Genomic DNA, 144,179 nt, shown 5'->3' with positions numbered 1-144,179 from the left:
AAGAAAACTCTCCCCACATTGAGCACAGCTATAAGATTTATCTCCTGTGTGTGTTCTCTGGTGCACTGGCAGATAGCTAGATTGACCAAAACTCTTCCCACATTGATCACAGCTATAAGGTTTATCTCCTGTGTGTGTTCTCTGGTGTACAGTCAGACCTCTAGATGAAACATAACTCTTCCCACATTGATCACAGATATAAGGTTTCTCTCCTGTGTGTGTTCTCTGGTGTAAAGTCAGAGAGCCAGATGTAATAAAACTCTTCCCACATTGATCACAGATAAAAGGTTTCTCTCCTGTGTGTGTTCTCTGGTGTGATATCAGGCTGATTGACTGAGTAAAACTCTTCCCACATTGATCACAGCTATAAGATTTCTCTCCTGTGTGGATTCTCTGATGAATTTTAATGCCTGATGAGGTGAATCTCTTCCCACAGCAGCAGTGAGTTCTCTTCCCTGTGGATCTCTGCAGGTGTTTCTTGAGGTGTTCTGATCTGGAGAGACTCTTCTCTGCCTCTTCAGCATCATGAGGTTGTTGAGGCTCCCCAGAGGATCCACGATAGTCCCGTATCTCTCCTGTGTGAACAACAAAGTCAGACAGATGATTAAAGGCCCACAACAGCGGTAATCCACTGTAAAAGGTGATGCCAACAGCGCAGCCATGATGATGTACAACAATTGACGTCTGTAATGAATGTAAAAATTATTTTACAATTGTCTTAAAATGAGCAAGAATAGTCATATTTTGTCTTGTTTTCACATTAGTAGTAACACCTAAGATTGTAGACTAGAAATAAGTTATTCATGTTGTTGAAACTCTAAGCAGTGTGCCAGACGACTTTTGGTCTCCAATATAGGCCCCTTTCTGTGTTTGCTAAAATTGCGGCACGAGGGCAATTTGATTGCAGAAACTCCTCCCTGCTAATGAGGAAACCGATAGTTATGGATGTACTATATCTGCCTGGAGCAAAAATGGTGAGCAAAGATTTTAGTTTTTCACAATGTATTCTGAATGTGAATGGGGGAAACTGAGGGAAGTAACCTCCATTACCAGGTTGCTTATGAGTACATTTCACACTACCTTGGATTAAAATTGTAAGGATATTTGAATGTCCTGTTTAATATAATGCTTGCTAAAGCATTAAGAATTATGTGTAATTATTGAAGAACCGCGTTAATGACAGTATCCATTTGGGTGTTGTCAATAAAGTTAAGATTTTATTTATTTATTTAACCAGGTAGGCCAGTTGAGAACAAGTTCTCATTTACAACTGTGACCTGGCCAAGATAAAGCAAAGCAGTGCGACACAAACAACAGTTACACGTTGGATAAACAAACGAACAGTCAATAACACAATAGAAAAATCTATATACAGTGTGTGCAAATGGAGTACGGAGGCAAGGCAATAAATAGACCATAGTAGTGAAGTAATTACAATTTAACACTGGAGTGATAGATGTTCAAGTAGAAATACTGGTGTGCAAAAGAGCAAAAAAGTAAATAAAAACATGGGGATGAGGTAGGCAGTTGGATGGGCTATTTACAGATGGGCTATTTACAGATGGGCTGTGTACAGCTGCAGCGATCGGTAAGCTGATCAGATAGCTGATGCTTAAAGTTAGTGAGGGAGATATATGTCTCCAACTTCAGCGATTTTTGCAATTCGTTCCAGTCATTGGCAGCAGAGAACTGGAAGGAAATGCGGCCAAAGTAGGTGTTGGCTTTGGGGATGACCAGTGAGATATACCTCCTGGAGCGTGTGCTATGGGTGGGTGTTGCTATGGTGACCAGTGAGCTGAGTTAAGGCGGAGCTTTACATAGCAAAGACTTATAGATGACCTGGAGCCAGTGGGTTTGGCGACGAATATGTAGCGAGGGCCAGCCGACGAGAGCGTACAGGTCGCAGTGGTGGGTGGTATATGGGGCATTGGTGACAAAACGGATGGCACTGTGATAGACTGCATCCAGTTTGCTGAGTAGAGTGTTGGAGGCTATTTTGAAAATGACATCGCCGAAGTTAACCTCTATGGGCTTTTTACATGCTAATGTAAAAAGCTGGTTTTTGATATAAATATGAACTTGATTGAACAAAACATGCATGTATTGTATAACATAATGTCCTAGGAGTGTCATCTGATGAAGATCATCAAAGGTTAGTGCTGCATTTAGCTGTGGTTTTGGTTTTTGTGACATATCAAACGCTGTTTAAAATCAATTTTTATGCTACTTTTCTCGTAAAATAGCGATAATATTACAACCGGGCAACGTTGTATTCATTCAAAGGCTGAAAGAAAAAAAAATTGAATTCTCGTGAACGCGCATCTCAGTCTCACTGTCCCCAGGCTGACTGATCACAAACAGAGCTGCTGTACTTTGCCCAGAGACAGCAGACACCCCATTCCACTTTCTGGTGGCTTTAGAGAGCAAATGGAAGCCTTAGAAAGTGTCACGTTACAGCACAGATGCTGTAATGTCGATAGAGATGCAGAAGGACAACAAATTATCAGACAGGGCCTTCCTGTATGGAATCTTCTCAGGTTTTTGCCTGCCATACGAGTTCTGTTATACTCACAGACACCATTCAAACAGTTTTAGAAACTTTAGAGTGTTTTCTATCCAAATCTACTAATTATATGCATATTCTAGTTTCTGGGCAGGAGTAGTAACCAGATTAAATCGGGTACGTTTTTTATCCGGACGTGAAAATACTGCCCCCTATCCCAAACAGGGTAAACTATCATTATAACATCATGGATGAATTCTAGAATATACTATATAGCCTAGAAACCTGGTTAAACTATCATTATGACATCATGGATGGCCAGTCTTTGTATTTATAGTGTAGTGAATTCAGGGGGTAGTCCTGAGCTGAACTCAATCCTGGATCCAGTGACTGTCAAGCCAACACCTTATAACTGTTACGCCATGATTATCTGAACTTCTTGACGAGGTCCCTATGAATTTGAGAGTGGTTACACTTCTCCTTCCCCCATCCCTCAGCTGTTTACCAAACCAAGTCTCTGGGCAGCCATTTTGTTTCTGTTTTAAAACTAGGTTGCCCCTTTAAAAAAGCCACACAATCAATCAACCAATCTGCAGTTCATACAATAACAAATCTGTCATTCCACCACTGTTTTGGTAATAAGATGATTATGGGGTTGGAGAAATGTAACTACTCTCAAATTCATAGACAGACCTATGGATGCAAGGACTGACCATCCATGATATCAACATTATAGTTTTAACCATGTTGAGGCTATACAGTGTTGATTACATTGTTTCTAAACATTGGAGTAAAAAAAGTTTCTTTGGGGGTTCTGATGGGGTACAACAGTTGAACTAAGCTCATGAGGCATGTGTTATATTCTTCAAGAATCAATGGCTATAAATTAATAATTATAAAGTCACAATATGGATGTAGCAATTGCAGATTTCCCCTTTAACACCACACATCAGTTCAACAACTGCAGAGTTTGTGCCTCTGTATTTAAGACAGTACTTACTAGTGTTAATCAGGGCCCGTTCATCGTTAGAACCATTGGATGCCTTAACATGCCTTTGGGAAACCGGGCCCAGATATCCAGTTTCCTCCTCTTCTTCCTTCTTCGATGTGACAGTCATCTCCCCCTCTTCCACTCCATAAACTGCATCTTCCTCCTCTTCTTTTACTGTAACATCCTCCTTCTCTTTCACTCTGAACGCATCTTCCTCTTCTTTCACTGTAACGTCTTTCTCTTCTTCTTTCACTGTAACAGCCTCACCCTCCACTTGTTTTTGTATTGTAACATCTTTCTCTTCCTCCTCCTCTTTCACAAGAGCTTCTTTCTCCGTCCAGCAGGCCTCTTCTTTAGCAGGAGAGTAGCTTAGTGAACTCATGGTCGGGGATGTTAGCTAGCTAAGCTAATGCTAACTTAACCAGCCCGCTAGCTGACTAATAACAACAACACCGTAAATATGAAATTAAATCGGATAACTAACTAGACGACAGAAGTGGGTTTAAAACACAGTGGCTAATATACACGAAAGCATCTAAAGAGCTTTATTGGTTTGGATATTTTGTCTAGCAAGCTACCGAGGTGGCTGACTAACTGTTGTTGCTGTTGAACGAAGCGTTCCGTCCACTACATTATACGTCACACCAACAGCATTACCTTAAATTCCCACACCGCCATCTGCTGACTGGAGTGGGTAACGCAGTTGAGTAAAATGTATATTATAATGTTCAGACAAAAAGTTAAACGGTAGGAACTTCCTGAATTGGAATTACCCCTCTACACATGTACTGCACTGGAATTATCCCATTGGCTGGCAGAAACGTGCAGTTTCGTTTTTATTGGGCCATCAAAGCTGTGTCAGGGATTTTTGTGATTGGTTCCATTTCAGTCACATGTGCATAAGGGAGAGGTGGTGTCTGATGTCTGCAGGTCAATGCAGCTGAGAAATATGATCCTTGTAACTATTCTCTGTGAATATCAGCAGTGGGAATGATTGTGAAATATGATCCTTGTAATTATTCTCTGTGAATATCAGCAGTGGGAATGATTGTGAAATATGATCCTTGTAATTATTCTCTGTGAATATCAGCAGTGGTAATGATTGTGAAATATGATCCTTGTAATTATTCTCTGTGAATATCAGCAGTGGGAATGATTGTGAAATATGATCCTTGTAATTATTCTCTGTGAATATCAGCAGTGGGAATGATTGTGAAATATGATCCTTGTAATTATTCTCTGTGAATATCAGCAGTGGTAATGATTGTGAAATATGATCCTTGTAATTATTCTCTGTGAATATCAGCAGTGGTAATGATTGTGAAATATGATCCTTGTAATTATTCTCTGTGAATATCAGCAGTGGGAATGATTGTGAAATATGATCCTTGTAATTATTCTCTGTGAATATCAGCAGTGGTAATGATTGTGAAATATGATCCTTGTAATTATTCTCTGTGAATATCAGCAGTGGGAATGATTGTGAAATATGATCCTTGTAATTATTCTCTGTGAATATCAGCAGTGGTAATGATTGTGAAATATGATCCTTGTAATTATTCTCTGTGAATATCAGCAGTGGGAATGATTGTGAAATATGATCCTTGTAATTATTCTCTGTGAATATCAGCAGTGGTAATGATTGTGAAATATTTAGTTCATTTCATCAGAGCAACATGATAATTAATGATTTCTGAACAACCATTTTTTATGTAATGTCTATTAAGAATATCTGATCAACTTTATTTCACTTGGTGATGTTTCATTATAGAGAACATGACAATACATGACATCTACAGTGGTGATGTTTCATTATAGAGAACATAACATAACAATACATGACATCTACAGTGGTGATGTTTCATTATAGAGAACATGACATAACAATACATGACATCTACAGTGGTGATGTTTCATTATAGAGAACATAACAATACATGACATCTACAGTGGTGATGTTTCATTATAGAGAACATAACATAACAATACATGACATCTACAGTGGTGATGTTTCATTATAGAGAACATAACATGACAATACATGACATCTACAGTGGTGATGTTTCATTATAGAGAACATAACAATACATGACATCTACAGTGGTGATGTTTCATTATAGAGAACATAACAATACATGACATCTACAGTGGTGATGTGTCATTATAGAGAACATAACAATACATGACATCTACAGTGGTGATGTTTCATTATAGAGAACATAACAATACATGACATCTACAGTGGTGATGTTTCATTATAGAGAACATAACAATACATGACATCTACAGTGGTGATGTTTCATTATAGAGAACATAACAATACATGACATCTACAGTGGTGATGTTTCATTATAGAGAACATAACAATACATGACATCTACAGTGGTGATGTGTCATTATAGAGAACATAACAATACATGACATCTACAGTGGTGATGTTTCATTATAGAGAACATAACAATACATGACATCTACAGTGGTGATGTTTCATTATAGAGAACATGACATGACAATACATGACATCTACAGTGGTGATGTTTCATTATAGAGAACATAACAATACATGACATCTACAGTGGTGATGTTTCATTATAGAGAACATAACAATACATGACATCTACAGTGGTGATGTTTCATTATAGAGAACATAACATAACAATACATGACATCTACAGTGGTGATGTTTCATTATAGAGAACATAACATGACAATACATGACATCTACAGTGGTGATGTTTCATTATAGAGAACATAACATGACAATACATGACATCTACAGTGGTGATGTTTCATTATAGAGAACATAACATGACAATACATGACATCTACAGTGGTGATGTTTCATTATAGAGAACATAACATGACAATACATGACATCTACAGTGGTGATGTTTCATTATAGAGAACATAACATGACAATACATGACATCTACAGTGGTGATGTTTCATTATAGAGAACATAACATGACAATACATGACATCTACAGTGGTGATGTTTCATTATAGAGAACATAACATGACAATACATGACATCTACAGTGGTGATGTTTCATTATAGAGAACATGACATAACAATACATGACATCTACAGTGGTGATGTTTCATTATAGAGAACATAACAATACATGACATCTACAGTGGTGATGTTTCATTATAGAGAACATAACATGACAATACATGACATCTACAGTGGTGATGTGTCATTATAGAGAACATAACATAACAATACATGACATCTACAGTGGTGATGTTTCATTATAGAGAACATAACATGACAATACATGACATCTACAGTGGTGATGTTTCATTATAGAGAACATAACAATACATGACATCTACAGTGGTGATGTTTCATTATAGAGAACATAACATGACAATACATGACATCTACAGTGGTGATGTTTCATTATAGAGAACATGACAATACATGACATCTACAGTGGTGATGTTTCATTATAGAGAACATAACATGACAATACATGACATCTACAGTGGTGATGTGTCATTATAGAGAACATGACATAACAATACATGACATCTACAGTGGTGATGTTTCATTATAGAGAACATGACAATACATGACATCTACAGTGGTGATGTTTCATTATAGAGAACATAACATGACAATACATGACATCTACAGTGGTGATGTGTCATTATAGAGAACATAACAATACATGACATCTACAGTGGTGATGTTTCATTATAGAGAACATAACATAACAATACATGACATCTACAGTGGTGATGTTTCATTATAGAGAACATAACATAACAATACATGACATCTACAGTGGTGATGTTTCATTATAGAGAACATGACATAACAATACATGACATCTACAGTGGTGATGTTTCATTATAGAGAACATGACAATACATGACATCTACAGTGGTGATGTTTCATTATAGAGAACATGACATGACAATACATGACATCTACAGTGGTGATGTTTCATTATAGAGAACATGACATGACAATACATGACATCTACAGTGGTGATGTTTCATTATAGAGAACATGACATGACAATACATGACATCTACAGTGGTGATGTTTCATTATAGAGAACATGACATAACAATACATGACATCTACAGTGGTGATGTTTCATTATAGAGAACATGACATAACAATACATGACATCTACAGTGGTGATGTTTCATTATAGAGAACATAACATAACAATACATGACATCTACAGTGGTGATGTTTCATTATAGAGAACATGACATAACAATACATGACATCTACAGTGGTGATGTTTCATTATAGAGAACATGACATGACAATACATGACATCTACAGTGGTGATGTGTCATTATAGAGAACATGACAATACATGACATCTAAGTAGCTGAATATGATTATGGACTAACACTTTGAAGGACACAACTCATGTTGTTCTGGTTAAACAGTGGGGATTTTTTTTACAATTAGGAAATAATATGTCATGTTTTACTCGTACCTCAGCCAGCATTGTGAATGGTTAGGAAATAATATGTCATGTTTTACTAGTACCTCAGCCAGCATTGTGACTGGTTAGGAAATAATATGTCATGTTTTACTCGTACCTCAGCCAGCATTGTGAATGGTTAGGAAATAATATGTCATGTTTTACTAGTACCTCAGCCAGCATTGTGAATGGTTAGGAAATAATATGTCATGTTTTACTCGTACCTCAGCCAGCATTGTGAATGGTTAGGAAATAATATGTCATGTTTTACTCGTACCTCAGCCAGCATTGTGAATGGTTAGGAAATAATATGTCATGTTTTACTCGTACCTCAGCCAGCATTGTGAATGGTTAGGAAATAATACGTCATGTTTTACTCATACCTCAGCCAGCATTGTGAATGGTTAGGAAATAATATGTCATGTTTTACTCGTACCTCAGCCAGCATTGTGAATGGTTAGGAAATAATATGTCATGTTTTACTAGTACCTCAGCCAGCATTGTGAATGGTTAGGAAATAATATGTCATGTTTTACTAGTACCTCAGCCAGCATTGTGAATGGTGTCTGATGCAGTGACATACTAGACCATGGCAGTAAATCTAATACTTAGGTGTTTTTAGGCATGAAAGGTCTGGGGTGGTTCTGTGGTTATAAGTTACATCTCTGGCCATGCTGGCAGGGTCTGAATCAAACCCAATGTCCAGTAGGATTGATCTGTTTGATCCAATTGTTTGTTTCAGTTTCCAGTAGTTGAATCCTTTAACATATTGTTGATTTCAACATTTTTCATTTTCAACAAATGAACTGGGTTGGTTGAAAAGTGATACTAAACTTACATACCAGCACTATATTGACATAGTGGAAGATATACTGAATTTATACTGTTTTTCATACTAAGATGGACCAAGATACGTGTTGCTTTTGCACATATTTGTTCATTAGTTTTGCAAAAGTCTGTTGATTGTCAGTCATTGGGTTCATTAGTTTTATATGTTCAAATCAAGCTTTATTTATACAGCATATTTCAGACATGGATGAAACACAATGGCTTCACAGGGAAAAGAAAACAAAAAAACAATGAAAATAAACAGCAATATTTACCACAAACATAAGAGGATAAAAAAAAAGAAGAATAACAACTGAAAGACTAATGAGCATTCTAAGGAAAATTAATTGATTACAATATTAACAATTGGATGTTATATTCAACCATAACGAGATGGACAAGCCAGCACAGGTGTAACACATTGACTAACTGAGGTGACACCAATCAGTGCGTCTACGCTAACGAGCTGTACGTGCTAACGAGCTAGACGTGCTAAAGTCCAACCTCAAAACATAAATGGAAAAACCAAAGCCTGTAACACCTTAAGACAACAAATATATCCTATATTTTTGATGGACAAGTTTGCTCACCACCAACAGAAAACAACTTCCATTTCACATGATAATCAACTACAATGCTTCACCTTCACCAATATAAACATGGTGTCTACTGGCTGTCAACAATTAAAAACAAGAAAAAACACGTATTTCTAAATAATAATATACAATAGGATTATTTGTTTCTCCTTTTTCTTTCTATAGAATCCTAAATCCCACTAGCTTCTAGAACACTCGTCTTCCTAAAACTCACTAGATTCTAGAACTCTCCTCTTTCTAAATCCCACTAGCTTCTAGAACTCTCGTCTCCTTGGAACGAGCCCAAACAAAACTCATCTCCAATACGGAAAAACGTGCAGTCAAAATAAATAAAGATCCATAGCAACGCACTGGCTAAACGCAAAACACAACTCTTATATCCATTTGGGGGGAAATCAGGTTGAACCTGCTCTTGAAACTAACACAACAAAACAAAAAACACATGGAAATGGAGATATCTTTTTCCTCACTGGTTAGAGGACAACCTGCAGAAGACAGTCAGCTACATTTTGGAGTGATGAATTTAAATTTAGGGGGTCGCTAAACAAAGGAACACAACACTTATTTGTCATAACTCGATCGATATCATGCTAAAATCATTTGTGTGACAGAAGGGAGATGAGGTTGCACGTCCTGTTAAAACTAACAGCTCAAAAACCACACGGAATCTAGGAATAATGTGTTGTTACGAATCCCTTTGGCCCTGCAGTCTAGGGGAGATGGAACTGAGACCCTGTGGCTCAGTTGGTAGAGCATGGTGTTTGCAACACCAGGGTTGTGGGTTCGATTCCCACGGGGGGTCAGCACGGGGGGAGAAAAAAATAAAAATAATGTATGAAATGTATGCATTCACTACTGTAAGTCGCTCTGGATAAGAGCATCTGCTAAATGATGTAAATGTAAATAAATCATGCAAATTATAATAGTGAAAAGTAACAGTGAGAACAAAAACCATAGACAACTGAAATCTACCGTCAAACACTAAAGGTTTATTGTATAAACACATGGTAAGGGGGGGGGGGGGGGGGGGCTGAGCGGGACCCAAGCAAAGAAACAATAATCCAAAACCACCCCTAAGCTAGACTAGCCTATTTCAACAACAGCTAGCTAACTAACCAAAAATACAGGGGGTGGTCCGCCCAGTTCTAACTAGTGTATTTAGACACTGTTTTCCTACGGGTAATGTTGGGCGACTGGTCTTCTTACCCCCTTTTCCCACCAAACAAACAAGTCAAACAAAACAATACTCACAGGTACCGGACATGTGGGGTGAAAGAAAAACAAAAGAGATGGGAGAGAGAGGCATACAAAGAGAGATTGAAAGAATGACACAAAGCTTGATCTCACAGAGAGAGATTGAACACAGAGTGATAATGAGCTAGAGACTGGGGTTTTTAAACCAAGGGAAAGGGGCTGTGATTGGGTGAGGAAAGGGGAGCAGGTGTCTTCTGATTGGGGACTGATTGATGACTGATTGGGGAGTGATGATTGTCACCTGTGAGGGGAGAAGGAAAGAAAAGAAACACACATACTGGATACACACACAGGATACCTGTATCCGTAACATGTGTACATCCCTGGTTAGAGGAGAATTTGTAGAAAACAGCTAGCTACATTTTGAAGTGTTGCATTTTGATTCAAGTGGGTCACCAACGTGGTAAGTGTAACACAACTAAACACACCAAAAAAAACGTTCAATTCAGAGCCTGGATTTTCCCCTGAGGCTAATATCCAAATCCTGTTGAAATCAATTGATAAAGGGGCAAACATTTATGCTTCTACATTGTGAAATTATTAAAATCTCCTACAACAATGTTAACATTCTACATTGTGCCATTAATTCATTGATATCATGAAACAACTCCTTCATGTATGTATTTTCTGATATTTGATCTGAGATCTGCTTTGAGATTTCTCTCCTGTGTGTGTTCTCTGTGTTGTACCAGGCTGTTTGACTTAGTAAAACTCTTCCCACATCGATTAGAGCTATACGTTTTCTCTCCTGTGTGTGTTCTCTGGTGTACTGTCAGACCAGTAGATGAAACAAAACTCTTCCAACATTGATTACAGCTATGAGTTCTCTCATGTGTGTGTTCTCTGGTGTGCTATCAGGCTGGTTGAATGACTAAAACTCTTCCCACATTGAGTACAGCTATATGGTTTCTCTCCTGTGTGTGTTCTCTGGTGTGATATCAGGCTGGTTGAATGACTAAAACTCTTCCCACATTGAGTACAGCTATACGGTTTCTCTCCTGTGTGTGTTCTCTGGTGTGATATCAGGCTGGTTGAATGACTAAAACTCTTCCCACATTGAGTACAACTATACGGTTTCTCTCCTGTGTGTGTTCTCCGGTGTGATATCAGGCTGCTTGAATGACTTAAACTCTTCCCACATTGAGTACAGCTATAAAGTTTCTCTCCTGTGTGTATTCTCTGGTGTCGAATCAGACTGCTAGATCTAGCAAAAATATTCCCACATTGATCACAGCTATACGCTTTCTCTCCTGTGTGTGTTCTCTGGTGTGATATCAGGTTTCTTAGCTGAGTAAAACTCTTCCCACATTGAGTACAGCTAAAAGATTTCTCTCCTGTGTGTATTCTCTGGTGTGATATCAGGCTGGTTGAATGACTAAAACTCTTCCCACATTGAGTACAGCTATAAGATTTCGGTCCAGTGTGTATTCTCTGGTGTACTGTCAGATCGCCAGATGAAACAAAACTCTTCCCACATTGATTACAGCTATAAACTTTCTCTCCTGTGTGTATTCTCTGGTGTCGAATCAGACTGCTAGATCTAGCAAAACAATTCCCACATTGATCACAGCTATACGGTTTCTCTCCTGTGTGGATTCTCTGGTGTAGAGTAAGATTTCTATACGTAGTAACACTCTTCCCACATTGATCACAGCTAAAAGACTTCTCTCCTGTGTGTGTTCTCTGGTGTACTGTCAGACCAGTAGATGAAACAAAACTCTTCCCACATTGAGTACAGCTATAAGGTTTCTCTCCTGTGTGGATTCTCTGGTGTACTGTCAGACCAGTAGATGAAACAAAACTCTTCCCACATTGAGTACAGCTATAAGGTTTCTCTCCTGTGTGGATTCTCTGATGAATTTTAATGCCTGATGAGGAGGTGAATCTCTTCCCACAGTCAGAGCAGCAGTGAGTTCTCTTCCCTGTGGGTCTCTGCTGGTGTTTCTTGAGGAGTTCTGATGTGGAGAGACTCTTCTCTGCCTCGTCAGCATCATGAGGTTGTTGAGGCTCCCCAGAGGATCCACGATAGTCCCGTCTCTCTCCTGTGTGAACAACAAAGTCAGACAGATGGTTTAAGGCCCACAACAGCAGTAATCCACTGTATAAGGTGATGCCAACAGTGTAGCCATGATGTACAACAACTGACATCTGTAATGAATGTTAAAATGATTTAACAATTGTCTTAAAATGAGCAAGAATAGTCATCTTTAGTCTTGTTTTCACATTAGTAGTAAAACCGATGATTGTAGGCTAGAAAGAAATTATTAAAGTTGTTGAAACCCTAAGCAATGTGCCAGACGACTTTGGTCTCCAATATAGGCCCCATTCTGTGTTTGCTAAAATTGCGGCACGAGGGCAAAGCACACAATTTGGTTGCAGAAACTCATCCCTGCTAATGAGGAAACGGCTAGTTATGGATGTAGTATATCTGGTAATGAGGAAACCACTAGTTATGGATGTAGTATATCTGCTAATGAGGAAACCACTAGTTATGGATGTAGTATATCTGGTAATGAGGAAACCACTAGTTATGGATGTAGTATATCTGGTAATGAGGAAACCACTAGTTATGGATGTAGTATATCTGGTAATGAGGAAACCACTAGTTATGGATGTAGTATATCTGGTAATGAGGAAACCACTAGTTATGGATGTAGTATATCTGGTAATGAGGAAACCACTAGTTATGGATGTAGTATATCTGGTAATGAGGAAACCACTAGTTATGGATGTAGTATATCTGGTAATGAGGAAACCACTAGTTATGGATGTAGTATATCTGGTAATAAGGAAACCACTAGTTACGGATGTAGTATATCTGGTAATGAGGAAACCACTAGTTATGGATGTAGTATATCTGCATGGAGCAAAAATGGTGAGCAAAGATTTTAGCACAAGATCAGGAGTGCTACTCAAGGAAACTCACATTAAGCTCTGTGTCTATTTACTAATTCACCACCGTGGGGGAAAACTCAGGGGAGTTCTCATAGGCTGACAGCAAAAATAGCCTCCATTTGCAGGTTGCTTATGAGTGCATTTCACATTACTTTTGGATTATAATTGTAAGGCTCGCTTGAATCTCCTGCTTAATATGTTTGTGTTATTGTCGCAAATCAACTGCTTTATACTTAAAAAACACTTCAACCAGTAAAATGCTCCTTGGCTAGCTTTTCCATCAGCCTGACAATGAGGGTTTGTACACTAAGTGTTTAACAAACAATAACAGTAATTTTTTTCTTCACATCAAAAAGCAAGTAAACAAAGTCTAATCAAAATCAATTGCAAATGAGAATAGTTCCTCAAAGTATTTAAAAAATATATTTCCAGCTCTCACCCTTTTCGATAACCACTCAGCATTAAAGGGACAAATGTAATGCTCTGATCCAGTGGAAATGTCATAAAATACCTGATTACTTCTTATCCTTTGAACAAATAGCCTACAGCTGTGTCTGTCCCAAACTCACTGGCCGGGAAACTCTGAGGGCCCAGAATATTTTATACAATGTTGCAAGCTTGCTATCACAAGTTTAGGAGGACCCAGTTGATAGTTGATATGTTTTAAGTTCGTTGTAGACAGGCCATGTGCAGCCAAAGTGATTTATAGGATATTTATTACCTGCAGGCTGCAATGTTTTTATTTGTTGGCTTTATGTAGGTTATTTTTACATAGTTGGCAATAAAAATTCCTTTTAGATTTGTATAATTTTCTTTTAGATTTAGATAGAATGTAGATTAATCACAGACAATGATTTTAAAATCTTCCATGAAAATGTGCATATGAAAATCCTAACTGGCACCAGATCAGTAGAAATGGTCAGATAAATTGCCACTCGAAATGGAAAAGGTTCGAGTCATCCCTCGAGTCATTTGTGTGTCTTAATTATTTGGTCAAACAGTGTGCTTAAAGCATCAGACCAGTTCAGTACATATAGTTGATTTTATTAAAACACATGGGTTGTGTCTATATATGGAAAAATATACATAACATTTCAACCAATCGATTGGTAGAAAGAACAGACAACTCTTGGTTGACCAAGATGTATTTTAGGTGGGGACAGCACTAGAACATGATGTTGGGGACAGCACTAGAACATGATGTTGGGGACAGCACTAGAACATGATGTTGGGGACAGCACTAGAACATGATGTTGGGGCTCCCGAGTGGCGCAGCGGTCTAAAACACTGTATCTCAGTGCTTGAGGCGTCACTACAGACACCCTGGTTCGAGTCCAGGCTGTGTCACAACTGGCCGTGATTGGGAGTTACAGTGAGGGAAAAAAGTATTTGATCCCCTGCTGATTTTGTACATTTGCCCACTGACAAAGAAATGATCAGTCTATAATTTTAATGGTAGGTTTATTTGAACAGTGAGAGACAGAATAACAAAAAAATCCAGAAAAACACATGTCAAAAATGTTATAAATTGACTTGCATTCAATGTTTGGGGCATCGTGACTGGTTACCTATTTTGATGTGATATGAAAGTATTGTGTGAAATTATTTTGATGTGAAAGTATTTTAAATAATTTTGATGTGATATGAAAGTATTATTTGAAATAATTTTGATGTGAAAGTATTTGAAATAATTGATGTGATATGAAAGTATTATTTCAAATAATTGATGTGATATTTAAGTATTGTGTGAAATTATTCTGAATTGATATGAAAGTACAGCGATTTATGTTTCTAGAAACGTATCGCAATTGAGAATCGATTCACATTTAGATGGATTATTTGACTATTTTAGCTGCCAGAGCCAGTCTACCTCTGAAAATAACATTCAGTCCTTGGACCTTGAGGAGTAACGGGGGCAGCAATCAGCAGTAGAAACAATAACAAAGCTTACTCCCTGCCCGTTTCGGTAAAAAGCTGAGGGATGGAGCTGGAGAAATGTAACCATTCATGATATCAACATTATAGTTTTAACCATGTTTTGAGGATATACAGTGTTTGTTTATATTTACTGACAAACATTGGAGTAAATAAAAGCTTATATTTTGGGTTCTGATGGGGTACGACAGTTGAACTAAGCTCATGAGGCATTTATAAGTGATTTCTTCAAGAAACAGATGGGTACATATCATTAATGTATAAGTCCCTAAATGGATGTAACAACTGCTGATTGCCCCTTTAAGAGAACATATTGGGCTAATCTAATAGGAGATATTGAGGACTACAGTATTTCAGGCATTGTCATTGGATGCATTTGATCAATTGTTAACGTTTTGTTGATGGTCCACTCTTGATGTTCTACACGTTACAGTGTAGCTTCAGCCATTCCTACAGAACAACATTAAAGTGTAGAACCCCTTTACTGCATATTGGTTCAACGACTGCAGAGACGGTACTTACTGGTGTTAAACAGATCTCCAACATCCTCTTCTTCCTCCAATGTGACAGTCATCTCCCCCTCCTCCTCTTTCACTCCATAAACTGCATCCTCCTCTTTCTCTTCCTCCTCTTCTTTTACTGTAACATCCTTCTCCTCTTTCACTCTGAACGCGTCTTCCTCTTCTTTAACTGAAACGTCTTTCTCTTCTCCTTTCACGCTAACAGCTTCACCCTCTACTTGTTTTTGTATTGTAACATCTTTCTCTTCCTCCTCCTCTTTCACTAGAGTTTCTTTCTCCATCCAGCAGACCTCCTCTTCTTTAACAGGAGGAGAGAAGCTTAGTGAACTCATGGTCGGGGATGTTAGCTAGCTAGCATTAGCGACTAGCCTAGTTCTAAGCTAACTTAGCAAACCAGCTAGCTGACAAACAACGTAAATATATAATTAAATGGGCCAACAAGTACATACGACAGAAGTGTGTTTAATACACAGCGACTAATATACACCAAACCAGTGTAAAGAGCGTGAATGTTGTAGCTATGTTTGCTAGAAAGCTACCGAGGTGTCTGACTAGCTGTTGTTGTTGAAGGAGCGTCCCGTCCACTAGATTCTACGTCACACTGGCAGCATCGCCTGAACCTAAAAGACGCACATCGCCATCTGCTGACAGGAGGGCAACGCAGTTGAGGAACCAAACGTTTATTTTTCATTTATTTCATAAAAGTTTAATATTATATTAAGTCGTTCAAAGAGAAGCATGTGTTGATTGATTCGTTTTTAATGAGTGAGAATTTAAAACAAACTTTACACCCACTACATATTTGCATTGAACCATACTTCTGACATGGATCATTTTGACCCCAGAGGCATATCTTTTATCATAGCCAAAATGTGGTTTATTCAATTCTACCAATTTTTCATGACTTTGTCAATCAACTTGTTCTTAATAAATCTAAATCATGGTTTAGTGTTTCTGTATCAATATGGACTTTTAACAAATTCAAATCCTTTGGAGTCATTTTGACTCCAGCCAACAGCACCTTTGATAAATAGGACGTTTATTTCAAATCAAATCACATTTTATTGGTCACATACACGTGTTTAGCAGATATTATTGTGGGTGTAGCGAAATGCTTGTGTTTCTAGCTCCGACAGTGCAGTAATATCTAACAAGTAATATCTAACAATTTCACAACATATACCCAATACACACAAATCTAAGTATTTGAATCTAGGTTTCTCTGTAGACATGATCCATTCCACCAGAGGGTGGAGGGGCTCCTGTATCAGTGGTTTTGATCAGATAGACACCTGCAGATACACAGTATAGTGCCTCCCATGTACTCTCCTAAGATTGGACTTTTCTATATCACGTATCACATGACAGTGTATAAACTTTCATTTGATTTGATCATGTACAAAACTGCGGTAGAAAAGTAAATTATTCAGACCCCTTCACATTTTCCATATTTTGATACGTTACAGCCTTATTCTAAAATTTAATATTTTTTCCCCCTCATCAATCTACACACAATACCCCATAATGACATCACAATACCCCATAATGACATCACAATAGCCCATAATGACAAAGTGAAAACAGGTTTTTAGAGATTTTTGCAAATGTATTTACTTAGGTATGAGACTCGAAATTGAGCTCAGATGCATCCTGATTCCATTGATCATCCTTGAGATGTTTCTACAACTTGATTGGAGTCCACTTGTGGTAAATTCAATTGATTAGACATGATTTGGAAAGGCACACACCTGTCTATATAAGGTCCCACAGATTACAGCGCATGTCAGAGCAAAAACCAAGCCATGAGGTCAAGGAATTGTCCATATAGCTCTGAGACAGGATAGTGTCGAGGCACAGATCTGGGAAAGGGTACCAAAAACTTTCTTCAGCATTGAAGGTCCCCTTGAACACAGTGGCCTCCATCATTCTTAAATGGAAGAAGTTTGGAACCACCAAGACTCTTCCTAGAGCTGGCCGCCTGGACAAACTGAGAAATCGTGGGAGAAGGGCCTTGGTCAGGGAGGTGAACAAGAACCCGATGTTCACTCTGACAGAGCTCCGGATTTCCTCTGTGGAGACGGGAGAACCTTCCAGAAGGACAACCATCTCTGCAGCACTCCACCAATCAGGCCTTTATGTTGCAATGATTAAAGTGTCAAAATGTATTTCAATGGACAATTCAGTGAACTGTTCTGTGAAAGGTGTTGGCTAGAGATGACATGCAGGAGCTTGCAGGGATTTGTAGTCTTGCATGTCGTCTACTTTGATGCTAATTAGCATTTTAGATTCCAAGAGTAAAGAGACACAAATATATTGATACAAGTATTTGTATTGATTATGGATCCCCATTAGTTCCTGCCAAGGCAGCAGCTACTCATCCTGGGTTTTTATTAAGGATCTCCATTAGTTCCTGTCAAGGCAGCAGCTACTCTTCCTGGGGTTTATTATGGATCCCCATTAGTTCCTGCCAAGTTAGGTCAGGGAGCGTGCCAGCCTGCCTGAACCGCCCCTGAATTAACAGGTATAAATGATGGATTATGAACTAACAGGTATAAATGATGGGTTATGAATTAACAGGTATAAATGATGGGTTATGAACTAACAGGTATAAATGATGGGTTATGAATGATGGGTTATGAACTAACAGGTATAAATGATGGGTTATGAATTAACAGGTATAAATGATGGGTTATGAACTAACAGGTATAAATGATGGGTTATGAATTAACAGGTATAAATGATGGGTTATGAATTAACAGGTATAAATGATGGGTTATAAATGATGGGTTATGAATTAACAGGTATACATGATGGGTTATGAATTAACACATCCCCTGCGAGCCCAGGCATTTCAATACCTTCAGGATTTCTTACAGTCCATGTGCAATGTATATGGTTATCTCTGTCTCTTTCTCCATCTCTTCTTTAAGAAGCAGCCATGTTGTTGTCATTCCACTAGGGACCTGTTTTCAGCATTTTAAGTCTGCAGTCAATAACCAGTGCACTGGGATTATCCCTTTACACCCTTTACACATGTACTGTACTGGAATAATCCCTCTACACCCTTTACACATGTACTGCACTGGGATTATCCCTCAACACCCTTTACACATGTACTGCACTGGGATTATCCCTCTACACCATTTACACATGTACTGCACTGGAATTATCCCTTTACACCCTTTACACATGTACTGCACTGGGATTATCCCTCAACACCCTTTACACATGTACTGCACTGGGATTATCCCTCAACACCCTTTACACATGTACTGCACTGGAATTATCCCTCAACACCCTTTACACATGTACTGCACTGGAATTATCCCTTTACACCCTTTACACATGTACTGTACTGGGATTATCCCTCTACACCCTTTACACATGTACTGCACTGGGATTATCCCTTTACACCCTTTACACATGTACTGCACTGGAATTATCCCTTTACACCCTTTACACATGTACTGCACTGGGATTATCCCTCAACACCCTTTACACATGTACTGCACTGGAATTATCCCTCTACACCCTCTACACATGTACTGTACTGGGATTATCCCTCTACACCCTTTACACATGTACTGCACTGGAATTATCCCTTTACACCCTTTACACATGTACTGTACTGGAAATATCCCTCAACACCCTTTACACATGTACTGCACTGGGATTATCCCTCAACACCCTTTACACATGTACTGCACTGGGATTATCCCTCTACACATGTACTGCACTGGAATTATCCCTCTACACCCTTTACACATGTACTGTACTGGAAATATCCCTCAACACCCTTTACACATGTACTGCACTGGAATAATCCCTCAACACCCTTTACACATGTACTGCACTGGGATTATCCCTCTACACCCTTTACACATGTACTGTACTGGGATTATCCCTCTACACCCTTTACACATGTACTGCACTGGAATAATCCCTCAACACCCTTTACACATGTACTGCACTGGAATTATCCCTTTACACCCTTTACACATGTACTGTACTGGAATTATCCTTTTACACATGTACTGTACTGGAATTATCCTTTTACACATGTACTGCACTGGGATTATCCCTCTACACCCTTTACACATGTACTGTACTGGAATTATCCCTTTACAGTTAGGAGCACTCCCTTTAAGAGTGTGCTCCTAATCTCAGCTCGTTACCTGTATAAAAGACACCTGGGAGCCAGAAATCTTTCTGATTGAGAGGGGGTCAAATACTTATTTCCCTCACTAAAATGCAAATCAATTTATAACATTTTTGACATGCATTTTTCTGGATTTTTTTTGTTGTTATTCTGTCTCTCACTGCTCAAATAAACCTACTATTAAAATTATAGACTGATTATTTCTTTGTAAGTGGGCAAATGTACAAAATCAGCAGGGGATCAAATACTTTTACCCCCCACTGTACATCTACATGATGTATTGTTACACCATGTAGGAGCAGTATAGACCTAGTCTGTTCATTATATACATCTACATGATGTATTGTTACACCAAAAAAAAGGGAAATTATATTATTTTATACTAATACAATTGCTCAGAGAAAGAGATTTAGTTTAACATGTAATTCTCAAAAGGCAGGGGTCTGAATTATTGCTACCCATGTTTTCAATACTCCAGCACTCTCCCCTTGGGAGGATAATGACACTGAAATGTTTAATGAGATTAGAGAACACATTGGGTGGGACCTTAGACCCTTCCTCCATACAGAATCTCTCCATGTCCTTGATTTATTTAGTCTGTCTTATGGACTGCCCTGTTCAATTCAAACCACAGGTTTTCAATGGAGTTCAAGTCCGAAGACTGAGTTGGCCATAGAACATTTTTGATTTTGTGCCCAATTTACAGTTTCTTTGTGGATGTTGATGTGTCTTGCTGGAAGATCCACTTATGGCCAAGTTTCAGCCTCCTAGCAGAGAGGTAACCAGGTTTTGGGCTAAAATATCCTGGTAGTGGTTAAAGTTGATTTATTTTATACATTTTTGCTCATCTTTATCAAGGGTATTAATAACTAGGTGCTTATTTTGATATCTTGTTTTTTGACTGAGTCAAACAGGGACATTGATCTGATTAACACCAGTAAATACAGTGAGTACCATCTTATAAAACAGGGACATTGATCTGATTAACACCAGTAAATACAGTGGAGTAGATGTAGAGTTTGTTTTAAATTCTCATAAAAAACGGAATTAATCAAACAGCACTTGTTGCTTTTTGTACGTGTTGATATAATATTAATATTTAATGGAGAGAAAAAAACGTTTCCCTAAACTGCTTTATAATATTATAATTCAATGAAGAATAAAAATAGTTTTCCCTCCTCAACTGCGTTTCCTCCCTCCAGACAGCAGATGGCGATATGTGTCTTTCAGGCGATGTTTCTAGTGTGACGTATAATCTAGTGGACGGAACGCTTCTTCAACAACTGCAGCCACCTCGGTAGCTCGCTAGCTGACAAAGTCGGAACATTCAAGTTCTTTAGACACTTTCCTGGTTTAATTGTAACTGTGATTTAGACATACTTATGTGTAAACAACTAGCTACCCCATTTAATTTAATATTTACGTTGTAAGTCAACTATCTGGCTGGTTAAGTTAGCACTAGCCTAGCTAGCTAACATCCCCGACCATGCGCTCACTAAGCTACTCTCCTGCTAAAGAAGAGGTCTGTTGGACGGAGAAAGAAGCTCTGGGGCTGAACATTGTCGTGAAAGAGGAGAAGGAAGAGGAGGATGTCACAGTAAAACAACAAGTAGAGGGTGAGGCTGTTACCGTGAAAGAAGAAGAGAAAGACGTTACAGAGAAAGAAGAGGAAGACGCGTTCAGAGTGAAAGAGGAGGAGGATGTTACAGTAAAAGAAGAGGAGGAAGTGAAAGAAAATGAAGACGTTTTTGGAATGAAGGATGAAGAGGGGGAGATTACTGTCACATTAGAGGAGGACGAAGAAGAGAAGACTGGAGATCTGATTAACATTAGTAAATACAGTGAGTACTATCTAATAAAACAGGGACATTGATCTGATTAACACCAGTAAATACAGTGAGTACTATCTAATAAAACAGGGACATTGATCTGATTAACACCAGTAAATACAGTGAGTACTATCTAATAAAACAGGGACATTGATCTGATTTAACACCAGTAAATACAGTGAGTACTATCTAATAAAACAGGGGCATTGATCTGGTTAACACCAGTAAATACAGTGAGTAATATCTGATAAAAGAGGGACACAATCTCTGCAGTTGTTGAACTAATGTGTGATTTTAAAAGGGCATTCTACACTTGAATATGTTGTTGTACTGTATGAATTGTTCATGACGTCCTTTCCTGTTGAAAAGTGATATAAATACAGTAAAGTATAAACACACTAATGGGAAACAAATAAATGTTTTGGGCAAAATAGTGTTTTTTTAACAACTGCAAACTAGAAGGAGTGAGTGATGTCATAGTAAGGCCTCCAAGGAGTTGGCTTGATGGGAAGTCGTGATGTCATCCAATAGGAGGCTGATCTTCATGTGAATATTCATTATTCTTTTTAAAATCCTTCCTGTTCTGTCAAGTTGGTTGTTGATCATTGCTAGAAAGCCATTTTCAAGTCTTGCCATTGACTTTCAAGATGATTTAAGTCCAAACTGTAACTAGGCCACTCAGGAACATTCAATGTCATCTTGGTAAGCTCCTCCAGTGTAGATTTGGCCTTGTGGTTTAGGTTATTGTCCTGTTAGGACAGTTTTTTGTATTCAGATCTCTGAAATGCTCTCTACTTACGTAACATTTAGTGTCTCCTTATGTTACGCTGGCAAAACAGTTTTTATGGGCACAGAAATCCTAAATAATTTCAGAGTTTGCTAAATCCAATGGTTCTAACCGAGAGTCACCTTAACTTTATTGACAACACCCAAATAGATACTGTCATTAACGTCGTTCTTCAATAATTACACATAATACTTAATACTGTAGCTGTTTAGTTACAGTCACATGTTCAACTATCATCAGCTGATCCAGGAAATCATTTCTGAATGACAGTCACATGACAAACATCACGACATGCAACAACAACCAAAGTGCTTCTTCATTCATTACTCTGGTAAAGACAGTTATGCCGTGCTCCACGTTGGATCCAACATCCCAAACAAATCGATGTTTATAATGTGTTACTGTCTGGCTGATTTACAGTAGGGTCTCATTACTCTGTTTGTGCACAGAGATACTTAGCTCATAATGTGTAGAGAACTGTTCCTTGATGGATAGGCTATTGTACAACACACAGAGCTATTTTCCTTTATTCAGGACATTTAGAATGACAACACATTACAGAGTAGCCTAGTGGGATTATTCACAAAATTATCTGGTGATCAGGTTATGAAATGTCATGACAAAGACATGTTAGTTTCCATGTTTCACCTGAAATATAAAATTATATATAGTCTTAGGTGAAGTAGGTCTATGTTGTTGTTAGGTGAAGTTATGGGTCCTACAGTAGGTCTATGTTGTTAGGTGAAGTTATGGGTCTTACAGTAGGTCTACGTTATTGTTAGGTGAAGTTATGGGTCCTACAGTAGGTCTATGTTGTTGTTAGATAAAGTTATGGGTCCTACAGTAGGTCTATGTTGTTAGGTGAAGTTATGGGTCTTACAGTTGGTCTATGTTATTGTTAGGTGAAGTTATGGGCCAATTTGTTAAACACTTAGTGTACAAACCCTCATTGTCAGGCTGATGTTAAAGCTAGCCAAAGAGCATTTTACTGGTTGAAGTGTTTTTTAAGTATAAATCAGTTGATATGCGACAATAACACAAACATATTAAGTAGGTGATTCAAGCGAGTCTTACAATTATAATCCATATTTAATGTGAAATGCACTCATAAGCAACCTGTAAATGGAGGCTATATTTGCTGTCAGCCTATGAGAACTCCCCTGAGTTTTCCCCCACGGTGGTGAATTAGTGAATAGACACAGAGCTTAATGTGAGTTTCCTTGAGTAGCACTCCTGATCTTGTGCTGTAATATTCAGAATACATTGTGAAAACTAAAATCTTTGCTCACTATTTTTTGCTCCAGGCAGATATACTACATCCATAACTAGTGGTTTCCTCATTACCAGATACACTATATCCATAACTAGTGGTTTCCTCATTACCAGATATACTACATCCATAACTAGTGGTTTCCTCATTAGCAGATATACTACATCCATAACTAGTGGTTTCCTCATTAGCAGATATACTACATCCATAACTAGTGGTTTCCTCATTACCAGATATACTACATCCATAACTAGTGGTTTCCTCATTAGCAGGGAAGTGTTTCTGCAATCATTTTTGTGTGCGCATTGACCTCGTGTCGCAATTTTAGCAAACACAGAAAGGGGCCAATATTGGAGACCAAAAGTCATCTGGCACACTGCTTAGGGTTTCAACAACTTTAAAAACTTTTCTAGTTACTACTAGTGTGAAAACAAGACAAAATATGATTGTTGCTAAGTTGACTGTCTTAATTGTCAAATATTTTAACAGACGTCAATTGTTGTACAACTTCATGGGTATGATCTGGGCATCACCTTTTACCTCAAATAAACAGTGGATTTCTGCTGTTGTGGGCATTTAACCATCTGTCTGACTTTGTTGTTCACACAGGAGAGAGAAGTGACTATCGTGGGTCCTCTGGGGAGCCTCAACAACCTCATGATGCTGACGAGGCAGAGAAGAGTCTCTCCAGATCAGAACTCCTCAAGAAACACCAGCGAGTTCACACAGGAGAGAAATCTCATTGCTGCTCTGACTGTGGGAAAAGATTAAACTCTTCACTAGGCCTTAAAATACATCAAAGAATTCACACACGAGAGAAATCTTATGGCTGTGATCAATGTGGGAAGAGTTTTATTCGGCTACAAACTCTGAAATCACACCAGAGGATACACACTGGAGAGAAACCTTTTGGCTGTGATCAATGTGGGAAGGGTTTTACTCAGCTAAACAGCCTGATAGTACACCAGCGGACACACACAGGAGAGAAACCTTATAGCTGTAATCAATGTGGGAAGAGATACTCTGATAAAAGATCTCTGATCAAACATCAGAAACTACATGAAGGAGTTGTTTCATGATATCAATGAAATAATGTCACAATGTAGAATGTTTTAACATTGTAGTAGGAGTATTTTAATAACGTCAGAATGTAGAACCCTAAACGTTTGTTGTTCAATTGATTTTAGCCTCAAAGGGAAAAATCCAGGCTCTGAAATGGAAGAGTTACTATTTATGTGATTTAACAAAAAGTGACTAACAAAAAAAGAGTTGTGTTACACTTACCACGTTGGTGACCCACTGGAATCACAATGCAACACTTCAAAATGTAGCTAGCTGTTTTCTACAAATTGTCCTCTAACCAGTGATGTACACATTATTCCCATATTCCATGTGGTTTTTGAGCTGTTAGTTTTAACAGGACGTGTAACCTCATCTCCCTCCTCTCGCACAAATGATTTTAACATGATATCGATGAGTGATGACAAATAAGTGTTGTGTTCCTTTGTTCAGCGACCCCTAAATGTAAATGCATCACTGTTGCCCTGTTTTTAGAATATCAGGGTTCATTCTCAGATGTGCCAACACAAATGTACTAGAGCATGACATTGGGGACTGGGCCCCGTTCCAACAACATGCCTATCTAGTGAACCCTGAGAAGAGAGAGAAGCTCCGCAGTGAGGTGGAAAGTTACTACGGATATTGCAGGAGTTTCCTCTTGAAATCAGACATGTCTGTGATAAGGACAACTTGGTTGCTGATTGTCTCAAGGGTGGGCAGTCAAAAAGATTCGTTTTTTTGCGTTTAGCTAGTGCGTTGCTATAGATCACAATTTATTTTGACTGCACGTTTTTCCGTGTCGGAGATGAGTTTTGTTTGGGCTCGTTCCAAGGGGATGAGAGTTCTAGAAGCTAGTGGGGAGAATATATATTTTTTTTCTTGTTTATAGTTGTTGACAGCCAGTAGACACCATGTTTATATTGGTGAAGGTGAAGCATTGTAGTTGATTATAATGTGAAATAGAAGTTATTTTCAACTAGTAGAAAAATGAGGAAGGGAAGCGCTACTAAGGTACACAATAGTAAATGTTGGTAGACAGAAGGTGCTCTTTGGTAAAAGGGGTGAGTAGGTCATCAAATAGAAAGGAGGACCAAGGCACTCTTCATATAATTGATTAAAATGCCTTTATTAGTATGGCATGTTCAATAGAAACAATGTTTAAAAAAAATCCAACGCGTTTCGGCTGCATGGCCTTCGTCAGGGAGTACAAAGAAATGATACAATGTCCTCTTTTTAACAGCTTTTCCAATTAGCCCTAATTGGAGAGGGAGTGGTTACAAAATTGATTGGACACACCTAGTAAGCAATACTATACACATTAAAAAGTGAAACACTGTGGCTGTGTCATCACAAAAAAGGAAAGATAATACAACTCCAAGCTAGAGGCACTAGAACACCCAGCAAGGTAGTTCCAACCCTAAACATGTCTGGGAGAGAAGTCAAGAACAAGAAAGCAATCTATTCCCTAGTACACTTGAACCCAACAAAACATGAACAACAGTCTACATTTTACATTTACATTTTAGTCATTTAGCAGACGCTCTTATCCAGAGCGACTTACAGTAGTGAATGCATACATTTCATTTCATACATTTTTTTTTTTTTTTTTTTTTTTTTTCTGTGCTGGCCCCCCGTGGGAATCGAACCCACAACCCTGGTGTTGCAAACACCATGCTCTACCAACTGAGCTACAGGGAAGGCTACTTTAATGTCTAAACATTGTTGGTTCCGGTCTGATTGTTGGTTCCGGTTTGGAGCGAGCAGTCGCACCACGCTTCGCTCCACAGGTAATATTCCACTTCGCTACATTACAACGGCTTGATTTGTTTGATCTGAGCAATTCTTCTTAGCTAGCTACATAGCCGTCTTTGTATCAAAGATAATTGTGTAGCTTGAGTTTGAGTATTATCGAGGTGTGCTAGCCAGCCGCGACGCGGCGCCAGACTTACTCAACACACCTAGTCATCATTAACCCACTGCCAGATAGCCATCCGTTACCGACTAGCAGCGCTGTAGTTACTAATACTTCACAACGGAACGATTTGACTAGTGCAGTGTTACCTAGCGAGCTACCTAGTTGTCTTTGTCATAGCTTGATAATTGTTAATTGATAATTGTTAGCTAGCCAGCCATCGAGGTTAGCTAGCCAGCTATTTCCGTCCCCCGCGACGCCATTTTTCCTAACCTAGCCAACTATTACCGACGAGCAGCATTGTTGAAACTAAATACACTACAAGGAACGTCTTGATTAGTGTTATGTTAGCTAGCTAGCTACAAAGTTGCTTTGTATCATGACAAGGTGTAGTACTGAAACTACCGAGGTTACCTAGCCAGCTACACGTTCAAAGTCAACAACGCAGCCACTGCTAGCTAGCCTACTCCACCAGCCAGCAGTACTGTATCATTTTAGTCAATAACATTTTTGCAACGTAAGCTTAACTTCCTGAACATTCGAGACGTGTAGTCCACTTGTCACTCCAATCTCATTTGCATTAGCGTAGCCTCTTCTGTAGCTTGTCTACTATGTGTCCGCCTATCCCTGTTCTCTCTCCTCTGCACAGGCCATACAAACGCTCCACACCGCGTGGCCGCTGCCGCTCTAACCTGGTGGTCCCAGCGCGCACGACCCACGTGGAGTTCCAGGTCTCCGGCAGCCTCTGGAACTGCCGGTCTGCGGCCAACAAGGCTGAGTTCATCTCAGCCTATGCTACCCTCCAGTCCCTAGACTTCCTGGCGCTGACGGAAACATGGATGACCACAGATAACACTGCTACTCCTACTGCTCTCTCCTCGTCTGACTACGTGTTCTCGCATACCCCTAGAGCATCGAGCCAGCGGGGTGGTGGCACTGGAATCCTCATCTCTCCCAAGTGGACATTCTCTCTTTCTCCCCTGACCCATCTGTCTATCTCCTCATTTGAATTCCATGCTGTCACAGTTACCAGCCCTTTCAAGCTTAACATCCTTATCATTTATCGCCCTCCAGGTTCCCTTGGAGAGTTCATCAATGAGCTTGACGCCTTGATAAGTTCCTTTCCTGAGGATGGCTCACCTCTCACAGTTCTGGGTGACTTTAACCTCCCCACGTCTACCTTCGACTCATTCCTCTCTGCCTCCTTCTTTCCACTCCTCTCCTCTTTCGACCTCACCCTCTCACCTTCCCCCCCTACTCACAAGGCAGGCAATACGCTTGACCTCATCTTTACTAGATGCTGTTCTTCCACTAATCTCATTGCAACTCCCCTCCAAGTCTCCGACCACTACCTTGTATCCTTTTCCCTCTCGCTCTCATCCAACACTTCTCACTCTCCCCCTACTCGGATGGTATTGCGCCGTCCCAACCTTCGCTCTCTCTCTCCCGCTACTCTCTCCTCTTCCATCCTATCATCTCTTCCCTCTGCTCAAACCTTCTCCAACCTATCTCCTGATTCTGCCTCCTCAACCCTCCTCTCCTCCCTCTCTGCATCCTTTGATTTCCTCTGTCCCCTATCCTCCAGGCCGGCTCGGTCCTCCCCTCCTGCTCCGTGGCTCGACGACTCACTGCGAGCTCACAGAACAGGGCTCCGGGCAGCCGAGCGGAAATGGAGGAAAACTCGCCTCCCTGCGGACCTGGCATCCTTTCACTCCCTCCTCTCTACATTTTCCTCTTCTGTCTCTGCTGCTAAAGCCACTTTCTACCACTCTAAACTCCAAGCATCTGCCTCTAACCCTAGGAAGCTCTTTGCTACCTTCTCCTCCCTCCTTAATCCTCCTCCCCCTCCCCCCCCTCCTCCCTCTCTGCGGATGACTTCGTCAACCATTTTGAAAAGAAGGTTGACAAGTCAAACGACACTGCTGGTCCTGCTCACACTGCCCTACCCTGTGCTTTGACCTCTCTCCCCTCTCTCTCCAGATGAAATCTTGCGTCTTGTGACGGCCGGCCGCCCAACAACCTGCCCACTTGACCCTATCCCCTCCTCTCTTCTCCAGACCATTTCCGGAGACCTTCTCCCCTACCTCACCTCGCTCATCAACGCATCCTTGACCGCTGGCTACGTCCCTTCCGTCTTCAAGAGAGCGAGAGTTGCACCCCTTCTGAAAAAACCTACACTCGATCCCTCCGATGTCAACAACTACAGGCCAGTATCCCTTCTTTCCTTTCTCTCCAAAACTCTTGAACGCGCCGTGCTTGGCCAGCTCTCTTGCTATCTCTCTCAGAATGACCTTCTTGATCCTAATCAGTCAGGTTTCAAGACTGGTCATTCAACTGAGACTGCTCTTCTCTGTGTCACGGAGGCTCTCCGCACTGCTAAAGCTAACTCTCTCTCCTCTGCTCTCATCCTTCTAGACCTATCTGCTGCCTTTGATACCGTGAACCATCAGATCCTCCTCTCCACCCTCTCCGAGCTGGGCATCTCCGGCACCGCGCACGCTTGGATTGCGTCCTACCTGACAGGTCGCTCCTACCAGGTGGCGTGGCGAGAATCTGTCTCCGCACCACGTGCTCTCACCACTGGTGTCCCCCAGGGCTCTGTTCTTGGCCCACTCCTATTCTCGCTATACACCAAGTCACTTGGCTCTGTCATATCCTCACATGGTCTCTCATATCATTGCTATGCAGACGACACACAATTAATCTTCTCCTTTCCCCCTTCTGACAACCAGGTGGCGAATCGCATCTCTGCATGTCTGGCAGACATATCAGTGTGGATGACGGATCACCACCTCAAGCTGAACCTCGGCAAGACGGAGCTGCTCTTCCTCCCGGGGAAGGACTGCCCGTTCCATGATCTCGCCATCACGGTTGACAACTCCCTTGTGTCCTCCTCCCAGAGTGCTAAGAGCCTTGGCGTGACCCTGGACAACACCCTGTCGTTCTCCACCAACATCAAGGCGGTGACCCGATCCTGTAGGTTCATGCTCTACAACATTCGCAGAGTACGACCCTGCCTCACACAGGAAGCGGCGCAGGTCCTAATCCAGGCACTTGTCATCTCCCGTCTGGATTACTGCAACTCGCTGTTGGCTGGGCTCCCTGCCTGTGCCATTAAACCCCTACAACTCATCCAGAACGCCGCAGCCCGTCTGGTGTTCAACCTTCCCAAGTTCTCTCACGTCACCCCGCTCCTCCGCTCTCTCCACTGGCTTCCAGTCGAAGCTCGCATCCGCTACAAGACCATGGTGCTTGCCTACGGAGCTGTGAGGGGAACGGCACCTCCGTACCTTCAGGCTCTGATCAGGCCCTACACCCAAACAAGGGCACTCCGTTCATCCACCTCTGGCCTGCTCGCCTCCCTACCTCTGAGGAAGCACAGTTCCCGCTCAGCCCAGTCAAAACTGTTCGCTGCTCTGGCACCCCAATGGTGGAACAAGCTCCCTCACGACGCCAGGACAGCGGAGTCAATCACCACCTTCCGGAGACACCTGGGATAGGATAAAGTAATCCTTCTAACCCCCCCCTTAAAAGATTTAGATGCACTATTGTAAAGTGGTTGTTCCACTGGATATTATAGGTGAATGCACCAATTTGTAAGTCGCTCTGGATAAGAGCGTCTGCTAAATGACTAAAATGTAAAAAATGTAAAAAGTAAATAAGGCTTTATGACTGCTGAATACCAACTATCAATCACTTAGATCCTGTATTTTCAGGTAGAGATACATCCTTGGGATGTCCCTAGCCCGTTGAAGTTGACATTTAAAATGGTTAAGGTAGGGGTTAAGGTTAGGGTTTAGGGTAGGCATGTCCCAAGGATCCCAGATAGCATTGACCATTGTGCATTATTCTGTCTCTTTTACATAGCAGGTGATGGGATCTGACTTCTGAACTTGAAAATATTAAATATCCTTATTATGTGAAATTGAATGAAACAATAATGTATGTTGATGCTAATATGATGTACAATATTCCATGATGTTTCTATATGATAACAATAGAGTAATATATTTAATATGATGTATAATATTCCATGATGTTTCTATATGATAACAATAGAGTAATATATTTAATATGATGTATAATATTCCATGATGTTTCTATATGATAACAATAGAGTAATATATTTAATATGATGTACAATATTCCATGATGTTTCTATATGATAACAATAGAGTAATATATTTAATATGATGTACAATATTCCATGATGTTTCTATATGATAACAATAGAGTAATATATTTAATATGATGTACAATATTCCATGATGTTTCTATATGATAACAATAGAGTAATATATTTAATATGATGTATAATATTCCATGATGTTTCTATATGATAACAATAGAGTAATATATTTAATATGATGTACAATATTCCATGATGTTTCTATATGATAACAATACAGTAAAATATTTAATGTCATATACTATTTAACAGTTTCACTAATTCATTTTAATTAACTAAATCATTATGACACACCCCTCTATTGTCATTGGTTGCACTAATTGCACTGTTTGTCTACATAACCTGGTTCAAGTATTGATGACATCACCCTGAAGAAGGCATAGTGATGCTGAAACGTTGGTAAATACCCATTCAATTGCTGGGAGTTTATACATGGAGTGTGCAACTTTATTTTGATAGTTTATAGTTTATTCGCCATTAGTCAGGACCTCCTCACAAACTATTCTTCTGGGTGTGCGCCAGCTAATGTTTTTTAAAGGTAGGTAACAACACATCCGCCACACTGATCCTCAACACAGGGGCCCCTCAGGGGTGCGTGCTCAGCCCCCTCCTGTACTCCCTGTTCACTCATGACTGCACAGCCAGGCACGACTCCAACACCATTATTAAGTTTGCCGATGCCACAACAGTGGTAGGCCTGATCACCAACAACGATGAGACAGCCTATAGGGAGGTCAGAGACCTGGCCGTGTGGTCCCAGGACAACAACCTCTCCCTCAACGTGATCAAGACAAAGGAGATGATTGTGGACTACAGGAAAAGGAAGACTGAGCACGCCCCCATTCTCATCGACGGGGCTGTAGTGGAGCAGGTTGAGAGCTTCAAGTTCCTTGGTGTCCACATCACTAACAAACTATCATGGTCCAAGCACACCAAGACAGTCGTGAAGAGGGCATGACAAAACCTATTCCCCCTCAGGAGACTGAAAAGATTTAGCATGGGTCCTCAGATCCTCAAAAGGTTCTACAGCTGCACAATCGAGAGCATCCTGACTGGTTACATCCCTGCCTGGTATGGCAACTGCTCTGCCTCCGACCGCAAGGCACTACAGAGGGTAGTGCGTACAGCCCAGTACATCACTGGGGCCAAGATTCCTGCCATACAGGACCTCTTTACCAGGCGGTGTCAGAGGAAGCCCCCCCCCCCCCCCCCACACACACTCTGTTATCATCTATGCATAGTCACTTTAATAACTCTACCTACATGTACATATTCAATTACCTCGACTAACCGGTGCCCCCACACATTGACTCTGTACCGGTACACCCTGTATATAGCCTCCACATTGACTCTGTACCGGTACCCCTGTATATAGCCTCCACATTGACTCTGTACCGGTACCCCTGTATATAGCCCCCACATTGACTCTGTACCGGTACCCCCTGTATATAGCCTCCACATTGACTCTGTACCGGTACCCCCTGTATATAGCCTCCACATTGACTCTGTACCGGTACCCCCTGTATATAGCCTCCACATTGACTCTGTACCATAATACCCTGTATATAGCCTCCACATTGACTCTGTACCGGTACCCCTGTATATAGCCTCCACATTGACTCTGTACCGGTACCCCCTGTATATAGCCCCCACATTGACTCTGTACCAGTACCCCCTGTATATAGTCTAGCTATTGTTATTTAACTTCTGCTCTTTAATTACTTGTTCCTTTTATTTAGTATTCTTATTTGTGCTTTTTAAAACTGCATTGTTGGTTAGGGGCTTGTAAGTAAGCATTTCACTGTAAGGTCAAATTCAATTTGATTTGATAGACTCATAGTACAGAATGAATGAGTGACTGCCCAGTTCAACATCAGTTCACCGTCTCACCTCATACTATATTGGAGCAGCAGCAGCTGACTGCCCAGTTCAACATCAGTTCACCGTCTCACCTCATATTGTATTGGAGCAGCAGCAGCTGACTGCCCAGTTCAACATCAGTTCACCGTCTCACCTCATACTGTATTGGAGCAGCAGCAGCTGACTTGATCGTTGATACTAATCATCATGTTTGAATCTGAGAGTAAATAGAGCCGACTACACTCTAAAAATGAAGGGTTCAACTGGAGTTGTTCTCAGATCCCCTAAGAACCGTAGGGTTCTTGGTCAATGAAAAACAGCCCCAAAAGGTTCTTCAAAGAACTTGTTAGAAGGTGGGTTCATCGAGGAACCTCCGTTGTTGCTGGACTTCTTCCGGGAACTTCGCAATTACAACTGAAAACGATGGTGACAAGTTTGGATGCGACAAAAGTTAAAAAGGTTAAGTTGTGTTGATGTTTGGCTCTGAATATGTCTCGAAATAATGTATTATAATAATATAACATACTAATAATGAATAACGAAGACAATGATAGTTTTCTGTGAATATCTTCCATAACGTTACTATAGTTAATTAACGTTAATATTAGAAAGCCGGGTTTGACCGTCGGCGTTGTATGAGCTACAGTACAGTACCGTTAGCTAGCTAGCTAACGTTATGTCCTAACTAGGCACAACTAGGTTTGGATTATTTCCTCAACTATATTCATTCCCATATATTGTATATCGTTTCCATAAAGACAATATGGCTTTACACTCATTAACGTAAGTTTCCAATCTAGAGCAGTTCTCACTTTTGTGATAATGAACTAGCTAATGTTAGCTTCGTTAACTAACTAACTAACTAAACTCCCCCCCAACTCCTCTCATACCAGGAAGAACCCCCCCCCCCCCCCCATTTCAAATGTAGATTTACATGTATTTGAAATATAGTACCCGGACGGAGAAAATCCAATAAGCGTTTTATAGTTACATTGTTTGGGTAACTTACCCTAAAGTGGACACACTCCCATCAGTTTCTGAGACAACTGCTCAGACTTTGTAGACAGTTTAATAATGCTTAAACCTCATCTTTATGAAATGATCCATTAAAGATACCAACTCAAAGCCTACGTTCGTCTACATATGGGTTGTTTAAATTGTTTCTAATTATATTCCCAGTATTACTTCATCAAATCTCTAGTAATCATTATACACACATACAATTCGTCATATTTTCATATATTCACAGAATCCATATAAAACGTAAGAAATTCTCAGGTAGTCACGACAACCATTCCATTTGCTTTTTCAGGGACTCTCCATAGCAACGAAGCAGCTCTCCAAACATCCTCCCAGCGGAACCAAAAATAAACTTTAGTTTCCATGACAATGACCATGGGATCCTCAACGGTTCTCTAACCTCCCAGAGACCACGGCAAAATCAAGCCTCCCAGGAACTATAGACCTTCCGCTGCTTTCTAAAATATCATCCCCCTCTCAATACCACCCCGTGATCTTCTATGATGGGCAGTGAAGGAATGGAACCCCAAGATAACGTTATAATAAAGCTTATTATCCACATGTCAATCATCTGATTAAGCATATTTCTATATGAGGAACTATAGATCTCTAGGAGGAACTATAGACCTCTAGGAGGAACTATAGACCTCTAGGAGGAACTATAGACCTCTAGGAGGAACTATAGACCTCTAGGAGGAACTATAGACCTCTAGGTGGAACTATAGACCTCTAGGAGGAACTATAGACCTCTAGGAGGAACTATAGACCTCTAGGTGGAACTATAGACCTCTAGGAGGAACTATAGATCTCTAGGAGGAACTATAGACCTCTAGGTGGAACTATAGATCTCTAGGAGGAACTATAGATCTCTAGGAGGAACTATAGATCTCTAGGAGGAACTATAGACCTCTAGGAAGAACTATAGATCTCTAGGAGGAACTATAGATCTCTAGGAGGAACTATAGATCTCTAGGAGGAACTATAGAGGAGGAACTATAGATCTCTAGGAGGAACTATAGACCTCTAGGAGGAACTATAGATCTCTAGGAAGAACTATAGATCTCTAGGAGGAACTATAGATCTCTAGGAGCAACTATAGATCTCTAGGAGGAACTATAGATCTCTAGGAGGAACTATAGACCTCTAGGAGGAACTATAGACCTCTAGGAGGAACTATAGATCTCTAGGAGGAACTATAGATCTCTATGAGGAACTATAGATCTCTAGGAGGAACTATAGATCTCTGTGAGGAACTACAGATCTCTAAAGGAACTATAGATCTCTAGGAGGAACTATAGATCTCTAGGAGGAACTATAGATCTCTAGGAGGAACTATAGATCTCTAGGAGGAACTATAGATCTCTAGGAGGAACTATAGATCTCTGTGAGGAACTATAGATCTCTGTGAGGAACTATAGATCTCTGTGAGGAACTATAGATCTCTAGGAGGAACTATAGATCTCTAGGAGGAACTATAGATCTCTGTGAGGAACTATAGATCTCTAGGAGGAACTATAGATCTCTAGGAGGAACTATAGATCTCTAGGAGGAACTATAGACCTCTAGGAGGAACTATAGATCTCTAGGAGGAACTATAGATCTCTGTTACTATCCAAACATCAGATTATGACTCAGTCACACAACTCTCATATCACAGTCACACAACTCTCATACCACAGTCACACAACTCTCATACCACAGTCACACAACTCTCATACCACAGTCACACAACTCTCATATCACAGTCACACAACTCTCATATCAGAAAATATGTAATGGGGTCCAGGTTTAAAATAATTACATGTTTAAAACAATTACAGGTGCACCTTACTATCTTGTACTATATCATAAATGGTCTTAACTAGTAAACACAGATTCTAGTTGTCATCTCGTTCACACAGATTCTAGTTGTCATCTCGTTCACACAGATTCTAGTTGTCATCTCGTTCACACAGATTCTAGTTGTCATCTCGTTCACACAGATTCTAGATATTTAACGCTAAATGACCGAACCCAGGGCATACCTGGCAGCACGTTTAAAATCATTGGAATTCACCACTTCTGAGAGTCACACAGACACTTTTCAGAATGAGGTCCTTCTTCCAATAGAGTTTAACCAGGTACCGTGTTTCACACAGAACCCACAGTCACCCTGGCCCCTCACCCCTACAGACCAATCCCCACTGTGATCAATTCAGTGTCAGGACAGCTCTAGGTCGCCCGCAACCGACCAATGATAGGTGTCTGAGTCGACTGACTCTCAGATCATCCTCCACTGACTGGGCCCTGTTTACGCCTCCAAGGTGCCCCTCACACAGGAATACACACTCAGAGCCTACTGACTGGGCCCTGTTTACACCTCCACACAGGAATACACACTCAGAGCCTACTGACTGGGCCCTGTTTACACCTCCACACAGGAATACACACTCAGAGCCTACTGACTGGGCCCTGTTTACACCTCCACACAGGAATACACACTCAGAGCCTCCTGACTGGGCCCTGTTTACACCTCCACACAGGAATACACACTCAGAGCCTCCTGACTGGGCCCTGTTTACACCTCCACACAGGAATACACACTCAGAGCCTACTGACTGGGCCCTGTTTACACCTCCACACAGGAATACACACTCAGAGCCTACTGACTGGGCCCTGTTTACACCTCCACACAGGAATACACACTCAGAGCCTCCTGACTGGGCCCTGTTTACACCTCCACACAGGAATACACACTCAGCCTACTGACTGGGCCCTGTTTACACCTCCACACAGGAATACACACTCAGAGCCTACTGACTGGGCCCTGTTTACACCTCCACACAGGAATACACACTCAGAGCCTCCTGACTGGGCCCTGTTTACACCTCTACACAGGAATACACACTCAGAGCCTACTGACTGGGCCCTGTTTACACCTCCACACAGGAACACACACTCAGAGCCTACTGACTGGGCCCTGTTTACACCTCCACACAGGAATACACACTCAGAGCCTACTGACTGGGCCCTGTTTACACCTCCACACAGGAATACACACTCAGAGCCTCCTGACTGGGCCCTGTTTACACCTCTACACAGGAATACACACTCAGAGCCTCCTGACTGGGCCCTGTTTACACCTCTACACAGGAATACACACTCAGAGCCTACTGACTGGGCCCTGTTTACACCTCCACACAGGAATACACACTCAGAGCCTACTGACTGGGCCCTGTTTACACCTCCACACAGGAACACACACTCAGAGCCTACTGACTGGGCCCTGTTTACACCTCCACACAGGAATACACACTCAGAGCCTCCTGACTGGGCCCTGTTTACACCTCCACACAGGAATACACACTCAGAGCCTACGAGGACTTTCTATAAACTCCACTTTGCGCGTTTCGCTCACCTCTTTATTTTTTTAAAACTATGTTCGAGATGTGGTATCCACTCGGCTCGCTGCAAGGTGGGTCCATTTGCTCTGTTCCCGCAGTGTGGTCTCCCTGAGATCCCAAGTTAGAGGGATCCCTCGTGCACCATTTACCCAGGTCATCAGGAGCGGTCACCAAGTCAAGATTCACATCCCCAAATGTGGTGGTTATTTTCTTTAAAATCAATTGAGGAGACAAACTTATCACAAGTCAGAGTTATTCTTAAACTAAATCTTTAATCACTTAATAATGGAGCAGGGCAATACAACGTACACATACAAAATGAATCAATTGGGTGCCCTATGATAATGATGGCTGGTCAACAAATCCCCCCAGATGATTCGTTGAGAGATGAATCACCCCCAGATGATTCGTTGAGAGCCACGAGACAAAAGTACAAAGGTCTTTTACAGCCAAGATACACCCCTTTTAACCTACTGTCATATCCTCACATGGTCTCTCCTATCATTGCTATGCAGACGACACACAATTAATCTTCTCCTTTCCCCCTTCTGATAACCAGGCGGCGAATCGCATTTCTGCATGTCTGGCAGACATATCAGTGTGGATGACGGATCACCAGCTCAAGCTGAACCTCGGCAAGACGGAGCTGCTCTTCCTCCCGGGGAAGGACTGCCCGTTCCATGATCTCGCCATCACGGTTGACAACTCCCTTGTGTCCTCCTCCCAGAGTGCTAAGAACCTTGGCGTGATCCTGGACAACACCCTGTCGTTCTCCACTAACATCAAGGCGTTGACCCGATCCTGTAGGTTCATGCTCTACAACATTCGCAGAGTATGACCCTGCCTCACACAGGAAGCGGCGCAGGTCCTAATCCAGGCACTTGTCATCTCCCGTCTGGATTACTGCAACTCGCTGTTGGCTGGGCTCCCTGCCTGTGCCATTAAACCCCTACAACTCATCCAGAACGCCGCAGCCCGTCTGGTTTTCAACCTTCCCAAGTTCTCTCACGTCACCCCGCTCCTCCGCTCTCTCCACTGGCTTCCAGTTGAAGCTCGCATCCGCTACAAAACCATGGTGATTGCCTACGGAGCTGTGAAGGGAACGGCACCTCCATACCTTCAGGCTCTGATCAGGCCCTACACCCAAACAAGGGCACTGCGTTCATCCACCTCTGGCCTGCTGGCCCCCCTACCTCTGAGGAAGCACGATTCCCGCTCAGCCCAGTCAAAACTGTTCGCTGCTCTGGCACCCCAATGGTGGAACAAGCTCCCTCACGACGCCAGGACAGCGGAGTCAATCACCACCTTCCGGAGACACCTGAAACCCCACCTCTTTAAGGAATACCTAGGATAGGATAAAGTAATCCTTCTAACCCCCCTCCTTAAAAGATTTAGATGCACTATTGTAAAGTGGTTGTTCCACTGGATATCATAAGGTGAATGCACCAATTTGTAAGTCGCTCTGGATAAGAGCGTCTGCTAAATGACTTAAATGTAAATGTACATGACTGGGACCTAAAAGACACCCACCATGAGACCCACTAAATCTGCCCAAGAAGAGGAAAACAAAAGAAAATCCCACACCAAACTTAAAGACAGGAAGTAAACCAAAAAGGTGGAGCAACTAAAGGTGTTGACTCTCCACATGTATCAAGACAACTGGAGCACTGGGCCAGACACTCTTAAATAGAACCTGGACCAGCTCAGGTGAAACACCTTCCCACTAACGAGATGGACAAGCCAGCACAGGTGTAACACATACTGACTAACGAGGTGACACCAATCAGTGCGTCCTACGTGCTAACGAGCTAGACGTCCTAACGGGCTAGACGGGCTAACGAGATATAACCTCAAAACATAAATGGAAAAACCAAAGCCTGTAACACCTTCCCCCTTAAGACAACAAATATATCCTATATTTTTGTTGAACAAGTTTGCTCACCACCAACAGAAAACAACTTCTATTTCACATTATAATCAACTACAATGCTTCACCTTCACCAATATAAACATGGTGTCTACTGGCTGTCAACAATTAAAAACAAGAAAAAACATTTCTAAATAATAATAACATTTTGGGGGGAAAACTCTAGAACTCTCGTCTTTTCAATGACATTTTGCTAGGTGGGATATCCCCAATGTCATAGTTTTAACATGTCCAAATCAATAACTAATATGCAGAAACAGTTTGGGATAAATTGAAAACCTAAACATAACATGTGGTATTTACACACAAACATCTGCCACAATAATCATATTACTTGTATTTTTTTAAACAAGCTCCTTATAAACTGCACAAGTAGCAATAAATCACTGATATCGATTAGGGGGGAAATCAGGTTGTACGTGCTGTTGAAACTAACACAACTAAAAAACACATGGAAATGGGAGATATATTTTACCTCACTGGTTAGAGGACAACCTGCAGAAGACAGTCAGCTACATTTTGGAGTGATGCATTTAAATTTAGGGGTCACTAAACAAAAGAACACAACACTTATTTGTCATAACTCATCGATATCATGTTGAAATCATTTGTGCAGAGAGGAGGGAGATGAGGTTGCACATCCTGTTAAAACTAACTGCTCAAAAACCACACGGAATCTGGGAATAATGTGTACATCCCTGGTTAGAGGACAATTTGTAAATGCAACACATTTTGAAGTGTTGCATTTTGATTCAAGTGGGTCACCAACGTGGTAAGTGTAACACAACTCTTTTTTTGTTAGTCACTTTTTGTTAAATCACATAAATAGTAACTCTTCCATTTCAGAGCCTGGATTTCCCCCCTGAGGCTAATATCCATATCATGCTGAAATCAATAGAACAGGGGACAAACGTTTAGGGTTCTACATTGTGACATCATTAAAATACTCCTACTACAATGTTTAAACATTCTACATTGTGACATTAATTCATTGATATCATGAAACAACTCCATGTATTTTCTGATATTTGATCAGAGATCTTTTATCAGATTATCTCTGGTCACAGCCATGAGATTTCTCTCCTGTGTGTGTTTTCTGGTGTCTCTTCAGATGGCCAGATTGAACAAAACTCTTCCCACATTGATCACAGCTAAAAGGTTTCTCTCCTGTGCGTGTTCTCTGGTGGAATTTCAGGCTGGTTGATTGAGTAAAACTCTTCCCACATTCATCACAGCTATACGATTTCTCTCCTGTGTGTGTTCTTTGGTGTACAATAAGATGGCTAGATGTATCAAAACTCTTCCCACATTGAGTACAGCAATAAGCTTTCTCTACTGTGTGGCTTCTCCGATGAATTTTAATGCCTGATGAGGTGAATCTCTTCCCACAGTCAGAGAGGTGAATTATCTTCCCTGTGGATCTCTGCGGGTGTTTCTTGAGGTGTTCTGATCTGGAGAGACTCTTCTCTGCCTCGTCACCATCATGAGGTTGTTGAGGCTCCCCAGAGGATCCACGATAGTCACGTCTCTCTCCTGTGTGAACAACAAAGTCATACAGATGGTTAAAGCCCCACAACAGCAGAAATCCACTGTAAAAGGTGATGCCAACAGCGTAGCCATGTTGTAGTACAACAATTGACGTCTGTAATGAATGTAATGATTTTTTGACAATTGTCTTAAAATGAGCAACAATAGTCATATTTTGTCTTGTTTTCACATTAGTAGTAACATCTAAGATTGTAGACTGGAAATAAGTAATTCATGTTGTTGAACCTCTAAGCAGTGTGCCAGACAACTTTTGGTCTCCAATATAGGCCCCTTTCTGTGTTTGCTAAAATTGCAGCACGAGGGCGATGCACACACAATTTGATTGCAGAAACACCTCCTTGCTAATGAGGAAACCGCTAGTTATGGATGTAGTATATCTGGTAATGAGGAAACCACTAGTTATGGATGTAGTATATCTGGTAATGAGGAAACCACTAGTTATGGATGTACTATATCTGCTAATGAGGAAACCACTAGTTATGGATGTAGTATATTTGGTAATGAGGAAACCACTAGTTATGGATGTAGTATATCTGGTAATGAGGAAACCACTAGTTATGGATGTAGTGTATCTGGTAATGAGGAAACCACTAGTTATGGATGTAGTGTAAAGTGAGGGAAAAAAAGTATTTGATCCCCTGCTGATTTTGTACGTTTGCACACTGACAAAGAAATGATCAGTCTATAATTTTAATGGTAGGTTTATTTGAACAATGAGAGACAGAATAACAAAAAAATACAGAAAAACGCATGTCAAAAATGTTATAAAATGATTTGCATAATGAGGGAAATAAGTATTTGGTATTTATTTTTATCAGGATATATTTTCCACCTCCAGCCTGCAATGTTAAAATGTTTGGGCTTTATGTAGGTTATTTAAAAAAAACTTAGCAATGGCAATAAAAATGTTTATTTATTTATCATTTTAATTTAAATAGAATGTAGATTAACCACAGAGAATGATGTTGAGATACAAAGACTATTATAATTATTATTAATACTATAAATTAAATGAAACTGTTCCAGTAAAATGTGAATATGAAAATCTTAACTGGCACCAGATCAGTAGAAATGGTCAGATAAATTGGCACCAAATGGAAAAGGTTGCTGGCTGCTGGTGTAGCCTATTACCAGAAACTATAGGAGCATAATGACTGCTGGTGTAGCCTATTACCAGAAACTATAGGAGCATAACGACTGCTGGTGTAGCCTATTACCAGAAACTATAGGAGCATAACGACTGCTGGTGTAGCCTATTACCAGAAACTATAGGAGCATAACGACTGCTGGTGTAGCCTATTACCAGAAACTATAGGAGCATAACGACTGCTGGTGTAGCCTATTACCAGAAACTTTAGGAGCATAACGTCTGCTGGTGTAGCCTATTACCAGAAACTATAGGAGCATAACGACTGCTGGTGTAGCCTATTACCAGAAACTATAGGAGCATAACGACTGCTGGTGTAGCCTATTACCAGAAACTATAGGAGCATAACGACTGCTGGTGTAGCCTATTACCAGAAACTATAGGAGCATAACGACTGTAGTCTATTACCAGAAACTATAGGAGCATAACGACTGCTGGTGTAGCCTATTACCAGAAACTATAGGAGCATAACGACTGTAGTCTATTACCAGAAACTATAGGAGCATAACGACTGCTGGTGTAGTCTATTACCAGAAACTATAGGAGCATAACGACTGCTGGTGTAGCCTATTACCAGAAACTATAGGAGCATAACGACTGCTGGTGTAGCCTATTACCAGAAACTATAGGAGCATAACGACTGCTGGTGTAGTCTATTACCAGAAACAATAGGAGCATAACGACTGCTGGTGTAGTCTATTACCAGAAACTATAGGAGCATAACGACTGTAGTCTATTACCAGAAACTATAGGAGCATAACGACTGCTGGTGTAGCCTATTACCAGAAACTATAGGAGCATAACGACTGCTGGTGTAGCCTATTACCAGAAACTATAGGAGCATAACGACTGCTGGTGTAGCCTATTACCAGAAACTATAGGAGGACAACGACTGTTGGTGTAGTCTATTACCAGAAACTATAGGAGCATAACGACTGCTGGTGTAGCCTATTACCAGAAACTATAGGAGCATAACGACTGCTGGTGTAGTCTATTACCAGAAACTATAGGAGCATAACGACTGCTGGTGTAGTCTATTACCAGAAACTATAGGAGCATAATGACTGCTGGTGTAGCCTATTACCAGAAACTATAGGAGCATAACGACTGCTGGTGTAGCCTATTACCAGAAACTATAGGAGCATAACGACTGCTGGTGTAGCCTATTACCAGAAACTTTAGGAGCATAACGACTGCTGGTGTAGCCTATTACCAGAAACTATAGGAGCATAACGACTGCTGGTGTAGCCTATTACCAGAAACTATAGGAGCATAACGACTGCTGGTGTAGCCTATTACCAGAAACTATAGGAGCATAACGACTGCTGGTGTAGCCTATTACCAGAAACTATAGGAGCATAACGACTGCTGGTGTAGCCTATTACCAGAAACTATAGGAGCATAACGACTGCTGGTCTAGCCTATTACCAGAAACTATAGGAGCATAACGACTGCTGGTGTAGTCTATTACCAGAAACTATAGGAGCATAATGACTGTAGTCTATTACCAGAAACTATAGGAGCATAACGACTGCTGGTGTAGTCTATTACCAGAAACTATAGGAGCATAACGACTGCTGGTGTAGTCTATTACCAGAAACTATAGGAGCATAACGACTGCTGGTGTAGCCTATTACCAGAAACTATAGGAGCATAACGACTGCTGGTGTAGCCTATTACCAGAAACTATAGGAGCATAACGACTGCTGGTGTAGCCTATTACCAGAAACTATAGGAGCATAACGACTGTAGTCTATTACCAGAAACTATAGGAGCATAACGACTGCTGGTGTAGCCTATTACCAGAAACTATAGGAGCATAACGACTGTAGCCTATTACCAGAAACTATAGGAGCATAACGACTGCTGGTGTAGCCTATTACCAGAAACTATAGGAGCATAACGACTGCTGGTGTAGCCTATTACCAGAAACTATAGGAGCATAACGACTGTAGTCTATTACCAGAAACTATAGGAGCATAACGACTGCTGGTGTAGCCTATTACCAGAAACTATAGGAGCATAACGACTGTAGTCTATTACCAGAAACTATAGGAGCATAACGACTGCTGGTGTAGCCTATTACCAGAAACTATAGGAGCATAACGACTGTAGCCTATTACCAGAAACTATAGGAGCATAACGACTGCTGGTGTAGCCTATTACCAGAAACTATAGGAGCATAACGACTGCTGGTGTAGCCTATTACCAGAAACTATAGGAGCATAACGACTGCTGGTGTAGTCTATTACCAGAAACAATAGGAGCATAACGACTGCTGGTGTAGTCTATTACCAGAAACTATAAGAGCATAACGACTGCTGGTGTAGCCTATTACCAGAAACTATAGGAGCATAACGACTGCTGGTGTAGCCTATTACCAGAAACTATAGGAGCACAACGACTGCTGGTGTAGCCTATTACCAGAAACTATAGGAGCATAACGACTGCTGGTGTAGCCTATTACCAGAAACTATAGGAGGACAACGACTGTTGGTGTAGTCTATTACCAGAAACTATAGGAGCATAACGACTGCTGGTGTAGCCTATTACCAGAAACTATAGGAGCATAACGACTACTGGTGTAGTCTATTACCAGAAACTATAGGAGCATAACGACTGCTGGTGTAGTCTATTACCAGAAACTATAGGAGCATAATGACTGCTGGTATAGCCTATTACCAGAAACTATAGGAGCATAACGACTGCTGGTGTAGCCTATTACCAGAAACTATAGGAGCATAACGACTGCTGGTGTAGCCTATTACCAGAAACTTTAGGAGCATAACGACTGCTGGTGTAGCCTATTACCAGAAACTATAGGAGCATAACGACTGCTGGTGTAGCCTATTACCAGAAACTATAGGAGCATAACGACTGCTGGTGTAGCCTATTACCAGAAACTATAGGAGCATAACGACTGCTGGTGTAGCCTATTACCAGAAACTATAGGAGCATAACGACTGCTGGTGTAGTCTATTACCAGAAACTATAGGAGCATAATGACTGTAGTCTATTACCAGAAACTATAGGAGCATAACGACTGCTGGTGTAGCCTATTACCAGAAACTATAGGAGCATAACGACTGCTGGTGTAGTCTATTACCAGAAACTATAGGAGCATAACGACTGCTGGTTTAGTCTATTACCAGAAACTATAGGAGCATAACGACTGCTGGTGTAGCCTATTACCAGAAACTATAGGAGCATAACGACTGCTGGTGTAGCCTATTACCAGAAACTATAGGAGCATAACGACTGCTGGTGTAGCCTATTACCAGAAACTATAGGAGCATAACGACTGTAGTCTATTACCAGAAACTATAGGAGCATAACGACTGCTGGTGTAGCCTATTACCAGAAACTATAGGAGCATAACGACTGTAGCCTATTACCAGAAACTATAGGAGCATAACGACTGCTGGTGTAGCCTATTACCAGAAACTATAGGAGCATAACGACTGCTGGTGTAGCCTATTACCAGAAACTATAGGAGCATAACGACTGCTGGTGTAGCCTATTACCAGAAACTATAGGAGCATAACGACTGCTAGTGTAGCCTATTACCAGAAACTATAGGAGCATAACGACTGCTGGTGTAGCCTATTACCAGAAACTATAGGAGCATAACGACTGCTGGTGTAGTCTATTACCAGAAAATAGAGGATCATAACTACTGCTGGTGTAGCCTATTACAAGAAACTATAGGAGCATAACGACTGCTGGTGTAGCCTATTACCAGAAACTATAGGAGCATAATGACTGCTGGTGTAGCCTATTACCAGAAACTATAGGAGCATAACGACTGCTGGTGTAGCCTATTACCAGAAACTATAGGAGCATAACGACTGCTGGTGTAGCCTATTACCAGAAACTATAGGAGCATAACGACTGCTGGTGTAGCCTATTACCAGAAACTATAGGAGCACAACGACTGCTGGTGTAGTCTATTACCAGAAACTATAGGAGCATAACGACTGCTGGTGTAGTCTATTACCAGAAACTATAGGAGCATAACGACTGCTGGTGTAGTCTATTACCAGAAACTATAGGAGCATAACGACTGCTGGTGTAGTCTATTACCAGAAACTATAGGTGCATAACGACTGCTGGTGTAGCCTATTACCAGAAACTATAGGAGCATAACGACTGCTGGTGTAGTCTATTACCAGAAAGTATAGGAGCATAACGACTGCTGGTGTAGCCTATTACCAGAAACTATAGGAGCATAACGACTGCTGGTGTAGCCTATTACCAGAAACTATAGGAACATAACGACTGCTGGTGTAGCCTATTACCAGAAACTATAGGAGCATAACGACTGCTGGTGTAGCCTATTACCAGAAACTATAGGAGCATAACGACTGCTGGTGTAGCCTATTACCAGAAACTATAGGAACATAACGACTGCTGGTGTAGCCTATTACCAGAAACTATAGGAGCATAACGACTGTAGTCTATTACCAGAAACTATAGGAGCATAACGACTGCTGGTGTAGCCTATTACCAGAAACTATAGGAGCATAACGACTGTAGCCTATTACCAGAAACTATAGGAGCATAACGACTGCTGGTGTAGCCTATTACCAGAAACTATAGGAGCATAACGACTGCTGGTGTAGCCTATTACCAGAAACTTTAGGAGCATAACGACTGCTGGTGTAGCCTATTACCAGAAACTATAGGAGCATAACGACTGCTGGTGTAGCCTATTACCAGAAACTATAGGAGGACAACGACTGTTGGTGTAGTCTATTACCAGAAACTATAGGAGCATAACGACTGCTGGTGTAGCCTATTACCAGAAACTATAGGAGCACAACGACTGCTGGTGTAGCCTATTACCAGAAACTATAGGAGCATAACGACTGCTGGTGTAGCCTATTACCAGAAACTATAGGAGGACAACGACTGTTGGTGTAGTCTATTACCAGAAACTATAGGAGCATAACGACTGCTGGTGTAGCCTATTACCAGAAACTATAGGAGCATAACGACTGCTGGTGTAGTCTATTACCAGAAACTATAGGAGCATAACGACTGCTGGTGTAGTCTATTACCAGAAACTATAGGAGCATAATGACTGCTGGTGTAGCCTATTACCAGAAACTATAGGAGCATAACGACTGCTGGTGTAGCCTATTACCAGAAACTATAGGAGCATAACGACTGCTGGTGTAGCCTATTACCAGAAACTTTAGGAGCATAACGACTGCTGGTGTAGCCTATTACCAGAAACTATAGGAGCATAACGACTGCTGGTGTAGCCTATTACCAGAAACTATAGGAGGACAACGACTGTTGGTGTAGTCTATTACCAGAAACTATAGGAGCATAACGACTGCTGGTGTAGCCTATTACCAGAAACTATAGGAGCATAACGACTGCTGGTGTAGTCTATTACCAGAAACTATAGGAGCATAACGACTGCTGGTGTAGTCTATTACCAGAAACTATAGGAGCATAATGACTGCTGGTGTAGCCTATTACCAGAAACTATAGGAGCATAACGACTGCTGGTGTAGCCTATTACCAGAAACTATAGGAGCATAACGACTGCTGGTGTAGCCTATTACCAGAAACTTTAGGAGCATAACGACTGCTGGTGTAGCCTATTACCAGAAACTATAGGAGCATAACGACTGCTGGTGTAGCCTATTACCAGAAACTATAGGAGCATAACGACTGCTGGTGTAGCCTATTACCAGAAACTATAGGAGCATAACGACTGCTGGTGTAGCCTATTACCAGAAACTATAGGAGCATAACGACTGCTGGTCTAGCCTATTACCAGAAACTATAGGAGCATAACGACTGCTGGTGTAGTCTATTACCAGAAACTATAGGAGCATAACGACTGCTGGTGTAGTCTATTACCAGAAACTATAGGAGCATAACGACTGCTGGTGTAGTCTATTACCAGAAACTATAGGAGCATAACGACTGCTGGTGTAGCCTATTACCAGAAACTATAGGAGCATAACGACTGCTGGTGTAGCCTATTACCTGAAACTATAGGAGCATAACGACTGCTGGTGTAGCCTATTACCAGAAACTATAGGAGCATAACGACTGTAGTCTATTACCAGAAACTATAGGAGCATAACGACTGCTGGTGTAGCCTATTACCAGAAACTATAGGAGCATAACGACTGTAGCCTATTACCAGAAACTATAGGAGCATAACGACTGCTGGTGTAGCCTATTACCAGAAACTATAGGAGCATAACGACTGCTGGTGTAGCCTATTACCAGAAACTATAGGAGCATAACGACTGTAGTCTATAACCAGAAACTATAGGAGCATAACGACTGCTGGTGTAGCCTATTACCAGAAACTATAGGAGCATAACGACTGTAGTCTATTACCAGAAACTATAGGAGCATAACGACTGCTGGTGTAGCCTATTACCAGAAACTATAGGAGCATAACGACTGTAGCCTATTACCAGAAACTATAGGAGCATAACGACTGCTGGTGTAGCCTATTACCAGAAACTATAGGAGCATAACGACTGCTGGTGTAGCCTATTACCAGAAACTATAGGAGCATAACGACTGCTGGTGTAGTCTATTACCAGAAACAATAGGAGCATAACGACTGCTGGTGTAGTCTATTACCAGAAACTATAGGAGCATAACGACTGCTGGTGTAGCCTATTACCAGAAACTATAGGAGCATAACGACTGCTGGTGTAGCCTATTACCAGAAACTATAGGAGCACAACGACTGCTGGTGTAGCCTATTACCAGAAACTATAGGAGCATAACGACTGCTGGTGTAGCCTATTACCAGAAACTATAGGAGGACAACGACTGTTGGTGTAGTCTATTACAAGAAACTATAGGAGCATAACGACTGCTGGTGTAGCCTATTACCAGAAACTATAGGAGCATAACGACTACTGGTGTAGTCTATTACCAGAAACTATAGGAGCATAACGACTGCTGGTGTAGTCTATTACCAGAAACTATAGGAGCATAATGACTGCTGGTGTAGCCTATTACCAGAAACTATAGGAGCATAACGACTGCTGGTGTAGCCTATTACCAGAAACTATAGGAGCATAACGACTGCTGGTGTAGCCTATTACCAGAAACTTTAGGAGCATAACGACTGCTGGTGTAGCCTATTACCAGAAACTATAGGAGCATAACGACTGCTGGTGTAGCCTATTACCAGAAACTATAGGAGCATAACGACTGCTGGTGTAGCCTATTACCAGAAACTATAGGAGCATAACGACTGCTGGTGTAGCCTATTACCAGAAACTATAGGAGCATAACGACTGCTGGTGTAGCCTATTACCAGAAACTATAGGAGCATAACGACTGCTGGTCTAGCCTATTACCAGAAACTATAGGAGCATAACGACTGCTGGTGTAGTCTATTACCAGAAACTATAGGAGCATAATGACTGTAGTCTATTACCAGAAACTATAGGAGCATAACGACTGCTGGTGTAGCCTATTACCAGAAACTATAGGAGCATAACGACTGCTGGTGTAGTCTATTACCAGAAACTATAGGAGCATAACGACTGCTGGTTTAGTCTATTACCAGAAACTATAGGAGCATAACGACTGCTGGTGTAGCCTATTACCAGAAACTATAGGAGCATAACGACTGCTGGTGTAGCCTATTACCAGAAACTATAGGAGCATAACGACTGCTGGTGTAGCCTATTACCAGAAACTATAGGAGCATAACGACTGTAGTCTATTACCAGAAACTATAGGAGCATAACGACTGCTGGTGTAGCCTATTACCAGAAACTATAGGAGCATAACGACTGTAGCCTATTACCAGAAACTATAGGAGCATAACGACTGCTGGTGTAGCCTATTACCAGAAACTATAGGAGCATAACGACTGCTGGTGTAGCCTATTACCAGAAACTATAGGAGCATAACGACTGCTGGTGTAGCCTATTACCAGAAACTATAGGAGCATAACGACTGCTGGTGTAGCCTATTACCAGAAACTATAGGAGCATAACGACTGCTGGTGTAGCCTATTACCAGAAACTATAGGAGCATAACGACTGCTGCTGTAGCCTATTACCAGAAACTATAGGATCATAACTACTGCTGGTGTAGCCTATTACCAGAAACTATAGGAGCATAACGACTGCTGGTGTAGTCTATTACCAGAAACTATAGGATCATAACTACTGCTGGTGTAGCCTATTACAAGAAACTATAGGAGCATAACGACTGCTGGTGTAGCCTATTACCAGAAACTATAGGAGCATAATGACTGCTGGTGTAGCCTATTACCAGAAACTATAGGAGCATAACGACTGCTGGTGTAGCCTATTACCAGAAACTATAGGAGCATAACGACTGCTGGTGTAGCCTATTACCAGAAACTATAGGAGCATAACGACTGCTGGTGTAGCCTATTACCAGAAACTATAGGAGCACAACGACTGCTGGTGTAGTCTATTACCAGAAACTATAGGAGCATAACGACTGCTGGTGTAGTCTATTACCAGAAACTATAGGAGCATAATGACTGCTGGTGTAGTCTATTACCAGAAACTATAGGAGCATAACGACTGCTGGTGTAGTCTATTACCAGAAACTATAGGTGCATAACGACTGCTGGTGTAGCCTTTTACCAGAAACTATAGGAGCATAACGACTGCTGGTGTAGTCTATTACCAGAAACTATAGGATCATAACTACTGCTGGTGTAGCCTATTACAAGAAACTATAGGAGCATAACGACTGCTGGTGTAGCCTATTACCAGAAACTATAGGAGCATAATGACTGCTGGTGTAGCCTATTACCAGAAACTATAGGAGCATAATGACTGCTGGTGTAGCCTATTACCAGAAACTATAGGAGCATAACGACTGCTGGTGTAGCCTATTACCAGAAACTATAGGAGCATAACGACTGCTGGTGTAGCCTATTACCAGAAACTATAGGAGCACAACGACTGCTGGTGTAGCCTATTACCAGAAACTATAGGAGCATAACGACTGCTGGTGTAGTCTATTACCAGAAACTATAGGAGCATAACGACTGCTGGTGTAGTCTATTACCAGAAACTATAGGAGCATAACGACTGCTGGTGTAGTCTATTACCAGAAACTATAGGTGCATAACGACTGCTGGTGTAGCCTATTACCAGAAACTATAGGAGCATAACGACTGCTGGTGTAGTCTATTACCAGAAACTATAGGATCATAACTACTGCTGGTGTAGCCTATTACAAGAAACTATAGGAGCATAACGACTGCTGGTGTAGCCTATTACCAGAAACTATAGGAGCATAATGACTGCTGGTGTAGCCTATTACCAGAAACTATAGGAGCATAACGACTGCTGGTGTAGCCTATTACCAGAAACTATAGGAGCATAACGACTGCTGGTGTAGCCTATTACCAGAAACTATAGGAGCATAACGACTGCTGGTGTAGCCTATTACCAGAAACTATAGGAGCACAACGACTGCTGGTGTAGCCTATTACCAGAAACTATAGGAGCATAACGACTGCTGGTGTAGTCTATTACCAGAAACTATAGGAGCATAACGACTGCTGGTGTAGTCTATTACCAGAAACTATAGGAGCATAACGACTGCTGGTGTAGTCTATTACCAGAAACTATAGGTGCATAACGACTGCTGGTGTAGTCTATTACCAGAAACTATAGGTGCATAACGACTGCTGGTGTAGTCTATTACCAGAAAGTATAGGAGCATAACGACTGTAGTCTATTACCAGAAACTATAGGAGCATAACGACTGCTGGTGTAGCCTATTACCAGAAACTATAGGAGCATAACGACTGTAGCCTATTACCAGAAACTATAGGAGCATAACGACTGCTGGTGTAGCCTATTACCAGAAACTATAGGAGCATAACGACTGCTGGTGTAGCCTATTACCAGAAACTATAGGAGCATAACGACTGTAGTCTATAACCAGAAACTATAGGAGCATAACGACTGCTGGTGTAGCCTATTACCAGAAACTATAGGAGCATAACGACTGTAGTCTATTACCAGAAACTATAGGAGCATAACGACTGCTGGTGTAGCCTATTACCAGAAACTATAGGAGCATAACGACTGTAGCCTATTACCAGAAACTATAGGAGCATAACGACTGCTGGTGTAGCCTATTACCAGAAACTATAGGAGCATAACGACTGCTGGTGTAGCCTATTACCAGAAACTATAGGAGCATAACGACTGCTGGTGTAGTCTATTACCAGAAACAATAGGAGCATAACGACTGCTGGTGTAGTCTATTACCAGAAACTATAGGAGCATAACGACTGCTGGTGTAGCCTATTACCAGAAACTATAGGAGCATAACGACTGCTGGTGTAGCCTATTACCAGAAACTATAGGAGCACAACGACTGCTGGTGTAGCCTATTACCAGAAACTATAGGAGCATAACGACTGCTGGTGTAGCCTATTACCAGAAACTATAGGAGGACAACGACTGTTGGTGTAGTCTATTACAAGAAACTATAGGAGCATAACGACTGCTGGTGTAGCCTATTACCAGAAACTATAGGAGCATAACGACTACTGGTGTAGTCTATTACCAGAAACTATAGGAGCATAACGACTGCTGGTGTAGTCTATTACCAGAAACTATAGGAGCATAATGACTGCTGGTGTAGCCTATTACCAGAAACTATAGGAGCATAACGACTGCTGGTGTAGCCTATTACCAGAAACTATAGGAGCATAACGACTGCTGGTGTAGCCTATTACCAGAAACTTTAGGAGCATAACGACTGCTGGTGTAGCCTATTACCAGAAACTATAGGAGCATAACGACTGCTGGTGTAGCCTATTACCAGAAACTATAGGAGCATAACGACTGCTGGTGTAGCCTATTACCAGAAACTATAGGAGCATAACGACTGCTGGTGTAGCCTATTACCAGAAACTATAGGAGCATAACGACTGCTGGTGTAGCCTATTACCAGAAACTATAGGAGCATAACGACTGCTGGTCTAGCCTATTACCAGAAACTATAGGAGCATAACGACTGCTGGTGTAGTCTATTACCAGAAACTATAGGAGCATAATGACTGTAGTCTATTACCAGAAACTATAGGAGCATAACGACTGCTGGTGTAGCCTATTACCAGAAACTATAGGAGCATAACGACTGCTGGTGTAGTCTATTACCAGAAACTATAGGAGCATAACGACTGCTGGTTTAGTCTATTACCAGAAACTATAGGAGCATAACGACTGCTGGTGTAGCCTATTACCAGAAACTATAGGAGCATAACGACTGCTGGTGTAGCCTATTACCAGAAACTATAGGAGCATAACGACTGCTGGTGTAGCCTATTACCAGAAACTATAGGAGCATAACGACTGTAGTCTATTACCAGAAACTATAGGAGCATAACGACTGCTGGTGTAGCCTATTACCAGAAACTATAGGAGCATAACGACTGTAGCCTATTACCAGAAACTATAGGAGCATAACGACTGCTGGTGTAGCCTATTACCAGAAACTATAGGAGCATAACGACTGCTGGTGTAGCCTATTACCAGAAACTATAGGAGCATAACGACTGCTGGTGTAGCCTATTACCAGAAACTATAGGAGCATAACGACTGCTGGTGTAGCCTATTACCAGAAACTATAGGAGCATAACGACTGCTGGTGTAGCCTATTACCAGAAACTATAGGAGCATAACGACTGCTGCTGTAGCCTATTACCAGAAACTATAGGATCATAACTACTGCTGGTGTAGCCTATTACCAGAAACTATAGGAGCATAACGACTGCTGGTGTAGTCTATTACCAGAAACTATAGGATCATAACTACTGCTGGTGTAGCCTATTACAAGAAACTATAGGAGCATAACGACTGCTGGTGTAGCCTATTACCAGAAACTATAGGAGCATAATGACTGCTGGTGTAGCCTATTACCAGAAACTATAGGAGCATAACGACTGCTGGTGTAGCCTATTACCAGAAACTATAGGAGCATAACGACTGCTGGTGTAGCCTATTACCAGAAACTATAGGAGCATAACGACTGCTGGTGTAGCCTATTACCAGAAACTATAGGAGCACAACGACTGCTGGTGTAGTCTATTACCAGAAACTATAGGAGCATAACGACTGCTGGTGTAGTCTATTACCAGAAACTATAGGAGCATAATGACTGCTGGTGTAGTCTATTACCAGAAACTATAGGAGCATAACGACTGCTGGTGTAGTCTATTACCAGAAACTATAGGTGCATAACGACTGCTGGTGTAGCCTTTTACCAGAAACTATAGGAGCATAACGACTGCTGGTGTAGTCTATTACCAGAAACTATAGGATCATAACTACTGCTGGTGTAGCCTATTACAAGAAACTATAGGAGCATAACGACTGCTGGTGTAGCCTATTACCAGAAACTATAGGAGCATAATGACTGCTGGTGTAGCCTATTACCAGAAACTATAGGAGCATAATGACTGCTGGTGTAGCCTATTACCAGAAACTATAGGAGCATAACGACTGCTGGTGTAGCCTATTACCAGAAACTATAGGAGCATAACGACTGCTGGTGTAGCCTATTACCAGAAACTATAGGAGCACAACGACTGCTGGTGTAGCCTATTACCAGAAACTATAGGAGCATAACGACTGCTGGTGTAGTCTATTACCAGAAACTATAGGAGCATAACGACTGCTGGTGTAGTCTATTACCAGAAACTATAGGAGCATAACGACTGCTGGTGTAGTCTATTACCAGAAACTATAGGTGCATAACGACTGCTGGTGTAGCCTATTACCAGAAACTATAGGAGCATAACGACTGCTGGTGTAGTCTATTACCAGAAACTATAGGATCATAACTACTGCTGGTGTAGCCTATTACAAGAAACTATAGGAGCATAACGACTGCTGGTGTAGCCTATTACCAGAAACTATAGGAGCATAATGACTGCTGGTGTAGCCTATTACCAGAAACTATAGGAGCATAACGACTGCTGGTGTAGCCTATTACCAGAAACTATAGGAGCATAACGACTGCTGGTGTAGCCTATTACCAGAAACTATAGGAGCATAACGACTGCTGGTGTAGCCTATTACCAGAAACTATAGGAGCACAACGACTGCTGGTGTAGCCTATTACCAGAAACTATAGGAGCATAACGACTGCTGGTGTAGTCTATTACCAGAAACTATAGGAGCATAACGACTGCTGGTGTAGTCTATTACCAGAAACTATAGGAGCATAACGACTGCTGGTGTAGTCTATTACCAGAAACTATAGGTGCATAACGACTGCTGGTGTAGTCTATTACCAGAAACTATAGGTGCATAACGACTGCTGGTGTAGTCTATTACCAGAAAGTATAGGAGCATAACGACTGCTGGTGTAGCCTATTACCAGAAACTATAGGAGCATAACGACTGCTGGTGTAGCCTATTACCAGAAACTATAGGAACATAACGACTGCTGGTGTAGCCTATTACCAGAAACTATAGGAACATAACGACTGCTGGTGTAGCCTATTACCAGAAACTATAGGAGCATAACGACTGCTGGTGTAGCCTATTACCAGAAACTATAGGAGCATAACGACTGCTGGTGTAGCCTATTACCAGAAACTATAGGAACATAACGACTGCTGGTGTAGCCTATTACCAGAAACTATAGGAGCATAACGACTGTAGTCTATTACCAGAAACTATAGGAGCATAACGACTGCTGGTGTAGCCTATTACCAGAAACTATAGGAGCATAACGACTGTAGCCTATTACCAGAAACTATAGGAGCATAACGACTGCTGGTGTAGCCTATTACCAGAAACTATAGGAGCATAACGACTGCTGGTGTAGCCTATTACCAGAAACTATAGGAGCATAACGACTGCTGGTGTAGTCTATTACCAGAAACAATAGGAGCATAACGACTGCTGGTGTAGTCTATTACCAGAAACTATAGGAGCATAACGACTGCTGGTGTAGCCTATTACCAGAAACTATAGGAGCATAACGACTGCTGGTGTAGCCTATTACCAGAAACTATAGGAGCACAACGACTGCTGGTGTAGCCTATTACCAGAAACTATAGGAGCATAACGACTGCTGGTGTAGCCTATTACCAGAAACTATAGGAGGACAACGACTGTTGGTGTAGTCTATTACCAGAAACTATAGGAGCATAACGACTGCTGGTGTAGCCTATTACCAGAAACTATAGGAGCATAACGACTGCTGGTGTAGTCTATTACCAGAAACTATAGGAGCATAACGACTGCTGGTGTAGTCTATTACCAGAAACTATAGGAGCATAATGACTGCTGGTGTAGCCTATTACCAGAAACTATAGGAGCATAACGACTGCTGGTGTAGCCTATTACCAGAAACTATAGGAGCATAACGACTGTAGCCTATTACCAGAAACTTTAGGAGCATAACGACTGCTGGTGTAGCCTATTACCAGAAACTATAGGAGCATAACGACTGCTGGTGTAGCCTTTTACCAGAAACTATAGGAGCATAACGACTGCTGGTGTAGCCTATTACCAGAAACTATAGCATAACGACTGCTGGTGTAGCCTATTACCAGAAACTATAGGAGCATAACGACTGCTGGTCTAGCCTATTACCAGAAACTATAGGAGCATAACGACTGCTGGTGTAGTCTATTACCAGAAACTATAGGAGCATAACGACTGCTGGTGTAGTCTATTACCAGAAACTATAGGAGCATAACGACTGCTGGTGTAGTCTATTACCAGAAACTATAGGAGCATAACGACTGCTGGTGTAGCCTATTACCAGAAACTATAGGAGCATAACGACTGCTGGTGTAGCCTATTACCAGAAACTATAGGAGCATAACGACTGCTGGTGTAGCCTATTACCAGAAACTATAGGAGCATAACGACTGTAGTCTATTACCAGAAACTATAGGAGCATAACGACTGCTGGTGTAGCCTATTACCAGAAACTATAGGAGCATAACGACTGTAGCCTATTACCAGAAACTATAGGAGCATAACGACTGCTGGTGTAGCCTATTACCAGAAACTATAGGAGCATAACGACTGCTGGTGTAGCCTATTACCAGAAACTATAGGAGCATAACGACTGTAGTCTATTACCAGAAACTATAGGAGCATAACGACTGCTGGTGTAGCCTATTACCAGAAACTATAGGAGCATAACGACTGTAGTCTATTACCAGAAACTATAGGAGCATAACGACTGCTGGTGTAGCCTATTACCAGAAACTATAGGAGCATAACGACTGTAGCCTATTACCAGAAACTATAGGAGCATAACGACTGCTGGTGTAGCCTATTACCAGAAACTATAGGAGCATAACGACTGCTGGTGTAGCCTATTACCAGAAACTATAGGAGCATAACGACTGCTGGTGTAGTCTATTACCAGAAACAATAGGAGCATAACGACTGCTGGTGTAGTCTATTACCAGAAACTATAGGAGCATAACGACTGCTGGTGTAGCCTATTACCAGAAACTATAGGAGCATAACGACTGCTGGTGTAGCCTATTACCAGAAACTATAGGAGCACAACGACTGCTGGTGTAGCCTATTACCAGAAACTATAGGAGCATAACGACTGCTGGTGTAGCCTATTACCAGAAACTATAGGAGGACAACGACTGTTGGTGTAGTCTATTACCAGAAACTATAGGAGCATAACGACTGCTGGTGTAGCCTATTACCAGAAACTATAGGAGCATAACGACTACTGGTGTAGTCTATTACCAGAAACTATAGGAGCATAACGACTGCTGGTGTAGTCTATTACCAGAAACTATAGGAGCATAATGACTGCTGGTGTAGCCTATTACCAGAAACTATAGGAGCATAACGACTGCTGGTGTAGCCTATTACCAGAAACTTTAGGAGCATAACGACTGCTGGTGTAGCCTATTACCAGAAACTATAGGAGCATAACGACTGCTGGTGTAGCCTATTACCAGAAACTATAGGAGCATAACGACTGCTGGTGTAGCCTATTACCAGAAACTATAGGAGCATAACGACTGCTGGTGTAGCCTATTACCAGAAACTATAGGAGCATAACGACTGCTGGTGTAGCCTATTACCAGAAACTATAGGAGCATAACGACTGCTGGTCTAGCCTATTACCAGAAACTATAGGAGCATAACGACTGCTGGTGTAGTCTATTACCAGAAACTATAGGAGCATAATGACTGTAGTCTATTACCAGAAACTATAGGAGCATAACGACTGCTGGTGTAGCCTATTACCAGAAACTATAGGAGCATAACGACTGCTGGTGTAGTCTATTACCAGAAACTATAGGAGCATAACGACTGCTGGTTTAGTCTATTACCAGAAACTATAGGAGCATAACGACTGCTGGTGTAGCCTATTACCAGAAACTATAGGAGCATAACGACTGCTGGTGTAGCCTATTACCAGAAACTATAGGAGCATAACGACTGCTGGTGTAGCCTATTACCAGAAACTATAGGAGCATAACGACTGTAGTCTATTACCAGAAACTATAGGAGCATAACGACTGCTGGTGTAGCCTATTACCAGAAACTATAGGAGCATAACGACTGTAGCCTATTACCAGAAACTATAGGAGCATAACGACTGCTGGTGTAGCCTATTACCAGAAACTATAGGAGCATAACGACTGCTGGTGTAGCCTATTACCAGAAACTATAGGAGCATAACGACTGTAGTCTATTACCAGAAACTATAGGAGCATAACGACTGCTGGTGTAGCCTATTACCAGAAACTATAGGAGCATAACGACTGTAGTCTATTACCAGAAACTATAGGAGCATAACGACTGCTGGTGTAGCCTATTACCAGAAACTATAGGAGCATAACGACTGTAGCCTATTACCAGAAACTATAGGAGCATAACGACTGCTGGTGTAGCCTATTACCAGAAACTATAGGAGCATAACGACTGCTGGTGTAGCCTATTACCAGAAACTATAGGAGCATAACGACTGCTGGTGTAGTCTATTACCAGAAACAATAGGAGCATAACGACTGCTGGTGTAGTCTATTACCAGAAACTATAGGAGCATAACGACTGCTGGTGTAGCCTATTACCAGAAACTATAGGAGCATAACGACTGCTGGTGTAGCCTATTACCAGAAACTATAGGAGCACAACGACTGCTGGTGTAGCCTATTACCAGAAACTATAGGAGCATAACGACTGCTGGTGTAGCCTATTACCAGAAACTATAGGAGGACAACGACTGTTGGTGTAGTCTATTACCAGAAACTATAGGAGCATAACGACTGCTGGTGTAGCCTATTACCAGAAACTATAGGAGCATAACGACTACTGGTGTAGTCTATTACCAGAAACTATAGGAGCATAACGACTGCTGGTGTAGTCTATTACCAGAAACTATAGGAGCATAATGACTGCTGGTGTAGCCTATTACCAGAAACTATAGGAGCATAACGACTGCTGGTGTAGCCTATTACCAGAAACTATAGGAGCATAACGACTGCTGGTGTAGCCTATTACCAGAAACTTTAGGAGCATAACGACTGCTGGTGTAGCCTATTACCAGAAACTATAGGAGCATAACGACTGCTGGTGTAGCCTATTACCAGAAACTATAGGAGCATAACGACTGCTGGTGTAGCCTATTACCAGAAACTATAGGAGCATAACGACTGCTGGTGTAGCCTATTACCAGAAACTATAGGAGCATAACGACTGCTGGTGTAGCCTATTACCAGAAACTATAGGAGCATAACGACTGCTGGTGTAGCCTATTACCAGAAACTATAGGAGCATAACGACTGCTGGTGTAGCCTATTACCAGAAACTATAGGAGCATAACGACTGCTGCTGTAGCCTATTACCAGAAACTATAGGATCATAACTACTGCTGGTGTAGCCTATTACCAGAAACTATAGGAGCATAACGACTGCTGGTGTAGTCTATTACCAGAAACTATAGGATCATAACTACTGCTGGTGTAGCCTATTACAAGAAACTATAGGAGCATAACGACTGCTGGTGTAGCCTATTACCAGAAACTATAGGAGCATAATGACTGCTGGTGTAGCCTATTACCAGAAACTATAGGAGCATAACGACTGCTGGTGTAGCCTATTACCAGAAACTATAGGAGCATAACGACTGCTGGTGTAGCCTATTACCAGAAACTATAGGAGCATAACGACTGCTGGTGTAGCCTATTACCAGAAACTATAGGAGCACAACGACTGCTGGTGTAGTCTATTACCAGAAACTATAGGTGCATAACGACTGCTGGTGTAGCCTATTACCAGAAACTATAGGAGCATAACGACTGCTGGTGTAGTCTATTACCAGAAACTATAGGAGCATAACGACTGCTGGTGTAGCCTATTACCAGAAACTATAGGAGCATAACGACTGCTGGTGTAGCCTATTACCAGAAACTATAGGAACATAACGACTGCTGGTGTAGCCTATTACCAGAAACTATAGGAGCATAACGACTGCTGGTGTAGCCTATTACCAGAAACTATAGGAGCATAACGACTGCTGGTGTAGCCTATTACCAGAAACTATAGGAACATAACGACTGCTGGTGTAGCCTATTACCAGAAACTATAGGAGCATAACGACTGTAGTCTATTACCAGAAACTATAGGAGCATAACGACTGCTGGTGTAGCCTATTACCAGAAACTATAGGAGCATAACGACTGTAGCCTATTACCAGAAACTATAGGAGCATAACGACTGCTGGTGTAGCCTATTACCAGAAACTATAGGAGCATAACGACTGCTGGTGTAGCCTATTACCAGAAACTATAGGAGCATAACGACTGCTGGTGTAGTCTATTACCAGAAACAATAGGAGCATAACGACTGCTGGTGTAGTCTATTACCAGAAACTATAGGAGCATAATGACTGCTGGTGTAGCCTATTACCAGAAACTATAGGAGCATAACGACTGCTGGTGTAGCCTATTACCAGAAACTATAGGAGCATAACGACTGCTGGTGTAGCCTATTACCAGAAACTTTAGGAGCATAACGACTGCTGGTGTAGCCTATTACCAGAAACTATAGGAGCATAACGACTGCTGGTGTAGCCTATTACCAGAAACTATAGGAGCATAACGACTGCTGGTGTAGCCTATTACCAGAAACTATAGGAGCATAACGACTGCTGGTGTAGCCTATTACCAAAAACTATAGGAGCATAACGACTGCTGGTGTAGCCTATTACCAGAAACTATAGGAGCATAACGACTGCTGGTCTAGCCTATTACCAGAAACTATAGGAGCATAACGACTGCTGGTGTAGTCTATTACCAGAAACTATAGGAGCATAATGACTGTAGTCTATTACCAGAAACTATAGGAGCATAACGACTGCTGGTGTAGTCTATTACCAGAAACTATAGGAGCATAACGACTGCTGGTGTAGTCTATTACCAGAAACTATAGGAGCATAACGACTGCTGGTGTAGCCTATTACCAGAAACTATAGGAGCATAACGACTGCTGGTGTAGCCTATTACCAGAAACTATAGGAGCATAACGACTGCTGGTGTAGCCTATTACCAGAAACTATAGGAGCATAACGACTGTAGTCTATTACCAGAAACTATAGGAGCATAACGACTGCTGGTGTAGCCTATTACCAGAAACTATAGGAGCATAACGACTGTAGCCTATTACCAGAAACTATAGGAGCATAACGACTGCTGGTGTAGCCTATTACCAGAAACTATAGGAGCATAACGACTGCTGGTGTAGCCTATTACCAGAAACTATAGGAGCATAACGACTGTAGTCTATTACCAGAAACTATAGGAGCATAACGACTGCTGGTGTAGCCTATTACCAGAAACTATAGGAGCATAACGACTGTAGTCTATACCAGAAACTATAGGAGCATAACGACTGCTGGTGTAGCCTATTACCAGAAACTATAGGAGCATAACGACTGTAGTCTATTACCAGAAACTATAGGAGCATAACGACTGCTGGTGTAGCCTATTACCAGAAACTATAGGAGCATAACGACTGTAGTCTATTACCAGAAACTATAGGAGCATAACGACTGCTGGTGTAGCCTATTACCAGAAACTATAGGAGCATAACGACTGTAGCCTATTACCAGAAACTATAGGAGCATAACGACTGCTGGTGTAGCCTATTACCAGAAACTATAGGAGCATAACGACTGCTGGTGTAGCCTATTACCAGAAACTATAGGAGCATAACGACTGTAATCTATTACCAGAAACTATAGGAGCATAACGACTGCTGGTGTAGCCTATTACCAGAAACTATAGGAGCATAACGACTGTAGTCTATTACCAGAAACTATAGGAGCATAACGACTGCTGGTGTAGCCTATTACCAGAAACTATAGGAGCATAACGACTGTAGCCTATTACCAGAAACTATAGGAGCATAACGACTGCTGGTGTAGCCTATTACCAGAAACTATAGGAGCATAACGACTGCTGGTGTAGCCTATTACCAGAAACTATAGGAGCATAACGACTGCTGGTGTAGTCTATTACCAGAAACAATAGGAGCATAACGACTGCTGGTGTAGTCTATTACCAGAAACTATAGGAGCATAACGACTGCTGGTGTAGCCTATTACCAGAAACTATAGGAGCACAACGACTGCTGGTGTAGCCTATTACCAGAAACTATAGGAGCACAACGACTGCTGGTGTAGCCTATTACCAGAAACTATAGGAGCATAACGACTGCTGGTGTAGCCTATTACCAGAAACTATAGGAGGACAACGACTGTTGGTGTAGTCTATTACCAGAAACTATAGGAGCATAACGACTGCTGGTGTAGCCTATTACCAGAAACTATAGGAGCATAACGACTACTGGTGTAGTCTATTACCAGAAACTATAGGAGCATAACGACTGCTGGTGTAGTCTATTACCAGAAACTATAGGAGCATAATGACTGCTGGTGTAGCCTATTACCAGAAACTATAGGAGCATAACGACTGCTGGTGTAGCCTATTACCAGAAACTATAGGAGCATAACGACTGCTGGTGTAGCCTATTACCAGAAACTTTAGGAGCATAACGACTGCTGGTGTAGCCTATTACCAGAAACTATAGGAGCATAACGACTGCTGGTGTAGCCTATTACCAGAAACTATAGGAGCATAACGACTGCTGGTGTAGCCTATTACCAGAAACTATAGGAGCATAACGACTGCTGGTGTAGCCTATTACCAGAAACTATAGGAGCATAACGACTGCTGGTGTAGCCTATTACCAGAAACTATAGGAGCATAACGACTGCTGGTCTAGCCTATTACCAGAAACTATAGGAGCATAACGACTGCTGGTGTAGTCTATTACCAGAAACTATAGGAGCATAATGACTGTAGTCTATTACCAGAAACTATAGGAGCATAACGACTGCTGGTGTAGCCTATTACCAGAAACTATAGGAGCATAACGACTGCTGGTGTAGTCTATTACCAGAAACTATAGGAGCATAACGACTGCTGGTTTAGTCTATTACCAGAAACTATAGGAGCATAACGACTGCTGGTGTAGCCTATTACCAGAAACTATAGGAGCATAACGACTGCTGGTGTAGCCTATTACCAGAAACTATAGGAGCATAACGACTGCTGGTGTAGCCTATTACCAGAAACTATAGGAGCATAACGACTGTAGTCTATTACCAGAAACTATAGGAGCATAACGACTGCTGGTGTAGCCTATTACCAGAAACTATAGGAGCATAACGACTGTAGCCTATTACCAGAAACTATAGGAGCATAACGACTGCTGGTGTAGCCTATTACCAGAAATTATAGGAGCATAACGACTGCTGGTGTAGCCTATTACCAGAAACTATAGGAGCATAACGACTGCTGGTGTAGCCTATTACCAGAAACTATAGGAGCATAACGACTGCTGGTGTAGCCTATTACCAGAAACTATAGGAGCATAACGACTGCTGGTGTAGCCTATTACCAGAAACTATAGGAGCATAACGACTGCTGCTGTAGCCTATTACCAGAAACTATAGGATCATAACTACTGCTGGTGTAGCCTATTACCAGAAACTATAGGAGCATAACGACTGCTGGTGTAGTCTATTACCAGAAACTATAGGATCATAACTACTGCTGGTGTAGCCTATTACAAGAAACTATAGGAGCATAACGACTGCTGGTGTAGCCTATTACCAGAAACTATAGGAGCATAATGACTGCTGGTGTAGCCTATTACCAGAAACTATAGGAGCATAACGACTGCTGGTGTAGCCTATTACCAGAAACTATAGGAGCATAACGACTGCTGGTGTAGCCTATTACCAGAAACTATAGGAGCATAACGACTGCTGGTGTAGCCTATTACCAGAAACTATAGGAGCACAACGACTGCTGGTGTAGTCTATTACCAGAAACTATAGGAGCATAACGACTGCTGGTGTAGCCTATTACCAGAAACTATAGGAGCACAACGACTGCTGGTGTAGTCTATTACCAGAAACTATAGGTGCATAACGACTGCTGGTGTAGCCTATTACCAGAAACTATAGGAGCATAACGACTGCTGGTGTAGTCTATTACCAGAAACTATAGGAGCATAACGACTGCTGGTGTAGCCTATTACCAGAAACTATAGGAGCATAACGACTGCTGGTGTAGCCTATTACCAGAAACTATAGGAACATAACGACTGCTGGTGTAGCCTATTACCAGAAACTATAGGAGCATAACGACTGCTGGTGTAGCCTATTACCAGAAACTATAGGAGCATAACGACTGCTGGTGTAGCCTATTACCAGAAACTATAGGAGCATAACGACTGCTGGTGTAGCCTATTACCAGAAACTATAGGAACATAACGACTGCTGGTGTAGCCTATTACCAGAAACTATAGGAGCATAACGACTGTAGTCTATTACCAGAAACTATAGGAGCATAACGACTGCTGGTGTAGCCTATTACCAGAAACTATAGGAGCATAACGACTGTAGCCTATTACCAGAAACTATAGGAGCATAACGACTGCTGGTGTAGCCTATTACCAGAAACTATAGGAGCATAACGACTGCTGGTGTAGCCTATTACCAGAAACTATAGGAGCATAACGACTGCTGGTGTAGTCTATTACCAGAAACAATAGGAGCATAACGACTGCTGGTGTAGTCTATTACCAGAAACTATAGGAGCATAACGACTGCTGGTGTAGCCTATTACCAGAAACTATAGGAGCATAACGACTGCTGGTGTAGCCTATTACCAGAAACTATAGGAGCACAACGACTGCTGGTGTAGCCTATTACCAGAAACTATAGGAGCATAACGACTGCTGGTGTAGCCTATTACCAGAAACTATAGGAGGACAACGACTGTTGGTGTAGTCTATTACCAGAAACTATAGGAGCATAACGACTGCTGGTGTAGCCTATTACCAGAAACTATAGGAGCATAACGACTGCTGGTGTAGTCTATTACCAGAAACTATAGGAGCATAACGACTGCTGGTGTAGTCTATTACCAGAAACTATAGGAGCATAATGACTGCTGGTGTAGCCTATTACCAGAAACTATAGGAGCATAACGACTGCTGGTGTAGCCTATTACCAGAAACTATAGGAGCATAACGACTGCTGGTGTAGCCTATTACCAGAAACTATAGGAGCATAACGACTGCTGGTGTAGCCTATTACCAGAAACTATAGGAGGACAACGACTGTTGGTGTAGTCTATTACCAGAAACTATAGGAGCATAACGACTGCTGGTGTAGCCTATTACCAGAAACTATAGGAGCATAACGACTGCTGGTGTAGTCTATTACCAGAAACTATAGGAGCATAACGACTGCTGGTGTAGTCTATTACCAGAAACTATAGGAGCATAATGACTGCTGGTGTAGCCTATTACCAGAAACTATAGGAGCATAACGACTGCTGGTGTAGCCTATTACCAGAAACTATAGGAGCATAACGACTGCTGGTGTAGCCTATTACCAGAAACTTTAGGAGCATAACGACTGCTGGTGTAGCCTATTACCAGAAACTATAGGAGCATAACGACTGCTGGTGTAGCCTATTACCAGAAACTATAGGAGCATAACGACTGCTGGTGTAGCCTATTACCAGAAACTATAGCATAACGACTGCTGGTGTAGCCTATTACCAGAAACTATAGGAGCATAACGACTGCTGGTCTAGCCTATTACCAGAAACTATAGGAGCATAACGACTGCTGGTGTAGTCTATTACCAGAAACTATAGGAGCATAACGACTGCTGGTGTAGTCTATTACCAGAAACTATAGGAGCATAACGACTGCTGGTGTAGTCTATTACCAGAAACTATAGGAGCATAACGACTGCTGGTGTAGCCTATTACCAGAAACTATAGGAGCATAACGACTGCTGGTGTAGCCTATTACCAGAAACTATAGGAGCATAACGACTGCTGGTGTAGCCTATTACCAGAAACTATAGGAGCATAACGACTGTAGTCTATTACCAGAAACTATAGGAGCATAACGACTGCTGGTGTAGCCTATTACCAGAAACTATAGGAGCATAACGACTGTAGCCTATTACCAGAAACTATAGGAGCATAACGACTGCTGGTGTAGCCTATTACCAGAAACTATAGGAGCATAACGACTGCTGGTGTAGCCTATTACCAGAAACTATAGGAGCATAACGACTGTAGTCTATTACCAGAAACTATAGGAGCATAACGACTGCTGGTGTAGCCTATTACCAGAAACTATAGGAGCATAACGACTGTAGTCTATTACCAGAAACTATAGGAGCATAACGACTGCTGGTGTAGCCTATTACCAGAAACTATAGGAGCATAACGACTGTAGCCTATTACCAGAAACTATAGGAGCATAACGACTGCTGGTGTAGCCTATTACCAGAAACTATAGGAGCATAACGACTGCTGGTGTAGCCTATTACCAGAAACTATAGGAGCATAACGACTGCTGGTGTAGTCTATTACCAGAAACAATAGGAGCATAACGACTGCTGGTGTAGTCTATTACCAGAAACTATAGGAGCATAACGACTGCTGGTGTAGCCTATTACCAGAAACTATAGGAGCATAACGACTGCTGGTGTAGCCTATTACCAGAAACTATAGGAGCACAACGACTGCTGGTGTAGCCTATTACCAGAAACTATAGGAGCATAACGACTGCTGGTGTAGCCTATTACCAGAAACTATAGGAGGACAACGACTGTTGGTGTAGTCTATTACCAGAAACTATAGGAGCATAACGACTGCTGGTGTAGCCTATTACCAGAAACTATAGGAGCATAACGACTACTGGTGTAGTCTATTACCAGAAACTATAGGAGCATAACGACTGCTGGTGTAGTCTATTACCAGAAACTATAGGAGCATAATGACTGCTGGTGTAGCCTATTACCAGAAACTATAGGAGCATAACGACTGCTGGTGTAGCCTATTACCAGAAACTATAGGAGCATAACGACTGCTGGTGTAGCCTATTACCAGAAACTTTAGGAGCATAACGACTGCTGGTGTAGCCTATTACCAGAAACTATAGGAGCATAACGACTGCTGGTGTAGCCTATTACCAGAAACTATAGGAGCATAACGACTGCTGGTGTAGCCTATTACCAGAAACTATAGGAGCATAACGACTGCTGGTGTAGCCTATTACCAGAAACTATAGGAGCATAACGACTGCTGGTGTAGCCTATTACCAGAAACTATAGGAGCATAACGACTGCTGGTCTAGCCTATTACCAGAAACTATAGGAGCATAACGACTGCTGGTGTAGTCTATTACCAGAAACTATAGGAGCATAATGACTGTAGTCTATTACCAGAAACTATAGGAGCATAACGACTGCTGGTGTAGCCTATTACCAGAAACTATAGGAGCATAACGACTGCTGGTGTAGTCTATTACCAGAAACTATAGGAGCATAACGACTGCTGGTTTAGTCTATTACCAGAAACTATAGGAGCATAACGACTGCTGGTGTAGCCTATTACCAGAAACTATAGGAGCATAACGACTGCTGGTGTAGCCTATTACCAGAAACTATAGGAGCATAACGACTGCTGGTGTAGCCTATTACCAGAAACTATAGGAGCATAACGACTGTAGTCTATTACCAGAAACTATAGGAGCATAACGACTGCTGGTGTAGCCTATTACCAGAAACTATAGGAGCATAACGACTGTAGCCTATTACCAGAAACTATAGGAGCATAACGACTGCTGGTGTAGCCTATTACCAGAAACTATAGGAGCATAACGACTGCTGGTGTAGCCTATTACCAGAAACTATAGGAGCATAACGACTGTAGTCTATTACCAGAAACTATAGGAGCATAACGACTGCTGGTGTAGCCTATTACCAGAAACTATAGGAGCATAACGACTGTAGTCTATTACCAGAAACTATAGGAGCATAACGACTGCTGGTGTAGCCTATTACCAGAAACTATAGGAGCATAACGACTGTAGCCTATTACCAGAAACTATAGGAGCATAACGACTGCTGGTGTAGCCTATTACCAGAAACTATAGGAGCATAACGACTGCTGGTGTAGCCTATTACCAGAAACTATAGGAGCATAACGACTGCTGGTGTAGTCTATTACCAGAAACAATAGGAGCATAACGACTGCTGGTGTAGTCTATTACCAGAAACTATAGGAGCATAACGACTGCTGGTGTAGCCTATTACCAGAAACTATAGGAGCATAACGACTGCTGGTGTAGCCTATAACCAGAAACTATAGGAGCACAACGACTGCTGGTGTAGCCTATTACCAGAAACTATAGGAGCATAACGACTGCTGGTGTAGCCTATTACCAGAAACTATAGGAGGACAACGACTGTTGGTGTAGTCTATTACCAGAAACTATAGGAGCATAACGACTGCTGGTGTAGCCTATTACCAGAAACTATAGGAGCATAACGACTACTGGTGTAGTCTATTACCAGAAACTATAGGAGCATAACGACTGCTGGTGTAGTCTATTACCAGAAACTATAGGAGCATAATGACTGCTGGTGTAGCCTATTACCAGAAACTATAGGAGCATAACGACTGCTGGTGTAGCCTATTACCAGAAACTATAGGAGCATAACAACTGCTGGTGTAGCCTATTACCAGAAACTTTAGGAGCATAACGACTGCTGGTGTAGCCTATTACCAGAAACTATAGGAGCATAACGACTGCTGGTGTAGCCTATTACCAGAAACTATAGGAGCATAACGACTGCTGGTGTAGCCTATTACCAGAAACTATAGGAGCATAACGACTGCTGGTGTAGCCTATTACCAGAAACTATAGGAGCATAACGACTGCTGGTGTAGCCTATTACCAGAAACTATAGGAGCATAACGACTGCTGGTCTAGCCTATTACCAGAAACTATAGGAGCATAACGACTGCTGGTGTAGTCTATTACCAGAAACTATAGGAGCATAATGACTGTAGTCTATTACCAGAAACTATAGGAGCATAACGACTGCTGGTGTAGCCTATTACCAGAAACTATAGGAGCATAACGACTGCTGGTGTAGTCTATTACCAGAAACTATAGGAGCATAACGACTGCTGGTTTAGTCTATTACCAGAAACTATAGGAGCATAACGACTGCTGGTGTAGCCTATTACCAGAAACTATAGGAGCATAACGACTGCTGGTGTAGCCTATTACCAGAAACTATAGGAGCATAACGACTGCTGGTGTAGCCTATTACCAGAAACTATAGGAGCATAACGACTGTAGTCTATTACCAGAAACTATAGGAGCATAACGACTGCTGGTGTAGCCTATTACCAGAAACTATAGGAGCATAACGACTGTAGCCTATTACCAGAAACTATAGGAGCATAACGACTGCTGGTGTAGCCTATTACCAGAAACTATAGGAGCATAACGACTGCTGGTGTAGCCTATTACCAGAAACTATAGGAGCATAACGACTGCTGGTGTAGCCTATTACCAGAAACTATAGGAGCATAACGACTGCTGGTGTAGCCTATTACCAGAAACTATAGGAGCATAACGACTGCTGGTGTAGCCTATTACCAGAAACTATAGGAGCATAACGACTGCTGCTGTAGCCTATTACCAGAAACTATAGGATCATAACTACTGCTGGTGTAGCCTATTACCAGAAACTATAGGAGCATAACGACTGCTGGTGTAGTCTATTACCAGAAACTATAGGATCATAACTACTGCTGGTGTAGCCTATTACAAGAAACTATAGGAGCATAACGACTGCTGGTGTAGCCTATTACCAGAAACTATAGGAGCATAATGACTGCTGGTGTAGCCTATTACCAGAAACTATAGGAGCATAACGACTGCTGGTGTAGCCTATTACCAGAAACTATAGGAGCATAACGACTGCTGGTGTAGCCTATTACCAGAAACTATAGGAGCATAACGACTGCTGGTGTAGCCTATTACCAGAAACTATAGGAGCACAACGACTGCTGGTGTAGTCTATTACCAGAAACTATAGGAGCATAACGACTGCTGGTGTAGCCTATTACCAGAAACTATAGGAGCACAACGACTGCTGGTGTAGTCTATTACCAGAAACTATAGGAGCATAACGACTGCTGGTGTAGCCTATTACCAGAAACTATAGGAGCATAACGACTGCTGGTGTAGTCTATTACCAGAAACTATAGGAGCATAACGACTGCTGGTGTAGCCTATTACCAGAAACTATAGGAGCATAACGACTGCTGGTGTAGCCTATTACCAGAAACTATAGGAGCATAACGACTGCTGGTGTAGCCTATTACCAGAAACTATAGGAGCATAACGACTGCTGGTGTAGCCTATTACCAGAAACTATAGGAGCATAACGACTGCTGGTGTAGCCTATTACCAGAAACTATAGGAGCATAACGACTGCTGGTGTAGCCTATTACCAGAAACTATAGGAGCATAACGACTGTAGTCTATTACCAGAAACTATAGGAGCATAACGACTGCTGGTGTAGCCTATTACCAGAAACTATAGGAGCATAACGACTGTAGCCTATTACCAGAAACTATAGGAGCATAACGACTGCTGGTGTAGCCTATTACCAGAAACTATAGGAGCATAACGACTGCTGGTGTAGCCTATTACCAGAAACTATAGGAGCATAACGACTGCTGGTGTAGTCTATTACCAGAAACAATAGGAGCATAACGACTGCTGGTGTAGTCTATTACCAGAAACTATAGGAGCATAATGACTGCTGGTGTAGCCTATTACCAGAAACTATAGGAGCATAACGACTGCTGGTGTAGCCTATTACCAGAAACTATAGGAGCATAACGACTGCTGGTGTAGCCTATTACCAGAAACTTTAGGAGCATAACGACTGCTGGTGTAGCCTATTACCAGAAACTATAGGAGCATAACGACTGCTGGTGTAGCCTATTACCAGAAACTATAGGAGCATAACGACTGCTGGTGTAGCCTATTACCAGAAACTATAGGAGCATAACGACTGCTGGTGTAGCCTATTACCAAAAACTATAGGAGCATAACGACTGCTGGTGTAGCCTATTACCAGAAACTATAGGAGCATAACGACTGCTGGTCTAGCCTATTACCAGAAACTATAGGAGCATAACGACTGCTGGTGTAGTCTATTACCAGAAACTATAGGAGCATAATGACTGTAGTCTATTACCAGAAACTATAGGAGCATAACGACTGCTGGTGTAGTCTATTACCAGAAACTATAGGAGCATAACGACTGCTGGTGTAGTCTATTACCAGAAACTATAGGAGCATAACGACTGCTGGTGTAGCCTATTACCAGAAACTATAGGAGCATAACGACTGCTGGTGTAGCCTATTACCAGAAACTATAGGAGCATAACGACTGCTGGTGTAGCCTATTACCAGAAACTATAGGAGCATAACGACTGTAGTCTATTACCAGAAACTATAGGAGCATAACGACTGCTGGTGTAGCCTATTACCAGAAACTATAGGAGCATAACGACTGTAGCCTATTACCAGAAACTATAGGAGCATAACGACTGCTGGTGTAGCCTATTACCAGAAACTATAGGAGCATAACGACTGCTGGTGTAGCCTATTACCAGAAACTATAGGAGCATAACGACTGTAGTCTATTACCAGAAACTATAGGAGCATAACGACTGCTGGTGTAGCCTATTACCAGAAACTATAGGAGCATAACGACTGTAGTCTATACCAGAAACTATAGGAGCATAACGACTGCTGGTGTAGCCTATTACCAGAAACTATAGGAGCATAACGACTGTAGTCTATTACCAGAAACTATAGGAGCATAACGACTGCTGGTGTAGCCTATTACCAGAAACTATAGGAGCATAACGACTGTAGTCTATTACCAGAAACTATAGGAGCATAACGACTGCTGGTGTAGTCTATTACCAGAAACTATAGGATCATAACTACTGCTGGTGTAGCCTATTACAAGAAACTATAGGAGCATAACGACTGCTGGTGTAGCCTATTACCAGAAACTATAGGAGCATAATGACTGCTGGTGTAGCCTATTACCAGAAACTATAGGAGCATAACGACTGCTGGTGTAGCCTATTACCAGAAACTATAGGAGCATAACGACTGCTGGTGTAGCCTATTACCAGAAACTATAGGAGCATAACGACTGCTGGTGTAGCCTATTACCAGAAACTATAGGAGCACAACGACTGCTGGTGTAGTCTATTACCAGAAACTATAGGAGCATAACGACTGCTGGTGTAGCCTATTACCAGAAACTATAGGAGCACAACGACTGCTGGTGTAGTCTATTACCAGAAACTATAGGTGCATAACGACTGCTGGTGTAGCCTATTACCAGAAACTATAGGAGCATAACGACTGCTGGTGTAGTCTATTACCAGAAACTATAGGAGCATAACGACTGCTGGTGTAGCCTATTACCAGAAACTATAGGAGCATAACGACTGCTGGTGTAGCCTATTACCAGAAACTATAGGAGCATAACGACTGCTGGTGTAGCCTATTACCAGAAACTATAGGAGCATAACGACTGCTGGTGTAGCCTATTACCAGAAACTATAGGAGCATAACGACTGCTGGTGTAGCCTATTACCAGAAACTATAGGAACATAACGACTGCTGGTGTAGCCTATTACCAGAAACTATAGGAGCATAACGACTGTAGTCTATTACCAGAAACTATAGGAGCATAACGACTGCTGGTGTAGCCTATTACCAGAAACTATAGGAGCATAACGACTGTAGCCTATTACCAGAAACTATAGGAGCATAACGACTGCTGGTGTAGCCTATTACCAGAAACTATAGGAGCATAACGACTGCTGGTGTAGCCTATTACCAGAAACTATAGGAGCATAACGACTGCTGGTGTAGTCTATTACCAGAAACAATAGGAGCATAACGACTGCTGGTGTAGTCTATTACCAGAAACTATAGGAGCATAATGACTGCTGGTGTAGCCTATTACCAGAAACTATAGGAGCATAACGACTGCTGGTGTAGCCTATTACCAGAAACTATAGGAGCATAACGACTGCTGGTGTAGCCTATTACCAGAAACTTTAGGAGCATAACGACTGCTGGTGTAGCCTATTACCAGAAACTATAGGAGCATAACGACTGCTGGTGTAGCCTATTACCAGAAACTATAGGAGCATAACGACTGCTGGTGTAGCCTATTACCAGAAACTATAGGAGCATAACGACTGCTGGTGTAGCCTATTACCAAAAACTATAGGAGCATAACGACTGCTGGTGTAGCCTATTACCAGAAACTATAGGAGCATAACGACTGCTGGTCTAGCCTATTACCAGAAACTATAGGAGCATAACGACTGCTGGTGTAGTCTATTACCAGAAACTATAGGAGCATAATGACTGTAGTCTATTACCAGAAACTATAGGAGCATAACGACTGCTGGTGTAGTCTATTACCAGAAACTATAGGAGCATAACGACTGCTGGTGTAGTCTATTACCAGAAACTATAGGAGCATAACGACTGCTGGTGTAGCCTATTACCAGAAACTATAGGAGCATAACGACTGCTGGTGTAGCCTATTACCAGAAACTATAGGAGCATAACGACTGCTGGTGTAGCCTATTACCAGAAACTATAGGAGCATAACGACTGTAGTCTATTACCAGAAACTATAGGAGCATAACGACTGCTGGTGTAGCCTATTACCAGAAACTATAGGAGCATAACGACTGTAGCCTATTACCAGAAACTATAGGAGCATAACGACTGCTGGTGTAGCCTATTACCAGAAACTATAGGAGCATAACGACTGCTGGTGTAGCCTATTACCAGAAACTATAGGAGCATAACGACTGTAGTCTATTACCAGAAACTATAGGAGCATAACGACTGCTGGTGTAGCCTATTACCAGAAACTATAGGAGCATAACGACTGTAGTCTATACCAGAAACTATAGGAGCATAACGACTGCTGGTGTAGCCTATTACCAGAAACTATAGGAGCATAACGACTGTAGTCTATTACCAGAAACTATAGGAGCATAACGACTGCTGGTGTAGCCTATTACCAGAAACTATAGGAGCATAACGACTGTAGTCTATTACCAGAAACTATAGGAGCATAACGACTGCTGGTGTAGCCTATTACCAGAAACTATAGGAGCATAACGACTGTAGCCTATTACCAGAAACTATAGGAGCATAACGACTGCTGGTGTAGCCTATTACCAGAAACTATAGGAGCATAACGACTGCTGGTGTAGCCTATTACCAGAAACTATAGGAGCATAACGACTGTAGTCTATTACCAGAAACTATAGGAGCATAACGACTGCTGGTGTAGCCTATTACCAGAAACTATAGGAGCATAACGACTGTAGTCTATTACCAGAAACTATAGGAGCATAACGACTGCTGGTGTAGCCTATTACCAGAAACTATAGGAGCATAACGACTGTAGCCTATTACCAGAAACTATAGGAGCATAACGACTGCTGGTGTAGCCTATTACCAGAAACTATAGGAGCATAACGACTGCTGGTGTAGCCTATTACCAGAAACTATAGGAGCATAACGACTGCTGGTGTAGTCTATTACCAGAAACTATAGGAGCATAACGACTGCTGGTGTAGTCTATTACCAGAAACTATAGGAGCATAACGACTGCTGGTGTAGCCTATTACCAGAAACTATAGGAGCACAACGACTGCTGGTGTAGCCTATTACCAGAAACTATAGGAGCACAACGACTGCTGGTGTAGCCTATTACCAGAAACTATAGGAGCATAACGACTGCTGGTGTAGCCTATTACCAGAAACTATAGGAGGCATAACGACTGCTGGTGTAGTCTATTACCAGAAACTATAGGAGCATAACGACTGCTGGTGTAGCCTATTACCAGAAACTATAGGAGCATAACGACTGCTGGTGTAGCCTATTACCAGAAACTATAGGAGCATAACGACTGCTGGTGTAGCCTATTACCAGAAACTATAGGAGCATAACGACTGCTGGTGTAGCCTATTACCAGAAACTATAGGAGCATAACGACTGCTGGTGTAGCCTATTACCAGAAACTATAGGCATAACGACTGCTGGTGTAGCCTATTACCAGAAACTATAGGAGCATAACGACTGCTGGTCTAGCCTATTACCAGAAACTATAGGAGCATAACGACTGCTGGTGTAGTCTATTACCAGAAACTATAGGAGCATAACGACTGCTGGTGTAGTCTATTACCAGAAACTATAGGAGCATAACGACTGCTGGTGTAGTCTATTACCAGAAACTATAGGAGCATAACGACTGCTGGTGTAGCCTATTACCAGAAACTATAGGAGCATAACGACTGCTGGTGTAGCCTATTACCAGAAACTATAGGAGCATAACGACTGCTGGTGTAGCCTATTACCAGAAACTATAGGAGCATAACGACTGTAGTCTATTACCAGAAACTATAGGAGCATAACGACTGCTGGTGTAGCCTATTACCAGAAACTATAGGAGCATAACGACTGTAGCCTATTACCAGAAACTATAGGAGCATAACGACTGCTGGTGTAGCCTATTACCAGAAACTATAGGAGCATAACGACTGCTGGTGTAGCCTATTACCAGAAACTATAGGAGCATAACGACTGTAGTCTATTACCAGAAACTATAGGAGCATAACGACTGCTGGTGTAGCCTATTACCAGAAACTATAGGAGCATAACGACTGTAGTCTATTACCAGAAACTATAGGAGCATAACGACTGCTGGTGTAGCCTATTACCAGAAACTATAGGAGCATAACGACTGTAGCCTATTACCAGAAACTATAGGAGCATAACGACTGCTGGTGTAGCCTATTACCAGAAACTATAGGAGCATAACGACTGCTGGTGTAGCCTATTACCAGAAACTATAGGAGCATAACGACTGCTGGTGTAGTCTATTACCAGAAACAATAGGAGCATAACGACTGCTGGTGTAGTCTATTACCAGAAACTATAGGAGCATAACGACTGCTGGTGTAGCCTATTACCAGAAACTATAGGAGCATAACGACTGCTGGTGTAGCCTATTACCAGAAACTATAGGAGCACAACGACTGCTGGTGTAGCCTATTACCAGAAACTATAGGAGCATAACGACTGCTGGTGTAGCCTATTACCAGAAACTATAGGAGGACAACGACTGTTGGTGTAGTCTATTACCAGAAACTATAGGAGCATAACGACTGCTGGTGTAGCCTATTACCAGAAACTATAGGAGCATAACGACTACTGGTGTAGTCTATTACCAGAAACTATAGGAGCATAACGACTGCTGGTGTAGTCTATTACCAGAAACTATAGGAGCATAATGACTGCTGGTGTAGCCTATTACCAGAAACTATAGGAGCATAACGACTGCTGGTGTAGCCTATTACCAGAAACTATAGGAGCATAACGACTGCTGGTGTAGCCTATTACCAGAAACTTTAGGAGCATAACGACTGCTGGTGTAGCCTATTACCAGAAACTATAGGAGCATAACGACTGCTGGTGTAGCCTATTACCAGAAACTATAGGAGCATAACGACTGCTGGTGTAGCCTATTACCAGAAACTATAGGAGCATAACGACTGCTGGTGTAGCCTATTACCAGAAACTATAGGAGCATAACGACTGCTGGTGTAGCCTATTACCAGAAACTATAGGAGCATAACGACTGCTGGTCTAGCCTATTACCAGAAACTATAGGAGCATAACGACTGCTGGTGTAGTCTATTACCAGAAACTATAGGAGCATAATGACTGTAGTCTATTACCAGAAACTATAGGAGCATAACGACTGCTGGTGTAGCCTATTACCAGAAACTATAGGAGCATAACGACTGCTGGTGTAGTCTATTACCAGAAACTATAGGAGCATAACGACTGCTGGTTTAGTCTATTACCAGAAACTATAGGAGCATAACGACTGCTGGTGTAGCCTATTACCAGAAACTATAGGAGCATAACGACTGCTGGTGTAGCCTATTACCAGAAACTATAGGAGCATAACGACTGCTGGTGTAGCCTATTACCAGAAACTATAGGAGCATAACGACTGTAGTCTATTACCAGAAACTATAGGAGCATAACGACTGCTGGTGTAGCCTATTACCAGAAACTATAGGAGCATAACGACTGTAGCCTATTACCAGAAACTATAGGAGCATAACGACTGCTGGTGTAGCCTATTACCAGAAACTATAGGAGCATAACGACTGCTGGTGTAGCCTATTACCAGAAACTATAGGAGCATAACGACTGTAGTCTATTACCAGAAACTATAGGAGCATAACGACTGCTGGTGTAGCCTATTACCAGAAACTATAGGAGCATAACGACTGTAGTCTATTACCAGAAACTATAGGAGCATAACGACTGCTGGTGTAGCCTATTACCAGAAACTATAGGAGCATAACGACTGTAGCCTATTACCAGAAACTATAGGAGCATAACGACTGCTGGTGTAGCCTATTACCAGAAACTATAGGAGCATAACGACTGCTGGTGTAGCCTATTACCAGAAACTATAGGAGCATAACGACTGCTGGTGTAGTCTATTACCAGAAACAATAGGAGCATAACGACTGCTGGTGTAGTCTATTACCAGAAACTATAGGAGCATAACGACTGCTGGTGTAGCCTATTACCAGAAACTATAGGAGCATAACGACTGCTGGTGTAGCCTATTACCAGAAACTATAGGAGCACAACGACTGCTGGTGTAGCCTATTACCAGAAACTATAGGAGCATAACGACTGCTGGTGTAGCCTATTACCAGAAACTATAGGAGGACAACGACTGTTGGTGTAGTCTATTACCAGAAACTATAGGAGCATAACGACTGCTGGTGTAGCCTATTACCAGAAACTATAGGAGCATAACGACTACTGGTGTAGTCTATTACCAGAAACTATAGGAGCATAACGACTGCTGGTGTAGTCTATTACCAGAAACTATAGGAGCATAATGACTGCTGGTGTAGCCTATTACCAGAAACTATAGGAGCATAACGACTGCTGGTGTAGCCTATTACCAGAAACTATAGGAGCATAACGACTGCTGGTGTAGCCTATTACCAGAAACTTTAGGAGCATAACGACTGCTGGTGTAGCCTATTACCAGAAACTATAGGAGCATAACGACTGCTGGTGTAGCCTATTACCAGAAACTATAGGAGCATAACGACTGCTGGTGTAGCCTATTACCAGAAACTATAGGAGCATAACGACTGCTGGTCTAGCCTATTACCAGAAACTATAGGAGCATAACGACTGCTGGTGTAGTCTATTACCAGAAACTATAGGAGCATAATGACTGTAGTCTATTACCAGAAACTATAGGAGCATAACGACTGCTGGTGTAGCCTATTACCAGAAACTATAGGAGCATAACGACTGCTGGTGTAGTCTATTACCAGAAACTATAGGAGCATAACGACTGCTGGTTTAGTCTATTACCAGAAACTATAGGAGCATAACGACTGCTGGTGTAGCCTATTACCAGAAACTATAGGAGCATAACGACTGCTGGTGTAGCCTATTACCAGAAACTATAGGAGCATAACGACTGCTGGTGTAGCCTATTACCAGAAACTATAGGAGCATAACGACTGTAGTCTATTACCAGAAACTATAGGAGCATAACGACTGCTGGTGTAGCCTATTACCAGAAACTATAGGAGCATAACGACTGTAGCCTATTACCAGAAACTATAGGAGCATAACGACTGCTGGTGTAGCCTATTACCAGAAACTATAGGAGCATAACGACTGCTGGTGTAGCCTATTACCAGAAACTATAGGAGCATAACGACTGCTGGTGTAGCCTATTACCAGAAACTATAGGAGCATAACGACTGCTGGTGTAGCCTATTACCAGAAACTATAGGAGCATAACGACTGCTGGTGTAGCCTATTACCAGAAACTATAGGAGCATAACGACTGCTGCTGTAGCCTATTACCAGAAACTATAGGATCATAACTACTGCTGGTGTAGCCTATTACCAGAAACTATAGGAGCATAACGACTGCTGGTGTAGTCTATTACCAGAAACTATAGGATCATAACTACTGCTGGTGTAGCCTATTACAAGAAACTATAGGAGCATAACGACTGCTGGTGTAGCCTATTACCAGAAACTATAGGAGCATAATGACTGCTGGTGTAGCCTATTACCAGAAACTATAGGAGCATAACGACTGCTGGTGTAGCCTATTACCAGAAACTATAGGAGCATAACGACTGCTGGTGTAGCCTATTACCAGAAACTATAGGAGCATAACGACTGCTGGTGTAGCCTATTACCAGAAACTATAGGAGCACAACGACTGCTGGTGTAGTCTATTACCAGAAACTATAGGAGCATAACGACTGCTGGTGTAGCCTATTACCAGAAACTATAGGAGCACAACGACTGCTGGTGTAGTCTATTACCAGAAACTATAGGTGCATAACGACTGCTGGTGTAGCCTATTACCAGAAACTATAGGAGCATAACGACTGCTGGTGTAGTCTATTACCAGAAACTATAGGAGCATAACGACTGCTGGTGTAGCCTATTACCAGAAACTATAGGAGCATAACGACTGCTGGTGTAGCCTATTACCAGAAACTATAGGAACATAACGACTGCTGGTGTAGCCTATTACCAGAAACTATAGGAGCATAACGACTGCTGGTGTAGCCTATTACCAGAAACTATAGGAGCATAACGACTGCTGGTGTAGCCTATTACCAGAAACTATAGGAGCATAACGACTGCTGGTGTAGCCTATTACCAGAAACTATAGGAGCATAACGACTGTAGTCTATTACCAGAAACTATAGGAGCATAACGACTGCTGGTGTAGCCTATTACCAGAAACTATAGGAGCATAACGACTGTAGCCTATTACCAGAAACTATAGGAGCATAACGACTGCTGGTGTAGCCTATTACCAGAAACTATAGGAGCATAACGACTGCTGGTGTAGCCTATTACCAGAAACTATAGGAGCATAACGACTGCTGGTGTAGTCTATTACCAGAAACAATAGGAGCATAACGACTGCTGGTGTAGTCTATTACCAGAAACTATAGGAGCATAATGACTGCTGGTGTAGCCTATTACCAGAAACTATAGGAGCATAACGACTGCTGGTGTAGCCTATTACCAGAAACTATAGGAGCATAACGACTGCTGGTGTAGCCTATTACCAGAAACTTTAGGAGCATAACGACTGCTGGTGTAGCCTATTACCAGAAACTATAGGAGCATAACGACTGCTGGTGTAGCCTATTACCAGAAACTATAGGAGCATAACGACTGCTGGTGTAGCCTATTACCAGAAACTATAGGAGCATAACGACTGCTGGTGTAGCCTATTACCAAAAACTATAGGAGCATAACGACTGCTGGTGTAGCCTATTACCAGAAACTATAGGAGCATAACGACTGCTGGTCTAGCCTATTACCAGAAACTATAGGAGCATAACGACTGCTGGTGTAGTCTATTACCAGAAACTATAGGAGCATAATGACTGTAGTCTATTACCAGAAACTATAGGAGCATAACGACTGCTGGTGTAGTCTATTACCAGAAACTATAGGAGCATAACGACTGCTGGTGTAGTCTATTACCAGAAACTATAGGAGCATAACGACTGCTGGTGTAGCCTATTACCAGAAACTATAGGAGCATAACGACTGCTGGTGTAGCCTATTACCAGAAACTATAGGAGCATAACGACTGCTGGTGTAGCCTATTACCAGAAACTATAGGAGCATAACGACTGTAGTCTATTACCAGAAACTATAGGAGCATAACGACTGCTGGTGTAGCCTATTACCAGAAACTATAGGAGCATAACGACTGTAGCCTATTACCAGAAACTATAGGAGCATAACGACTGCTGGTGTAGCCTATTACCAGAAACTATAGGAGCATAACGACTGCTGGTGTAGCCTATTACCAGAAACTATAGGAGCATAACGACTGTAGTCTATTACCAGAAACTATAGGAGCATAACGACTGCTGGTGTAGCCTATTACCAGAAACTATAGGAGCATAACGACTGTAGTCTATACCAGAAACTATAGGAGCATAACGACTGCTGGTGTAGCCTATTACCAGAAACTATAGGAGCATAACGACTGTAGTCTATTACCAGAAACTATAGGAGCATAACGACTGCTGGTGTAGCCTATTACCAGAAACTATAGGAGCATAACGACTGTAGTCTATTACCAGAAACTATAGGAGCATAACGACTGCTGGTGTAGCCTATTACCAGAAACTATAGGAGCATAACGACTGTAGCCTATTACCAGAAACTATAGGAGCATAACGACTGCTGGTGTAGCCTATTACCAGAAACTATAGGAGCATAACGACTGCTGGTGTAGCCTATTACCAGAAACTATAGGAGCATAACGACTGTAGTCTATTACCAGAAACTATAGGAGCATAACGACTGCTGGTGTAGCCTATTACCAGAAACTATAGGAGCATAACGACTGTAGTCTATTACCAGAAACTATAGGAGCATAACGACTGCTGGTGTAGCCTATTACCAGAAACTATAGGAGCATAACGACTGTAGCCTATTACCAGAAACTATAGGAGCATAACGACTGCTGGTGTAGCCTATTACCAGAAACTATAGGAGCATAACGACTGCTGGTGTAGCCTATTACCAGAAACTATAGGAGCATAACGACTGCTGGTGTAGTCTATTACCAGAAACAATAGGAGCATAACGACTGCTGGTGTAGTCTATTACCAGAAACTATAGGAGCATAACGACTGCTGGTGTAGCCTATTACCAGAAACTATAGGAGCACAACGACTGCTGGTGTAGCCTATTACCAGAAACTATAGGAGCACAACGACTGCTGGTGTAGCCTATTACCAGAAACTATAGGAGCATAACGACTGCTGGTGTAGCCTATTACCAGAAACTATAGGAGGACAACGACTGTTGGTGTAGTCTATTACCAGAAACTATAGGAGCATAACGACTGCTGGTGTAGCCTATTACCAGAAACTATAGGAGCATAACGACTACTGGTGTAGTCTATTACCAGAAACTATAGGAGCATAACGACTGCTGGTGTAGTCTATTACCAGAAACTATAGGAGCATAATGACTGCTGGTGTAGCCTATTACCAGAAACTATAGGAGCATAACGACTGCTGGTGTAGCCTATTACCAGAAACTATAGGAGCATAACGACTGCTGGTGTAGCCTATTACCAGAAACTTTAGGAGCATAACGACTGCTGGTGTAGCCTATTACCAGAAACTATAGGAGCATAACGACTGCTGGTGTAGCCTATTACCAGAAACTATAGGAGCATAACGACTGCTGGTGTAGCCTATTACCAGAAACTATAGGAGCATAACGACTGCTGGTGTAGCCTATTACCAGAAACTATAGGAGCATAACGACTGCTGGTGTAGCCTATTACCAGAAACTATAGGAGCATAACGACTGCTGGTCTAGCCTATTACCAGAAACTATAGGAGCATAACGACTGCTGGTGTAGTCTATTACCAGAAACTATAGGAGCATAATGACTGTAGTCTATTACCAGAAACTATAGGAGCATAACGACTGCTGGTGTAGCCTATTACCAGAAACTATAGGAGCATAACGACTGCTGGTGTAGTCTATTACCAGAAACTATAGGAGCATAACGACTGCTGGTTTAGTCTATTACCAGAAACTATAGGAGCATAACGACTGCTGGTGTAGCCTATTACCAGAAACTATAGGAGCATAACGACTGCTGGTGTAGCCTATTACCAGAAACTATAGGAGCATAACGACTGCTGGTGTAGCCTATTACCAGAAACTATAGGAGCATAACGACTGTAGTCTATTACCAGAAACTATAGGAGCATAACGACTGCTGGTGTAGCCTATTACCAGAAACTATAGGAGCATAACGACTGTAGCCTATTACCAGAAACTATAGGAGCATAACGACTGCTGGTGTAGCCTATTACCAGAAATTATAGGAGCATAACGACTGCTGGTGTAGCCTATTACCAGAAACTATAGGAGCATAACGACTGCTGGTGTAGCCTATTACCAGAAACTATAGGAGCATAACGACTGCTGGTGTAGCCTATTACCAGAAACTATAGGAGCATAACGACTGCTGGTGTAGCCTATTACCAGAAACTATAGGAGCATAACGACTGCTGCTGTAGCCTATTACCAGAAACTATAGGATCATAACTACTGCTGGTGTAGCCTATTACCAGAAACTATAGGAGCATAACGACTGCTGGTGTAGTCTATTACCAGAAACTATAGGATCATAACTACTGCTGGTGTAGCCTATTACAAGAAACTATAGGAGCATAACGACTGCTGGTGTAGCCTATTACCAGAAACTATAGGAGCATAATGACTGCTGGTGTAGCCTATTACCAGAAACTATAGGAGCATAACGACTGCTGGTGTAGCCTATTACCAGAAACTATAGGAGCATAACGACTGCTGGTGTAGCCTATTACCAGAAACTATAGGAGCATAACGACTGCTGGTGTAGCCTATTACCAGAAACTATAGGAGCACAACGACTGCTGGTGTAGTCTATTACCAGAAACTATAGGAGCATAACGACTGCTGGTGTAGCCTATTACCAGAAACTATAGGAGCACAACGACTGCTGGTGTAGTCTATTACCAGAAACTATAGGTGCATAACGACTGCTGGTGTAGCCTATTACCAGAAACTATAGGAGCATAACGACTGCTGGTGTAGTCTATTACCAGAAACTATAGGAGCATAACGACTGCTGGTGTAGCCTATTACCAGAAACTATAGGAGCATAACGACTGCTGGTGTAGCCTATTACCAGAAACTATAGGAGCATAACGACTGCTGGTGTAGCCTATTACCAGAAACTATAGGAGCATAACGACTGCTGGTGTAGCCTATTACCAGAAACTATAGGAGCATAACGACTGCTGGTGTAGCCTATTACCAGAAACTATAGGAGCATAACGACTGCTGCTGTAGCCTATTACCAGAAACTATAGGATCATAACTACTGCTGGTGTAGCCTATTACCAGAAACTATAGGAGCATAACGACTGCTGGTGTAGTCTATTACCAGAAACTATAGGATCATAACTACTGCTGGTGTAGCCTATTACAAGAAACTATAGGAGCATAACGACTGCTGGTGTAGCCTATTACCAGAAACTATAGGAGCATAATGACTGCTGGTGTAGCCTATTACCAGAAACTATAGGAGCATAACGACTGCTGGTGTAGCCTATTACCAGAAACTATAGGAGCATAACGACTGCTGGTGTAGCCTATTACCAGAAACTATAGGAGCATAACGACTGCTGGTGTAGCCTATTACCAGAAACTATAGGAGCACAACGACTGCTGGTGTAGTCTATTACCAGAAACTATAGGAGCATAACGACTGCTGGTGTAGCCTATTACCAGAAACTATAGGAGCACAACGACTGCTGGTGTAGTCTATTACCAGAAACTATAGGTGCATAACGACTGCTGGTGTAGCCTATTACCAGAAACTATAGGAGCATAACGACTGCTGGTGTAGTCTATTACCAGAAACTATAGGAGCATAACGACTGCTGGTGTAGCCTATTACCAGAAACTATAGGAGCATAACGACTGCTGGTGTAGCCTATTACCAGAAACTATAGGAACATAACGACTGCTGGTGTAGTCTATTACCAGAAACTATAGGAGCATAACGACTGCTGGTGTAGCCTATTACCAGAAACTATAGGAGCATAACGACTGCTGGTGTAGCCTATTACCAGAAACTATAGGAGCATAACGACTGCTGGTGTAGCCTATTACCAGAAACTATAGGAGCATAACGACTGTAGTCTATTACCAGAAACTATAGGAGCATAACGACTGCTGGTGTAGCCTATTACCAGAAATTATAGGAGCATAACGACTGTAGCCTATTACCAGAAACTATAGGAGCATAACGACTGCTGGTGTAGCCTATTACCAGAAACTATAGGAGCATAACGACTGCTGGTGTAGCCTATTACCAGAAACTATAGGAGCATAACGACTGCTGGTGTAGTCTATTACCAGAAACAATAGGAGCATAACGACTGCTGGTGTAGTCTATTACCAGAAACTATAGGAGCATAATGACTGCTGGTGTAGCCTATTACCAGAAACTATAGGAGCATAACGACTGCTGGTGTAGCCTATTACCAGAAACTATAGGAGCATAACGACTGCTGGTGTAGCCCATTACCAGAAACTTTAGGAGCATAACGACTGCTGGTGTAGCCTATTACCAGAAACTATAGGAGCATAACGACTGCTGGTGTAGCCTATTACCAGAAACTATAGGAGCATAACGACTGCTGGTGTAGCCTATTACCAGAAACTATAGGAGCATAACGACTGCTGGTGTAACCTATTACCAAAAACTATAGGAGCATAACGACTGCTGGTGTAGCCTATTACCAGAAACTATAGGAGCATAACGACTGCTGGTGTAGCCTATTACCAAAAACTATAGGAGCATAACGACTGCTGGTGTAGCCTATTACCAGAAACTATAGGAGCATAACGACTGCTGGTCTAGCCTATTACCAGAAACTATAGGAGCATAACGACTGCTGGTGTAGTCTATTACCAGAAACTATAGGAGCATAATGACTGTAGTCTATTACCAGAAACTATAGGAGCATAACGACTGCTGGTGTAGTCTATTACCAGAAACTATAGGAGCATAACAACTGCTGGTGTAGCCTATTACCAGAAACTATAGGAGCATAACGACTGCTGGTGTAGCCTATTACCAGAAACTATAGGAGCATAACGACTGCTGGTGTAGCCTATTACCAGAAACTATAGGAGCATAACGACTGCTGGTCTAGCCTATTACCAGCAACTATAGGAGCATAACGACTGCTGGTGTAGTCTATTACCAGAAACTATAGGAGCATAATGACTGTAGTCTATTACCAGAAACTATAGGAGCATAACGACTGCTGGTGTAGCCTATTACCAGAAACTATAGGAGCATAACGACTGCTGGTGTAGTCTATTACCAGAAACTATAGGAGCATAACGACTGCTGGTTTAGTCTATTACCAGAAACTATAGGAGCATAACGACTGCTGGTGTAGCCTATTACCAGAAACTATAGGAGCATAACGACTGCTGGTGTAGCCTATTACCAGAAACTATAGGAGCATAACGACTGCTGGTGTAGCCTATTACCAGAAACTATAGGAGCATAACGACTGTAGTCTATTACCAGAAACTATAGGAGCATAACGACTGCTGGTGTAGTCTATTACCAGAAACTATAGGAGCATAACGACTGCTGGTGTAGCCTATTACCAGAAACTATAGGAGCATAATGACTGTAGTCTATTACCAGAAACTATAGGAGCATAACGACTGCTGGTGTAGTCTATTACCAGAAACTATAGGAGCATAACGACTGCTGGTGTAGTCTATTACCAGAAACTATAGGAGCATAACGACTGCTGGTGTAGCCTATTACCAGAAACTATAGGAGCATAACGACTGCTGGTGTAGCCTATTACCAGAAACTATAGGAGCATAACGACTGCTGGTGTAGCCTATTACCAGAAACTATAGGAGCATAACGACTGTAGTCTATTACCAGAAACTATAGGAGCATAACGACTGCTGGTGTAGCCTATTACCAGAAACTATAGGAGCATAACGACTGTAGCCTATTACCAGAAACTATAGGAGCATAACGACTGCTGGTGTAGCCTATTACCAGAAACTATAGGAGCATAACGACTGCTGGTGTAGCCTATTACCAGAAACTATAGGAGCATAACGACTGTAGTCTATTACCAGAAACTATAGGAGCATAACGACTGCTGGTGTAGCCTATTACCAGAAACTATAGGAGCATAACGACTGTAGTCTATTACCAGAAACTATAGGAGCATAACGACTGCTGGTGTAGCCTATTACCAGAAACTATAGGAGCATAACGACTGTAGCCTATTACCAGAAACTATAGGAGCATAACGACTGCTGGTGTAGCCTATTACCAGAAACTATAGGAGCATAACGACTGCTGGTGTAGCCTATTACCAGAAACTATAGGAGCATAACGACTGCTGGTGTAGTCTATTACCAGAAACAATAGGAGCATAACGACTGCTGGTGTAGTCTATTACCAGAAACTATAGGAGCATAACGACTGCTGGTGTAGCCTATTACCAGAAACTATAGGAGCATAACGACTGCTGGTGTAGCCTATTACCAGAAACTATAGGAGCACAACGACTGCTGGTGTAGCCTATTACCAGAAACTATAGGAGCATAACGACTGCTGGTGTAGCCTATTACCAGAAACTATAGGAGGACAACGACTGTTGGTGTAGTCTATTACCAGAAACTATAGGAGCATAACGACTGCTGGTGTAGCCTATTACCAGAAACTATAGGAGCATAACGACTACTGGTGTAGTCTATTACCAGAAACTATAGGAGCATAACGACTGCTGGTGTAGTCTATTACCAGAAACTATAGGAGCATAACGACTGCTGGTGTAGCCTATTACCAGAAACTATAGGAGCATAACGACAGCTGGTGTAGCCTATTACCAGAAACTATAGGAGCATAACGACTGCTGGTGTAGCCTATTACCAGAAACTTTAGGAGCATAACGACTGCTGGTGTAGCCTATTACCAGAAACTATAGGAGCATAACGACTGCTGGTGTAGCCTATTACCAGAAACTATAGGAGCATAACAACTGCTGGTGTAGCCTATTACCAGAAACTATAGGAGCATAACGACTGCTGGTGTAGCCTATTACCAGAAACTATAGGAGCATAACGACTGCTGGTGTAGCCTATTACCAGAAACTATAGGAGCATAACGACTGCTGGTCTAGCCTATTACCAGAAACTATAGGAGCATAACGACTGCTGGTGTAGTCTATTACCAGAAACTATAGGAGCATAATGACTGTAGTCTATTACCAGAAACTATAGGAGCATAACGACTGCTGGTGTAGCCTATTACCAGAAACTATAGGAGCATAACGACTGCTGGTGTAGTCTATTACCAGAAACTATAGGAGCATAACGACTGCTGGTTTAGTCTATTACCAGAAACTATAGGAGCATAACGACTGCTGGTGTAGCCTATTACCAGAAACTATAGGAGCATAACGACTGCTGGTGTAGCCTATTACCAGAAACTATAGGAGCATAACGACTGCTGGTGTAGCCTATTACCAGAAACTATAGGAGCATAACGACTGTAGTCTATTACCAGAAACTATAGGAGCATAACGACTGCTGGTGTAGCCTATTACCAGAAACTATAGGAGCATAACGACTGCTGGTGTAGCCTATTACCAGAAACTATAGGAGCATAACGACTGCTGGTGTAGCCTATTACCAGAAACTTTAGGAGCATAACGACTGCTGGTGTAGCCTATTACCAGAAACTATAGGAGCATAACGACTGCTGGTGTAGCCTATTACCAGAAACTATAGGAGCATAACGACTGCTGGTGTAGCCTATTACCAGAAACTATAGGAGCATAACGACTGCTGGTGTAGCCTATTACCAGAAACTATAGGAGCACAACGACTGCTGGTCTAGCCTATTACCAGAAACTATAGGAGCATAACGACTGCTGGTGTAGTCTATTACCAGAAACTATAGGAGCATAACGACTGCTGGTGTAGCCTATTACCAGAAACTATAGGAGCATAACGACTGCTGGTGTAGCCTATTACCAGAAACTATAGGAGCATAACGACTGCTGGTGTAGTCTATTACCAGAAACTATAGGAGCATAACGACTGCTGGTGTAGCCTATTACCAGAAACTATAGGAGCATAACGACTGCTGGTGTAGCCTATTACCAGAAACTATAGGAGCATAACGACTGCTGGTCTAGCCTATTACCAGAAACTATAGGAGCATAACGACTGCTGGTGTAGTCTATTACCAGAAACTATAGGAGCATAATGACTGTAGTCTATTACCAGAAACTATAGGAGCATAACGACTGCTGGTGTAGCCTATTACCAGAAACTATAGGAGCATAACGACTGCTGGTGTAGTCTATTACCAGAAACTATAGGAGCATAACGACTGCTGGTTTAGTCTATTACCAGAAACTATAGGAGCATAACGACTGCTGGTGTAGCCTATTACCAGAAACTATAGGAGCATAACGACTGCTGGTGTAGCCTATTACCAGAAACTATAGGAGCATAACGACTGCTGGTGTAGCCTATTACCAGAAACTATAGGAGCATAACGACTGTAGTCTATTACCAGAAACTATAGGAGCATAACGACTGCTGGTGTAGCCTATTACCAGAAACTATAGGAGCATAACGACTGTAGCCTATTACCAGAAACTATAGGAGCATAACGACTGCTGGTGTAGCCTATTACCAGAAACTATAGGAGCATAACGACTGCTGGTGTAGCCTATTACCAGAAACTATAGGAGCATAACGACTGCTGGTGTAGCCTATTACCAGAAACTATAGGAGCATAACGACTGCTGGTGTAGCCTATTACCAGAAACTATAGGAGCATAACGACTGCTGGTGTAGCCTATTACCAGAAACTATAGGAGCATAACGACTGCTGGTGTAGCCTATTACCAGAAACTATAGGATCATAACTACTGCTGGTGTAGCCTATTACCAGAAACTATAGGAGCATAACGACTGCTGGTGTAGCCTATTACCAGAAACTATAGGAGCATAACGACTGCTGGTGTAGCCTATTACCAGAAACTATAGGAGCATAACGACTGCTGGTGTAGCCTATTACCAGAAACTATAGGAGCATAATGACTGCTGGTGTAGCCTATTACCAGAAACTATAGGAGCATAACGACTGCTGGTGTAGCCTATTACCAGAAACTATAGGAGCATAACGACTGCTGGTGTAGCCTATTACCAGAAACTATAGGAGCATAACGACTGCTGGTGTAGTCTATTACCAGAAACTATAGGAGCATAACGACTGCTGGTGTAGTCTATTACCAGAAACTATAGGAGCATAACGACTGCTGGTGTAGTCTATTACCAGAAACTATAGGAGCATAACGACTGCTGGTGTAGTCTATTACCAGAAACTATAGGTGCATAACGACTGCTGGTGTAGCCTATTACCAGAAACTATAGGAGCATAACGACTGCTGGTGTAGCCTATTACCAGAAACTATAGGAGCATAACGACTGCTGGTGTAGCCTATTACCAGAAACTATAGGAGCATAACGACTGCTGGTGTAGCCTATTACCAGAAACTATAGGAGCATAACGACTGCTGGTGTAGCCTATTACCAGAAACTATAGGAGCATAACGACTGCTGGTGTAGCCTATTACCAGAAACTATAGGAACATAACGACTGCTGGTGTAGCCTATTACCAGAAACTATAGGAGCATAACGACTGTAGTCTATTACCAGAAACTATAGGAGCATAACGACTGCTGGTGTAGCCTATTACCAGAAACTATAGGAGCATAACGACTGTAGCCTATTACCAGAAACTATAGGAGCATAACGACTGCTGGTGTAGCCTATTACCAGAAACTATAGGAGCATAACGACTGCTGGTGTAGCCTATTACCAGAAACTATAGGAGCATAACGACTGCTGGTGTAGTCTATTACCAGAAACAATAGGAGCATAACGACTGCTGGTGTAGTCTATTACCAGAAACTATAGGAGCATAATGACTGCTGGTGTAGCCTATTACCAGAAACTATAGGAGCATAACGACTGCTGGTGTAGCCTATTACCAGAAACTATAGGAGCATAACGACTGCTGGTGTAGCCCATTACCAGAAACTTTAGGAGCATAACGACTGCTGGTGTAGCCTATTACCAGAAACTATAGGAGCATAACGACTGCTGGTGTAGCCTATTACCAGAAACTATAGGAGCATAACGACTGCTGGTGTAGCCTATTACCAGAAACTATAGGAGCATAACGACTGCTGGTGTAGCCTATTACCAAAAACTATAGGAGCATAACGACTGCTGGTGTAGCCTATTACCAGAAACTATAGGAGCATAACGACTGCTGGTGTAGCCTATTACCAAAAACTATAGGAGCATAACGACTGCTGGTGTAGCCTATTACCAGAAACTATAGGAGCATAACGACTGCTGGTCTAGCCTATTACCAGAAACTATAGGAGCATAACGACTGCTGGTGTAGTCTATTACCAGAAACTATAGGAGCATAATGACTGTAGTCTATTACCAGAAACTATAGGAGCATAACGACTGCTGGTGTAGTCTATTACCAGAAACTATAGGAGCATAACAACTGCTGGTGTAGCCTATTACCAGAAACTATAGGAGCATAACGACTGCTGGTGTAGCCTATTACCAGAAACTATAGGAGCATAACGACTGCTGGTCTAGCCTATTACCAGAAACTATAGGAGCATAACGACTGCTGGTGTAGTCTATTACCAGAAACTATAGGAGCATAATGACTGTAGTCTATTACCAGAAACTATAGGAGCATAACGACTGCTGGTGTAGCCTATTACCAGAAACTATAGGAGCATAACGACTGCTGGTGTAGTCTATTACCAGAAACTATAGGAGCATAACGACTGCTGGTTTAGTCTATTACCAGAAACTATAGGAGCATAACGACTGCTGGTGTAGCCTATTACCAGAAACTATAGGAGCATAACGACTGCTGGTGTAGCCTATTACCAGAAACTATAGGAGCATAACGACTGCTGGTGTAGCCTATTACCAGAAACTATAGGAGCATAACGACTGTAGTCTATTACCAGAAACTATAGGAGCATAACGACTGCTGGTGTAGCCTATTACCAGAAACTATAGGAGCATAACGACTGTAGCCTATTACCAGAAACTATAGGAGCATAACGACTGCTGGTGTAGCCTATTACCAGAAATTATAGGAGCATAACGACTGCTGGTGTAGCCTATTACCAGAAACTATAGGAGCATAACGACTGCTGGTGTAGCCTATTACCAGAAACTATAGGAGCATAACGACTGCTGGTGTAGCCTATTACCAGAAACTATAGGAGCATAACGACTGCTGGTGTAGCCTATTACCAGAAACTATAGGAGCATAACGACTGCTGCTGTAGCCTATTACCAGAAACTATAGGATCATAACTACTGCTGGTGTAGCCTATTACCAGAAACTATAGGAGCATAACGACTGCTGGTGTAGTCTATTACCAGAAACTATAGGATCATAACTACTGCTGGTGTAGCCTATTACAAGAAACTATAGGAGCATAACGACTGCTGGTGTAGCCTATTACCAGAAACTATAGGAGCATAATGACTGCTGGTGTAGCCTATTACCAGAAACTATAGGAGCATAACGACTGCTGGTGTAGCCTATTACCAGAAACTATAGGAGCATAACGACTGCTGGTGTAGCCTATTACCAGAAACTATAGGAGCATAACGACTGCTGGTGTAGCCTATTACCAGAAACTATAGGAGCACAACGACTGCTGGTGTAGTCTATTACCAGAAACTATAGGAGCATAACGACTGCTGGTGTAGCCTATTACCAGAAACTATAGGAGCACAACGACTGCTGGTGTAGTCTATTACCAGAAACTATAGGTGCATAACGACTGCTGGTGTAGCCTATTACCAGAAACTATAGGAGCATAACGACTGCTGGTGTAGTCTATTACCAGAAACTATAGGAGCATAACGACTGCTGGTGTAGCCTATTACCAGAAACTATAGGAGCATAACGACTGCTGGTGTAGCCTATTACCAGAAACTATAGGAAAATAACGACTGCTGGTGTAGCCTATTACCAGAAACTATAGGAGCATAACGACTGCTGGTGTAGCCTATTACCAGAAACTATAGGAGCATAACGACTGCTGGTGTAGCCTATTACCAGAAACTATAGGAACATAACGACTGCTGGTGTAGCCTATTACCAGAAACTATAGGAGCATAACGACTGTAGTCTATTACCAGAAACTATAGGAGCATAACGACTGCTGGTGTAGCCTATTACCAGAAACTATAGGAGCATAACGACTGTAGCCTATTACCAGAAACTATAGGAGCATAACGACTGCTGGTGTAGCCTATTACCAGAAACTATAGGAGCATAACGACTGCTGGTGTAGCCTATTACCAGAAACTATAGGAGCATAACGACTGCTGGTGTAGTCTATTACCAGAAACAATAGGAGCATAACGACTGCTGGTGTAGTCTATTACCAGAAACTATAGGAGCATAATGACTGCTGGTGTAGCCTATTACCAGAAACTATAGGAGCATAACGACTGCTGGTGTAGCCTATTACCAGAAACTATAGGAGCATAACGACTGCTGGTGTAGCCCATTACCAGAAACTTTAGGAGCATAACGACTGCTGGTGTAGCCTATTACCAGAAACTATAGGAGCATAACGACTGCTGGTGTAGCCTATTACCAGAAACTATAGGAGCATAACGACTGCTGGTGTAGCCTATTACCAGAAACTATAGGAGCATAACGACTGCTGGTGTAGCCTATTACCAAAAACTATAGGAGCATAACGACTGCTGGTGTAGCCTATTACCAGAAACTATAGGAGCATAACGACTGCTGGTGTAGCCTATTACCAAAAACTATAGGAGCATAACGACTGCTGGTGTAGCCTATTACCAGAAACTATAGGAGCATAACGACTGCTGGTCTAGCCTATTACCAGAAACTATAGGAGCATAACGACTGCTGGTGTAGTCTATTACCAGAAACTATAGGAGCATAATGACTGTAGTCTATTACCAGAAACTATAGGAGCATAACGACTGCTGGTGTAGTCTATTACCAGAAACTATAGGAGCATAACGACTGCTGGTGTAGTCTATTACCAGAAACTATAGGAGCATAACGACTGCTGGTGTAGCCTATTACCAGAAACTATAGGAGCATAACGACTGCTGGTGTAGCCTATTACCAGAAACTATAGGAGCATAACGACTGCTGGTGTAGCCTATTACCAGAAACTATAGGAGCATAACGACTGTAGTCTATTACCAGAAACTATAGGAGCATAACGACTGCTGGTGTAGCCTATTACCAGAAACTATAGGAGCATAACGACTGTAGCCTATTACCAGAAACTATAGGAGCATAACGACTGCTGGTGTAGCCTATTACCAGAAACTATAGGAGCATAACGACTGCTGGTGTAGCCTATTACCAGAAACTATAGGAGCATAACGACTGTAGTCTATTACCAGAAACTATAGGAGCATAACGACTGCTGGTGTAGCCTATTACCAGAAACTATAGGAGCATAACGACTGTAGTCTATTACCAGAAACTATAGGAGCATAACGACTGCTGGTGTAGCCTATTACCAGAAACTATAGGAGCATAACGACTGTAGCCTATTACCAGAAACTATAGGAGCATAACGACTGCTGGTGTAGCCTATTACCAGAAACTATAGGAGCATAACGACTGCTGGTGTAGCCTATTACCAGAAACTATAGGAGCATAACGACTGCTGGTGTAGTCTATTACCAGAAACAATAGGAGCATAACGACTGCTGGTGTAGTCTATTACCAGAAACTATAGGAGCATAACGACTGCTGGTGTAGCCTATTACCAGAAACTATAGGAGCATAACGACTGCTGGTGTAGCCTATTACCAGAAACTATAGGAGCACAACGACTGCTGGTGTAGCCTATTACCAGAAACTATAGGAGCATAACGACTGCTGGTGTAGCCTATTACCAGAAACTATAGGAGGACAACGACTGTTGGTGTAGTCTATTACCAGAAACTATAGGAGCATAACGACTGCTGGTGTAGCCTATTACCAGAAACTATAGGAGCATAACGACTACTGGTGTAGTCTATTACCAGAAACTATAGGAGCATAACGACTGCTGGTGTAGTCTATTACCAGAAACTATAGGAGCATAACGACTGCTGGTGTAGCCTATTACCAGAAACTATAGGAGCATAACGACTGCTGGTGTAGCCTATTACCAGAAACTATAGGAGCATAACGACTGCTGGTGTAGCCTATTACCAGAAACTTTAGGAGCATAACGACTGCTGGTGTAGCCTATTACCAGAAACTATAGGAGCATAACGACTGCTGGTGTAGCCTATTACCAGAAACTATAGGAGCATAACAACTGCTGGTGTAGCCTATTACCAGAAACTATAGGAGCATAACGACTGCTGGTGTAGCCTATTACCAGAAACTATAGGAGCATAACGACTGCTGGTGTAGCCTATTACCAGAAACTATAGGAGCATAACGACTGCTGGTCTAGCCTATTACCAGAAACTATAGGAGCATAACGACTGCTGGTGTAGTCTATTACCAGAAACTATAGGAGCATAATGACTGTAGTCTATTACCAGAAACTATAGGAGCATAACGACTGCTGGTGTAGCCTATTACCAGAAACTATAGGAGCATAACGACTGCTGGTGTAGTCTATTACCAGAAACTATAGGAGCATAACGACTGCTGGTTTAGTCTATTACCAGAAACTATAGGAGCATAACGACTGCTGGTGTAGCCTATTACCAGAAACTATAGGAGCATAACGACTGCTGGTGTAGCCTATTACCAGAAACTATAGGAGCATAACGACTGCTGGTGTAGCCTATTACCAGAAACTATAGGAGCATAACGACTGTAGTCTATTACCAGAAACTATAGGAGCATAACGACTGCTGGTGTAGCCTATTACCAGAAACTATAGGAGCATAACGACTGCTGGTGTAGCCTATTACCAGAAACTATAGGAGCATAACGACTGCTGGTGTAGCCTATTACCAGAAACTTTAGGAGCATAACGACTGCTGGTGTAGCCTATTACCAGAAACTATAGGAGCATAACGACTGCTGGTGTAGCCTATTACCAGAAACTATAGGAGCATAACGACTGCTGGTGTAGCCTATTACCAGAAACTATAGGAGCATAACGACTGCTGGTGTAGCCTATTACCAGAAACTATAGGAGCACAACGACTGCTGGTCTAGCCTATTACCAGAAACTATAGGAGCATAACGACTGCTGGTGTAGTCTATTACCAGAAACTATAGGAGCATAACGACTGCTGGTGTAGCCTATTACCAGAAACTATAGGAGCATAACGACTGCTGGTGTAGCCTATTACCAGAAACTATAGGAGCATAACGACTGCTGGTGTAGTCTATTACCAGAAACTATAGGAGCATAACGACTGCTGGTGTAGCCTATTACCAGAAACTATAGGAGCATAACGACTGCTGGTGTAGCCTATTACCAGAAACTATAGGAGCATAACGACTGCTGGTCTAGCCTATTACCAGAAACTATAGGAGCATAACGACTGCTGGTGTAGTCTATTACCAGAAACTATAGGAGCATAATGACTGTAGTCTATTACCAGAAACTATAGGAGCATAACGACTGCTGGTGTAGCCTATTACCAGAAACTATAGGAGCATAACGACTGCTGGTGTAGTCTATTACCAGAAACTATAGGAGCATAACGACTGCTGGTTTAGTCTATTACCAGAAACTATAGGAGCATAACGACTGCTGGTGTAGCCTATTACCAGAAACTATAGGAGCATAACGACTGCTGGTGTAGCCTATTACCAGAAACTATAGGAGCATAACGACTGCTGGTGTAGCCTATTACCAGAAACTATAGGAGCATAACGACTGTAGTCTATTACCAGAAACTATAGGAGCATAACGACTGCTGGTGTAGCCTATTACCAGAAACTATAGGAGCATAACGACTGTAGCCTATTACCAGAAACTATAGGAGCATAACGACTGCTGGTGTAGCCTATTACCAGAAACTATAGGAGCATAACGACTGCTGGTGTAGCCTATTACCAGAAACTATAGGAGCATAACGACTGCTGGTGTAGCCTATTACCAGAAACTATAGGAGCATAACGACTGCTGGTGTAGCCTATTACCAGAAACTATAGGAGCATAACGACTGCTGGTGTAGCCTATTACCAGAAACTATAGGAGCATAACGACTGCTGGTGTAGCCTATTACCAGAAACTATAGGATCATAACTACTGCTGGTGTAGCCTATTACCAGAAACTATAGGAGCATAACGACTGCTGGTGTAGCCTATTACCAGAAACTATAGGAGCATAACGACTGCTGGTGTAGCCTATTACCAGAAACTATAGGAGCATAACGACTGCTGGTGTAGCCTATTACCAGAAACTATAGGAGCATAATGACTGCTGGTGTAGCCTATTACCAGAAACTATAGGAGCATAACGACTGCTGGTGTAGCCTATTACCAGAAACTATAGGAGCATAACGACTGCTGGTGTAGCCTATTACCAGAAACTATAGGAGCATAACGACTGCTGGTGTAGTCTATTACCAGAAACTATAGGAGCATAACGACTGCTGGTGTAGTCTATTACCAGAAACTATAGGAGCATAACGACTGCTGGTGTAGTCTATTACCAGAAACTATAGGAGCATAACGACTGCTGGTGTAGTCTATTACCAGAAACTATAGGTGCATAACGACTGCTGGTGTAGCCTATTACCAGAAACTATAGGAGCATAACGACTGCTGGTGTAGCCTATTACCAGAAACTATAGGAGCATAACGACTGCTGGTGTAGCCTATTACCAGAAACTATAGGAGCATAACGACTGTAGTCTATTACCAGAAACTATAGGAGCATAACGACTGCTGGTGTAGCCTATTACCAGAAACTATAGGAACATAACGACTGCTGGTGTAGCCTATTACCAGAAACTATAGGAGCATAACGACTGCTGGTGTAGCCTATTACCAGAAACTATAGGAGCATAACAACTGCTGGTGTAGCCTATTACCAGAAACTATAGGAGCATAACGACTGAATTTATGAAGGCCAGCAGCAGCGGGAGGAGTAGGCTAAGTAGAGTTTTTTTTCTCATGGTTAGGCTATCTTGTTTCAGAGGGGTGTCATCAATAGCCCATAATGACAAAGGGAAAACAGGTTAAAAAATACAGAAATACCTTATTTACTGAAGTATTCAGACCATTTGCTATGAGACTCGCAATTGCTTTCAGGTGCATCTTGTTTCCATTAATCATCCTTGAGATGTATCTACAACTTGAGGGATGGGAAAAATGCAACCATCCATGATATCAACATTCTAGTTTTAACCATGTTTTGAGGATATACAGTGTTTGTTTATACTTACTGACAAACATTGGAGTAAAACAAATAGCTTATATTTTGGGTTCTGATGGGGTACGACAGTTGAACTAAGCTCATGAGGCATTTATAAGTGATTTATTCAAGAAACAGATGGGTACATATCATTAATGTATAAGTCCCTAAATGGATGTAACAACTGCTGATTGCCCCTTTAAGAGAACATCTTGGGCTAATCTAATAGGAGATATTGAGGACTACAGTATTTCAGGCATTGTCATTGGATGCATTTGATCAATTGTTAACGTTTTGTTGATGGTCCACTCTTGATGTTCTACACGTTACAGTGTAGCTTCAGCCATTCCTACAGAACAACATTAAAGTGTAGAACCCCTTTACTGCATATTGGTTCAACGACTGCAGAGACGGTACTTACTGGTGTTAAACAGATCTCCAACCTCCTCTTCTTCCTCCAATGTGACAGTCATCTCCCCCTCTTCCTCTTTCACTCCATAAACTGCATCCTCCTCCTCTTCTTTTACTGTAACATCCTCCTCCTCTTTCACTCTGAATGCGTCTTCCTCTTCTTTCACTGAAACGTCTTTCTCTTCTTCTTCTTTCACGGTAACAGCTTCACCCTCTACTTGTTTTTGTATTGTAACATTCTTCTCTTCCCCCTCCTCTTTCACAAGAGCTTCTTTCTCCGTCCAGCAGACCTCCTCTTCTTTAGCAGGAGGAGAGTAGCTTAGTGAACTCATGGTCGGGGATGTTAGCTAGCTAGCATTAGCGACTAGCCTAGTTCTAAGCTAACTTAGCAAACCAGCTAGCTGACAAAAAACGTAAATATATAATTAAACGGGCCAACAAGTACATACGACAGAAGTGTGTTTAATACACAGCGACAAATATACACCAAACCAGTGTAAAGAGCGTGAATGTTGTAGCTATGTTTGCTAGAAAGCTACCGAGGTGTCTGACTAGCTGTTGTTGTTGAAGGAGCGTCCCGTCCACTAGATTAGACGTCACACATGCAGCATCGCCTGAACCTAAAAGACGCACATCGCCATCTGCTGACTGGACTGGGCAACGCAGTTGAGGAACCAAACGTTTATTTTTCATTTATTTCAGAAAAGTTGATTATTATATTAAGTCGGTCAAAGAGAAGCATGTGTTGATTGATTCGTTTTTAATGAGTTAGAATTTAATACAAACTTTACACCCACTACATATTTTCATTGAACCATACTTCTGACATGGATCATTTTGACCCCAGAGGCATATCTTTTATCATAGCCAAAATGTGGTTCATTCAATTATTCAAATTTTTAATGACTTTGTCAAACAACTTGTTCTTAATAAATTTAAATCATGGTTTAGTGTTTCTGTATCAAAATTGACTTTTAATTCAAATCCTTTGGAGTCATTTTGACCCCAGCCAAAAGCACCTTTGTTAAATAGGACGTTTATTTCAAATCAAATCACATTTTATTGGTCACATACACATGTTTAGCAGATATTATTGTGGGTGTAGCGAAATGCTTGTGTTTCTAGCTGCGACAGTGCAGTAATATCTATCAAGTAATATCTAACTATTTCACAACATATACCCAATAAACAAACATCTAAGTATTTGAATCTAGGTTTCTCTGTAGACATGATCCATCCCACCAGAGGGTGGAGGGGCTCCTGTATCAGTGGTTTTGACAGATAGACACCTGCAGACACACTGTATAGTGCGTGTACTCTCCATGTACTCTCCTAAGATTGGACTTTTCTATACCACGTATCACATGACTGTGTACAAAACTGCCAGTGGTAGAAAACTCTGCCAGAGGTAGAAAGCCCTGCCAGTGATATACAGAGCATTCGTTAAGTATTCCGACCCCTTCACTTTTTCAACATTTTGTTACGTTACAGCCTTATTCTAAAATTGTATAATTTTCCCCCCTCATCAATCTACACAAAATACCCCATAATGACAAACCAAAAACAGTTTGACATTTTTGCAAATTGATTAACTTAAGTATTCAGACCCTTTGCAATGAGACTCGAAATTGAGCTCAGATGCATCCTGATTCCATTGATCATCCTTGAGATGTTTCTACAACTTGATTGGAGTCGACTTGTGGTAAATTCAATTGATTAGACATGATTTGGAAAGGCACACACCTGTCTATATAAGGTCCCACAGTTTACAGTGCATGTCAGAGCAAAAACCAAGCCCTGAGGTCAAAGGAATTGTCCATAGAGCTCTGAGACAGGATAGTGTCGAGGCACAGATCTGGGGAAAGGTAGCAAAAAATGTCTGCAGCATTGAAGGTCCCCAAGAACACAGTGGCCTCCATCATTCTTAAATGGAAGAAGTTTGGAACCACCAAGACTCTTCCTAGAGCTGGCTGCCTGGCCAAACTGAGCAATCGGGGGAGAAGGGCCTTGGTCAAGGAGGTGAACAAGAACCCGATGGTCACTCTGACAGAGCTCCAGTGTTCCTGCCAAGTTAGCAGCTACTCTTCCTGGGGTTTATTATGGATCCCCATTAGTTCCTGCCAAGTTAGCAGCTACTCTTCCTGGGGTTTATTATGAATCCCCATTAGTTCCTGCCAAGTAAGGTCAGGGAGCTCCGCCCCTTTCAAGCAAAAGGTATAAATGATGGGTTATGAATTAACAGGTATAAATGATGGGTTATGAACAAACAGGTATAAATGATGGGTTATAAATTAACAGGTATAAATGATGGGTTATGAACTAACAGGTATAAATGATGGGTTATGAATTAACAGGTATAAATGATGGGTTATGAATTAACAGGTATAAATGATGGGTTATGAACTAACAGGTATAAATGATGGGTTATGAATTAACAGGTATAAATGATGGGTTATGAATTAACAGGTATAAATGATGGGTTATGAACTAACAGGTATAAATGATGGGTTATGAATTAACAGGTATAAATGATGGGTTATGAATGAACAGGTATAAATGATGGGTTATGAATTAACAGGTATAAATGATGGGTTATGAATTAACAGGTATAAATGATGGGTTATGAATTAACAGGTATAAATGATGGGTTATGAATTAACAGGTATAAATGATGGGTTATGAATTAACAGGTATAAATGATGGGTTATGAACTAACAGGTATAAATGATGGGTTATGAATTAACAGGTATAAATGATGGGTTATGAATTAACAGGTATAAATGATGGGTTATGAATTAACAGGTATAAATGATGGGTTATGAACTAACAGGTATAAATGATGGGTTATGAATTAACAGGTATAAATGATGGGTTATGAACTAACAGGTATAAATGATGGGTTATGAATTAACAGGTATAAATGATGGGTTATGAATTAACAGGTATAAATGATGGGTTATGAATTAACAGGTATAAATGATGGGTTATGAATTAACAGGTATAAATGATGGGATATGAATTAACAGGTATAAATGATGGGTTATGAACTAACAGGTATAAATGATGGGTTATGAATTAACAGGTATAAATGATGGGTTATGAATTAACAGGTATAAATGATGGGTTATGAACTAACAGGTATAAATGATGGGTTATGAATTAACAGGTATAAATGATGGGTTATGAACTAACAGGTATAAATGATGGGTTATGAATTAACAGGTATAAATGATGGGTTATGAATTAACAGGTATAAATGATGGGTTATGAATTAACAGGTATAAATGATGGGTTATGAATTAACAGGTATAAATGATGGGATATGAATTAACAGGTATAAATGATGGGTTATGAACTAACAGGTATAAATGATGGGTTATGAATTAACAGGTATAAATGATGGGTTATGAATTAACAGGTATAAATGATGGGTTATGAACTAACAGGTATAAATGATGGGTTATGAACTAACAGGTATAAATGATGGGATATGAATTAACAGGTATAAATGATGGGATATGAATTAACAGGTATAAATGATGGGTTATGAATTAACAGGTATAAATGATGGGTTGTGAATTAACAGGTATAAATGATGGGTTGTGAATTAACAGGTATAAATGATGGGTTATGAATTAACAGGTATAAATGATGGGTTATGAATTAACAGGTATAAATGATGGGTTATGAACTAACACCCCTCATAGCCTGGTTCCTCTCTAGGTTTCTTCCTTGGTTCTGGCCTTTCTAGGGAGTTAATTAATCCCCTCCAGGCATTTCATTACATTCAGGACTTCTTACTGTTTTTTTTTTATTGGGCCATCAAAGCTGTCTCAGTGAGAGACTAGTTGATTATGGACTAACAGTCTAACAGTCTGAAGGTCACAACTCACGTTATTCTGGTTAAACAGAGAGAGACCAGTTGATTAAGGAGTGGGGATTTTTTGACAATTAGGAAATAATGTCATGTTTTACTCGTACCTCAGCCAGCATTGTGAATGGTTAGGAAATAATATGTCATGTTTTACTAGTACCTCAGCCAGCATTGTGAATGGTTAGGAAATAATATGTCATGTTTTACTCGTACCTCAGCCAGCATTGTGAATGGTTAGGAAATAATATGTAATGTTTTACTCGTACCTCAGCCAGCATTGTGAATGGTTAGGAAATAATATGTCATGTTTTACTCGTACCTCAGCCAGCATTGTGAATGGTTAGGAAATAATATGTCATGTTTTACTCGTACCTCAGCCAGCATTGTGAATGGTTAGGAAATAATATGTCATGTTTTACTAGTACCTCAGCCAGTATTGTGAATGGTTAGGAAATAATATGTCATGTTTTACTCGTACCTCAGCCAGCATTGTGAATGGTTAGGAAATAATATGTCATGTTTTACTAGTACCTCAGCCAGCATTGTGACTGGTGTCTGAGGCGATGACATACTAGACCATGACAGTAAATATAATACTTAGGTGTTTTTAGTCATCCATGAAAGGTCTGGGGTGGTTCTGTGGTTATAAGTTACTGACCTTGGAATACATTTCTGGCCATGCTGGCAGGGTCTGAATCAAACCCAATGTCCACCTGGTACACTGGCAGGGTCTGAATCAAACCCAATGTCCACCTGGTACACTGACAGGGTCTGAATCAACCCAATGTCCACCTGGTACACTGACAGGGTCTGAATCAACCCAATGTCCACCTGGTACACTGACAGGGTCTGAATCAAACCCAATGTCCACCTGGTACACTGACAGGGTTTGAATCAAACCCAATGTCCACCTGGTACACTGGCAGGGTCTGAATCAACCCAATGTCCACCTGGTACACTGGCAGGGTCTGAATCAAACCCAATGTCCACCTGGTACACTGACAGGGTCTGAATATACCCAATGTCCACCTGGTACACTGGCAGGGTCTGAATCAAACCCAATGTCCACCTGGTACACTGGCAGGGTCTGAATCAAACCCAATGTCCACCTGGTACACTGACAGGGTCTGAATCAAACCAATGTCCACCTGGTACACTGACAGGGTCTGAATCAACCCAATGTCCACCTGGTACACTGACAGGGTCTGAATCAACCCAATGTTAAGGGGAGGGAAGATTGGTCAAGAGGGTGATGATTATTGTTGTTCTACTGCCTGATTGTTATGCAACAACACTGTTTACAAAAGCTTTGTTAAATCAGCACAACAGTTTTCAGCTGTGCTAACATAATTGCAAAAGGGTTTTCTACTGATCAATTAGCCTTTTAAAATGATAAACTTGGATTAGCTAACACAACGTGCCATTGGAACACAGGAGTGATGTTTGCTGATAATGGGCCTCTATACGCCTATGTAGATATTCCATAAACAATCAGCTGTTTCCAGCTACAATAGTCATTTACAACATTAACAATGTCTACACTGTATTTCAGATCAATTTGATGTTATTTTAATGGACAAAAAAAAGTGTTTTTCTTTCAAAAACAAGAACATTTCTAAGTGACTCCAACCTTTTGAACGGTAGTGTTAATCATTTTAGAATAAGGCTGTAATGTAACAAAATGTGGAAAAAGTGAAGGGGTCTGAATACTTTCCGAATGCACTGTATTGTTACACCATGTAGGAGCAGTATAGACCTAGTCTGTTCATTATATACATCTACATGATGTATTGTTACACCATGTAGGAGCAGTATAGACCTAGTCTGTTCATTATATACATCTACATGATGTATTGTTACACCATGTAGGAGCAGTATAGACCTAGTCTGTTCATTATATACATCTACATGATGTATTGTTACACCATGTAGCAGCAGTATAGACCTAGTCTGTTCATTATATACATCTACATGATGTATTGTTACACCATGTAGCAGCAGTATGGAGGTACAGTGGGGGACAAAATTGTTGACACCCTTGATAAAGATGAGCAAAAACAACTCTATAAAATAAAGAATTCAAATACTTCTATGTAAAAAAAAGGGTGAATTATATTATTGTATGCTGAAACAATTGCTCAGAGAAAGAGATTTAGTTGAACATGTTATTCTCAAAAGGTAAGGGTCTGAATTACTGCCACCCATGTTTTCAATACTCCAGCACCCTCCCTTTGGGAGGAAAACGACACTGAAATGTTTTATGAGATTAGAGAACACATTGGGTGGGATCTTAGACCCTTCCTCCATACAGAATCTCTCCAGGTCTTTGATTTATTTAGTCTGTCTTATGGACTGCCCTGTTCAATTCAAACCACAGGTTTTCAATGGAGTTCAAGTCCGAAGACTGAGATGGCCATTAAAAATGTTGATTTTGTGCTCAATTAACCATTTCTTCTTGGATGTTGATGTGTCTTGCTGGAAGATCCACTTATGGCCAAGTTTCAGCCTCCTAGCAGAGAGGTAACCAGGTTTTGGGCTAAAATATCCTGGTACTGGGTAAAGTTTATTTATTTATTTTATACAGTAATTTTTTCTCATCTTTATCAAGGGTATCAATAACTAGGTGCTTATTTTGATATGTAGTTATTTGACTGAATCAGAAATACAGATGTGGAGTAGAGGTTAAGTTTGTTTTAAATTCTCATAAAAAAATCTGAACTAATCAAACAACACTTGTTGCTCTTTGTACGTGTTGATATAATATTCATATTTAATGGAGAGGAAAAAAACGTTTCCCTAAACTGCTTTATAATATTATAATTCAATGAAGAATAAAAATAGTTTTCCCTCCTCAACTGCGTTTCCTCCCTCCAGACAGCAGATGGCGATATGTGTCTTTCAGAATATGTTTCTAGTGTGACGTATAATCTAGTGGACGGAACGCTTCTTCAACAACTGCAGCCACCTCGGTAGCTCGCTAGCCGACAAAGTCTGAACATTCAAGTTTTTTAGACACTTTCCTGGTTTAATTGTAACTGTGATTTAAACATACTTATGTGTAAACAACTAGCTACCCCATTTAATTTAATATTTACGTTGTAAGTCAACTAGCTGGCTGGTTAAGTTAGCACTAGCCTAGCTAGCTAACATCCCCGACCATGCGCTCACTAAGTTACTCTCCTCCTGCTAAAGAAGAGGGCTGTTGGACGGAGAAAGAAGCTCTGGGGCTGAACGTTGTCGTGAAAGAGGAGAAGGAAGAGGAGGATGTCACAATACAACAAGAAGTAGAGGGTGAGGCTGTTACCGTGAAAGAAGAAGAGAAAGACGTTACAGAGAAAGAAGAGGAAGACGCGTTCAGAGTGAAAGAGGAGGAGGATGTTACTGTGAAAGAAGAGGAGGAAGTGAAAGAAAATGAAGACGTTTTTGGAATGAAGGATGAAGAGGGGGAGATTACTGTCACATTAGAGGAGGACGAAGAAGAGAAGACTGGAGAACTGATTAACACCAGTAAATACAGTGAGTACTATCTAATAAAACAGGGACATTGATCTGATTAACACCAGTAAATACAGTGAGTACTATCTAATAAAACAGGGACATTGATCTGATTAACACCAGTAAATACAGTGAGTACTATCTTATAAAACAGGGACATTGATCTGATTAACACCAGTAAATACAGTGAGTACTATCTAATAAAACAGGGACATTGATCTGATTAACACCAGTAAATACAGTGAGTACTATCTAATAAAACAGGAACATTGATCTGATTAACACCAGTAAATACAGTGAGTACTATCTAATAAAACAGGGACATTGATCTGATTAACACCAGTAAATACAGTGAGGACTATCTAATAAAACAGGGACATTGATCTGATTAACACCAGTAAATACAGTGAGTACTATCTTATAAAACAGGGACATTGATCTGATTAACACCAGTAAATACAGTGAGTACTATCTAATAAAACAGGGACATTGATCTGATTAACACCAGTAAATACAGTGAGTACTATCTAATAAAACAGGGACATTGATCTGATTAACACCAGTAAATACAGTGAGTACTATCTAATAAAACAGGGACATTGATCTGATTAACACCAGTAAATACAGTGAGTACTATCTAATAAAACAGGGACACAAACTCTGCAGTTGTTGAACTAATGTGTGATTTTAAAAGGGCATTCTACACTTGAATATGTTTTTGTACTGTATGAATTGTTCATGACGTCCTCCAGGGATTTTTTAACTTTTCCTGTTGAAAAGTGATATATAAATACAGTAAATTATAAACACACTAAAGGGAAACAAATAAATGTTTTGCGCAAAATAGTGTTTTTTTAACAACTGCAAACTAGAAGGGGTGAGTGATGTCATAGTAAGGCCTCCAAGGAGTTGGCTTGATGGGAAGTCATGATGTCATCCAATAGGAGACTGATCTTCATGTGAATATTCATTATTCTTTTTAAAATCCTTCATGTTCTGTCAAGTTGGTTGTTGATCATTGCTAGAAAGCCGTTTTCAAGTCTTGCTATAGACTTTCAAGACGATTTAAGTCCAAACTGTAACTAGGCCACTCAGGAACATTCAATGTCATCTTGGTAAGCTCCTCCAGTGTAGATTTGGCCTTGTGGTTTAGGTTATTGTCCTGTTAGGACAGTTTTTTGTATTCAGATCTCTGAAATGCTCTCTACCTACGTAACATTTAGTGTCTCCTTATGTTACGCTGGAAAAACAGTTTTCATGGGCACAGAAATCCTAAATCATTTCAGAGTTTGCTAAATCCAATGGTTCTAACCAAGAGTCACCTTAACTTTATTGACAACACCCAAATGGATACTGTCATTAACGTGGTTCTTCAATAATTACACATAATTCTTAATACTGTAGCTGTTTATTTACAGTCACATGTTCAACTATCATCAGCTGATCCAGGAAATCATTTTCTGAATGACAGTCACATGACAAACATCACGACATGCAACAACAACCAAAGTGCTTCTTCATTCATTACTCTGGTAAAGACAGTTATGCCGTGCTCCACGTTGGATCCAACATCCCAAACAAATCGATGTTTATAATGTGTTACTGTCTGGCTGATTTACAGTAGGGTCTCATTACTCTGTTTGTGCACAGAGATACACTCCACGTTGGATCCAACATCCCTACTTTGCTCATAATGTGTAGAGAACTGTTCCTTGATGGATAGGCTATTGTTCAACACACAGAGCTATTTTCCTTTATTCAGGACATTTAGAATGACAACACATTACAGAGTAGCCTAGTGGGATTATTCACAAAATTATCTGGTGATCAGGTTATGAAACGTCACGACAGACATTTTAGTGTCCATGTTTCACCTGAAATATTAAATGATTTCTAGTCCTCCTTCTATGTCGTTGTTAGATAAAGTTATGGGTCCTACAGTAGGTCTATGTTATTGTTAGGTGAAGTTATGGGCCAATTTGTTAAACACTTAGTGTACAAACCCTCATTGTCAGGCTGATGTTAAAGCTAGCCAAAGAGCATTTTACTGGTTGAAGTGTTTTTTAAGTGTAAAGCAGTTGATTTGCGACAATAACACAAACATATTAAGCAGGAGGTTCAAACGAGCTTTACAATTATAATCCAAAAGTAATGTGAAATGCACTCATATGCAACCTGTAAATGGAGGCTATTTTTGCTGTCAGCCTATGAGAACTCTCCTGAGTTTTCCCCCACAGTGCTGAATTAGTGAATAGACAGAACTTAATGTGAGTTTACTTGAGTAGCACTCCTGATCTTGTCCTGATAGTGCGCTGTAATATTCAGAATACATTGTGAAAAACGATCATCTTCGCTCACCATTTTTGCTCCAGGCAGATATACTACATCCATAACTAGTGGTTTCCTCATTACCAGATATCCTACATCCATAACTAGTGGTTTCCTCATTACCAGATATACTACATCCATAACTAGTGGTTTCCTCATTACCAGATATACTACATCCATAACTAGTGGTTTCCTCATTACCAGATATACTACATCCATAACTAGTGGTTTCCTCATTACCAGATATACTACATCCATAACTAGTGGTTTCCTCATTACCAGATATACTACATCCATAACTAGTGGTTTCCTCATTACCAGATATACTACATCCATAACTAGTGGTTTCCTCATTACCAGATACACTACATCCATAACTAGTGGTTTCCTCATTACCAGATATACTACATCCACAACTAGTGGTTTCCTCCTTACCAGATATACTACATCCATAACTAGTGGTTTCCTCATTACCAGATATACTACATCCATAACTAGTGGTTTCCTCATTACCAGATATACTACATCCATAACTAGTGGTTTCCTCATGACCAGATATACTACATCCATAACTAGTGGTTTCCTCATTAGCAGATATACTACATCCATAACTAGTGGTTTCCTCATTAGAATGGAGGAGTTTCTACAACCAAATTGCGTGTGCATCGCTGCAATTTTAGCAAACACAGAAAGGGGCCTATATTGGAGGCCAAAGGTCATCTGGCACACTGCTTAGGTCTTGACTGTCTTGTCAAATGTTGTACAACTTCATGGGTACTCTCTGGTCATCCCTTTTTACCTCAAATAAACAGTGGATTTCTGCTGTTGTGGGCATTTAACCATCTGTATGACTTTGTTGTTCACACAGGAGAGATGGGACTATCGTGGATCCTCTGGGGAGCCTCAACAACCTCATGATGCTGACGAGGCAGAGAAGAGTCTCTCCAGATCAGAACTCCTCAAGAAACACCTGCAGAGACCCACAGGGAAGAAATCTCACTGCTGCTCTGACTGTGGGAAAAGATTCACCTCATCAGAAAAACTTAAAATACATCAAAGAATTCACACTGAAGAGAAACCTTTTGGCTGTTCTCAATGTGGGAAGAGTTTTACCAAGTCAAGAAGCCTGATATCACATCAGAGAACACACACAGGAGAGAAACCTTTTAGCTGTAATCAATGTGGAAGGAGTTATGCCCTGTTAGGTAGCCTGACAGCACATCAGAGAACACACACAGGAGAGAAATCATTTAGCTCTACTCAATGTGGGAAGAGTTTTTTTAGTTCTAGCTGTCTGAAGAGACACCAGAAAACACACACAAGAGAGAAAGCTTTTAGCTGTAATCAATGTGGAAGGAGTTATGCCCTGTTAGGTAGCCTGACAGCACATCAGAGAACACACACAGGAGAGAAACCTTTTAGCTGTAATCAATGTGGAAGGAGTTATGCCCTGTTAGGTAGCCTGACAGCACATCAGAGAACACACACAGGAGAGAAACCTTTTAGCTGTACTCAATGTGGGAAGAGTTTTTTTCGTTCTAGCTGTCTGAAGAGACACCAGAAAACACACACAGGAGAGAAACCTTTTAGCTGTAATCAATGTGGAAAGAGTTTTACCCAGTCAAGAAGCCTGATATCACATCAGAGAACACATACAACAGAGAAATGAGAGAAACCATATAGCTGTACTCAATGTTGGAAGAGTTTTATTTCATCTAGACAGCTGAAGATACACCATAGAACACACACAGGAGAGAATACTTTTAGCTGTAATCAATGTGGAAGGAGTTATGCCCTGTTAGGTAGCCTGACAGCACATCAGAGAACACACACAGGAGAGAAATCATATAGCTGTACTCAATGTGGGAAGAGTTTTTTTTGTTCTAGCAGTCTGAAGGTACACCATAGAACACACACAGGAGAGAAATCATATAGCTGTGATCAATGTGGGAAGAGTTTTTTTCGTTCTAGCCATCTGAAGATACACCATAGAACACACACAGGAAAGAAATCTTTTAGCTGTGATCAATGTGGGAAGAGTTTTACTACAACTAGCAGTCTGACTAAACACCAGAGAACACACACAGGAGAGAAACCTTATGGCTGTGATCAGTGTGACAAGAGATACTTTGATAAAAGCTCTCTGATTAATTAAACACCAGAAAATTCATGAAGGAGTTGTTTCATGATATCAATGAAATAATGTCACAATGTAGAATGTTTAAACATTGTAGTAGGAGTATTTTAATGATGTCACAATGTAGAACCCTAAACGTTTGTCCCCTGTTCTATTGATTTCAACATGATATGGATATTAGCCTCAGGGGGAAAATCCAGACTCTGAATTGGAAGAGTTACTATTTATGAGATTTAACAAAAAGTGACAAAAAAAATGTATTACACTTACCATGTTGGTGACCCACTTGAATCAAAATGCAACACTTCGAAATGTTTAGGTTTTCAATATATCACCAACTGTTTCTGCTTATTGGTTATTGATTTGGACACGTTAAAACTGTGTTTTGACATTGGGGATATCCCACCTAGCAACATGTCATTGAAAAGACGTTGAAAATAAGACTATGCCCGACATCCAATATATGTTCGTTGTAGTTGAAAGTGAAAGTTGAAAAGAGGTATTTTCTGGTCGTTTTTTCAATGACTTGAAAACAGCTTCATTTCAACGTACTTGCAGCCTATACACATGGACGCAGTATAATAAATTGGTCTATAATCAATTTTATTAACAATCCTACATCACTCCAGTATTTATTTACAACATTCAAGTGCTAATTGTCTTTATTCCACTACTGAAGAAGCATGACTCAAATCACCTCATATTTATAAAAAATAAAATAAAAAAGTACAATTTTTTTTTTATGAAATATATGCATTCACTACTGTACGTCGCTCTGGATAAGAGCGTCTGCTAAATGACTAAAATGTAAAATTTAAAAAATTTAAAACATTCAGCCTGACAAAATCAGATTTTTTTTATTATTTCATGCCTCACCATTAGGTTCTTTATTGTCAATATGTATTAACAAAGGGGTGTACATTTGGTTTTGATATTTCATATTTACAATTCATGTAATACTTATTCATGCAACCAACTGACAATTTTTGGGGTACAATTATATTGACATTGTTATCCTGCTTTTAGAATATCAGGGTTCATTCCCAGATGTGCCAACCCAAATGTACTAGAGCATGACATTGGGGACTGGGCCCCGATCCAACAACATGCCTATCTAGTGAACCCTGAATAGAGAGAGAAGCTCTGCAGTGAGGTGGAAAGTTACTATGGATATTGCAGGAGTTTCCTCTTGAAATCAGACATGTCTGTGGTGAGGACAACTTGGTTGCTGATTGTCTCAAGGGTGGGCAGTTAAAAAGTTGAGTGTTTTGTGTTTAGCCAGTGCATTGCCATGGATCACAATTTATTATGACTGCATGTTTTTCCGTATTGGAGATGAGTTTTGTTTGGGCTCGTTCCAAGGGGATGAGAGTTCTAGAAGCTAGTGAGTTTTAGGAAGACGAGAGTTCTAGAAGCTAGTGAGTTTTAGGAAGACGAGAGTTCTAGAAGCTAGTGAGTTTTAGGAAGACGAGAGTTCTAGAAGCTAGTGAGTTTTAGGAAGACGAGAGTTCTAGAAGCTAGTGAGTTTTAGGAAGACGAGAGTTCTAGAAGCTAGTGAGTTTTAGGAAGATGAGAGTTCTAGAAGCTAGTGAGTTTTAGGAAGACGAGAGTTCTAGAAGCTAGTGAGTTTTAGGAAGACGAGAGTTCTAGAAGCTAGTGAGTTTTAGGAAGACGAGAGTTCTAGAAGCTAGTGAGTTTTAGGAAGACGAGAGTTCTAGAAGCTAGTGAGTTTTAGGAAGACGAGAGTTCTAGAAGCTAGTGAGTTTTAGGAAGACGAGAGTTCTAGAAGCTAGTGAGTTTTAGGAAGACGAGAGTTCTAGAAGCTAGTGAGTTTTAGGAAGACGAGAGTTCTAGAAGCTAGTTAGTTTTAGGAAGACGAGAGTTCTAGAAGCTAGTGAGTTTTAGGAAGACGAGAGTTCTAGAAGCTAGTGAGTTTTAGGAAGACGAGAGTTCTAGAAGCTAGTGAGTTTTAGGAAGACGAGAGTTCTAGAAGCTAGTGAGTTTTAGGAAGACGAGAGTTCTAGAAGCTAGTGAGTTTTAGGAAGACGAGAGTTCTAGAAACTAGTGAGTTTTAGGAAGACGAGAGTTCTAGAAGCTAGTGAGTTTTAGGAAGGATTCTATGGAAAGAAAAAGGACAAAAAATACGATTGTATATTATTATTTAGAAATACGTGTTTTTTTTTATTCTTTTTAATAGTTGACAGCCAGTAGACACCATGTTTATATTGGTGAAGGTGAAGCATTGTAGTTGATTATATTGGGAAATTAAATTGTTTTCTGTTGGTGGTAAGCAAACTTGTCCAAAAGAAATGTAGGATGTATTTGTTGTCTTAAGGGGGAAGGTGTTACAGGCTTTGGTTTTTCCATTTATGTTTTGAAGTTGGACTTTAGCACGTCTAGCTCGTTAGCACGTCTAGCTCGTTAGCACGTCTAGCTCGTTAGCACGTCTAGCTCGTTAGCACGTTAGCACGTCTAGCTCGTTCGCACGTAGGACGCACTGATTGGTGTCACCTCGTTAGTCAGTATGTGTTACACCTGTGCTGGTTTGTCCATCTCGTTAGTGGGAAGGTGTTTCACCTGAGCTGGTCCAGGTTCTATTTAAGAGTGTCTGGCCCAGTGCTCCAGTTGTCTTGATACATGTGGAGAGTCAACACCTTTAGTTGCTCCACCTTTTTGGTTTGCTTCCTGTCTTTAAGTTTGGTGTGGGTTTTTCTTTTGTTTTCCTCTTCTTGGGCAGATTTAGTGGGTCTCATGGTGGGTGTCTTTTAGGTCCCAGTTGTTGTTACTAGTCAACTTCCAGTGGACACCCCCATAGTGTCTTTCAGAGCCCCTCCTAAAACCCCACCTGTTTAGTTGTGGTTGTTGTCAGTGAGTCTTTGTTAGTCCCTCTTCTGTTTGAGAAACATTTGAGATTTTTCTTGGTGGGGAACGTAACAACAAACAATGTAGTAAAACAAGCTGGTATTTTGGGTTGGATATTGCATCCAATTCTTAATATTTTAATCGATGGCATTTCCATCTTTCAGTTGTTAACCTTCTGTTTTTTATCCACTTATGTTTGTTGTGGTAAATAATTGTTTATTTTTGTTTTTTCCTATGAAGCCATTGTGTTGGATCCATGTCTGAAATGTGCTGTATAAATAAAGCTTGATTTGATTTCAACAAATGAACCCAATGACTGGCCAATCAACAGACTCCTGGTCCCTCTTAGTATGAAAATCAGTATCACGTTTCAAGCCTGCTGAAGACCTGGCACCTAAATGTGACTTCTGTCATCTGATCACTCCAAGCTGCATTAGGTTCAGATCTACCAGGATGGGCCTTTGACAGTCTGGATGCAGCCAGGCCACTGAATATAAATAAGCAACGTAAAGAGATGAATGAGTGGGGAAAAAACAATTTCATAAGAAATGAAGTCACATGTGTTTAGCAGTTGTTGTTGCGGGTGTAGTGAAATGCTTGTGTTCGTAGCTCCAACAGTGCAGTAATATCTAACAATTTCACAGCAAATACCTAATACACACAAATCTAAGTAATGGAATAAGAATAAGAATATATAAATATATGGACGAGCAATGTCAACGCTGCATAGACAGATACAGTAGAATAGAATACAGTATATACATATGAGATGAGTAATACATAGACAGATACAGTAGAATAGAATACAGTATATACATATGAGATGAGTAATACATAGACTAAGATACAGTAGAATAGGATAGAATACAGTATATACATATTAGATGAGTAATACATAGACAGATACAGTAGAATAGTATAGAATACAGTATATACATATGAGATGAGTAATACATAGACTAAGATACAGTAGAATAGGATAGAATACAGTATATACATATGAGATGAGTAATACATAGACAGATACAGTAGAATAGGATAGAATACAGTATATACATATGAGATGAGTAATACATAGACAGATACAGTAGAATAGTATAGAATACAGTATATACATATGAGATGAGTAATACATAGACAGATACAGTAGAATAGTATAGAATACAGTATATACATATGAGATGAGTAATACATAGACAGATACAGTAGAATAGTATAGAATACAGTATATACATATGAGATGAGTAATGCCAGATATTTATAGCCGAGGCCAGATACTTTTTCACAACATTTCCAACCGAGACCATCAGGTTTGTCGGCATGATTAGTGATCATACTGTAGCTCAAACCTACTGTGACTGTTGAATGTCTGACGACGACCTAACTTTATAATAGTTTGTAGCCTACCTACCAGAATCTGCTCGTCTTTCCTTCAAATCATCACATTTATCTGTCTTCTAATGCAGTGGTGTAAAGTACTTCAGTAAAAATACTTTAAAGTACTACTTAAGTCGTTTTTGGGGGTATCTGTCCTTTACTATCTATATTTTTAACAACTTTTACTTTTAATTCACTACATTCAAAAAGAAAATTAAGTACTTTTTACTGCATACATTTTCCCTGACACCCAAAAGTACTCGTTGCATTTTGAATGCTTAGCAGGACAGAAAATTGTCCAATTTGCACAATTATCAAGAGAACAACCCTGGTCATCCCTACTGCCTCTGATCTGGAGGACTCACTAAACACAAATGCTTCATTTTTAAATGATGTCTGAGTGTTGGAGTGTGACCCTGGCTATCCGTAAATTAAAATAACAAGAAAATTGTGCCGTCTGGTTTGCTTAATAAAAGGAATTTTAAACTATCACTTCTTTACTTTTACTATTGATGCTTAAGTATATTTTAGCAATTACATTTACTTTTGATACTTAATTATATTTGAAACCAAATACTTTGACTTTTACTGAAGAAGTATTTTACTGGGTGACTTTCCCTTTTAATTGAGTCATTTTCTATGAAGGTATCTTTACTTTAACTCCAGTATGAGAATTGAGTACTTTTTCCACCACTGTTCTAACGTTCTAGAGACATATGAGCCACAGTTTCAACAGACATTTTGTAACTGCGTGGGCTACAAAGTTACTTTCAATTTCATATAAGGAAATAATGTAACGGTCACTGGGTGAATTCGTTTTGCATTGCCCGGCTCCCCGGGTGCGCAGAGTTTACGCATTTTAGACCATTCCATTGTTCCTTAAAATAAAACTCCACTCACCTGTAGCACCGGGCCATGCAAAACGAACTTTCCACTGTTGCAGGGCACTGAGACACAGAGTTCTAAACCCAGATGCGTTTCTTCAAGACATCTCTCTTACATTATTTTTGATAAACATATAATTTACTGGAAACCAATTTTAGCTGTGCTTTTTCCTCCAGAATGTGAGTTACTGTAGTACTATAATAATTGTTAACAGGCCTACAAACCCAAAAGGTTTTAATTTGAGAATGTTAATTTGTATGCCTCAAATATTAAACTGTCTTAAAATATTTAATGATTAGTTGAATCAGGTGTGGATAATAACTAAAGGATTGAGAAACCCTGAGATAAACATAAAACCATATAATGTAAAAGCTCCTCCACCATCTTTACCAGACGTTTTACTGATAACATGTAGACCTACTGATTAGTTTCCACTTTGAAAACTGCTGTCTGTCAGCAACTCAGCTCAAGTAGCAGTTCTACTAACTAGTAATATCTCATTCCAGGTATTCATTCTCTTACTCTGTCCATTAGAATAGATTATTGTTCAGAAATACTTACTTTATTTTTCAATAATCTCCATATAGTGTTTTCTGCTCTGTCGTCTCAAAATGGATCCTGAACAAAATAACATATTTACTTTCTGTTTCAGCTCAGCCACCTCCCGAGTGGTGCAGTCCCGCCTCTTGCGTCACTGCAGTACCTGGTTAGAGTCCAGGCTGCATGACTGGGAGTCCCATAGGGCGGCGCACAATTGGCCCAGCGTCGTCAAGGTTTGGCCGGGGTAGGCCGTCATTGTTAATAAGAATTTGTTCTGACTTACCTAGTTAAATAAAAGTGAAATAAAAATAAAATATCTTCCACTAGATGGCAGTAAACACCTGCTGTAACCTGACTTTACAGGAGTATCAATATGATATAAACAGCTAAACTGATACGAGATCAGCTCTCCTATGAAGACTGTCACAGGTTTACAGCAGTATCAATATGATATAAACAGCTAAACTGATACGAGATCAGCTCTCCTATGAAGACTGTCACAGGTTTACAGCAGTATCAATATGATATAATAAGCTAAACTGATCTGAGATCAGCTCTCCTATGAAGACTGTCAGATGGTTAACAGCAGTATCAATATGATATAAACAGCTAAACTGATCCGAGATCAGCTCTCTTATGAAGACTGTCACAGGTTTACAGCAGCTGACAGTTGCTACTTCATCGCTACTAACTCAAACTACCTTGGTTTAAATAAAGACAATATATGTAAAGATTAAAAGGTATATAACTTATAAATCATGAGCCTCATCTTGAGGAGTATGTGATTGGATGTTATAGACCCCCATCTGAACAGTTTCTTTTCCCATAGAGACTAAAGGACTATGCTGTGGCCCTCACCATCTGGCCCATAGAGACTAAATGACTATGCACTCTACGCTGCACACCACCTCAACGGGGATGTGGTGGAGGGTAAACCCACGTAAACGCGCTTACACACCTTTTTATTTGTAAAATAGCGTTTACTCAACACTGTATTTAGTTAATTATCGTTTACCACTTATTATGCGTTTCCAGCGTTAAGTCTAAATTCTATCGCAGAAACCGGGCCCAGGTTGGTCAGCATGATAAAGAATCATATCTCAAGGTTACTCTGTCAATTGAATGTCTGACTACGACCTAACTTTATAATAGTTATATGTAGCCAAGACTTACCAGAGTCTGCCCGTCTGTCCTTCAAATCAACACATTTATCCTGCTTCTAATGTTGCAGAGAAATGTGCGCTACATTTTCTACAGTCATTTTGTAACGGTGTAGACTACACAGTTACTTTCACTTTCATATGAGGAAATCACGTCCCTTCTGACGTCACCGGTGTATGGGTAAATAATGATGACAGAAGAGATCTACTAACTAGTAATAATATGTCATTCCAGGTATTCATTATCTTAATCTGTTCTTTATTGTTCAGAAATACTTTATTTGTACTTCTCTCCAATATAGTGTGTTTTCCTCTTTTGTCATCTCACCATGGATACTGCACTCAGCCGTCTCCCCATCCTGATAATAAAGTGTTTTATTGGAATCTTCCACTAGATGGAAGTAAACACCTGCTGTAACTACACTTTACAACAGCATTCCTTATTCATAAAGGCAGTGTCTCAAAGGAGGAGTGCTGAATCAGGATCAGGTCCCCCTCTCCATGTAACCTGATTCATTATGATCTAGGATCAGGTCCCCCTCTCCATGTAGTCTGATTCATTGTGATCTAGGATCAGGTCCCCCCTCTCCATGTAATCTGATTCATTATGATCTAGGATCAGGTCCCCCTCTCCATGTAATCTGATTCATTATGATCTAGGATCAGGTCCCCCTCTCCATGTAATCTGATTCATTATGACATAGGATCAGGTCCCCCCTCTCCATGTAATCTGATTCATTATGATCTAGGATCAGGTCCCCCTCTCCATGTAATCTGATTCATTATGATCTAGGATCAGGTCCGTCCTCTCCATGTAATCTGATTCATTATGATCTAGGATCAGGTCCCCCTCTCCATGTAATCTGATTCATTATGATCTAGGATCAGGTCCCCCCTCTCCATGTAATCTGATTCATTATGATCTAGGATCAGGTCCCCCCTCTCCATGTAATCTGATTCATTATGATCTAGGATCAGGTCCTCCTCTCCATGTAATCTGATTCATTATGACATAGGATCAGGTCCCCCCTCTCCATGTAATCTGATTCATTATGATCTAGGATCAGGTCCTCCTCTCCATGTAATCTGATTCATTATGACATAGGATCAGGTCCCCCCTCTCCATGTTATCTGATTCATTATGATCTAGGATCAGGTCCCCCCTCTCCATGTAATCTGATTCATTATGATCTAGGATCAGGTCCCCCCCTCTCCATGTAATCTGATTCATTATGATATAGGATCAGGTCCCCCCTCTCCATGTAATCTGATTCATTATGATCTAGGATCAGGTCCCCCCTCTCCATGTAATCTGATTCATTATGATTGTTTTGTCTCATGTCTCTTTATATTCATATAGCCTGGGGGTATTGCTTATTGTATTGCTTACATCTTAATATATAGACTTTTATATCAACCCTCTATCCCAGAAACACCCAGCTATGTTCAGGATACTGATGAATGAAGGGTTTATTACTATTGTATTACTGACTTTAATATCAACCCTCTATCCCAGAAACACCCAGCTTTGTTCAGGGTACTGATGAATGAAGGGTTTATTACTATTGTATTACTTTTTTTATTAACTTAGCTACTGACTTGTTCTATTGTTGTTGTATTGTCAAGAGGTTAACCTGCAAGGAAGCATTTCAGTACATAATACTTGTATTGTGCTTTATATTATTATAGATATTTTAGGGTTGCCATGGATTTCAAGCAGACAATGCCATCAGGTCCAAACCCCAAACAAGGAAATTGTAGGAGACAGGCGTGTTGGGGTTTCCTGCCAGCGTGACCACCCGCTTCACTTCCTGAACATGAAAAAGGCTGAAAGGTGGGATGCAGTAATAAGGAGTTTTTTTCAGTTTCTTTTTCAGTATTTTATTTCAGTGTTGATTAATTTTGTTAATTTAGTAAATTGTATTTAGTTATTTAGTGCAGATAATGATGTACTTCTTCTGTAGTTTGTCAAATGCAGTGAACCTGCTGAGAGATGAAGGAGGGGATGAGAGGCCAGAACATCAACCTCATCTTCATGGAGGACATTGATGCCAGATGCAGTGAACCTGCTGAGAGATGAAGGAGGGGATGAGAGGCCAGAACATCAACCTCATCTTCATGGAGGACATTGATGCCAGATGCAGTGAACCTGCTGAGAGATGAAGGAGGGGATGAGAGGCCAGAACATCAGTCTCATCTTCATGGAGGACATTGATTCCAGATGCAGCTACATGTGCAAGTAATTAACCTTTTTAATTCAAGATCTCATTGACTTTAACATTTGAAAAGCAGTTTCTCCAACAATAGTTTTAACATGAACATTTTGTCCATAACTTTTTAGAGAAAGTTTCCTGAATTGAAGCATGGGACCAGATTGGTTGTTCCAGGTTTCCATGCTGATGGACATGACTTGCCATGTCAGGTACTTGAACAGGATCATTAATATTATCAGTAGGTATTTATTCATATTTTATAAGGTTTAACCAAATAACCCTTTTACCATGGTATGACATGATTTTATATTTCTAGATGAAATTCAACACCCGATATGTGGAAGGTGCTGGACTGGCAGATGGGGAGCAGATGGAGAGGCTGTGGTCGTATCTGAGGCGCTTTGGGAAGGTCACCAAAGAAATGAGGCCGTCCCATCTTATTGACCTCCTGACTGATGCACTTCTCCACCATGGGAAAACGCCAGAGGCTACGTTAGTACACTTGGAATTGTTATTCATTTACTTGATGCTGGTTGACTCTAGTGATGTTCCTAACATTTCCTGTTGTTTTGATGTAGTGGACTCTCTGCCATAGAGGGTTTCCCCAGCAACAGAAGTTGCAACAGAGGCAAAAAGGGAAATGGAAGAAATTGCACAGTCTCTTCCAGGTAAACCATTGTATCAATAATCTAAGCATAGAATTTCAGTATTGATTAGAAATGTTGTCACATCTGTCACTGTTGTTATGTTTTAGGAACAACACTGGACACCATTAGGGATTGGGGCAGGAATGTCAGTGTTGTTATGTTGTAGGAACAACACTGGACACCATTAGGGATTGGGGCAGGAATGTCAGTGTTGTTATGTTGTAGGAACAACACTGGACACCATTAGGGATTGGGGCAGGAATGTCAGTGTTGTCATGTTGTAGGAACAACACTGGACACCATTAGGGATTGGGGCAGGAATGTCAGTGTTGTTATGTTGTAGGAACAACACTGGACACCATTAGGGATTGGGGCAGGAATGTCAGTGTTGTTATGTTGTAGGAACAACACTGGACACCATTAGGGATTGGGGCAGGAATGTCAGTGTTGTTATGTTGTAGGAACAACACTGGACACCATTAGGGATTGGGGCAGGAATGTCAGTGTTGTTATGTTTTAGGAACAACACTGGACACCATTAGGGATTGGGGCAGGAATGTCAGTGTTGTTATGTTGTAGGAACAACACTGGACACCATTAAGGATTGGGGCAGGAATGTCAGTGTTGTTATGTTGTAGGAACAACACTGGACACCATTAGGGATTGGGGCAGGAATGTCAGTGTTGTTGTGTTGTAGGAACAACACTGGACACCATTAAGGATTGGGGCAGGAATGTCAGTGTTGTTATGTTGTAGGAACAACACTGGACACCATTAGGGATTGGGGCAGGAATGTCAGTGTTGTTATGTTGTAGGAACAACACTGGACACCATTAGGGATTGGGGCAGGAATGTCAGTGTTGTTATGTTGTAGGAACAACACTGGACACCATTAGGGATTGGGGCAGGAATGTCAGTGTTGTTATGTTGTAGGAACAACACTGGACACCATTAGGGATTGGGGCAGGAATGTCAGTGTTGTTATGTTGTAGGAACAACACTGGACACCATTAGGGATTGGGGCAGGAATGTCAGTGTCACCCTTGAGAGGCAAAAACCTGCTCTGTGCTGGGAGGAGCAATATGTTGCAATGCTCCAGCAACATACAATTGCTATGTATGTAATTAATTTCAAATGACTAAACAAAGTTGTTATTTTTCGACATGCATTATTGTATGCCCTCTGTAATCCATGTTTTATTTTCAGGGTACAGCAGGAAAGTGGAGATGGAACAGCTGGTTTTCAGCTTGTGCAGTTCGATAGGTACTTACTCAGTTTTTAACAGTGTAATTGTTAGATCAATGAATATAATTGATCTCCCTGGTCAAAGTATTTAGAACCTTTCTGATGACAGAAAACTGAAGACGATGGAGAGGAAGAACAGCATCCATCCTCCATCGATGGTCCCCCATCAGCAGTCTCTTCCAGACTGCACTCCACAGACTGCAGAGGAACAGATTGATGGTCCCCCACCAGCAGTCTCTTCCAGACTGCACTCCACAGACTGCAGAGTAACAGATTGATGGTCCCCACCAGCAGTCTCTTCCAGACTGCACTCCACAGACTGCAGAGTAACAGATTGATGGTCCCACACCAGCAGTCTCTTCCAGACTGCACTCCACAGACTGCAGAGTAACAGATTGATGGTCCCCCACCAGCAGTCTCTTCCAGACTGCACTCCACAGACTGCAGAGTAACAGATTGATGGTCCCCACCAGCAGTCTCTTCCAGACTGCACTCCACAGACTACAGAGGAACAGATTGATGGTCCCCCACCAGCAGTCTCTTCCAGACTGCACTCCACAGACTGCAGAGGAACAGATTGATGGTCCCCCACCAGCAGTCACTTCCAGACTGCACTCCACAGACTGCAGAGGAACAGATTGATGGTCCCCCACCAGCAGTCTCTTCCAGACTGCACTCCACAGACTGCAGAGTAACAGATTGATGGTCCCCCACCAGCAGTCTCTTCCAGACTGCACTCCACAGACTGCAGAGTAACAGATTGATGGTCCCCCACCAGCAGTCTCTTCCAGACTGCACTCCACAGACTGCAGAGGAACAGATTGAGGACCAATCTGGAGGGAACCTTCAGTCTGCTGCTAGAACGGAGGTTCCTCTGTGGCCTGAAAATATGCAGGTTATAGATATATATTCAACAATAGGAAAAAGTCAACTCATATCAGTTCTATGATAATTCTGGGTGGTCAAACACAATAATAATGTTTATTTGTATCTGTTTCTGAACTTGGTTTCTGTTGCTAATGATCCATTGTTGGATGGTAATCAGAGTAATTTTATAGCAGCTTTAGGTCATTTTTGATTTATTTTTTGTTTAGATTGGATTACCTTTAACATATTTTCTGTCTGTATTATCTGTTATCAATAGATGGTCAAGGTATTGATTATGTCACACTCTGACCTAGGAGAGCTGTGTTTTCTCTGTTTAGCTAGGCCAGGGTGTGATAGGTGGGTGGGCAATCTATGTTTTATTTTCTATGTTTTGGCCGGGTATGGTTTCCAATCAGAGGCAGGTGTCTTTCGTTGTCTCTGATTGGAAGCCATACGTAGGCAGCCTGTTTTTCCTTTGTCCTTGTGGGAAGTTATTTTCTGTTTAGTTGGTGAAACCTGACAGAACTGTTTTGCTGTCGTTTTGTTTGATTGTCAGAGTGTTCTGAGTAAAATAAATACAAGATGAACATCTTCCACGCTGCACCTTGGTCTACTCCTTTCAACAGCTGTGACAGATTATCTATTATCAATCAATGGTCAAGGTATTGATGATCTGTTATTAATTGATGGTCAAGGTATTGATTATCTGTTATCAATACATGGTCAAGGTATTGATTATCTGTTATCAATAGATGGTCAAGGTATTGATTATCTGTTATCAATCGATGGTCAAGGTATTGATTATCTGTCATTAATTGATGGTCAAGGTATTGATTATCTGTTATCAATAGATGGTCATGGTATTGATTATCTGTTATTAATTGATGGTCAAGGTATTGATTATCTGTTATTAATTGATGGTCAAGGTATTGATTATCTGTTATCAATAGATGGTCAAGGTATTGATTATCTGTTATAAATAGATGGTCAAGGTATTGATTATCTGTTATCAATAGATGGTCAAGGTATTGATTATCTGTTATTAATTGATGGTCAAGGTATTGATTATCTGTTATTAATTGATGGTCAAGGTATTGATTATCTGTTATCAATAGATGGTCAAGGTATTGATTATCTGTTATCAATAGATGGTCAAGGTATTGATTATCTGTTATAAATAGATGGTCAAGGTATTGATTATCTGTTATCAATAGATGGTCAAGGTATTGATTATCTGTTATCAATAGATGGTCAAGGTATTGATTATCTGTTATAAATAGATGGTCAAGGTATTGATTATCTGTTATCAATAGATGGTCAAGGTATTGATTATCTGTTATCAATAGATGGTCAAGGTATTGATTATCTGTTATAAATAGATGGTCAAGGTATTGATTATCTGTTATCAATAGATGGTCAAGGTATTGATTATCTGTTATCAATAGATGGTCAAGGTATTGATTATCTGTTATCAATAGATGGTCAAGGTATTGATTATCTGTTATAAATAGATGGTCAAGGTATTGATTATCTGTTATCAATAGATGGTCAAGGTATTGATTATCTGTTATCAATAGATGGTCAAGGTATTGCCAACTGCCTGTCCAAAAGGCCACGGTCGGTAGTAGCATAAAAACACATGTGAAGGACTACAACCTGAGGAGACGAGGTTTGTCCTCACAGCTCCTACAGGCCCTGGTGTATGAGGATGCAATGCAGGTGGACAGCACTGATTGGTCCTGGAGAGCAGGAGGAGCAGAGGATGATGGGGAGGTGCACCTCAAGCTAAGGCTCTTGGTGCTCTTTGTGAAGAGAAGCGGTAGATTGAGGATGATGTCTTCACTGCCAAGATGTTCTACTCACATGAGCAGGAACTGATCGTGGAGGCCTTACAACATTACACAGAGCAGGAACTGATCGTGGAGGCCTTACAACATTACACAGAGCAGGAACTGATCGTGGAGGCCTTACAACATTACACAGAGCAGGAACTGATCGTAGAGGCCTTACAACATTACACAGAGCAGGAACTGATCGTAGAGGCCTTACAACATTACACAGAGCAGGAACTGATCGTGGAGGCCTTACAACATTACACAGAGCAGGAACTGATCGTGGAGGCCTTACAACATTACACAGAGCAGGAACTGATCGTGGAGGCCTTACAACATTACACAGAGCAGGAACTGATCGTGGAGGCCTTACAACATTACACAGAGCAGGAACTGATCGTGGAGGCCTTACAACATTACACAGAGCAGGAACTGATCGTGGAGGCCTTACAACATTACACAGAGCAGGAACTGATCGTGGAGGCCTTACAACATTACACAGAGCAGGAACTGATCGTGGAAGCCTTACAACATTACACAGAGCAGGAACTGATCGTGGAGGCCTTACAACATTACACAGAGCAGGAACTGATCGTGGAGGCCTTACAACATTACACAGAGCAGGAACTGATAGTGGAGGCCTTACAACATTACACAGAGCAGGAACTGATCGTGGAGGCCTTACAACATTACACAGAGCAGGAACTGATCGTGGAGGCCTTACAACATTACACAGAGCAGGAACTGATTGTGGAGGCCTTACAACATTACACAGAGCAGGAACTGATCGTGGAAGCCTTACAACATTACACAGAGCAGGAACTGATCGTGGAGGCCTTACAACATTACACAGAGCAGGAACTGATCGTGGAGGCCTTACAACATTACACAGAGCAGGAACTGATCGTGGAGGCCTTACAACATTACACAGAGCAGGAACTGATCGTGGAGGCCTTACAACATTACACAGAGCAGGAACTGATCGTGGAGGCCTTACAACATTACACAGAGCAGGAACTGATCGTGGAGGCCTTACAACATTACACAGAGCAGGAACTGATCGTGGAGGCCTTACAACATTACACAGAGCAGGAACTGATCGTGGAGGCCTTACAACATTACACAGAGCAGGAACTGATCGTGGAGGCCTTACAACATTACACATGAGCAGGAACTGATCGTGGAGGCCTTACAACATTACACAGAGCAGGAACTGATCGTGGAGGCCTTACAACATTACACAGAGCAGGAACTGATCGTGGAGGCCTTACAACATTACACAGAGCAGGAACTGATCGTGGAAGCCTTACAACATTACACAGAGCAGGAACTGATCGTGGAGGCCTTACAACATTACACAGAGCAGGAACTGATCGTGGAGGCCTTACAACATTACACAGAGCAGGAACTGATAGTGGAGGCCTTACAACATTACACAGAGCAGGAACTGATCGTGGAGGCCTTACAACATTACACAGAGCAGGAACTGATCGTGGAGGCCTTACAACATTACACAGAGCAGGAACTGATCGTGGAGGCCTTACAACATTACACAGAGCAGGAACTGATCGTGGAGGCCTTACAACATTACACAGAGCAGGAACTGATCGTGGAGGCCTTACAACATTACACAGAGCAGGAACTGATCGTGGAGGCCTTACAACATTACACAGAGCAGGAACTGATCGTGGAGGCCTTACAACATTACACAGAGCAGGAACTGATCGTGGAGGCCTTACAACATTACACAGAGCAGGAACTGATCATGGAGGCCTTACAACATTACACAGAGCAGGAACTGATCGTGGAGGCCTTACAACATTACACATGAGCAGGAACTGATCGTGGAGGCCTTACAACATTACACAGAGCAGGAACTGATCGTGGAGGCCTTACAACATTACACAGAGCAGGAACTGATCGTGGAGGCCTTACAACATTACACAGAGCAGGAACTGATCGTGGAAGCCTTACAACATTACACAGAGCAGGAACTGATCGTGGAGGCCTTACAACATTACACAGAGCAGGAACTGATCGTGGAGGCCTTACAACATTACACAGAGCAGGAACTGATAGTGGAGGCCTTACAACATTACACAGAGCAGGAACTGATCGTGGAGGCCTTACAACATTACACAGAGCAGGAACTGATCGTGGAGGCCTTACAACATTACACAGAGCAGGAACTGATCGTGGAGGCCTTACAACATTACACAGAGCAGGAACTGATCGTGGAAGCCTTACAACATTACACAGAGCAGGAACTGATCGTGGAGGCCTTACAACATTACACAGAGCAGGAACTGATCGTGGAGGCCTTACAACATTACACAGAGCAAGATGGATGTTGTCTTGGGGAAAGAGCTGTCCTTGCTGGAAAGCTTGATGAGCTCCAGCACGCAGAAGGACAATGTGAATCGTTCAGAAGGGCTTTTATTGAGGGCAGAAACTATGAAGAGGAGGAGGATGACTATTATGATGCCGATGATGACGATGACAACGATGGTGATATTGATGGAGGAATAGATTAATGAGGCTGAGGGTGATGACTACAACAACGATGGTGATATTGATGGAGGAATATATGAATGAGGCTGATGGTGATGACTACAACAACGATGGTGAAATTGATGGAGGAATAGATGAATGAGGCTGATGGTGTGTTGTTTTTAACATGTCCATTGCTTTTTAATTGATGTCATTGTATTCCTGACACTTTGTTTATAATGGTATGTTTTTTTGCTCTTTTGGGGTTGAAAGAAGCACATTTCTGTTTAATTGTTAGATGTGATACAGGCCAGTGTTTCATGTCATTTACTATTGATGTGATGGTGAGGAGAACCTGACTTGAGCCTGATATTCCCCAACAGTCTAATGGAATAGACAGGTTTGCTTCCTCTAAAGTATTGTCTTGTATTGACCTGTTAGTTGTGGAGTTTGTAAATATATTTTATTTAACCTTTATTTAACTAGGCAAGTCAATTTAGATTATTTTGCAAATATTGTCATGTGAATATCTAGATCACCATCATCAATGTAGATTATTGTGTAAATATTGTCATTTGAATATCTAGATCACCATCATCAATGTAGATTATTGTGTTAAATATTGTCATGTGAATATCTAGATCACCATCATCAATGTAGATTATTGTGTAAATATTGTCATGTGAATATCTAGATCACCATTGTCATCTTTAAATAAATTAATAACTTCTGCAGCTGATCCTGCCTGGCACCCGCAAAATTTAACCGTCCAATAATGGAATTAGTAACTAAGGATTGTAGCTTTAAGGTTTCAGTATGTAGCCTACAGAGAAACACATTCAGAGATCAAGCCTTGTCATTTCAGATAAAATCACTTTGCAGGAGAGGGGAGACTGGAGGCCATGTTGGGGTCAAAGTAGCACATTTAATAAATTATTATTCTAAACAAAAACATTGTTTCTATTGAACATGCCATACTAATAAAGGCATTTTAATCAATTATATGAAGAGTGTCTTGGTCCTCCTTTCTTTTTGATGACCTACTCACCCCTTTTACCAAAGAGCACCTTCTGTCTACCAACATTTACTATTGTGTACCTTAGTAGCGCTTCCCTTCCTCCTCTTTCTACTAAACCACAAAGGGGTTAGAACTACAATTCCGGCGCCATTTCCGGTTGCCGTCGCTGGACGCGATGCAACGTGAAACAGGGAGTTGTAGTTCTTCACAGAAAGCCCAGGTGTATTTAAACCATTACAGTTTTACATTTACATTTTAGTCATTTAGCAGACGCTCTTATCCAGAGCGACTTACAGTAGTGAATGCATACATTTCATACATTTTTATTTTCCCGTACTGGGAAAAAAATGACACACAGTTCCTCAGCATTGGAACATTTTGGAATCACAGTCATGAAACCCCCCTTAAACATATGACACAATGTTCTCACTACAACTGAGGACTCTTACAGTGGTGGACTTTATGTTAATAAATAGGTCTCAAATCAAATCAAAGTTTATTTGTCACGTGCGCCGAAAGCAACAGACCTTAGAGTGAAATGCTTCCTTACAGGCTCTAACCAATAGTGCGAAAAAAAGGTATGTGTGTGTGTGTGTGTGTGTGTGTGTGTGTGTGTGTGTGTGTGTGTGTGTGTGTGTGTGTGTGTGTGTGTGTGTGTGTGTGTGTGTGTGTGTGTGTGTGTGTGTGTGTGTGTGTGTGTGTAGGTAAGTAAAGAAATAAAACAACAGTAAAAATACATTTGAAAATAAGAGTAGCAAGGCTATATAAAGACATCGGTTAGTCAGGCTTAAGAGTTGTGAACTACAAATATGGCGTCTTTTTGTAGTTTTCTTCCTAACCCTAACCCTAGCTCAGTTGATCTGCTTTATCAATGGTGCAACATTCAACCCCTCCAAAATGCCTTAATTCATCTGATGCATCCCTCACGCAGATCCACTGACGTCCGAATCACTATTTCAATTTGTCTACAGACTCAATAGTATTTGCATTTCAAAATGCAATATTCTCATTCATTTTGATAATTTTTTCTTATTAAGAGACATTCACTAAGAGGATTTGTTCAGACCAATGTGCTGCTCTAACATTTTAACACTGAGCCATGTGACTATACAGTAGCCTACATCTATAGTCTACTGTAAAATCATATGCTGCTTTAGGCTAAATACTATAGTTTTCTGTGTGTTTCAATAGGACAAATGGAAAGAGGTCCTACTGTATTCTAAATTGTGGTGTAGAGTATCTACAATGTGACCTCCCTAAATAATGGTGGTGTAGAGTATCTACAATGTGACCTCCCTAAATAATGGTGGTGTAGTGAATCTACAATGTGACCTCCCTAAATAATGGTGGTGTAGAGTATCTACAATGTTACCTCCCTAAATAATGGTGGTGTAGAGTATCTACAATGTTACCTCCCTAAATAATGGTGGTGTAGTGACTCTACAATGTGACCTCCCTAAATAATGCAAAAGTTACATTTTACCTTCATTCATGAGGAGAGAATGCAGGAGACAGTCAACTAATAAAGCAGGCAGAGGACCATTTTGTGGTGCTGAAATGTAAAGCTGCAACTGCAGCGCAATCAATAGGAGGTGAACACCACCTGGTGCTGATAATATAGCAGCACAATCAATAGGAGGTGAACAGCGCCTGGTGCTGAAAATATAGCAGCACAATCAATAGGAGGTGAACAGCACCTGGTGCTGAAAATATAGCAGCACAATCAATAGGAGGTGAACAGCACCTGGTGCTGAAAATATAGCAGCACAATCAATAGGAGGTGAGCAGCACCTGGTGTAGTTGTGATGCAAGTGTTGCACAGCAACAGATGGAGAAAACCTACACCAGTCGAGTAATTAATTTCAACAATAATCTTCGTTTTAATTTGACTTTAAAAACAACAAGAGAGCTTAATTGGAGTCTATTTCTTCAGAGTGAAGGCCCATATAAATAACTTAACTGGCTGAGCTAGGCTGTGTGGGGGCGAAGGCACATATAAATAACTTAACTGTCTGAGCTAGGCTGTGTGGGGGTGAAGGCCCATATAAATAACTTAACTGTCTGAGCTAGGCTATGTGGGGGCGAAGGCCCATATAAATAACTTAACTGTCTGAGCTAGGCTGTGTGGGGGTGAAGGCCCATATAAATAACTTAACTGGCTGTGCTAGGCTGTGTGGGGGCGAAGGTCCATATAAATAACTTAACTGTCTGAGCTAGGCTGTGTGGGGGCGAAGGCCCATATAAATAACTTAACTGGCTGAGCTAGGCTGTGTGGGGGCGAAGGCCCATATAAATAACTTAACTGGCTGAGCTAGGCTGTGTGGGGGCGAAGGCCCATATAAATAACTTAACTGTCTGAGCTAGGCTGTGTGGGGGCGAAGGCCCATATAAATAATTTAACTGTCTGAGCTAGGCTGTGTGGGGGCGAAGGCCCATATAAATAACTTAACTGTCTGAGCTAGGCTGTGTGGGGGCGAAGGCCCATATAAATAACTTAACTGGCTGAGCTAGGCTGTGTGGGGGGCGAAGGCCCATATAAATAACTTAACTGGCTGAGCTAGGCTGTGTGGGGGCGAAGGCCCATATAAATAACTTAACTGGCTGAGCTAGGCTGTGTGGGGGCGAAGGCCCATATAAATAACTTAACTGTCTGAGCTAGGCTGTGTGGGGGCGAAGGCACATATAAATAACTTAACTGTCTGAGCTAGGCTGTGTGGGGGCGAAGGCACATATAAATAACTTAACTGGCTGAGCTAGGCTGTGTGGGGGCGAAGGCCCATATAAATAACTTAACTGTCTGAGCTAGGCTGTGTGGGGGCGAAGGCCCATATAAATAACTTAACTGGCTGAGCTAGGCTGTGTGGGGGCGAAGGCCCATATAAATAACTTAACTGTCTGAGCTAGGCTGTGTGGGGGCGAAGGCCCATATAAATAACTTAACTGTCTGAGCTAGGCTGTGTGGGGGCGAAGGCCCATATAAATAACTTAACTGGCTGAGCTAGGCTGTGTGGGGGCGAAGGCACATATAAATAACTTAACTGGCTGAGCTAGGCTGTGTGGGGGCGAAGGCCCATATAAATAACTTAACTGTCTGAGCTAGGCTGTGTGGGGGCGAAGGCCCATATAAATAACTTAACTGGCTGAGCTAGGCTGTGTGGGGGCGAAGGCCCATATAAATAACTTAACTGTCTGAGTTAGGCTGTGTGGGGGCGAAGGCCCATATAAATAACTTAACTGGCTGAGCTAGGCTATGTGGGGGCGAAGGCCCATATAAATAACTTAACTGGCTGAGCTAGGCTATGTGGGGGCGAAGGCCCATATAAATAACTTAACTGTCTGAGCTAGGCTGTGTGGGGGCGAAGGCCCATATAAATAACTTAACTGGCTGAGCTAGGCTGTGTGGGGGCGAAGGCACATATAAATAACTTAACTGGCTGAGCTAGGCTGTGTGGGGGCGAAGGCCCATATAAATAATGTAACTGTCTGAGCTAGGCTATGTGGCTTAACAGCATCTTTCACAAGACAACAACATGGCCTAATAAAAGAGGGATTTGTATTTATTTATTAGGCCGACTTACAACTGCAACATGGCCAAAAAGGCAGCATCCTACATAAAACAATAATTTAAAGAAAAACAGGTGATGTCTGTGTCTGAGTGTCTGTAGCCCTGTATCAGGAGTAACCTGAGTGTCTGTAGCCCTGTACCAGAGTGACCAGAGTAACCTGAGTGTCTGTAGCCCTGTACCAGAGTGACCAGAGTAACCTGAGTGTCTGTAGCCCTGTATCAGGAGTGACCAGAGTAACCTGAGTGTCTGTAGCCCTGTACCAGAGTGACCAGAGTAACCTGAGTGTCTGTAGCCCTGTATCAGGAGTGACCAGAGTAACCTGAGTGTCTGTAGCCCTGTATCAGGAGTCTGGGATAACCTGAGTGTCTGTAGCCCTGTATCAGGAGTCTGGGGATAACCTGAGTGTCTGTAGCCCTGTATCAGGAGTCTGGGATGACCTGCTCCTGTAACGATAAAACAAACAGAAAATACTGTCAGCATGAGACCTAAAATAGCCATTGATAAGCACTAATAATCACAATAATAATAATAACAATAATAACAATTATAATAATAATAATAATAATAATAATAATGTTAGCAGCCTATATGACTATTTATTAAATACTAAGTTATTTACTTAATGGGAAAAGTTGCATTTCCCCTCGGACACAATCTTGTGGATGTCAGGTGAGAGGGATGTGATGTTGATGAGCAGGCAGTCCTCGGTTGCCTTATGTGAAAGCCGGTTCCTGTCGTGAGTCGATTGCATTCATAGAGGAAAAGGAGGACTCACAGGTGGAAGTTGATCCAAACATAGTTAGCACATAAAAGGAATGGTGATGACTACAACAACGATGGTGGTCAGCTGCTGCCCTCATTGGGTATAGCGAGCACCATCCCCCTCTCTCTCCCTCCATCCCCCTCTCTCTCCCTCCATCCCCCTCTCTCTCCTTCCATCCCCCGTTCTCTCCCACCATCCCCCTCTCTCTCCCTCATCCCCCTCTCTCTCCCTCCATCCCCCTCTCTCTCCCTCCATCCCCCTCTCTCTCCCTCCTTCCCCCTCTCTCTCCCTCCATCCCCCTCTCTCTCCCTCCTTCCCCCTCTCTCCCCCTCCATCCCCCTCTCTCTCCCTCCATCCCCCTCTCTCTCCCTCCATCCCCCTCTCTCTCCCTCCTTCCCACTCTCTCTCCCTCCATCCCCCTCTCTCTCCCTCCATCCCCCTCTCTCTCCCTCCATCCCCCTCTCTCCCCCTCCATCCCCCTCTCTCTCCCTCCATTCCCCTCTCTCTCCCTCCATCCCCCTCTCTCTCACCCAGGTTCTGTTATCTCAGGTCATAAATTCCTGGAGGAGACTCTCTCCCTCGTGCAGTATAGAGAGAGGGTTTCACACTCTGATGGATGAGACAATGCAAGCCATTCATTTGTGGGGCGATTTCCTTCAACCTGCTGACCAGGCCCCTGTGTCTGTCCACCATAGCAGGAGCCCTGACGGTGATCACAAAGTTGACTTTTTCGAATGACAGGCCATGCTACGTAAACAATTGTTCCAGCTTTGTGAATAGGATGTCCCCGGCGGTGTGTCCTTCCAGGGGAACGTCCCCGGCGGTGTGTCCTTCCAGGGGAACGTCCCCGGCGGTGTGTCCTTCCAGGGGAACGTCCCCGGTGGTGTGTCCTTCCAGGGGAACGTCCCCGGTGGTGTGTCCTTCCAGGGGAACGTCCCCGGTGGTGTGTCCTTCCAGGGGAACGTCCCCGGTGGTGTGTCCATCCAGGGAAACGTCTACGGTGGTGTGTCCTTCCAGGGAAACGTCCACGGTGGTGTGTCCTTCCAGGGGACCGTCCCCGGAGGTGTGTCCTTCCAGGGGAACATCCCCGGCGGTGTGTCCTTCCAGGGGAACGTCCCCGGCGGTGTGTCCTTCCAGGGGAACGTCCCCGGCGGTGTGTCCTTCCAGGGGAACGTCCCCGGTGGTGTGTCCTTCCCATGAAAATAACGGACATATACACACAACTGTGCTACATCGGTGTTGTCAGTACTCTCATCAATAGCCAGGGGAAAATGCTCAGCCTGACTGAGCCCCTCCAGAACAATCCTATGCACATCATCCGCCAGAGCACAGACACGGCGTCCGGCTGATGTCACAGACAGGGGCACCTGTTTGACAGACGCAATTATGCTATCCATAGACTTGTCTGTAGCCAATTCCTCCAAAACTGTCACCATGCATTTTTGTTACTTTTTGAGAACGACATGTTCTCTTGCTATCAAGCTCATTGTTCTGAATGAATGTTGATATTAATAAAGTAGTGTAGACTACAGTAGGCTACGTAGACCTGTTTTTCCCCACCAATCAACACACAGAGAAATAAACAAAAAGTTATAATTGAATAGAGATATTGGTGATTTTATGATTTTATCAGATCTAAATTATTTTATTGTCACTGAATGTACTATGTACTAATCAAATGTGTTAAACATGTTGTTAAATTTGTAGTGTAGGCCTATTAATTGTGCTAATATTATACGCTAATTATGTTCTGGCCCGCCCACTTTAACTCAGAAAAACATTCTCCCGATGTCACGTCCTGACCAGAGAAAGCTGTTATTTTCTATGGTAGAGTAGGTCAGGGCGTGACAGGGGGGTTTCTAGTTTAGTTTTTCTATGTTGTTTTCTAGTTTTGTATTTCTATGTTGGGTTTTGTTTGGGATGATCTCCAATTAGAGGCAGCTGGTCATCGTTGTCTCTAATTGGAGATCATACTTAAGTAGGTGTTTTTCCCACCTGGGTTTGTGGGAGATTGTTTTTGAGTAGTGTATGTTTCACCTCTGCATCACGGTTTGTTGTTTTTTTGTTCTTTAGTTTATGTGTATGTATTGCATAGTTTCACAGTTCAATAAAATATGTGGAACGATAATCACACTGCACTTTGGTCCGCTCCTCTCTATGACAACCGTGACACCCGAAGCCAAATCTAGTTGACAAACCCTGTTTTATAGTATGTCATGGCCTTTACTGGCCAACTGCTGTTATGTTTATGATATACTATGGTGTTGTGTCACTAGACTTTGACCAGATATTATTGCATCCAAAGATCAACTGTACCTAGAACATAGATACAGAGCCACTTGTTATCAGGAAGCTGCTCTCTCAGCACAACGGAAAATATCTCAATGACTTGACATGTTCTGGTTGTGAATTCAGGCTACAAGGTAAGAATCTTCCCAGGGATTATTGTAAAGTGTGTAGAGAAATTAAATGTATGGTGTTATTTTAGTATAGTGAATGACAGTAAAACACTCAGATCTAACAGTCCATTTCACCTGGGACAGTTATGTGACAGTTCAATCATACAAAATGGTGCTAACTGGGCGTAGGCGAGTCAAATTCAAAAACATATTGTTCATATATTCATATATTGTGGTTATTTTACAATTTGTATATTTTTATGTATAAGTTGTAAATCGTCTTTCAAAATATCGTAAAATTTGTTTTCAAACTTACAATGAGCTCCTCTTTCCTGTGTAATCTGGTATGAAACCACTGAACATACTTTTCTTAACATTGTTATTATGAACTGAATTCAGTAACAGCATAATAATATCATACCTGTTAAACAAAGCAACACACTAGAATGAGAGAAATTATTAAAAGAGAAAGTGAGACATTAATATTATTATTAGTTATTATCTATTATTATCTATTAATTAAATCACCTGACTGTTTCTATGTATGTTAGTAAATGTTTTATTTCTAAGAGATAATGAATATAAGAGAACAATTGACATTCAATAATTAGTTGTCACTGTGTTAACCACAACCAACATGCTGGATCGCTGTTTAGTTGTCACTGTGTTAACCACAACGAACATGCTGGATCTCTGTTTAGTTGTCACTGTGTTAACCACAACCAACATGCTGGATCTCTGTTTAGTTGTTACTGTGTTAACCACAACCAACATGCTGGATCTCTGTTTAGTTGTCACTGTGTTGACCACAACCAACATGCTGGATCTCTGTTTAGTTGTTACTGTGTTAACCACAACCAACATGCTGGATCTCTGTTTAGTTGTCACTGTGTTAACCAACATGCTGGATCTCTGTTTAGTTGTCACTGTGTTAACCACAACCAACATGCTGGATCTCTGTTTACAGGGGTCAGTGCTCTAAAATGAGTCTCTCTGGGGAGAGAGAGGAGGGGGGCCCTGCCTCTAAAATGAGTCTCTCTGGGGAGAGAGAGGAGGGGGCCCCTGCCTCCAAAATGCATCTCTCTGGGGGACATGACACCAAAGCTAAGAGGTAAGATGACAATTTTATGAAGAATTGATTAAGTTTATTTCCTAAATAAATAACTATCTTAAGGTGAATGCACTTACTGTAAATCTCTCTGGATAAGAGCATCTGCTAAATCAGGGGTTCTCAATCCGGGGTCTGTGGAGGTACTGCAGGGGTTCTGCAGGAAGCTCGGGGAGTGGTGGTGTATCCAGGGAGAAAACTAAACTAATATTCTGAAATGTCATTGTGGTCTTATGCTCCCATCTATTGAAATTATTTAGCAACTGCAGTAGTGCTTAAAAAATGTGTTATTCCTTACTAAAGTAGTAATTACTGAGAATTACTAGTTAATTTTATCACTTACAATAAAATAACAACTTATACCATAACAAACAATTAAACTGACATGAACCAAAATCACTATATATGTAGTTATTTAGTTAATTACCAAATTGAGCCGGTCGGTCACATTTGAGAGTGAGGGAGATATATAGCATTTTGCATAAAAAAACATGATTTTTGTCTCTGAAATGAAACCATCAAGTGATAGATTTTAAACAAATCCTTGTCTGTGAGAGATGTAATAATTAATACATCATTTCTTTAAACAATAAAAGCTCATTTCTGTAAAGTGATATGTTGCGTTTTGGAACTCTTCTTATGTTTCCCATCTGAGATCAGAGTAGATGAGAGATGTAATGTTTGTCTTTGTTGTGTTGAAGTCCAATCAAGCAGGAGAGACCAGCCTCCCCTGTACCCAGCTGTGTGTCCATGAAGAGTGACCTGTCTATGAATCATCCTATAGTGTTTAGAGAGGGAGACTTTTCTACTGAACAAAGGTAAGAAGAACTCATGGGTCATGGTCAGTGAGTTAAACAACACTGTCTCTAGTCATTTCTCCTCTCCCATTTTCACATTTCTTTTGGTTGTTTTCATAATCCATAGGCTAATCCTTTAGTCCATTTTCATAGTCCTAAAACTCTGTCTGTGTGTGTGTGTCTGTGTCTGTGTCTGTGTGTGTGTGTGTGTGTGTGTGTGTGTGTGTGTGTGTGTGTGTGTGTGTGTGTGTGTGTGTGTGTGTGTGTACACTCCCTGGATGAGGAGATGTAATCTCATGTTTTGTCCACAGAAACCAACAGGAGAAATCAGAGTCAGAGATTCTCAGTGGTCAGTCTTCCCAGAGTCATCAAACAGACCTGGACTCTGTATTCAGTGTATGTGATCCTGTTATGAACTTTTGTTTTCCTCAAGTAAAGTTTCTTTCAATTATTCATTAATGTGTTAATGAGAAAGCATTTCTTCTCTTGCTTAACTTATTTACTGGATTTATTTTAGTTGCTTGAAGAGAAAATGATGACATTTGTGAAGAACGAGCTGAAGATGTTCAAGAGGATTCTTAGTCCTGAACTCCCAGAAGGCTTTGAGAGTCAGAAGCAGGATGAGGAAGTGGTGGATGCTGAAGATGAGAAGCAGGAGAGCAGTGCCAGAGAGGGAGCTCTGAAGATCACACTGCACGTCCTGAGGAAAATGAACCAGAAGGAGCTCGCTGACACACTGGAGAAATGTAAGATCTGTCTGCCTCATGTTGAATGCTGTTTTATAACATTTAAAAGCTGTAGCTAAAGTACAGCTAAAGTAGCTGTGTAACTCAATGATATTGTCGCAGCCTTAACACAACACCTAGTGACCTCATCAAGTAGCAGCAGCGATGTATTGTGGTTATTAGTTTAGAGAGAGAGAGACAACATTAATAATACCATCAATAATACCAATAATAATATAATTAGTCAAACCAGTCTGTAATGTATTATGAAAACATTTACACATTTATACAGTCAGTTAAGAGAATACATTATTACAATAGAAAACTTTATAACAGTCCTTCAATAATGTAGGCATTAAAACAGATGTAATATTAATATCCTCTGTGTTATTTCTAGATTCAGATGATCCTGCTGTGATTTGCCAACGTGAACTCAAATCTAATCTAAAGAAGAAGTTTCAATGTGTATTTGAGGGGATCGCTAAACAAGGAAACCCAACACTTCTCAATAAGATCTACACAGAGCTCTACATCACAGAGGGTGGAACAGGAGAGGTCAATAATGAACATGAACTGAGACAAATTGAGACAACAACCAGGAAACAAGCAAGACCAGAGACTGCAATGAAATGTAACAACATCTTCAAACCCTTAACTGGACAAGACAAACTTATCAGAACTGTGCTGACAAAGGGAGTCGCTGGCATTGGAAAAACAGTCTCTGTGCAGAAGTTCATTCTGGACTGGGCTGAAGGAAAAGCAAATCAGGATGTCCAATTTGTGTTTTCATTCCCTTTCCGGGAGCTGAATTTGATGAAAGGTGAAAAACTCACTTTGATTGAACTTCTCAATCACTTCTCAATGGAAACCAAACAATCAAGAATCTCCAACTACGACAAGTACAAAGTTCTGTTCATCTTTGATGGTCTGGATGAGTGCCGACTGCCCCTAGACTTCCAGAAGAACAAGATCTGTTGTGACGTTACAGAGTCAAACTCAGTAGATGTTCTGCTGACAAATCTCATCAAGGGAAATCTGCTTCCCTCTGCTCTCCTCTGGATAACTACCCGACCTGCAGCAGCCAATAAGATCCCTTCAGTGTGTGTTGACCAGGTGACAGAGGTACGAGGGTTCAATGACCCACAGAAGGAGGAGTACTTCAGGAAGAGATTCAGTGATGAGGACCTGGCCAGCAGAATCATCTCACACATAAAGACATCAAGGAGCCTCCACATCATGTGCCACGTTCCAGTCTTCTGTTGGATTTCTGCAGTAGTCCTTGAACACATGCTGATACACAAGAGAGAAGAGACGCCCAAGACTCTGACTGAGATGTACACACACCTTGTGGTGTTTCATACCAAACAGAAGAATGAAAAGTATCTTGGGAACGAAGAGACAGGTCCACAATGGAATAAAGAGAGCATTCTGTCACTGGGAAAACTGGCTTTTCAACAGCTTGTGAATGGCAATCTGATTTTCTATGAAGAAGACCTGAAAGAGGCTGGCATTGATGTCAATGAAGCCTCCGTGTACTCAGGATTGTGCACACAGCTCTTTAAAGAGGAATGTGGGCTGTACCAGGACAAGGTGTACTGCTTTGTTCATCTGAGCATTCAGGAGTTTCTGGCTGCTTTATATGTGTTCCTCTCATTCATCAACAACAATGAGAATCTAATGGCCGAACCGCAAACAAAAGATGAGCCTAAAGTTACTTTCTACAAGAGTGCTGTGGATAAAGCCTTACAAAGTGAGACGGGAAACCTGGACCTGTTCCTCCGCTTCCTTCTGGGCCTCTCACTGGAGTCCAATCAGAAGCACTTACAAAATCTACTGACAAAGACAAGAAGCAGCTCAAAGACCCATGAAAAAACAGTCCAGTACATCAAGGAGAAGATCAGGGAGAATCCCTCTCCAGAGAGGAGCATCAATCTGTTCCACTGTCTGAATGAACTGAATGACCATTCTCTGGTGGAGGAGATCCAAAGCTACCTGAGATCAGGAAGTCTCTCTAGAGCCAAACTGTCACCTGCACAGTGGTCAGCTCTGGTCTTTGTGTTGCTGACTTCAGAAAAGGAGCTGGATGTGTTTGACCTGAAGAAATACTCTGGATCGGAGGAAGGTCTTCTGAGGCTGCTGCCAGTGGTCAAAGCCTCCAGAGCTGTTCTGTGAGTAAATAAAATGACATTTGAGAACTAATCATCTGGAACAAATATTCCGTTTAGAGAAAATATATGTATTAAAATATAATATTAATATGAAATATATTAATATGAAAAAATTACTGAATCAGTGCATTGGTGTTCACATTAGTATAACAATATGTCCATACAAATCTAGGAGATGGAAGATTAATCTATATGTTGTTTGGAAGAATAAACCAAATGCATCTGCCATTGTCCTTCTACACTACTGGTGTTAAATTAACAGTGTGTTTGTGAAGTCATGATGATCTCTTTGCAGGCTGTCAGGCTGTGGAGTAACAGAGAAAGGCTGTGCTTCTCTGGTCTCAGCTCTGAAGTCAAACCCCTCACACCTGAGAGAGCTGGATCTTAGCGACAATGACCTGAAGGATTCAGGAGTGAAGCTGCTCTCTGCTGTACTGGGGAATCCCCACTGTAAACTGGAGACTCTGAGGTCAGTATTCCTGTAGTTGGTCAACAAGTGATAACGCTTTAAGATTGCTTCGATCACGTGGGATATGTTCCGCATTGCGGCGAACAACAACATTGACGAATATGCTGATTCGGTGTGCGAGTTTATAGCTTCGGCGATGTCGTACCCACAGCGTCTATTAACCTCTCTAGGCTAGGCGGGACGAATTCGTCCCACCTACGTAACAGCCACGGCTATCCTGTGGCGCGATTTTCAAAACCTTAAAAAATCCTATTACTTCAATTTCTCAAACATATGACTATTTTACAGCCATTTAAAGATAAGACTCTCGTTAATCTAACCACACTGTCCGATTTCAAAAAGGCTTTACAACGAAAGCAAAACATTAGATTATGTCAGCAGAGTACCAAGCCAGAAATAATCAGACACCCATTTTTCAAGCCAGCATATAATGTCACCAAAACCCAGAAGACAGCTAAATGCAGCACTCACCTTTGATGATCTTCATCAGATGACAACCCTAGGACATTATGTTATACAATACATGCATGTTTTGTTCAATCAAGTTCATATTTATATCAAAAACCAGCTTTTTACATTAGCATGTGACGTTCAGAACTAGCATACCCCCCGCAAACTTCCGGGGAATTCGCTAACATTTTACTAAATTACTCATGATAAACGTTCACAAAAAGCATAACAATTATTTTAAGAATTATAGATACAGACCTCCTCTATGCACTCGATATGTCCGATTTTAAAATAGCTTTTTGGTGAAAGCACATTTTGCAATATACTAAGTACATAGCCCAGGCATCACGGGCTCGCTATTTAGACACCCGGCAAGTTTAGCACTCACCATAATCATATTTACTATTATAAAAGTTTGATTACCTTTTGTTGTCTTCGTCAGAATGCACTCCCAGGACGTCTACTTCAATAACAAATGTTGGTTTGGTCCAAAATAATCCATCGTTATATCCGAATAGCGGCGTTTTGTTCGTGCGTTCCAGACACTATCCGAAATGGTAAAGAAGTGTCGCGCGCATGGCACAATTCGTAACAATAAAATTCTAAATATTCCATTACCGTACTTCGAAGCATGTCAACCGCTGTTTAAAATCAATTTTTACGCCATTTTTCTCGTAGAAAAGCGATAATATTCCGACAGGGAATCTCCTTTTCGGCAAACAGAGGAAAAAATCATAAAGGCGGGGGCGGTCGGGGTCACGCGCATAAGCTAGTGTCTCTTGATCGGCCACTTGAGAAAGGCGATAATGTGTTTCAGCCTGGGGCTGGAATGACGACATTCTGTTTTTTCCCGGGCTCTGAGCGCCTATGGACGACGTGGGAAGTGTCACGTTAGAGCAGAGATCCTTAGTAAAAGATAGAGATGGAAAAGAAGTTCAAGAAATGGTCAGACAGGCCACTTCCTGTAAAGGAATCTCTCAGGTTTTGACCTGCCATTTGAGTTCTGTTATACTCACAGACACAATTCAAACAGTTTTAGAAACTTTAGGGAGTTTTCTATCCATATGTAATAAGTATATGCATATTCTAGTTACTGGGTAGGAGTGGTAACCAGATTAAATCGGGTATGTTTTTTATCCTGCCGTGTCAATACTGCCCCCTAGCCCTAACAGGCTAACATAATTGCAAAAGGGTTTTCTAATGATCAATTAGCCTTTTAAAATGATGAACTTGGATTAGCTAACACAACGTGGCATTGGAACACAGGAGTGATGGTTGCTGATAATGGGCCTCTGTACGCCTATGTAGATATTCCATAAACAATCAGCTGTTTCCAGCTACAATAGTCATTTACAACATTAACAATGTCTACACTGTATTTCAGATCAATTTGATGTTATTTTAATAGACAAAAAATGTGCTTTTCTTTCAAAAACAATGACATTTCTAAGTGACCATAAACTATTGAACGGTAGTGCATGTATTAAAATACCCTCAAATAAAAGGTGACATTATATACTGTCACCTCATATGAAACATTTGATCTCAAATCCAAAATGCTGGAGTATAAAGCCACATTTAAAATGTTATCTTCACTGTCAACATAGATATGATGTGGACTGTATACTCAATACAATCTAAATCTGATACCTCACTGTCTGTCTTTTGACTGATACTGCTTTTAAACTGGTCTGGTCAGTCTACTCAAATATTTGTAATATGCATTTTTCTATCTACAAGAAATACTTTGATAATTTTTCATTTATAATAATGATACATTAATTTATTATTAGATATGGCAGGTTTCAGGACACTGATATATCTGAATATGTTGAAGAAATATACTGCCACTTTTTTCACCACCAAAGAATAGCAGTGTGATTTTAATGATTTGACTCTTTGCAGGCTGTCAGGCTGTCTAATCACAGAGGAAGGCTGTGATTCTCTGGTCTCAGCTCTGAGGTCAAACCCCTCACACCTGAGAGAGCTGGACCTGAGTAACAATGACCTGAAGGATTCAGGAGTGAAGCTGCTCTCTGCTGGACTAGAGGATCAACACTGCAGACTGGAAACTCTGAGGTCAGTATTCCTGTAGTTGGTCAACAAGTGATAACTGTTCACCAGATCCACATGTTTTTACCAGACACACATAGTCCACACAATATGTGTTTGGACAGTGAAGCTTACAGTTCTAAATGTGGTGCTATGCTCCAGCATTTTGGATTTGAGATGTTTCATATTAGGTCACAGTACAGAATGTCACCTTTTATTTGAGGGTATTTTCATACATATCTGTTTTACCGTTTAGAAATGAAAGCACTTTCTGTACGTAGTTCTCCCATTTGAAGAAGTCTTAATTATTTGGACAAATTCACTTATATTGTATTAAAGTAGCCATAAGTTTAGTATTTAGTCCCATATTCCATGCCTGCAGTGATTACATCAAGCTTTTGATTCTACTAACTTGTTGAATGCATTTGTAGTTTGTCTTGGTTGTGTTTTGGATTATGTTTTTCCTAATAGAAACTGAATGGTGAATAATGTCCTGTCATTTTGGAGTCACTTCACTTGTATTGTCAGTAAGAATAGAAGATGTTTCTGAACACTTCTACATTCATGTGGATGCTACCATGATTATGAATAATCATGAATGAATCGTGAATAATGATAAATGGGAAAGTTACAGAGGCACAAAGATCAGACCCCCTCTGTTATTGGTGTTATTCTGTATACTTCTGGCCCTTCTTTGGACACTGTGTTAACTAACCTCTAGACGAGCTTCAATGGTATTGGTAATGGTGAGATTTGACTCTTTGTAGGCTGTCAGGCTGTCAAGTCACAGAGGAAGGCTGTGCTTCTCTGGTCTCAGCTCTGAGGTCAAACCCCTCACACCTGAGAGAGCTGGACCTGAGCTACAATCACCCAGGAGACTCAGGAGTCAGACTGCTCTCTGCTGGACTGGAGGATCCACACTGCAGACTGGAGAAACTCAAGTATGTAGAGGGTTTATGTCAATGTTCATATCAGACATGTTTGACTTATCAGGCTATTTAAGACAAACATTCTGACCACCACTTGGACAAAGTTATATGCTGACTGTGTGTGTGTGTGTGTGTGTGTGTGTGTGTGTGTGTGTGTGTGTGTGTGTGTGTGTGTGTGTGTGTGTGTGTGTGTGTGTGTGTGTGTGTGTGTGTGTGTGTGAGAGAGTTCAGTGTGTGTGAGAGAGTTCAGTGTGTGTGTGTGTGTCGTCTGTGTGTATGGGTCCAGTGTGTGTGCAGTGTGTGTGTGTCCAGTGACAATCTCTCAATGACATACACACACACACAAACAGGACACGCACACAAACTGGACACACACACACTGGACAAACACACACAAAGGACACAGACACACACACACACACACACACACACTCACACACACACACACACACAGGAAATACAAACACACACACACAGGACACACACAAACACAAACATTCGCTTGAAGTTATCTGCTGACCGTGTGTGTGTCCAGTCTGTGTGTTAGTTCAGGTGTACTTATTGACTGTCTGTTCTTCTGCTTAC

The 144,179-nt window shown here is 41.4% G+C and overlaps 4 protein-coding genes and 1 pseudogene across 5 annotated transcripts in view; 2 read left to right on the top strand and 3 right to left on the bottom strand.

Annotated features, from left to right (window-relative positions):
- Nucleotides 1–10,131, bottom strand: part of LOC145876887 (uncharacterized) — an 11,395-nt gene extending 1,264 nt beyond the window's left edge. Inside the window, exons 1-2 of the mRNA XM_082972226.1 lie at nucleotides 10,065–10,131; nucleotides 1–575 (exon numbers count right to left, since the gene is read on the bottom strand). The exon at nucleotides 1–575 is cut by the window's left edge and continues 1,264 nt beyond it. Of these exons, the coding sequence (XP_082828352.1) occupies nucleotides 1–575; nucleotides 10,065–10,131 (642 nt within the window). The remainder of the gene's footprint in view (nucleotides 576–10,064) is intronic.
- Nucleotides 10,132–10,407: 276 nt separating this feature from the next.
- Nucleotides 10,408–12,777, bottom strand: LOC145876886 (uncharacterized). The gene has a single exon (XM_082972225.1). The coding sequence runs from the start codon at nucleotides 12,775–12,777 to the stop codon at nucleotides 11,458–11,460; it is 1,320 nt and encodes a 439-aa protein (XP_082828351.1). The 3' UTR covers nucleotides 10,408–11,457.
- Nucleotides 12,778–37,706: 24,929 nt separating this feature from the next.
- LOC145876893 (uncharacterized) lies at nucleotides 37,707–99,770 on the bottom strand. Its single transcript, XM_082972229.1, has 2 exons — nucleotides 99,209–99,770; nucleotides 37,707–40,908 (listed from the first exon to the last, which is right to left on the bottom strand). The coding sequence occupies exons 1-2, from the start codon at nucleotides 99,528–99,530 to the stop codon at nucleotides 40,427–40,429; spliced, it is 804 nt and encodes a 267-aa protein (XP_082828355.1). The 5' UTR covers nucleotides 99,531–99,770; the 3' UTR covers nucleotides 37,707–40,426.
- Nucleotides 99,771–109,742: 9,972 nt separating this feature from the next.
- On the top strand, nucleotides 109,743–112,455 carry LOC145876885 (uncharacterized; annotated as a pseudogene).
- Nucleotides 112,456–134,735: 22,280 nt separating this feature from the next.
- Nucleotides 134,736–144,179, top strand: part of LOC123733383 (NLR family CARD domain-containing protein 3-like) — a 12,176-nt gene continuing 2,732 nt past the window's right edge. The window contains exons 1-9 of one of the 2 annotated variants that reach the window (XM_082972219.1): nucleotides 134,736–134,920; nucleotides 135,864–136,007; nucleotides 136,706–136,822; nucleotides 137,113–137,197; nucleotides 137,319–137,547; nucleotides 137,924–139,694; nucleotides 139,990–140,163; nucleotides 142,519–142,692; nucleotides 143,433–143,606. In XM_082972219.1, the coding sequence (XP_082828345.1) occupies nucleotides 135,880–136,007; nucleotides 136,706–136,822; nucleotides 137,113–137,197; nucleotides 137,319–137,547; nucleotides 137,924–139,694; nucleotides 139,990–140,163; nucleotides 142,519–142,692; nucleotides 143,433–143,606 (2,852 nt within the window). In that variant the 5' untranslated portion in view covers nucleotides 134,736–134,920; nucleotides 135,864–135,879. Of the gene's footprint in view, nucleotides 134,921–135,863; nucleotides 136,008–136,705; nucleotides 136,823–137,087; nucleotides 137,198–137,318; nucleotides 137,548–137,923; nucleotides 139,695–139,989; nucleotides 140,164–142,518; nucleotides 142,693–143,432; nucleotides 143,607–144,179 lie in introns of both variants that reach the window. The other variant, XM_082972220.1, reaches the window with a different exon arrangement.

Source organism: Salmo salar, unplaced genomic scaffold (assembly GCF_965601325.2).
Source record: "Salmo salar unplaced genomic scaffold, fSalSal1 ptg000615l, whole genome shotgun sequence".
Taxonomy (NCBI): domain Eukaryota; kingdom Metazoa; phylum Chordata; class Actinopteri; order Salmoniformes; family Salmonidae; genus Salmo; species Salmo salar.
Note: the sequence above shows the minus strand (reverse complement) of the source record. Positions and strands in the feature narration are given on the sequence as shown.

Coding starts and splice junctions, on each gene's coding strand:
- LOC145876886 (XM_082972225.1), bottom strand. CDS start 12,777: ATGTCAGTTGTTGTACATCATGGCTACACTGTTGGCATCACCTTATAC.
- LOC145876893 (XM_082972229.1), bottom strand. CDS start 99,530: ATGAGTTCACTAAGCTACTCTCCTCCTGCTAAAGAAGAGGAGGTCTGC. Junction 40,909..99,208: donor TGGAGATCTGTTTAACACCA/GTAAGTACCGTC, acceptor TTGTTCACACAG/GAGAGAGACGTGACTATCGT.